Source organism: Poromitra crassiceps, assembly GCF_964638095.1.
Source record: "Poromitra crassiceps genome assembly, chromosome: 22".
Taxonomy (NCBI): domain Eukaryota; kingdom Metazoa; phylum Chordata; class Actinopteri; order Beryciformes; family Melamphaidae; genus Poromitra; species Poromitra crassiceps.
In genome coordinates, this window is record NC_139647.1 from 5,805,370 (window position 1) to 5,949,548 (window position 144,179).

The window sequence follows — 144,179 nt, forward strand, 5'->3', positions numbered from 1 at the left end:
TGCAATTTCAGTTAGTCTCAAGGAAGACAAAAGTACAATGAAAAGAGGATTACGTGCATACACAATAAGATTTGTAGTATCCAAAAAGGCCAAATGTTAATTATTATCTACTAGTCACCTGTGCAGTGACGAAAAGTACATAGCCAAAGTATGTCAGGTTAACTTGCAATGTGCTCGAGGCAGAAAACTGTACAAGTATATAGATAAATGACTGGGTAAATGCATATATAGTTTATAGATAAGCACCAAAGAACAGAAGAACTGAATTGGGACTCAGGAATGGCAGAAAGTCAATTTCATCATTTAGGCCTGGAGATGTTGTGGCCTGTAAGGTCACAATCCAAAAGGTCTTTCTTTAGTCTGTCACCACCTCTTATGTTAGAGGGGATAACCTCAAGAGCAACAGCAGAAGTTACAACAATACAACACAAAACCACAAAATACAATTATAAGGAATACATGCAAATATACTACCGGTAATTACACAGTGTACAATCTCAAATAAAACAGCTACAAAGTTCAGTTTTTAAAGACTGCAGCAGACTTTTAAACCCATCCAGAGGGATGAGGACATCCAGGTTTGCATCTTTCTGGAGATGATTCCAGGACCAAGAAGCATAATAACTAAAAGCAGACTTCCCACATTCTGTGGAAGCGCGAGGAACATTGAAAAGTACTCAATTCTGCACTATTGCTCTGCTAACAATGAAATAAATCATTATTTAGGAATGATAGTAAAATATAAATGTCTGTACAGTTTAATACTCAGTGACAGAATGCAATCCTTTGATCTGAAACACTGTAATTCCATATCAATGACCTTCAGAAAGGCTCAACACAGTGGACAGAATGAAGTGTAAAAACACCTTACTGCTGCTAAATTATGACTCCTCCCCCTTGTGGTTTATAAGCCAATCGTATGACTGATGATTTGGAGACATCTCTCCAGCCACCTTGTTGACCTGTGTTGTCTTCCTTTGTGCATGAACATGAGGGGAGTGGCTACAGCGTTAGAAACTTTCAAACTGCAAGGTTATTGGTTGTGATTGAAGGAGGGATTTTTACACCCAATCACAGTTAAAAAATATACACAGGCAAGTAATGATGTCACTGCAGTTGTGATCTCGGCTGGTCTTGAAATAAAATCCAGAGTCCGGCTTGACCGAGACAAGACCAAGACCGATGGAGGGCGAGTCCGAGACGAGACCGAGACCATCAAAATGTGGTCTTGAGACCAAGACCGGTCTAGAGTACTCAACACTACTCAGTATACACTGCTATGACAGTAATCACCTATTTAGTTCATCACCTGTACATGTTACAATGAAACTAGACAATTGGTAGTTTTCACACTCCTTAGTTTTTGCAACAAGTAGTAATACCATACATAAAAAAAACAGTGTATATAAAGCAGAATACACCATGTACCATATTAACCAGAATCTGGATTTTAACATTCCTTTAACATATTTTTCATGATCATTTTGTTGAGAAGAAGAAAGGTATAGAGACATTTACTGGGCTTTTTCCACAGACAGCGAGTTTGTCTAAGTCTTCTCTCAGTGGAGAGCTGAGCTCCATTTAAAGAACAACAGACAAGTGTGACCCCCCCCCCCCCCCCCCCCATTGTGACTAACACCGCTCGCCGTACAGCTCAATTTCTAGGGCGGAGACTCTGGGCTGCAACATGTTGTGGGATTTATGACATCACTGATAAGGTCCCCCATGTACTCCCTTGTCATATATGTGTGTATATAGTTTATATTTATTTATTAGAATGCTATAACAGTTACCTGAGGGGGGGATGTATGTCTAATTACATTACATTATGTCATTCAAACAACATGTAACAAATTTGTTAATATCTTAAATATCAGTTAATCCAAAACTAATTATTATATATATATTATAGGTATTATAGGAGAGATGATCAGAGGAGCAGAGTTTTTACCTCCCTCATTAGAACAGGCACCGAAGTATGGGTAGAGTTTCTCAGTGAAGGTGCAGCCAGTAAAGGAGTAGATAAGAGCTGCAGCATCTACGTCATAAAAGGAGACCAGACCCTCCTCATAATCCACAAACACCCCCACCTTCTGAGGCTTCCTCTCCAGAGAGAGGCTGACAGCAGGGCTAGTCTTAGCTGTGTACTCATTTCCATTCCTCAACACTATAGTCCAGAAGCCATTCTGTGGGTTCAGAGTGATCATTCCCTTCCTGTTAATCGACCCTCTGGCCACTCCTAAACTCCAGGCAGTCTTCCCTTGAACCTGAACCTCGTAGTAAAACCTTCCTGAAGAGAAGCTCTGCTTTCCTAAGACAATGGCACAGAGATCAAATCTCTCTGGGTTGTCTGGGAGATCCTTCCTTACATCACCAGTATATACTTGTTTCCCATCATCAGACAGGATGAGCTTGGCTTGTGCTGTATCAGGATTCAGAGTCACATCCACTGCATACTGCTGGACACTGTTCTGCTCAGTCTTTGTCAGAGGGATGAAGTGATGTATGATGATGGCACTAATAATGATTATGATCATGATTATTATCGGCCAGTAGATGCTGGCTTTCTTTTGAGCTGACTTTCTGAACTGAGCAGTCTCTTTCTCGAGAGTCTCCTCCAGCTTCTCCACAGCTCTCCTCACAGTCCCCTCATATGTTGAATGGACATTGACCTCTGTCCAGTCCTTGGTGTGTGGAGGAGTGTTCACGGATGGGAAGCTTTGGAGGAGGTGGATGTGGTCTTGAGTGCATTTGAGCTGTTCCACCTCAGCGCTGCTCTTCCTCAGCTGAGAGATTTCCTGTTCTAGCTCTTTGATGAAGCCTTCAGCATGTTTCTCTGTTGTTTTCTGCTTGTTTTCAATCGTCTCAATAAGCTCAGCCTGGCCTCTCTCCACACACTGCTTCAGAATAGTGAAGACCGGCACACTGTCTGCTATCTCTCTCTCTGCATCTTCCTTGCTGAGCTCTAGTGAGTGTTTGATCTCCTGAATCTTCAGTTTTCTCTCCTGGATCTTCTGCTGATTTTCAGCATCTGTCTTCCCCAGCTCAGTCTTCTTTCCTTCACATTCTTCTTTCAGAGGAACAATGTCATGTGACTTGTGGTCTGAAAAAGTGCAGAGCAGACACACACACATCTGGTCAGTCTTGCAGAACAGCTCCAGCAGTCTGTCATGCTTCTTACACACCCTGCCTTCCAGGTTCTCCACAGGATCGATCAGCTTGTGTCTTTTCATTCTCTGATGAGGCTCCAGGTGAGTCTCACAGTAGGAGGTCAGGCACACCAGGCATGACTTCAGGGCCTTCCGTTTGGGCTTAGTGCAGACATCACAGGGAACATCTACTGGTTTGGCCCACTGGTCTGGACAGCTGCTGGCTTTCATCTGAGCTGACTTTCTGAACTGAGCAGACATCTCAGATAGGGAAGTAATGACCTGTAGGTCAGGTCTTCTGACAAAAAGCTTATTACACATGGGACACTTGCACGGGGCATTAACATCCCAGTGCTGTGTGATACAGTTCTTGCAGAGGTTGTGTCCACATGATGTGGAGACTGGATCAGTGAACACCTCCAGACAGATGGAGCACAGCAACTGATCTTCAGATAGGAGACAGCTGGCAGCAGACATATCTAGACGCTGAGACCTAAAGTGAAAGTGTAAAACAACAACACTGTAACACACAATTCTTGAATGTTCATATTAAAAAATATCAAATTTAGATTATTGCTATATTGTCAAACATAATTTTGAGGTATGTGTAGTTGATCACACTTCACTTCACAGTCTCAGTGCAAAATTAAAACAGGGAAGCATCCCATCCACTGTAAAAACTCAGTCAATTTAGTGAAATCATTAGTGAAAAAAGGTAAAGCTACTTGGAGTTTTAAGGCAATATTTAATACGAAGTAATATATCTGTGTACAAGCAGTTACAAAACAGAATATATCTTCAATATACTACGGGCAAACAAAACGCAACGCGTTTCAACCACGCAGGTCTTCCTCAGGCAGTGTTAGCTGGGCGTCGGCCGCCGCACCTGTGTATATAAGGCAAATACGTGGCACAAGTCAGTTGGGATGACGTAGGGTGGGCAGTGCTATGACATCACAATATAGGATGGGCCTTATTAAAGCAACGGGGATAGCAACATCATACACCAGTAATAATAAATAGACAATAATGGTTACATCAGATAGATGTAGAAACAGTCTATAGGCTATAGGCTATAAGTTATAGGCTAGGGAGGAAAAACAGAGGGGGGACACGGACACAGCAGAACACAACATGGACCCGGGCAACAATATCATAATTAAATACAACACAATTAAATAAAGCACGTCAGGTCAAGCTCCTCGTTAAGTCCATGCGGGCTGACTGTGTTGATGGTATGAATCCAGCGCACTTCACGCTGTAATAGATTTCTGTCCAGATCCCCGCCCCTTGGGTGCGGTTTGACCAAGTCCAGTGCCCAGAAACGGAGATCAGCATCAGAGTGATGATGCTGTACAAAGTGTTCCACCAATCTGACCCCCCGTCCCTTTTCAGGACTGGGACGGGGGGTCCCAGTTCCAGCAGCCCCGCTACTACACCAGGAGCTCCCACAACCCATACCAGTGATTAACTTGTCCAGTAAGTCCCTCTCACAGCCACATCTAGACCTGCTCTCTAAAGGACTGTCATTTGTCCCCACTGCCAAGTATCAGCCATTCAATACCAGAATCAATTTACACAAATTCATCCGTAAACTCAGGCTCAGATTATACTTTAGGCACCTTAACAGCACTGACAGTACCCCCCCAGCTCTCGCACCCCCCTCCTCCTTCATACCACCTGGTATTATAGATTCTGCCATAGACACGTATAGTAAGCTCGTCCATCAGGATATCTCTGCTCTCGAACAGAGCATCCCCCCTGTCAGGCAGAACCTATCCCGCAGGGAAAGAGCAGCCCTCACAGAACTACAACGTGACAACTCGATTGTGATCCGACCTGCTGACAAAGGGCGGAGCGGTCGTCATTCAAAACTTCTCTGACTACACTGCTGAAGCTGTGCGCCAGCTCTCTGATTCCATCACATATAAACACTGCAGCAGCGATCCGGGGCCTCGCACCCGGGTAATCATCAAATCCCTCATAGACAATGCTCTTCAGGCTGGCCATATCACCAAACGTGACCACAGGTTCCTGCTACGTAAACACCACAGGACCCCAGCTCTGTATCTGCTCCCTAAAATTCATAAAAATAAGACCCCTCCTCCTGGCCGCCTGATTGTTTCAGGAAATGAGTCTCTGCTGGAGCCCCTATCTAAATTTGTTGACCACTATACAGCCTTTTGTCCACAGACTACCAGCATACATCCGGGACTCAGCTGATTTCCTCTGCATCATAGATCAACTAGACATAGATGTGTCATCTGTCATATTGGCCACCATGGACATCGAATCATTATATACCAACATTCCACAACAGGGGGCAATAGAGATCATCAAACACACACTGACCGGGAGAACAACAGATACCCCCCCCAATGAGCTCATAGCCTCTCTGGCTGAGATTAGCCTTGTCCACAACTACTTTGTGTTCAACAGGGATTATTATCTCCAGACCTCGGGGGTCGCTATGGGCTGCGCCGCGGCCCCCAGTATAGCAAATCTATACGTGGGTGCCTTTGAGAAAGATTTTGTATACAACCCCAGCGCTAACCCTTTCATCAGCTCTATTATCCTGTGGCGCAGATACATCGATGACGTCCTCCTGATCCTGGCACGGCTCATCCACATCACTGTTAGAATTTCATACCCTGCTCAATACCTGGAACCCCCACCTCCGCTTCACCATAGACCAGCACCCCGACCGGATTCATTTCTTGGACGTCTCTTTTTACAAATACAATAATAAATTACACTCATCTATCTATCGTAAGCCCACAGACAGGAACACCCTCCTCCACGCCACCAGCTATCACCCCTCTCATCTCAAGGATAATCTGCCCACGGGACAATTTATGCGCTTTCGCAGATTATGCAGTGACAAACGTGATTTTGTCGATAAGGCTACTCAGATGCGACTGAGATTCCATGAGAGAGGGTATGGGCGGAGACCCATCTCCCACACGTATAAACGCGCCCTACATTCACACAGGGACATCCTGCTACAGCCCAAGACACCGGACCCTACCCCACCCAGAGTCACAGCCACCCTCCAGTACTCTCCCCTAGCCAATCAAATTAAATGCTGCCTGTTTAAAACATTGGAGAGTACTACAAGTACATGAAACCTTCACCACACCACCCAGGATAGCCTTCACCAGGAACCAAAACATCAGGGACAGTCTGGTCAAAACATTCCACACCCCCACTACCCGTGTGGACACTGTTCATGTTGCCCCCGAGCCAACAAAGCCAAATCCCTCTCGTTCCCAAATGGAGTAACCATCCACCTCAAACACCTCACCACCTGCGCATCACAGGGGATAGTGTATGCTATCTCCTGTCCCTGCCCACGGTGGGACATTGGCAAGACGACTCGTCCGTTACGCACACGCGTAACGGAACACAAGAGCGCAATTCGTCGCCGAGACACTAAAGCCCCGTTGGTGGAACACTTTGTACAGCATAATCACTCTGATGCTGATCTCCGTTTCTGGGCACTGGACTTGGTCAAACCGCACCCAAGGGGCGGGGATCTGGACAGAAATCTATTACAGCGTGAAGCGCGCTGGATTCATACCATCAACACAGTCTTGGACTTAACGAGGAGCTTGACCTGACGTGCTTTATTTAATTGTGTTGTATTTAATTATGATATTGTTGCCCGGGTCCATATGTTGTGTTCTGCTGTGTCCCCCCCTAGTTTTTCCTCCCTAGCCTATAACTTATAGCCTATAGCCTATAGACTGTTTCTACATCTATCTGCTGCAACCATTATTGTCTATTTATTATTACTTGTGTATGATGTTGCTATCCCCGTTGCTTTAATAAGGCCCATCCTATATTGTGATGTCATAGCACTGCCCACCCTACGTCATCCCAACTGACTTGTGCCACGTATTTACCTTATATACACAGGTGCGGCGGCCGACGCCCAGCTAACACTGCCTGAGGAAGACCTGCGTGGTTGAAACGCGTTGCGTTTTCTTTGCCCGTAGTATATTGAAGATATATTCTGTTTTGTAACTGCTTTTACACAGATATATTACTTCGTATTAAATATTGCCTTAAAACTCCAAGTAGCTCCACCTTTTTTCACTTTGTATACTATTGCCTTTTGAGCTGCTTTGGTCCACACTTTTTGTGAAATCATTAGTGAAAATGTGTTTGTCGATTTCAACTTAAAAGTCCATAATGACTTAAAATCATGAGTTCACATCTTGTGACTTAGAATTATGAGTTGAAATAACAGCTTATAAAGCATTCACTAACACTCATACTGTATAGACTTCACAAAATACATTGAACTCCGTTTAACTCTGGAAAATCTTATTTCTTTTGGTTTGAATTAAGTTACAGATAGAAGCTTGTTATGTAGGCTATGTATATCTGGTGAATAATCAATTTCTGATCAAATAAAAATAAAAATATAAAATCTACTATCTATATTATCTATCTGGGAATTCAAAATCAATAGGCTAAGCTTCTTCCTGATGCAAATGGCAGGTACAATCCACTACTAATAATGTAAGTGTATTGCAGCTGCATGCTATGCTGAACTGTGCATTAAGGTTTGGTTTGGTCATGATTAAATAAATAATTTTAGCTGAAAGTAAAAACAACAAAATCAAGGAGAGTGAATTAGTCATGTTCTCCCCTTCATCATCATTGTAGCTGGCAATCTTTCCTTACATTAGATTAGATTAGATTAGATTCTTTAATGACCACACAGCCAGGCTGGTGGAATTTGTTTTCAGTACAGTTCATACGTAAGCAATGTCCAACATCATGATACATACATACATAAAACACAATAACAGTACACAATACAGTTATAGCAGCAGTGATATGGGGGTTGTTATATAGAGTTCAGTGTCCTTATAGCAGTGGGGAAGAAACTGTTTTTAAAACGGGTTGTCTTGGTGGGCAGAGACCTGTAGCGCCTCCCAGAGGGCAACAGCTGGAAGATGTGGTATGCTGGGTGAGTGGGGTCAGAAATGATTTTTTTAGCTCTATTTATTGTCCTTTGGCGGTGGAGTGATACAAGTGACGGAAGGGGGGTGTGGATTATTTTGGAGGATTTATTGATGATTCTCTGTAGTTAAAAATCTGTTAAAAAACATGAAAAAGGTTTTAAAAAACCTGAGTGATGTTACCTAGTATTGCTTTATTATAGAGTGCAAACATCTTCCAGGTTCAGCATGGGGCTTAAGACATTTCATTCCCCATTCATTTTTCCCTAGACGTTTCATAAAATGCTTATGAAGAGTTTTACTTCGTCAAGTGATCCAGCTATTCTGGATCAGGAAAGACCATAGAATATTTTGTTCAGACAAAAAATAAAAAATAAATGTTTTGGTCTGAGTAAAATGTTCCATATTCTGCTCCTGATTCTGAATATAACTGAATCAAACTCTTTTTATAGTGATTTTTAGAAACGTCTGGGGGAAAATTGAATGGGGAATGAAATCCCTTACGTCCAATGCCGAACATGGAAGAGTGTGTGACTTTGGCACTCTTGTCTCTTATATGTTGAGGCCAAGTCTCGTCATAGATGCTGGCTTAGCTGGCTCAGCCTGGCTGGGGGCGTGGTCAGGGTGGGGTAAATACCCCCGTTCTATCAATTCAGCAAAATTAGAATTTAGCTGATAGCCCAGCCCAGGCAGACACGATCGGGGATTAACCACCGCAGTAAACGCACATCTGAGCAGACGTCTTGTAGTTAAACTTGTAGTTAAACCTGTAGTTTAGAGCCACAGCACCATCTTTTGGTGAGTCAGCCCATGAGATATATTAGTCTAGGGAATCTGTGAGAAAAAATGACCCAACCTTAAACAAATTGCAACAGAAATTATTTGTGTTGTATTCAGCTCTTGAAACCTTCCAATTTAACATACTGAAAATCCCAGAAAATCCCAGTAGTGGAACATTCTCAAATTTGGCATTGTCTCCACAAAGGAGGTGATGTTTTCGGTGCTGTTTGTCTGACCGTTTGTCTGTTAGCAGGAGGATTACGGCAAAACTACTGGGCCGATTTTCATGAAACTTGCTGGAAGGGTGTAGCATGGGCCAAGGAAGAACCCATTACATTTTGGAGCGGATCTGATCCGGGTCGGCTCAATGGAGGGGACGGGGCTAGGGAAAAGAGTCTGTTGCTAGGGATAGGAAGGTCGTAGAGAGTCTGGATTCGAGAGGTGGGTAGGGGGCATGGACAGGTGTATGGGGGGAGTGTATGTGGGAGGTGGGAGGGGGTGTGGTCAGGAAAGGGGTGGGGCTAGGGAAAAGCTCTACCAAACATACTGTAACATAACAAAACAAAACATAAAAAATGTAAGTGTGGCTAATATGTTCTAATGTTACAGTTAGTGGAAAAGGGTGAGTTTTCATGCACATCTTGTTCCCTCAGACAGCCATCGCAAACCATAACTTCATAGTCATGTCATTCACGAGTCTCGCATTGGAGGCAATTTGATTTCGGCAAGGCACAGCGCAAGTTGTAGCTCAAACATGCAGATGAGTGGACAGGTAGGCTAAGTCTCCATATCCGAAGGTTATGGGTAAGTTGACCGCCATTTATTGTCTGTTACCAATGACAGTCATTGTCTGTTACCATTCAAAGTAGGCTAGCTTATTAAGCACTTACTAGTTAGCTATAATAGGTATAGCTTAATAATAGCTTATTAAGATACTTGTACTATCTGTTATTCATTTTCTTTGTGCAAATAAACAATAAACAAACATAAATAAACAATAAACACTTACTCTGGAGATGATGTAGCCTACCACTTATACTCCAACCACTTATAAAGCCTCAGCCAGGCGGTAATGCAACATAAAGGATGCCAACTGCCATAAAACACCACAGAAGGATTTATTACATCACTGATGACATCACAATTGCTCGAGTGACATCACTGATGACATCACAATTGCTCAAGTGACATCACTGATGACATCACAATTGCTCAAGTGACATCACTGATGACATCACAATTGCTCAAGTGACATCACTGATGACATCACAATTGCTCAAGTGACATCACTGATGACATCACAATTGCTCGAGTGACATCACTGATGACATCACAATTGCTCGAGTGACATCACTGATGACATCACAATTGCTCAAGTGACATCACTGATGACATCACTGATACATGACAATCATGACATCACAATCGTGGCACACACACCGCCCGCCCACTTATTGGACCATAACATCAGAACCATTGATGGCCACAACACATTCCATGTTATGGGCATTACAGCTGGAGTTACACCAGAGAGCCAAACCAGTACCTCTAATAGCTGTGACATAGCAGCAGTTGGACACATCAATATCTGAAATCAGAGACCCCCTGGCCTTTCATCCATGTCCTATGGGAGGATTGAGAATGCCACAGGTGTGTGATTCTCATGAACATGGTACAACTCATAGCAAAACTCAAGATATCAAGTAGGATCTAATTTCACCATTCAAATTGAAATTATAATCCACTAGGCATCTTGCACCCTACGCGAGTTCGCCTGCCTTGCAGCTCGCTGAGCTAGCCCTGCAGCTCGCATAAGCAGCTGCTTCGCATTGGAGGCAATTTGATTTTGGCAAGGCACAGCGCAAGTTGTAGCTCAAACATGCAGACGCGTGGACAGGTAGGCTAAGTATTCTCCATATCCGAAGGTTATGGATAAGTTGACCGCCATTTATCGTCTGTTACCAATGACAGTCTTTGTGTGTTACCATTCAAAGTAGGCTAGCTTAATAAGCACTTACTAGTTAGCTAATAGCTTACTAATAGGTATAGCTTAATAATAGCTAATTAAGATACTTTCTAAGGTACTATCTGTTGTTATTCATTTTCTTTGTGCAAATAAACAATAAACAAACATAAATAAACAATTATAGCTGCTGCACAGCAATGGGTCGTGGCCGGGCAAGTCTCAAGGCTTTGAGCTAGAGTCCCCAAGTCAAGGCTGAAGTCTTTTATCTATACTCCAAGTCAAGTCTCACGTCTTTGGTCACAAGTCCAAGTCAAGTCTCAAGTCTCTTATGGATGAGCGTTCTATCATCTGCTTCTGCTGCATGCCATCCAGTCTGCTTAGAACATTGCATAGCTAAAACTAAGGGATTCATAGCAGGTTCAGGTTTCTTTGCAGCATGTAGCTTTTTCATCATCTGATTCCGTTTTTTGTTGCGAGGCATCTCACAACAATACAAGTAGGAATCAGTATATTCACAAACAAAAGTAGTAGTTACTTGCCTGTTGCCTCACTGTTGTAGCGTGGATGAGGTACTGGTGGAGTTGATGTTAGCGCTGCAGGTCTGTGGGGTCACACAACTGATGTACCAGCAGGAGCTGCTTTTTCGTCTTATGGACAGACTGGATGCTTGCTGGTGGTGTTTTATGGGACTGGCTGCTTGCGTGTAAAAAGACACACTGCTTCCACTTATATAGGGTGAGCCAGGAAGGATTTATGACATCACTGATGACATCACAATTGCTCGAGTGACATCACTGATGACATCACAATTGCTCGAGATGATGTCATCAGTGGGACGGACAGACAAACAGACAAACAAACAGAGCCCTAGCTCCCTTAGATAGATAGATGTGCTCATTTTTTATGTATTTCCAGACACTTTTAGAGACACTGTGAGGGAATAAATTCATTACCGTAACACATTTTTAATTGGAAATATGAAACAACAAACTTTTTTTTTCAATGGCAAGCACTTCAATATGCTCAAGGGTAATGGGTATCACCCAAAATGTGTATGATTAACAAATACGAAGTTGTAGCTAACATTGTGAGAAATGACATGTTGTATTACGACTACATACTTACATGAGAAAATAAAAATCTGTTCTACTTAGAGACTCAACAACCACACTGTGGATTCCTTGCCCCCAAAAATGTGGAAATAGACACCAAATTTGTAATTCTAGGTCTAGTTGGAGTCAAGATATGGCCAACATTTTAATAATGGCAGCCATTTTGAAAAAATGTAATTTTAACATATTTCCACTAATGGGATTTTCTGGGATTTTTAATATAGTGTTTCGGGCATCAATATAAACATAAAAATGTGAAAATAAATTCTGTTGCAATTAGTTTAAGGTCAAACCTTATTTTCCCTAGACTATATGGGCGGTTTTACTTCGCGGAAGCAACGGGTTCGAGGCGCCCTTCTCGCGTCGTCCCTTAAAAAGTGATAATGGACACCTCGTCGTGCATTAACCCAAATTGCTCCTCGGGGATAATAAAGATGTGAACGTTTGAAGTTGAACCTTAAAACATTAGGGTTGTCCTACAACCCAGGTTTTACGAGTGAGAACGAGAGCTCTCACTAGTGCCTTAAACGCTGCAACGCAGCCCTATGGAAGACTGTTATTTTGCTCCAAAATTACTTTTCATTAAAACCTGACCACCCACCCGTAGGTGGCGTGGTACCCCCTGGGCCTGACACGGATCCACGTGACTACGTCACGTCCTGCCAGCCCAGGGATAATCACTCTAATTTCTTCCAGCCCGCTGAGATCCGATGCACCCCGTGACGCATCGACACAGCAAGGCTGGGTAGTGAGAGCTCTCGTTCTCACTCGTAAAACCTGGGTTGTAGGACAACCCTAATGTTTTACTTCGTTTCGAACTCAAGCTCTCACTAGTGCCTCCATTCAACCGACCTTGCTGCCGGGGAGCACCCCACAGGGCGACCCGAAAGGCACCAGTGAACCACGCCATATGGCAACGTTTATGCCTAACCGTCTGACATATTAGAGTGGCAACGATACTACTTTCTTGCCACCGACAGCACCGTGTGCGCGAACTGCGAACCGGACACGTCGAGACTGTAGTACCTGACAAAAATGTGATGAGAGGACCATGAGGCCGCGGCACACATGTCCTCCACCGACACACCACGCAACAACGCAGAGGATGTCGCAGCACCTCGCGTAGAATGCGCCCTGATACCCTCTGGGGGAACCTTGCCCACGGCAGAGTATGCCAACGCGATCGCCTCCACTATCCAGTGTGATAAGCGATCCTTGGAAAGGGGTCCACCCTGGGCCCTTTGCCCAAAGCAAACCAACAGCTGATCTGTAATGCGTAAAGAACGCGTCCTGGCCACATAGGCCGAGAGCGCCCTTACGGGGCACAGCATGAGCAAACGTCTCTCCTCACCCGTCTCTAACTGAACGGCGGGGGACAGAATGCTGATAAGTCTATGACCATAGACCTAAAGCTGACATTAATAATCTTAGGTTGGTAAGCCGGGTTAGGTCGCAACGTAACCCTGCGCCCATCATTACCACACAGGCCTGCTGCACCGAGAGGGCAATCAGGTCACCAACTCTCTTTCCTGACAACAAGGCCAGCAGCAGCGCGGTCTTTAAAGACAGAACCCTTAAATCGACGGAGTCCAAGGGCTCAAACGGATGACCCGTTAGCCCGTCCAGCACCTTAACCAGGTCCGATTTGGGGGAAAAAACGCACCGCGACGGCGGGCGCAGTTTACGCGCCCCCTTCATGAGGCGCAAGACCAAAGGGTACGCCCCCACGGGGCTCCCTTCAATTCCCCTATGGCAAGCAGAATCGCGGCTACGTACACCTTAAACGACTGCGGGGACTGACCCGCGTCAAGCAGGCTCTGAAGGAAACAGAGAACTGGTCGCACACTGCAGTTCACTGGATCCACGCCCTTACTTGCTGCATAGTGCATCCCACATTATCAGGCAAGCCCTGGGCTAGCAACTGGTCCGGTTCAGGAGCCAGACCGCTAGCTTCCACCTGCCTGGGGAGGGGTGGAACACCTCCCCCTCCGCCTGGGATAGGAGATCGGCCCGTACCGGCAATGCCCAGGGCGGATCTTGCGCCAGGGAGACCAGGTCCGCAAACCATGTCTGCCTGTGCCAAACAGACTAAAACGAGCCGGAGGTGCTGTTCCCTCACCCTGTCCAACACCTGACGGATCAGGGGGGGTCGGGGGAAACGCATAGAGCCCCTCCCTCGGCCACGCGTGCGCTTTTAGCGCGTCATGACCTAACGGGGGCTGTCCTCCTGGATCGAGAACCACAGTGGGCAGTGTGTCGCGCGCCGCGATGCGAGAGATCGACGCAGGCGTGACCAACCCTGGCCCAAACCTGTTCCATCACCCGAGGGTGGAGGCACCACTCCGTATAACGGGGATTGCCTCGAGACAGCAGGCCGGTCGTAACTCCGCCGTCCCGGCAGATAGACCGCTGACACTGAAAGGAGACGGGGATACACCCACAGCTGAATCCCCGCTATGGTTCAGCGCCCCCGACCGCACACCGCCCTGTTTGTTCAGGTGGGCGATCGCTGCCCTATTGTCCGAGCGAATCAGCACATGGTGCCCATGTGTGAGCCGCTGGAAGTGTTACCTCCGCAGGCCGGGGGGACTGCGGAGGCAACGTTCTCTTTCGAGTCTGGCCGCACGCGGACTTGTCCGGCAGTGCGGTCCCCAAGAGAGCTCCCAACCAACAATGGGCCCACGGCGCCATTGATGGTGGGCTTGTCCTGAGGCAGAGCCCGGCGAATCGCCTTCAGCTCTAGCACGTTTATGTGGCGAAGCTCCTGAGCCTCCCACCGGCCGTTCGCCGAGAAATGCCCGCAAATCGCACCCCCTCCCCAGAGGGAGGCGTCTGTGCGAATCACCATCCTGAGCGGGACAGGGCCCCACCGAGTACCTCTCGAGAGGTAACGGGGGTCCGCCCATATAGCCAGCGCCTGCCAGGCCTGACCTGTCAGAGGAACCCTGCGATGACGGTCCCCGGCCGAGTCCAGGCGAAGCCTGAGAACCATATTTGGACCACGAGAGCATGTGTAGCCTCCCTAGCGGGCGCACATGCAGTGCTGAGGCCATCAGGCCCAACATCACTGTGCACTGATGCACTGACACCGAGGGCACAGACCTAACGTCCTTGGCTTGCTGTCCGAACCGTGCGAGCCTGTCGCTCTGGCGAAAGGCTCGCAGGAAGTATAGCTCGAGCCCCAGGAAGGTCGCCGCCTGCGCTGGGACGAGGCAACTCTTCTGCCAGTCCACCAAAAACCCTAAGGTTTGCCGGTGATCGGTCACCACCTTGGTATGTTCCGCGGCACGGACCCTCGAGTCGGCCGCTAAGAGAATGTCGTCGAGATATAGGAAGACGCGGATCCCCCTCGCGCGGAGGGGAGCCACGGCTGCCTCCACGCACACCGTGAGGGTTCGCGGGCTCAAAGACATGCCGAATGGCAAGCCACAGAACTCGTAAGCCTTCCCCAGGAAGGAGAACCTCAGGTATTTCCTGTGTCTCCTGACCATGTGGACATGGAAGAACGCACCTTCCAGATCCCTGGAAGTAAGAAATCCCCCTGTCTCAACTTGAACAGGCGGGGAAGAGAGCATTCGGGACGGGACATCCTCAGCGTCTTGTTGAGACGCCGAAGGTCCAATTTTGGACGCATGGAGCCGTCCATGGCGTCCTCCTCCATGGCCAGATCGGGGGTCCCGTCGAACGTGGGTGGGCAAACTGTAGCGCGTATCCCCTCTGGAGGGTGCGCCGTAATGGGAACATAGATGCTCCCAGGCATCGAGCCTGTTGGACAAGATGGTCTCTTGTGGCCAAAGGAGCGGAACCCGTTTTTTCTACCACTCGGATCATACTCTCTTCCTCAATGTCCCCATAGGAGACAGTGAACGGTCATCAAAAGCAGAGAGCATATGAACTGAATCAAGTCTCTCTGCCCGCTTCGCGCTCAGAAAAGAGTATCACCATCTCATCATCGTGGATAGCGAGACTGAACATTTTAGAAACACATTTCTCAAGTTAGAAACTATAGAAATGATCCCTGAAAGTATAGTCATGAGCATATTGCTGGGCACCGGGACCTTTCGATCCGGTGCCCTGATGGGGGGCGGGACGTGAGAGGCTACGCCCCCCCGCCGCATGGACAGTTCCGTAGAAGCTGTGCATGCTGGGGGAGAACTTCTTACGCAAGCTCCGCCTACTGACACGCTGTTGTATCGAAGTAACCCCCCCCCCCCCCTGCCGTACGCCTTTCGCAGGCTGGGGGGACTGCGGAGGTAACGTTCCCTCTCGAGACGCACGTGGACTTGTCCGACAGTGCGGCCCCCAGGCGAGCTCCCGACCAGCAATGAGCCGTTGGTGCCATTGATGGTGGGCTGTCCTAGGAGCCTCTAGCCGAGGCCAGGCCGTAGCCATGGACCAAGGCGAGCCTTGATGCCCTACCCATCAAGCTCAACATTGTGGTAATCTACCGCCCGCCTGGTCCGCTTGGTCACTTTCTGGACGAGCTGGACACCCTCCTCTCCGTCTTTCCTGAGGATGGTACTCCACTCATCCTTCTGGGAGACTTCAACATCCAGCCAGTAACCTTACAATCTCTGTCTTTCCTTAACTTCTTCTCATCCTTTGACCTTTACCTCTCTCAATCTCCTCCTACTCACAAAGCAGGGAATGTGCTTGACCTGGTCTTCACCAGATCCTGCTCCACCTCTAATCTCACTGTGACTCCTCTTCCTGTATCCGACCACCACTTTATCACCTTCTCCCTTCCCATCCCCCTCCCCTCCTCCCACCCATCTCCCCCTCACTCTACCACCACCCGACGCAACCTAAAAACTCTCTCACCCGATTCCCTCTCTTCTACCGTCCTCTCCCTACTTCCCCCTGCCGAGCAATTTGCTCTCCTGTCCACCGACGAGGCTTCCACTACTCTTCTCTCCTCTCTCTCCTCCGCTCTTGATTCTCTTTGCCCACTCACCACTAAGCCTGCCCGATCTTCTCCCCCTTCTCCTTGGCTGACTGAATCTCTGCAAACTTATCGAACTGAGCTTCGGGCAGCTGAGAGAAAATGGAGAAAATCACATCTCCCTGAAGATCTCTCTTCCTACCACCTTATCCACTCAAACTTCACTGATGCTGTCTCTAAAGCAAAAACCTCCTTCTTCATCTCTGAAATCCAGTCCTCTGCATCCAATCCCAGTAAACTGTTCGCCACCTTCTCCACGCTCCTCAACCCTCCCTCCCCTCCCCCTCCCTCCTCCCTCTCTGCTGATGACTTTGTAACCTTCTTTACTAAAAAGGTGGATGACATCAGCTCCTCCTTCCATCCTCCAGCCACCCTCACTAACACTCCCGACTCCAATCCTGCTCCTCGGCCCCCTGTCCCTGGATTTCCTTCCTTCTCTTCTCTCTCTCCTGATGAAGTGCTTAAACTCATCAGCTCAAACCGAGCCACTTACTGCCCCCTCGATCCTATCCCTTCCTCTCTCCTCCAAACCATCTCACCTAACATATCTCCCTTCCTCACTACCTTCATTAACTCCTCTCTCTCCTCTGGTCTTGTCCCGCCTGCTCTAAAGACTGCAAGAGTCAAGCCTCTGCTTAAGAAACCCTCCCTTGACCCTACTGCTATTCACAACTACAGACCTGTCTCTCTTCTCTCATTCCTTTCCAAAACCCTCGAACGAGCAGCGTCCGAACAACTTTCTCTCTATCTCTCCCAAAATGACCTCCTGGACCCTCTGCAGTCCGGTTTCAAGGCCTCTCACTCCACTGAGACAGCTCTTCTTGCTGTCACAGAGGCCCTTCACACTGCTAAGGCCTCATCCCTCTCTTCTGTTCTTGTCCTCCTTGACCTGTCTGCTGCCTTCGATACAGTCAACCACCAAATCCTTCTTTCCACTCTGTCTGACCTTGGCATTTCAGGCTCTGCACTCTCCTGGTTTGCTTCCTACCTCTCGAACCGCTCATACCAGGTCTCATGGAGAGGGTCCCTCTCCAGATCCTGTCCTCTGACCACCGGTGTCCCCCAGGGCTCAGTCCTGGGCCCCTTACTTTTCCTTCTCTATATCAGATCTCTTGCCTATGTGATCTCTTCTCATGGTTTTTCTTATCACTGCTATGCTGATGACACCCAGCTTTTCCTTTCCTTCCCCCCCTCTGACACTCAAATCGAGGCTCGCATCTCTGCATGCCTCAAAGACATTGGCGACTGGATGTCTGCCCACCACCTCAAGCTCAACCTTGGTAAGACCGAGCTACTCTTCCTCCCAGGAAAAGACTGCCCTCTCGCAGATCTCTCCATCTCCATTGACAACACCACTGTACTTCCCTCCCAAACAGCTAAGAACCTTGGGGTGATCCTTGACAACCAGCTGTCTTGCTCTGCCAACATAGCTGCTACAGCGCGCTCCTGTAGGTTCTCTCTCTACAACATCCGCAAAATCCGTCCCTTTCTCACAAGAGAAGCGACTCAACTCCTGGTCCAGTCTCTTGTCTCCTCCCGCCTGGACTACTGCAACGTGCTCCTGGCCGGCCTACCTGCCACCGACATCTGACCGCTTCAGCTCATTCAGAACGCTGCAGCCCGTCTGATATTCAACCAACCCAAATTCTCTCACGTCACTCCCCTCTTCCAGGAGCTCCACTGGCTTCCCATCTCGGCCCGCATCAAATTCAAGACACTGGTACTGGCCTACAGGGCAGTACACCAGTCAGCTCCCCGGTACCTGCAATCCATGGTCAGGTTCCAAACCTCTCACCGCTCCCTTCGCTCCTCCACCAGTGCAGGTCGCCTCGCCCCTCCTTCGCTACGGGGGCTCAAAAGTCGCTCATCCCGATCTCGACTCTTCTCGTCCCTGGCACCTCAATGGTGGAACGAGCTTCCACCTTCGGTCAGGACTGCTGAATCACTGCCAATCTTTCGGAAAAGACTAAAGACACACCTTTTCAGGCTCCATCTGGGCCCTTCTTGATCTAACTTCGTTCTCTCTCTTTCCTTATTAACAAAAAAAAAAAAAAAAAAACTAACCAACCTTGTACCACTAACCTAAACTTGTACCACTGTTCCTTCAGAAGTTGTAGTTGTCATAGACTGTGCTCCATAGTTGATTGTTCTATTGCTGACAAAAAAATGTGTTATTGTAAGTCGCTTTGGATAAAAGCGTCTGCCAAATGACGTAATGTAATGTAATGTAATGGGTATGAGACCCTGGGCGAGCTCCCGACCGAACTCGGGCCTTGGGCACCGAGGACGGTGGGTCTAAAGCTACAAGCCGCAGGCTGGAACTAAGCCCAGCCTTGGTGAGCCAACCGGTGGGCTTGACCTGGGCGCTGCCAACCGAGGCCAGGCCGTGGCCATGGACCAAGGTGCACTGTGCCCCCAGCCAGGCGCCCCAACAAGGGAGTGCGACCCATGGAGAGCTCCCAACCACCCCGGGCCTTGGGCACCAAGGGCGGTGGGCTTGTCCTTAGAGCTACAAGCCCAAGGCTGGCACTGAGCCCAGACCTTGGCGAGCTGTAAGCCCTGCTGGACGCGTAGCGCCAGCAAGGAGCAGTATGTCTATTGTAGCGGAGGTATCTCGCGCCCAATGTACTTAGCACACAGATACTAACTGCACGGGTGCACGCCAGCTATCTGCAAAATGCTATCGTTCTGTGCTAAACAGTACTAAATATTGCTATCTGCACCTATGCAAGGCAAGCTAGCTTTAACACTTCTTTGAGAGCGGACCTTGGTCAGCTCTCAAGAGCTTAGCTGCGGACAAGACCGAGGGTTCAAGGCGCCTGTGCAGCGTGCTCGTGCCCAAGGCCGAACACGCCGATTCATACTCGGCCAAGAAGTTTTACACACGGCCCATCCCCTGCCTGACCTTCCCTGCTCAGTAGCAAGAGGAAGCAGGAAGCTAACCACTAATAGCAAGCTCCCGCAGGGCGCACCCTATTAGCGGGAGTACTGCTTAAGCCAGCTAGCAGGCTAGCAAGAAGCACAGGCTAGACAGTAAGCAACCCGGAGGCTAGCGAACGTGCGCGTGCAATGGTAACGTAAGCAGCAATAGCCCATCCCGAAGGGGGGGCACCAATACCCACAACCTGTTAACCCGAGAGAACAGACGTGGAAGCCACTAGCTAAGCTAGCATAAGCACTGAGAGACAAGCGTGCGCTAACACAAGCCTGCGTACAGGCCGGTGCAGCGCGTATCTACCCTGAGTAACACGGGGAAGCAAGCGTGACCGCAAGCAAAGGCCAGCGGCCCGCGAAGCTAGTCAATCTCAGAAGAAACTCCTCAAAGGGAGTTGCAATCTAGTAGATGCTAATTGCACGAGGCAAGCAACACTTAGCAGACAAGCAAGCTGGCTAAGATGGCGTAAGTACTGAGAGAAGCGGCCCACACAAGGTGCGGGGCGAGCTCACCTAGCTAGCGAATCGCCCAGCTAAAATCCCAGACGCCAGTAAAGCTACACTACATTTATGTAGGTCACAGCAACGCCTGTGCGGCGTGCTCCTGCCCTTAGGCATGCATATGTGACACCCACACAATGTATTGTCACATTTATGTAGTTTTGTCTATATTTTTATTTGTACAATGTTATTTCGGTTAGGGGAATATTCTAAAATCAGCCATAAGGGTCATCGATAGCCTGTTAGTGAAATGACAGGATTTGATTCACTTTGGAGTTTTCGATGTTGCCAACAGGGGGCAGTGTGACTTGTTGCGCTTCTCCGACGGACCCTCTTTGTTTTTACAAGCGGACTCTCGTTGGCTTCCTCATTGTGATGAGCGGAGCTGCAAGTAAACATAGCACCTTGTCCGTGTCTCATTCCTTCTCCTGTTTTTACAGGGATGTTACCTGTTTATGGGATCTCAGCCCGAGACCTGTAACAGATTTTGGGGGCTCGTGCCGGGATTAAATTGCCACCTACCAGGCAGTCTAATCCAAAACCAATGAACCAGCACGACGTGTGACCAAGCACGCGTCGGCAGCTAGACGAACGTGACGCGTGACCAGCACCAAGGGGACCACGTGAGGGCAGCTAGACGTCAGCGGGTGACCAGAGCGAGAGGGGAACCTGGCTGAGAGAGAGCAGCACTACGTGGCCAAGGCGGTTTGGCTGGACACATCGCAACCGAGTGGACACCATGGATTCTAATGAGAGGAAGACAGCAGTCTGGGCAATCAAGAAGAGGCTCCATGCCCTGACACCTGGTGAAATATTCCAGTTGGCCCACAACCTGGATACGGTACCAGAGCTAGATAAGTCCAAGTTAGATGAGGCTAATGAGGAAGCTTGTTTTGATTTTGTAGTTGGTTACATGTGTGGGCAGACCTTGCTTGCACTTGAAGACGGTGGCATGTCACAGTTATTATTTCTGCAGGATGTCATTGAGCGGATAATTGAGAAGCGTGAATTGCATCTATCTTCTAATGCAGAGGCACCTCCACCGCCAGCATTAAACTTACCGTCAAACTCACCAGAAACAGCTATGGCTAATGCAGACACACATGAGATTGAGTACCAACACATGCTAAGTAGCTACGAGGAGCTAGGCCACAAATTGTCACAGTACAAAACTCCACCCATTACAGACAAGCCACTCCCATTTAAAGAGCACAGCAGTAATTCTAATAGCTTACCTGACCACTCAGGAAACTTACCTGATCACTCTACACGCCACAGGGTTGATAATATGATCTCCATCCGAGATTTTCCGTTTCTCCCACTGCAGCGTAGAGAATTTAAAATATTAGGAGGCCAAATAAGTGACAATACATCTGATATAAGTTACACTAGCCTGGCTAGGCAAATAGATGAGGGGCTAGCAGAGAACCACAGCGACAATGACATCATCAGAGGTGTGCTGAAGATCATCAAGCCAGGAAACTTCAAGGATATGCTGGTCAACAAGGATGGAATGACCATCACTGAACTAAAAAGTTTCCTCCAGTCACACTTGAATGAAAAAAACACATCTGAGCTCTTCCAGGAACTGATGTGCGGAAAACAACTCGACCATGAAACACCGCAGCAATTCCTATACAGACTAATAGGACTAAAGCAAAAGCTCATCTTCATGTCAAAGCAGGCCACAACAGACCTTGAGTATGAGGTACAGACAATACAAAATGTCTTCCTGAGAACAGTATATCAAGGCCTGGGCACAAAATACAACCACCTCCGGGCAGAACTGAAGTCCTTGCTCTCAGACAAATCAGTGACAGATGAAATGCTCCTGCGACAACTAATAAAGATAACGAGCGATGAAAGCGAAAGGCAGCGACGGTTAGGTCAAAACTCGCGCCACAGTGACAAAAGAGTGACAAACGCTCACAGTGCCCAACTGGACACTGACAAGGCGAGTGGAGAAGACACCGTTTCTGAAAGAAAAGAAAAATCAAAGACAATTCAACAACTGAGCGCACAAGTCGAAGCTCTCACTTCTGCCATTGACTCACTACAAAAAGCAAAAGTGACTGAACATGTATGCGAGTGTAGGGGCAGCAAACCCCAACCTCAAAGGACACAGAGATTATATGCCTGCCCAAAATGTACCGAACAAAGCCTCCCAAACTGTCGTCACTGCTTCATATGTGGCGAGGAAGGGCACCGGGCAGTAGGCTGCCTAAACAGAACCAAGCCTCCGGGAAACTGGCAGCGGTCGCTGCAAAGGGACACCCAGTGACCGACCGACACAAACAGTCCCAACCAAATGTCAGCCACCCCAATGTAGCTCACTTACCGAGTGTGTGTTCACTTTCTCCTCCCCTTTCAGACAAGCTGCAGTCTCCCTATGAACGAGTAGCACAGCTGGTTGGCAAGAAATGTTTGGTAAAATGCAATCTGAATGGTTATGCTGTCAATGCTTTATTGGACACAGGGGCGCAAGTCAGTATGATAGACCAAGAATGGAAGATGAGATACTTACCTGGCTATGCCATCCGCCCGCTGTCAGAGCTCCTGGGGAAGAAGAATCTTGACGTCCTGGCAGTAAATGGAGACGCTCTTCCCTTTTCTGGCTGGGTAGAGATCACAGTGAACCTGCAGGGGAATAACGACCCTAACCTAGCCATCCATGTCCCGTTCCTGGTGGGACAAATGACGCTACAGAGGCCCCTGCTAGGGTTTAATGTAATTGAGGCACTCATTAAAGCACACATAGATACAGGGCAGGGTCTACTTACCTTAGTAAATCTCCTCAGGACAGCTTTGGAGATCAAAGACGATGAGGCCAGCGCCATAGTGAGTTTAATCCAAGAGCGCTCCCCCAGAATTGAGCATGCCCTCATGAAAGTAGGTCTACGAGATGTTGTAGTACCCCCTGGCCAGGTAGCCCATATTAAATGTAGAGTTCCAGACAATTTTAACTGTGCAAACCCAGTAGTGTTGTTTGAACCACATGATGAGAGCGTATGGCTAGAGCAGCTAGACATCGGGGAAGGGCTAGTGGAGATTGTAGGGACGGAGAGAGCTTATGTAAAAATCCCAATTGGCAACCACACAACTCATAGTATCACCTTACGAAGAAAGACACCATTAGGTAACATTCAGCCAATAGCCAAGATTGTGCAGACTGACCAGGCAGAGTATGTACAGGAAACTAGTGCATGCATCAACCAGGTAGATACCCCCCTGAGTGCTACAGTAGACAATGACAAAAACACCAACCTATGGCACCCACCAGTCGATCTAAATCACCTGGAAGAGGAGCAGCAGCAGCTTGTAAAAGACATGCTATATGAAGAATCCAATGCCTTTGCACGTGATGATGATGATATTGGATGTATTCCCAGCTTGCAAATGGTAATCAACTTGAAAGATGACATCCCTGTGCAACGAGCATATGCCTCTATTCCCAAACCTCTCTACAGAGAAGTTAAAGAATATGTCCAAGATCTGCTGGCTAGAGGCTGGATCATCAAGTCAAAGTCTCCTTACGCTGCACCAGTTGTGTGCGTTCGCAAGAAGGATGGATCGCTCAGGTTGTGCATTGACTACAGGCTTTTAAACCAAAAGACTGTCCCCGATAGGCACCCTCTCCCCCGCATACAAGATCTCACTGACACTCTTGGAGGCTACCGGTGGTTTTCAATCCTGGACCAAGGGAAAGCCTACCACCAAGGCTTTATGGCTGAGGGGTCGAGACACGTCACCGCATTCGTCACCCCGTGGGGGCTGTATGAATGGGTACGAATACCCTTTGGGCTCTCCAACGCGCCAGCCGCTTTCCAAAGGAGCATGGAGGAGATGCTTGACTCTTTGCGTGATGAGCTGTGCATCCCCTACTTGGATGACATCCTCTGTTATGGAAAGACATTCACTGATCACGTTGAGGGGCTGAGGAGAGTTCTAAGGGCCCTTCAGACCCACGGAGTGAAACTGAGACCAACCAAGTGCGAATTCTTCAAAAGAGAAGTCAGATACGTGGGGAGACTGGTCTCTGAAGAGGGCGTCCGCATAGACCCAAAAGATCTGGAGGCAGTCTTCTCCCTAAAGGAAAAGAATCCCAGCACAGTAGGAGATGTTCGCAGATTGATGGGGTTTCTCAGCTACTATCGTGCTTTCGTCCAAGACTTCTCAAGGATTGCAAAGCCCCTTTACGCACTGCTCCAGGTCAAAGGGTCAGAAGCTGGGATGCCACAAGCAAAATCAGGAAGGCCAAAGAAAAAGGGGCCACAGCTCTCATCCAGGGCAGAGGTGGAATGGACGGAGGCACATCAAAACACTCTGGAAAGACTGATCGACACACTCTCCAGTCCACCAGTGTTGGCCTATCCGAACTTTGAACTCCCATTCACACTCCACACTGATGCCTCTGAACAAGGACTCGGAGCTGTGTTATACCAGCGCCAGGATGGAAAGCTCAGGGTCATCGGTTATGGCTCTAGAACATTGACACCGGCTGAGAAAAATTATAATCTACACTCAGGCAAGCTTGAATTCCTTGCTCTTAAGTGGGCGGTCTGCGAAAAATTTCGGGACTACTTGTTCTATGCCCCCCACTTTACGGTATACACCGACAACAACCCCCTAACTTACATAATGAGCACAGCAAAACTGAACGCTGTAGGCCATCGGTGGGTTGGGGAGCTCGCAGATTTCAGGCTCAGTATCCGTTACCGACCAGGCAAGGCTAACGTTGATGCGGACACACTCTCACGCTGGCCACTCGACATCAACAAATATGTGGCCGAGTGCACGGAAGAGCTACCAGAGGAATTTGTTCGTGCCACATGGGAGGGCAGCCAGGCGGCAAAAAGGAAAGATATTGCCTGGGTTGCAGCGCTCAATTTGATCCAGGAAAACACAGAACAACATACATGTGAAGTTCTGCCGACAATCAACAATAGTGAGCTGGAGAAGGCTCAGAGGGAAGATCCAGCAATTGGCCCTTTGATAAGATTAAAGGAGAGAAACCAGATGCTGACAGATGAGGTCAGGCGGGAGGTCAGTGGTCCCACAAAGAGACTAATGCACGAATGGGGAAAGTTACACCTGGAAAAGGGACTGCTCTATCGAAAAACAGAACAAAGACGCCAACTCGTGCTACCCATAAAGTACAGACAGCTTGCCCTGAAGCATCTCCACAACGATATGGGCCATGTGGGAACTGAACGAGTTCTTGATCTGGCTAGGAACAGGTTTTACTGGCCCTTCATGAAAAAAGACATTGAAGAATATGTCACCAAACAGTGTCCCTGTATCAAGCAAAAGAAGCCAGTGACCAAGATCAGAGCGCCCATGGGAAGCATCACCTCAAGTTCTCCCCTTGAATTAGTCTCCATTGACTATCTACATCTAGAAGCAAGCAGGGGCGGATACGAGTATATCTTGGTCATGGTAGACCATTTCACTCGGTTCGCGCAGGCATATCCCACCAAAGACAAATCTGGGAAGACTGCCGCCGAAAAGATCTTCAATGACTTCATCCCGAGATTTGGCTACCCCTCTAAACTCCATCACGACCAGGGGCGTGAGTTTGAGAATCACCTGTTCAAGTCATTGCAGCAGCTAGCAGGAATGGGTCATTCCAGGACATCGCCCTATCACCCCCAAGCCAATCCAGCAGAAAGATTCAACAGGACACTGCTCCAGATGTTGAGGACGCTGGAAGAGAAGGAGAAAGACCGGTGGAAGGAACACCTACCGCAGATCGTGCATGCATATAATTGCACTAAACACGAGTCTACAGGGTTCTCACCCTTTTATCTTCTATATGGCCGCCACCCCCGTCTGCCCATTGATCTGCTGTTTGGTCTGACGTCAGAAGAGGAGACAAGGTCACCTCGTGGATATGCGGAGAAATGGGGAGAAAGAATGGCTGAGGCATACAAGCTCGCATCAAACAACAGCAAACAGTCCAGTGCTCGAGGAAAAAAATATTATGATCGGCATCTCAAAGGGGTGATTCTGCAACCTGGTGATCGTGTATTAGTCCGCAACCTGAGCGAAAGAGGCGGACCGGGAAAACTAAGGTCGTATTGGGAGAGAACAGTATATGTCGTCAAAGAAAGAGTCGGTGAGAGCCCAGTGTATCGGGTATGCCCAGAGACAGGGGGAATCCAGAACCCCACACACACCCGTACTCTGCACCGAAATCTACTGCATTTAGTCAATGACTTACCAGTAGAACTCCCACCACAAACAGTCATAACGACTCCTAGAGACAAAAGAGAAAAACACAGACGTACAAGACCCGAGAAGGAAACAGAGAGAACACAAAACAGTGACACAGAATCTGATGATGATGGCCAGCCAAGGACGTATTACTGGCTAAGAGTACCTAGGAAGGAACAAAACACAGTGGAAAGAACACTCACCTGTAAATCAAAGAGGAATCCAGTCCAGCAAGGGATAATACAGATGTCCTCACCTGTAAGAGAAAGGATGACAGCAGAGCCTGAGGAAGAAACACCACAACGACAGCACTCACCTGTTAGAGAAGAATACCTACCTGCTACGCTATCCGAAACTGAAAGTGAACCAGAGCCGACAGCACCTGTGAGGGAAGAGAGAGAAGAAGTTAGCCCCCCATTTGATAACACAGAGACTGAGTCTGTTAGGCGGTCCACTAGAGATAAGAGGCCTACACAAGTGTTCACTTACCAGTCATTAGGTCACCCTTCTTACCAGCCACAAGATACAGTTAACTCAGCAGGAGTCTATGCGGTACAGTCTATGCCAGTTCAGGGACCACAACCTTACCTTTTTCAAGTCCAAACACCCTGCCAAACAGTGTTATACCCATACAACCCACACCTGAACCCCTACCAAACAGTACCTTACACTACAGTATGGCCTTGTGCCATTCCCACTGCTGTATATTAGGGAGAAACCCTGCGCATGCACACACGCACGCACACACACATACCCCCACATACCCCCACACCCAAACGCACACACATGTATATATTTACCTTGCACTTGACCGTAGAGTATTGAGAAAGTGTTTGTGAAACGCTAAAGGTTTAAGATTTAGGTTTTTGCAAATGTCTGGAGCCATTTTTATTTTGTCAGGGAGCGTGTGACACCCACACAATGTATTGTCACATTTATGTAGTTTTGTCTATATTTTTATTTGTACAATGTTATTTCGGTTAGGGGAATATTCTAAAATCAGCCATAAGGGTCATCGATAGCCTGTTAGTGAAATGACAGGATTTGATTCACTTTGGAGTTTTCGATGTTGCCAACAGGGGGCAGTGTGACTTGTTGCGCTTCTCCGACGGACCCTCTTTGTTTTTACAAGCGGACTCTCGTTGGCTTCCTCATTGTGATGAGCGGAGCTGCAAGTAAACATAGCACCTTGTCCGTGTCTCATTCCTTCTCCTGTTTTTACAGGGATGTTACCTGTTTATGGGATCTCAGCCCGAGACCTGTAACACATACATCAAATTAATTGTGCCGGTCGTAACCGGCCAGCGTAGCCTCACAGCTAATACAGCACCTAGCTGTTCCCCCCTCTCTCTGCTAACAGGAAAATGGGGTTAACGTGCAAGCTAAGCCTGCAACGGTAAGAGCTGGAGTGCTACACATCGCTAGATACTGGCTGCACGGGAGCAAGCTAGCTAACTAGCTAACTGAAGAGCATGGCTACTAGCTACTACTCTCGCTTAAGGCGCGCCCTACACAGAGGTAGCTGGCGCGAAGTACTTAGCACACAGACACTAACTGCACGTGTGCACGTTAGCTATCTGCCACAATAACCGGGTGCGTTACCCTGTCTGGGGACGCAGCCAGATAGCTAGAGTGCTACAAGGTAGTCCAAGCTAGCTGCACTGAGCAAACTAGCTAACTATCTAACGCGCGCGCTCTAAAGCCGGCGCCTAAAGTACCTAGCACACGAAAGCTACCCGCACGGGTGCCAAGGTAGCTATCTGTAACAACTGGGCTACTTAGCCTCTTTGTTCCTGTGCTACGTGGTACAAGCTATTTGCACGTATGCAAAGCTTAACAGTTTGAGCGCGGACCTAAATCGGCCCTCAAACGAAAACGCTGCCCCAGCCAGGGGAGCGAAGCAAAGCTACACAGCGGCAGCAATAACCACTATACGGCGATAGCAGTAGAGCTACACGGCGGTAGCAATAAACAGTTAACTAAGGAAGATACTCTTAGCTTTGATGACTTGTTCCGACGCCGCAGGGTGAAGGGTACAGGGTCGGGTCCCCGAAGCCTGCTTTATCCCGTCCATGCGACCCTCTTGAGGTGGGCAAATGAGCCGGAACGAGCCTAGTATCTAAGCTATGTAAAAAGAGCCAACTCCTAGTTAACCGTGGAGCTTTCAGAAAACACGTCTCATCAGCGGCTGGAAGAAAGCGTGAGTGATTATCCCTGGGCTGGCAGGACGTGACGTAGTCACCTGGATCCGTGTCAGGCCCAGGGGGTACCACGCCACCTACGGGTGGGTGGTCATGTTTTAATGAAAAGTAATTTTGGAGCAAAATAACAGTCTTCCATAGGGCTGCGTTGCAGCGTTTAAGGCACTAGTGAGAGCTTGAGTTCGAAACGAAGTAAAACCTTAAAGCATGTGATATGAAGACGGAGAAGGAAGTCCAAATGGCGACTCCACCGAACCTGCTGACAATGTCACCGGCTGTGAACTTTACACCACAGGAAGTTAGTTTTTCAAGTTGAACAAATGTGCCATGGAAGTTCAGATGAAAATAAAATAAAATGCTAAGAGATTAAAATATTATGGGTGAAGATGTAACTCAAAAGTAATTGCACCATAGAAATGTTATCTAAATGTAATCAAAAAGTACAAATATGGAATCTAAATGGAATCTGAAACTACTACTAGCCTCCTACTTTACCGTGACATGAGATTAGATACTGTATAAACTCCTTCATGCCGGCTATATGCAAAAATAATAATTCATATTATTAGTATTAGTATGTTGGTGCTTAAGTTAAGTTATCCTTTATTTATCCCTATGGAGAAATTCATGCTCTGCATTTGACTCTAGGAACCTTCCTCGAACTAGGAGCAGTGGGCAGCCACAGTGCAGCGCCGTTGCCTTGGTCAGGGGCACTGACAGGAGTATTAACCCTAACATACATGTCTTTGTTGGTGGGCGGAAAGCAGAGCACCCAGAGGAAACCCACATGAACATGGACATGCAAACCCCACACAGAAAGAACCTGGGACGGACCGGGGTTCAAACCCAGGACCTTCTTGCTGTGAGGCAACAGTGTAAACCACTGAGCCACCGTGCCATCAGCGTGCTTTCTCTAACAATAGGACCTTGTGATCAGAGATAAGAATCAGATCCTCATATCGTCTGATGTCAACACATTTCATTTATTAGTTTACAATTCACAATTCATTAACTTGCTGACTGACAACTTTCCCACAGTGAACACTGTATGTGACAAATGGGTCACTGCACTGAACAACAAGAGTAAGTCTGTTAGCTCTGCTTTCTTCATGCTGTACATGAAAGTGTAAGAAAGAAGAAAAGAAAGAAAGAAAGAAAATAAACTTAGTTAGTTATAGGCTAAATTTTGGCGAGGGAAAAAAAATTGCATTGCCATTTTCAAAGACGTCCCTTGCCCTTTCACCTCAAGATATTTGAATGAGAATCGGTTCTCATGGGCACTTGCATACCGCATAACTTTACACAGACACTTGAACATGTTGAACAAGTTAATATTTAATATTTAAACTGATGAACGCAAGCAAGTCATCCAAGTCATCACGTCTCAAGTCAAGTCCCGAGTCTTTAACTTCCAAGTCAAGTCTCAAGTCATTCAGTTTTTGTCAAGTCAAGTCACAAGTTATCAACACAGGGACTCAAGTCCCCATCTCTGGTTAACGATAGGCATTGCAGAGTGCTGCTAGCTAGGCTAGCTAGCTGTTAGCATGTTAGTTATGTGGCAGTAAAACGCCACTGAATGACCAGTTTGATATAACTGCCAGCCAGTTCGAGTCACGCTCTTTCCATAAAGGCCACAGCTTTGATATCTGTTGGCTAGTTGTTGATATTTATAACAATATTGTGGCTGTAAAACAGTGATTCCCAACCGTAGGGTCATGACCCTAAGTGGGGTCGCCTGGAATTCAAATAGGGTGGTGTATTTTTTTACACCACACACTTTAATACTACCGAATATGGTTAAGGTCACTTGCGATTTTTGTTGTTGTTTTTTTTGTCCTGAGTTTAAAGTGATAATCTCTAAGATTCCAGCTTTGTTCTCTTGGGTATCACCTATGGCGATGAGTGGTAATTGCAGGTGACATCCATGCATTATATGACATTACTAATGTCTTTGTCTTCCAGCTCTGGACCAGACAAAGAGTTTAACAAAGTGAGAACACACACAAACAGAACAGCGCTGCTGTCATTGGGCTGCAGTGAAATAATCAGTGGCAAAAGGTATTCGCTTCAGTTCTTATCAATTTAAAGGCCCAATCCGTCAATACTCACTATTACTGACGCCGGTGGCCATTAGTGTAACTGCAGGCAGCGTGTGAACGAGCTGATGCGCGGGCACCATACTCGCACGCGCACAAGCAGTTGCCTGGCAACAGCAGAGCTGTTCGTTGCTTTGTAATGTTAACTCATAAAAGTCACTTGAAAACGGCAACCTGGACAATTTATCGGTCAGATCAGCCTCGAGATGCCCAGGAAGGATTCTGGATGAATTAGGGGACGTTATTGTGGCATGTTTGGTCGTGTTTTGGCTTGCGTTGGCTGCGGGCAAGTCGATACTCATGTTAGCACAAGCCAGGAAATAGCCTGCTCCCCCTATATGTACGGTACCGTGTAATGCCTGGAGTTGACCAAACTGAACAATCAAACAATGTTTCATAAGCATAACAGTAACGTTAAGCATATTTACGACTGTTAAATTCATTATCCACACAAGACGGTAACGTTATTAGTGGGGCTGGTGGTAATTTCTATAAATGTAAATTAATATTAGTTAGCCGCGATTAGCATCAAGCTAACGTTACTAGTATGTGCAGTCCCACTGCAGCCAACTGCAGTCAGAGCCTGCTGGCTGCGGGAAGTAGGCATATTTCCGACTGTTAGATTCATTATCAACACAAGACAGTAACGTTATTAGTGGGGCTGGTGGTAATTTCTATAAATATAGCTAAATCTATTAGTTAGCCGCGTATAGCATCAAGCTAACGTTCAGGCAGACTCACCACCGCAGCTAAATTCAGTCAAACAATAATGTTCCATGACCATAAGCATAACGGTAGTAACGTTAGGGTTGCATTACTTCACACAAGACGGTAATGTTAGCAGAGTTTCTGACCAGGTGGTCAGATACTTGTACTACGGAGTGACAGTAAAAATCTTGAATCTTGAAAATCCATTAGCAAGCAGCTAACGTTATCTGGTCAAAACCACATTACAGTAGCTACAAGCAGCAAGTTCCCTTCATGAACTGAAAACACAGTCCTGACTCTAGTTTCCCCCCGATGTCGGTCACATTGCTGCTGTCTGGCCAGACGGGCTTCATTAGATAAATATTTACGGACTTTTTCTGGAGTCTGTGTTGTTGTTTCCTTTAGCTAGCAGCTAGCGACGAACGTAACGTTAAAAGCTACTTCAGCCATTTCCTGTTAGCGTCTAGGACAAGAGACACGCTCGTGAACGCGCGAGACGTCACATCCTCTAGCTGTGGCGGGAGATGCTATCCACTTCGAAACTGCGGTTTTTGCATGTATCTTCTGAACGGCTGGTCTGAGAGAAACGCCCCTGGTCGCCATTTTTAAGTTACGTCAAGGCGCATTCACACTTTGTGCACATTTATTTCTCGCCAGAACCGACGGAATGGGCCTTTAAGTTATTTGGTGCAGAATTGTCAAAGTAGTTCAATGATTGACACAGACAGCAACCAATCAGTTGGGACTGAAAATACGTCACCGAATCAGTGGCGGATAGCAGAGTGTCCATACCCTATTGAAGGATTAATTTGGGCTGGTTACCAGGCTAAATGGTAGGTTCAAAACGCAGCCCACACAAATCTAACATTATCCACCAGTAATGCTGTCCATTCTCTGTCAGCTATTTAAAATCAACACACACGTTGTTGGTCAGGATCTGTATCGTTAACGTTATTTGAGGTTATTTGTTTTGCAGCTTCCAATATTGTTAGTGATAGCCTACGTGCTTCAGTCGCCTGCCTACCTCTGTGCTGTAGGAGGCTATCCAAGCCTGCTCACTCAGCAGTCCTGTTGTTGTTTGGCACACAGCCAAACGATATTTTATTATTGCCAAAAGTGACCGCCATAATTTAAATACAATGCTTCACTCCATGTGATTATATCTCAATTCATCCAGCCGATTCACAGCTGTGATGTTTCAAACCGTTTTATGACAAACTGGGAATACTTTGTTACCACTAGTATTGTGACTTTTTGTTGATCGAATATCATATATTTGTAAGCAATAAATCATTCACAGTAGGCTACGTTCGAAACGATTGGCTCATTCTCAGTCACACATCATAGCCACGATTCTTTCTCTATCAAGTAATGCTCTTCTGCTTCTCTCTCTCACTCTACAAGTCCCCATAGTCTTAAAGAGAATATTATAGAAATATTGTCGTGATAACAGATCAAAAAGAGGCAGAAAGCACAAACTCTTGAGTACTATACTGTACACACTATAGGAATATTATAGGAATATTATCATGTTTATTTAGTTTGTGGCTGGATTGAACCCTTGACACAGTAGGACTATACCAGACTATACAATCGGTAGATGTGAGGGTGTGTGTAGTATATACACACCCTCACATCTACCGATTTCATACACTATTGAAGACTGATGTGAGTTGTGAGGTATTGGTTTTGCAAGGCTGGTTTTTGTGACATGTATTTATTGCATTGCAATTGAGATGTGTGTGTGGATGAGATGTAGCCTAGGACCTAGGTGCCTCCCCCCGTTTCAAATGTACAAGAGAGTGACAGTGGAGACAGAAGGCACCACGGCTCCAAGCCCGTGATGCACACACGCACACACGCACATGCCCCGACCTGCAACACCTGCTCTGCTTACTTCAACACCTGCAGTTTTTTACAGTGATTCTATAACATCATGATCATATTGTAACACTATGTTGACTTACAGTCTTTCAGAAGAATGTTTTTTAAATTTAAGCGGTGTATCCATAGAAGACCTTCGGGAGCTGGTTTCAGGGGAGTCTGGTCTCTGGATCCTGATAGAAACATTATGAACACAGTGAAGATACGTGTCCTTGTGAAGAAAAGTTGACTTGCTTAGTAATGCTAACATACTAAAACAATGACATATGTTTTCAGAAGATTTATCTTCAAAATTTAGAGGATTCATAGACTATCGGACACACTGGGTTCAGGCCGAGTCTGGTCTCCTCCTGGACTGGGCTTCAACACAACAGAGACAGAGCTTTAACTCTGAATAATGTAATGTCTGGTTAATGATGGAGAAGAGTCCTAGACAGTTAGAGATCCTCATCTTACCTCTTAGCTTTGGTCTGGCTGTCATCAAGTTCCCCAGACATAGTGGCTTTGAGAGGCTCTTTCTCCTCACGCTGACAAACACAATGGTGTTAGTGGGACTGATACAACCAGGTTTCATAGATCACTTCTGCTCATGTGATCACTCCTGCTCATGTGATCACTCCTGGCAGTAAAATGCGAAATAGAGATAGAGACCGCAGGGATGACGTATTTTTGTAGGCCATCCCAGAAGTCCCTGCACTTCCAGTTCCATTTCTCTCAAAGTCAATGGGATTTTTGTATGGGGATTAAGGACATAAATGTTGTGTAAATAGACCATAAACCACAATTCAGAATAAGAAACACTGTGACTACTTTCACTAAAATAATAAAGTGCATAAGTTCAAATCTCCCCAAATCTCTCCGTGATGCTGTGTATCAATTACGTTTGAGAATTGGAGCAAATGAAAATTGCAACAATGTTGCAACTTCAAGAAGCCCCCCCTTCCCTCCACCAGCTTATAATGTAAAAGCGACCTAAGACTGCTGTATGGCCTGATGAACTTAGGTTTTTTATTTTCTTTCAAGATTGAGAGAGACAGCAGCAGTGCTGCCACTGAGTTACTTTCAATTGGACTTCAGAAATGTGATGTTGGGGGGGGGGGGGGGGGGCATGGTGGCACAGTGGTAGCGGCGTCGCCTCACAGCTAGAAGGTCCTGGGTTCGATTCCCACCTGGGACGCTATGCGCGCTGAGGGAGTGCGTGCCCGTCCGCATGTCCTCGAGTGCCCACCGCCCGGGTGGGGTGGGGTCGTCAAAAGGGCCTTTCTGTGTGGAGTTTGCATGTTCTCCCTGTGCCCCCTCGGGGCTTCCTTCATATAGGGTGACCCTGGGACAAAGGCTCATCAAATGGTCTAATTTGTGTCAGTATAGGGGTCCTTGACGTTAAACCACTGATATAGAGGTATGTATCGGTATTACATGTAGATTGTTTCATACCAGTTAAAGTTTCTGTAATTTGTTTGTTAAAAACATGTTTTTTATCAACAGGACGCAGAGCAGTAGGCTACAACACACATCATCACATCATGTCAGACCAGACACGCTGCAGGATGAGCCAGTGGAGAGACACTGCAACATTAGTCAGGCATGTAGAAATCTATGTAATGCATGATATCATATTGCTGTTATTTCCCCCTATCCTTCACTGTGTCATGTGATATAACATTGTGGCTAAATGTTTTAGATCAGGTTTTAAAGTCTGAGACTGCCCCCCCCCACCCCCTTAGTTTATGTATTTACTACTACATTTCACTCAATACTAGGGATGTCACGATACTAGAATTTCTCCATCGATACCGAAAATATCGATACTTGATACCATTTTCAATACCACGCAGGCGGGTGAAAACACATCCAGAGGCATAAAAAATAAACAAAGACAGATGGACGGACAGACGCACACGTCTCCATAATCTAGGTCTGATATAACTAATTAAAAACTTTGCACTTACACAGCAGATTACACCTGCTCTAGTCATCAGCCTATCATAACACAACAGATTACACCTGCTCTAGTCATCAGCCTATCAGAACACTTTGAGCTTGTTGAAGCAACAGATACCCACCAATGGCAGGGAGGGAGAAATCAGTAGTATCTTTGATTTTTCATTAAGAGAAAGCTATATTCTAAGCTATAATATTGATACTGTTGCAAATGAGTATTGCATCCATTTCAAATTTTTAGTATTGATACTTATCGATACTATCGATACTTTTGACAACCCTACTCAATACCTGTATGGATCATAAATCCTGTAGACACTCAATAATTGAGCCAAGATAGCCTGATATTGCTGTTTGACTGTTTGGCTGTTTGGCTCCTTTTGATAACTAATGAAATAATGATATATGTTTTAACTTCCATTCAATGAGCCTTCCCTGAAACTGTTTGGAGGCCCCCTGGAGAGGCATGCCTCTCACTTAGAAAACCTCTGTTTTAGATCATTGTTTTAATATCACAAATTGTGTCTGTTACAGGATGACCTTACTCTTACGATGAGTCAAGAGAGTGGACAGTTGAGGGAGGAGGACACACCAACACCAAGGGAGGTGTTGTGGGGACAACTGAGGCCGTTCCTGGACAAACTGAGTCAGGTGTGCTTGTTTACATTTTTTTGCAGTGAGACTGTTAGTCTCTCTCTCTCTCTCTCTCTCTCTCTCTCACACACACACACACAGATGCACACACATGCACACTGGTCATGTGTATTCCTATACAACACAAATCCTCCATCTTTCCACCCATGGCTCTTGTAGGGGTGGGAATCACACGTTTGATCTCAATACAATACTACATGTATATGGATTAATTGGACAATGATGCGATATTTGCCAATATCACGATTTCTATATGATTGGATTCAGGGGCTGTGATCGATATTAGACGATATGCATTTATTTATATCCAAGATGTTTTCACTGTGCATCCATCCAGACCATTTTCAAGACCAAATAAGGAAAAAAGACCCTCACTATAATAATGTCTTAACCTTTATTTTTATTTATTTTTTATGTATCCTTTATTTGTGAGTCCCATTGAGATGGCCATCTGTTTTACCTGGCCAAGAAAACAGCAAACAGAAATTACAAGAGTATACAAGTAGTATACAGCAGAAGAGGGAAGCGCTGCATGGATCTGATGGCTCATCCGACAGGTGCTCATTAGTGGGGCAGGTAATAGTATTAGACAATCAGAATCCAGGAGGTCTTGCTTGATGTCAGTCCCCAGGTTTTGATGCAGACCACCATGGAATAAAACTAAGGCACTCCGTCTTCAAGTAGAAATATATATTTTAATCGAGCATAGTCTTCATCAGGGTCTGGTTAACACATAATCAGTCTGGCATATATACCAGCTGTTGTGACACTCCACCCAGCACATGAGGCCTTGGGCCCAAAAGGTGGCGCCAAAGAGCCTGGGTTAAAGGTTACATACAAGCATATCATCAAAGATGTGAACAAAAAAGTACAAATATAATAACAAAAAGTGATATAGTTTAGGTACATTCAGTGATTACTGAAAAGGGGAACTAAATCAGATACCGAAGATGTCCAACTCATGCAATTTCAATTAATCTCAAGGAAGACAAAAGTACCATGAAAAGAGGATTACGTGCATACACAGTAAGATTTGTAGTATCCAAAAAGGCCAAATGATAATTATTACCTAGTCACCTGTGTAGTGTTGAAAAATAGAGCAAGCAATCAGAAAGACAAGTACAGTCAAAGTATGTCAGGTTAACTTGCAATGTGCTCGAGGTAGAAAACAGTAAAAGTATATAGATAAATGTCTGGGTAAATGCATATATAGTTTATAGATAAGCACCAAAGAACAGAAGAACTTAATTGGGACTCAGAGGAATGGCAGAAAGTCAATTTCATCATTTAGGCCTGGAGATGTTGTGGCCTGTAAGGTCACAATGCAAAAGGTCTTTCTTTAGTCTGTCACCACCTCTTATGTTAGAGGGGATAACCTCAAGAGCAACAGCAGAAGTTACAACAATACAACACAAAACCACAAAATACAATTACAAGGAATACATGCAAATATACTAATTACACAGTGTACAATCTCAAATAAAACAGCTACAAACGTCAGTTTTTAAAGACTGCAGCAGACTTTTAAACCCATCCAGAGGGATGAGGAGATCCAGGTTTGCATCTTTCTGGAGATGATTCCAGGACCAAGGAGCATAATAACTAAAAGCAGACTTCCCACATTCTGTGGAAGAGCGAGGAACATTGAAAAGTACTAAAATCTGCACTATTGCTCTGCTAACAATGAAATAAATCATTATTTAGGAATGATAGTAAAATATAAATGTCTGTACAGTATATATATACTCAGTGACATAATGCAATCCTTTGATCTGAAACACTGTAATTCCATATCACTGACCTTCAGAAAGGCTCAACACAGTGGACAGAATGAAGTGTAAAACTCCTTACTGCTGCTAAATTATGACTCCTCCCCTTTGTGGTTTATAAGCCAATCGTATGACTGATGATTTGGAGACATCTCTCCAGCCACCTTGTTGACCTGTGTTGTCTTCCTTTGTGCATGAACATGAGGGGAGTGGCTACAGCGTTAGAAACTTTCAAACTCCAAGGTTATTGGTTGCGATTGAAGGAGGGATCTTTACACCCAATCACAGTTAAAAAATATCCACAGGCAAGTAATGATGTCACTGCAGTTGTGGTCTCAGCTGGTCTTGAAATAAAATCCAGAGTCCGGCTTGACCGAGACCGAGCCAAGACCAAGACCGATGGAGGGCGAGTCCGAGACGAGACTGAGACATCAAAATGTGGTCTTGAGACCAAGAGCGGTCTCGAGTACTCCAACACTACTCAGTATACACTGCTATGACAGTAATCACCTTTTTAGTTCATCACCTGTACATGTTACAATGAAACTAGAGAATGTTTTCACGTTTTCACACTCCTTAGTGATTAGTTAATGAAGTTTGTATGATCCCTGTTTTTTGCAACAAGTAGTAATACCATACATAAAAGAAAAACAGTGTATATAAAGCAGAATAAACCATATACCATATTAACCAGAATCTGGATTTTAACGTTCCTTTAACATATTTTTTATGATCATTTTGTCGAGAAGAAGAAAGGTAAAGAGACATAGTTAGTGGGCTTTTTCCACAGACAGGGAGTTTGTCTAAGTCTTCTCTCAGTGGAGAGCTGAGCTCCATTTAAAGAACGTGCATCGTCAAAATGTGCTTAATGCGTTTATATCATACTAGAAATCTTGCACGCTAAATTTCTAGGGTGGAGACACTGGAGAAAATGTGGGAAGGGCGGAACATGTGTGGTTTATGACATCACTTATGATGTCACTGATGATGTCATGATGTGCGTCCAAATCACTGATGATGTCACTGTGTTGCACGTGCACTCGATTTCTAGGGTGGAGACTGGAGACGATGGGCCATGTGGGATTTATGACATATCACTGATGATGTCATGATTTGCATGACAAATCACTGATGACGTCACGATTTGCGTCATGTTTTGTGTCAAACGTGAGGAACACCGCCCGCCCGCAAAATTGTGACTAACACCGCCCGCCGTACAGCTCAATTTCTAGGGCGGAGACTCTGGGGTGCAACATGTTGTGGGATTTATGACATCACTGATGATGTCCCCCATGTACTCCCTTGTCCTATGTGTGTGTATATATTTTTATTTATTTATTAGAATGCTATAACAGTTACCTGAGGGGGGGGGGGGTGTATGTCTAATTACATTACATTATGTCATTCAAACAACATGTAACAAATGTGTTAATATCTTATTATATATATATTATAGGTATTATAGGAGAGATGATCAGAGGGGCAGAGTTTTTACCTCCATCATTAGTACTGGGATTGAAGAATGGGTAGAGTTTCTCAGTGAAGGTGCAGCCAGTAAAGGAGTAGATAAGAGCTGCAGCATCTACGTCATAAAAGGAGACCAGACCCTCCTCATAATCCACAAACACCCCCACCTTCTGATGCTCCCTTTTCAGAGACAGGAGGACAGGAGAGTCAGCAGCAGCTTTGTACTCATTTCCCTTCCTCAACCATATAGTCCAGAAGCCATTCTGTGGGCTCAGAGTGATCCTTCCCTTCCTGTTAATCGACCCTCTGGCCACTCCTAAAGCCCAGTCAGTCTTCCCTTTAACCTGAACCTCGTAGTAAAACCTTCCTGAAGAGAAGCTCTGCTTTCCTAAGACACAGATACCATAAGAAAATCTCTCTGGGTTGTCTGGGAGATCCTTCCATACATCACCATGATATACTTGTTTCCCATCATCAGACAGGACGAGCCAGGCTTGTGCTGTATCAGGATTCAGAGTCACATCCACTGCATACTGCTGGACACTCTTCTGCTCAGTCTTTGTCAGAGGGACAACGTGCTGGACCCTCTTCAGCTCAGCCTCTGGGAGATTCTTCTTTGCATCAGTATCTTTCACTTGTTTCCCATCATCAGACAGGATGAGCCTGGCTTGTGCTGTATCAGGATTCAGAGTCACATCCACTGCATACTGCTGGACACTCTTCTGCTCAGTCTTTGTCAGAGGGACAATGTGCTGGACCCTCTTCAGCTCAGCCTCTGGGAGATTCTTCTTTGCATCAGTATCTTTCACTTGTTTCCCATCATCAGACAGGATGAGCCTGGCTTGTGCTGTATCAGGATTCAGAGTCACATCCACTGCATACTGCTGGACACTCTTCACCTCCACCTTTGTCAGAGAGACAAAGGGCTGTATGATGATGATGGAGCTAATAATGATTATGATCATGATTATTATCAGCTGGTAGGTGCTGGCTTTCTTTTGAGCTGACTTTCTGAACTGAGCAGTCTCTTTCTTGAGAGTCTCCTCCAGCTTCTCCACAGCTCTCCTCACAGTCCCCGCATATGTTGAATGGACATTGACCTCTGTCCAGTCCTTGGTGTGTGGAGGAGTGTTCACGGATGAGAAGCTTTGGAGGAGGTGGATGTGGTCTTGAGTGCATTTGAGCTGTTCCACCTCAGCGTTGCTCTTCCTCAGCTCAGAGATTTCCTGTTCTAGCTCTTTGATGAAGCCTTCAGCCTGTTTCTCTGTTGTTCTCTGCTTATTTTCAATCGTCTCAATAAGCTCAGCCTGGCCTCTCTCCACACACTGCTTCAGAATAGTGAAGACCGGCACACTGTCTGCTATCTCTCTCTCTGCATCTTCCTTGCTGAGCTCTAGTGAGTGTTTGATCTCCTGAATCTTCAGTTGTCTCTCCTGGATCTTCTGCTGATTTTCAGCATCTGTCTTCCCCAGCTCAGTCTTCTTTCCTTCACATTCTTCTTTCAGAGGAACAATGTCATGTGACTTGTGGTCTAAAACAGTGCAGAGCAGACACACACACATCTGGTCAGTCTTGCAGAACAGCTCCAGCAGTCTGTCATGCTTCTTACACACCCTGCCTTCCAGGTTCTCCACAGGATCGATCAGCTTGTGTCTTTTCAGTTCAGCCTCTGGGAGATTCTTCTTTACATCAATATCTTTCACTTGTTTCCCATCATCAGACAGGATGAGGCTGGCTTGTGCTGTATCAGGATCCAGAGTCACATCCACTGCATACTGCTGGACACTCTTCTGCTCAGTCTTTGTCAGAGGGACAAAGTGATATATGATGATGGAGCTAATAATGATTATGATCATGATTATTATCAGCTGGTAGGTGCTGGCTTTCTTTTGAGCTGACTTTCTGAACTGAGCAGTCTCTTTCTTGATAGTCTCCTCCAGCTTCTCCACAGATCTCCTCACAGTCCCCTCATATGTTGAATGGACATTGACCTCTGTCCAGTCCGTGGTGTGTGGAGGAGTGTTCAGGGATGGGAAGCTTTGGATGAGGTGGATGTAGTCTTGAGTGCATTTGAGCTGTTCCACCTCAGCGCTGCTCTTGCTCAGCTCAGAGATTTCCTGTTCTAGCTCTTTGATGAAGCCTTCAGCCTGTTTCTCTGTTGTTTTCTGCTTGTTTTCAATCGTCTCAATAAGCTCAGCCTTGCCTCTCTCCACACACTGCTTCAGAATAGTGAAGATCGGCACACTGTCTGCTATCTCTCTCTCTGCATCTTCCTTGCTGAGCTCTAGTGAGTGTTTGATCTCCTGAATCTTCAGTCGTCTCTCCTGGATCTTCTGCTGATTTTCAGCATCTGTCTTCCCCAGCTCAGTCTTCTTTCCTTCACATTCTTCTTTCAGAGTAACAAAGTCATGTGACTTGTGGTCTAAAACAGTGCAGAGCAGACACACACACATCTGGTCAGTCTTGCAGAACAGCTCCAGCAGACTTGCATGCGTCTTACACACCCTGCCTTCCAGGTTCTCCACAGGATCAATCAGCCTGTGTGTTTTCAGATTTGTCTTTCTCTGATGAGGCTCCAGGTGAGTCTCACAGTAGGAGCTCAGGCACACCAGGCATGACTTCAGGGCCTTCAGGTTGGGCCCAGCGCAGACATCACAAGGAACATCTACTGGTTCGGCCCATTGGTCTGGACAGCTGCTGGCTTTCATCTGAGCTGACTTTCTGAACTGAGCAGACATCTCAGATATGAAAGTATTGACCTGTAGCTCAGGTCTTCTGTCAAAAAGCTTATTACACATGGGACACTTGCACAGGGCAGTAACATCCCAGTGCTGTCTGATACAGTTTTTGCAGAAGTTGTGTCCACATGGTGTGGAGACTGGATCAGTGAACACATCCAGACAGATGGCGCACAGCAACTGATCTTCAGATAGGCGACAGCTGGCAGCAGACATATCTAGACGCTGAGACCTAAAGAGAAAGTGTAAAATAACAATAATAACACATCATTCTTGAATATTCATATTAAAAAATATCAAAGTTAGATTACTGCTATATTGTCAAACATCATTTTGAGGTATAGTATAGTTGATCGCACTTCACTTCACAGTCTCAGTGCACAATTAAAACAGGGAAGCTTCCCATCCACTGTAAAAACTCAGTCAATTTAGTGAAATCAACTCATCTTTATCTATTACACAGTGTACGGGTATGTGTTTGTCGATTACAGTCATCTTTTGAGTCAGATTTATATATATATATATATATAATATATCCATGTTATATTATTGTAAGTTCAATGATGTTCATCATGTCTTCATTTATAATTAGACGTTTATATTTTCTTGTGTTCAGACATAGGTTTATAGATGTTTTTTATTTACCTTGACAGTTTCGACGAGTCACTCTCGTCTTCTTCAGAAGCAGTCGCACTGACAGCTGGGTATGACGACGTGTCAACCTGTTGCTTTTCAGCAACTGGCGGTGTGCCCAGCTGAGCCGCCAGTTCTGCCAGGCCGGCCACGCCCACTATGACGTGTTGTGGCTGGACCGACAGACCTAACAGCCCTGCCGGGCACACCGCGTGGCCCGCCGCCCGTTGTTCTCTGGAGTAGAGTATCCCAGGTGCGGGAGAGCATGTCGGCCCCCTGGTCCCTGTTGATGGTGCCCTAGGCACGTCTCCTAATTTCCATAGCCTCCTTGATCCAACGCTTGTATTTGTTGTCCTCTGTTCCGATGACTCTTGCTTGATCCCAGTACTGGAAAAGGTCAAAGCCGGTTATACACAATCCCTTAGAGATCACCTCAACACCATGGATAACACAGGCAACATAAAATTCACGCACGAGGAGGAGAACAATAAAACACTGGCTTTTCTGGACATGAACATTCATCACAAGGACGACGGCAGCATTAAAATCACAGTTTACAGGAAACCCACACACACAGACCAATATCTTCTCTGGACTTCAGAACACCCCACAGCACACAAACCTTCAGTAGTTGGCACATTACGAACGGGCCGCTATTATTACAGATGAGGAGGACAGACAGCAGGAGGAAAACCACATAAAACAAGCACTCATACGCTGTCAGTACCCCAAATGGGCCATCAATAAAGGAAAACAGCAGGTCAAATGCAAACAGAAGACACAAAAACAGCAAAAGAAAAAACAGCAGGGGTTGTAGCCATTTCAGTGGTCTGTACAGACCATTGGTCTGTACCACTAGGGGGTGCTAAAGCAAATGGTCCGGACCAGTTGGTGTGGTCCGTCACTGTACCACGGACCACTGGTGTGTGGTCGGTCAGGTGGTCAGTGTGGTCTGTCACGTGGTCCGTTAGTGTTCCTTCTCTTAATGCATCAGTCAGCGTACACACGCTCTGACCATGGTCCAGACCACTTAGTGTGTGGTCGGTCAGCTGGTCAGTGTGGTCTGTCACGTGGTCCGTCAGTGTTCCTTCTCGTCACAATGCATCAGTCAGCGTACAGACGCTCTGACCATGGTCCGGACTACTTAGTGTGTGGTCGGTCAGGTGGTCGTGTGGTCTGTCACGTAGGCTACGTATGGTATGGTACCATGTAACTACATATGAATTACAGTTGAATAGACTCACTCCACTTTACAGGTCCGGTACCATGTAACTACATATGAACTACAGTCGAACAGACTCACTCCACTTTACAGGTCCGGTACCATGTAACTACATGAACTACAGTCGAACAAACTCACTCCACTTTACAGGTCCGGTAACATGTAACTACATATGAACTACAGTCGAACAGACTCACTCCACTTTACAGGTCCGGTACCATGTAACTATATATGAACTACAGTCGAACAGTCTCACTCCACTTTACAGGTCCGGTACCATGTAACTACATATGAACTACAGTCGAACAGACTCACTCCACTTTACAGGTCCGGTACCATGTAACTACATATGAACTACAGTCGAACAGTCTCACTCCACTTTACAGGTCTGTTACAATGTAACTACATATGAACTACAGTTGAACAGTCTCACGCCACTTTACAGGTCTGTTACAATGTAACTACATATGAACTACAGTTGAACAGTCTCACTCCACTTTACAGGTCTGTTACAATGTAACTACATATGAATGTCATTTAGAACTATTGGTAATTACTGTGTAATTACATTTGGTGTTCATGTGTAATTACAAATAGTTCATATGTAACTAGGGTACCTGTAAAATAAAGGGTTACCAAAGTTTGTGTTTGCAAACCTCTGCCCAGACAGAGGACCCGGACCCCACGTTGAGAACCACTGCAAATCACAATCGTGCAGAGAGAGGGAGAGGGAGAGGACGCTGTGTTTGGCGAGGAGTGACGATTTCTTTGGTGTGCCGTTTTTCTCCAGGCAGCCTGACGCTGATTTCCCCCCTCTAAACAGAGCTCGATTTGTTATTATTTCGGTCTTTTTCAAAAAAAAAAATTCATTTTGTAGTAGTAATGTTGCATATTTATCGATACAAGCAGTGTTTTTATTCCAACATGAACCAATAGTATGTTTAATACTAGATTGAAATGACGCCAGAATGCAGAAATCCCTTAGTTACTGTCGCGGCAGTCTACTGGAATGTCAGAACAGGGAAGGGAGGGGCAGGGCGCGCGCGCCGCGGGCCCGGGCTAGGCTTGGCAAAGTTGGCATCACCATGGTAACAAGTCGTACCTGACGTCACTAGAACTGTGGCTCTCGCACAAATCGGCACAAATCCATGTCCTCTCGTCTACGAGACTTCATGGGGGGGAGCCGGGGTTCATGGGGGTAACATTAAAACACCTTCACCTATTTATTTGAAGCTTAGCCCATGTTTAACTCATTGAGTGCCAGCCACTTTTGGAAAACGGATGCTCCCAGTGCCAGAGTTTCAGAGCGTTTTCAGTGATTTCTCGAGGCCCACAGAATATTGTGTGATATTACTATGTAAACACCGAACACGCCCAAAGAACGATGAGACTCTCTTCTATCATCAGCCAACAAAAGTTTATTGATATCATTTTCCGTTCTTTAGTTATGAGCCGGAGAAGATAGGTTGATTTCAGCAAAAAGAGACGTTTCAAATTAGAAGCTGAGATAATTAGCCTTTTGTGAAATTAAGCATTTCAAGCACATGACTGACTCTGAAGCTAATATTTTCTGATGTATTCACACCTCAAAAATAATTTCCTTCAATAAAACAGTGAAAACAAAGGAATTTTGTTTGGCAAAATAATATTTTTTAGCTGCAACCAGCAGCGCTGGCCCCTGCGTGCGCTGCTGGTTGCAGCTTCTTGCTGGTCTTGATTTAGTGCTGGTGGGCATCAGATATTCTAGCTTGCGTTTGCCAATCCTGTCCTGCTGTCTGGGTCTGTCTGGGTCAGTGTTGGATGCTGCCCTGCGTGCCCCACCCCGCTCAACTGCAAACCCCACCTCCATGGGAGTGTCTCTGGCGGCTCTCTGCTGCGTTTGCTCTGTACTGAAAAGTGTGCTACATCCAGCTTTTTTACAGCGTTCCGCGTGTATTTGTCACCGGCTCCCATGCTTCCAGTTGAGAATAATAACAACTCCACAACTAATCATGCGGATGGGCTATCGCAGCGGACACGGAGGGGCTCAATTGTGGCAGCAGATTGGCTGCTGCAGGCACAGCTAACGTTATGCTTCATGCATATCGATGCATACGGATGCGATTTCCGTTTCCCCATGACTTCTCTGTTTTTTCTCGCCTTAATGTAATCTGGAGAGCACTGTCGCCACCTAATGGTTCTGTAAAATAGCTTTTACACATGCAACATCCACCATACTTTCACAGGAGATGGATCAGGCTTTAATCCACGTCCCACCGTCAAAAAACGCAATTGACGACTTTAGTCGTCATTGGCACCGAACGTTACTATTTGAATTGACGACTATAGTCGTCTTTGGGGCTCAATGAGTTAATATTTCCATCCAAGATTGTAACAACAAAACAAAATGAAGAAATGCATAATATGGCCCCTTTAAGCAATTCTCTGAGGTCTGGGATCCGTTTCTGGCCTATTTGGACGAGGTTAGAGGTGACTGATGACTCGCCTGGTTGACTCTTTATGGACCCCTTGCGCGGGATCCCACGCACATTTCCTGCAAGCACATTGACACTTCACGTGGCTGGTATGTTGAAATGTTGATATATGTATGTTTTTGTTTTTGTCTTTGTTTGAGCCTCTTGTTCTGTTTTGTTCTGAAAATTGTAAAATAAAATATTGGGGGGGGGGGGAACTACAGTACGTTGCGTATGAAATTATGAAAGACTGAACTTGTGGGTGGGGGAGGGCAGATCTTTTTTTACAGGTGCAGGGGGAGGGCGTAGAGAAAATAATATAAATGCCATGGCGGGCAGTTGATTTTTTTTTTTGCCCATGTCTCGGAGGAAGCATGGAGCCAGTTTCGGCTCTCCCCAGATCGGCAGAGGGTACAGTAGCAACCAAAAAAAAAGGGTAACACTTCATAATACTGTAACACAAAAAATGGGTAGTTACTGAGGAACGAGTAAGGAACGAACCATTAGTTCATGAATAGTTAATGATTAGTTAATGAGTAGTTGATAGGTAGTTCCTTAATGGTAGTTACTTAAGAACTGACCATTAGTTACCATGTTAACGAACCAGTAAGTAATGATTACTTCCCTAAAAAAAACTTTTTTTCATTTGTTTTCATTCACTAGTTCATTAATAGTTAATCGGTAGTTCCTTAAAGATCCTTAATGGTAGTTACTTAAGAACTGACCATTAGTTCCCATGGTAGTTACTTAAGAACTGACCATTAGTTACCATGTTAACGAACCAGTAAGTAATGATTACTTCCTTATTTATTTTTTTATATTTCACTAGTTGTTAAGTATTGGTAAAGTAAGCTGGAAGTAATGGTGTATTCCTTAGTAACTACTCAGTAAGATGTACTGCTTTACTTGAGGGGGCACACACATGTTAAGTAATGGTAAAGTAAGCAGGAAGTAATGGTGTATCCCTATAGTATATACCGAGTTGTTAGTAAGGAATGCACCATTACTTCCTGCTTACTTTACCATTACTTAACATGTGTGTGACTCCTCAAGTAAAGCAGTACATCTTCCAGAGTTGTTACTAAGGGATACACCATTACTTCCTGCTTACTTTACCATTAGTTCCCATGTTTGTGCCCCCTCAAGTAAAGCAGTACATCTTACCGAGTTGTTAGTAAGGAATGCACCATTACTTCCTGCTTACTTTACCATTACTTAACATGTTTGTGCCCCCTCAAGTAAAGCAGTACATCTTACTGAGTAGTTACTAAGGAATACACCATTACTTCCTGCTTACTTTACCATTACTTAACAACTAGTGAAATATTTTAAAAAAATTAAGGAAGTAATCATTACTTACTGGTTCGTTAACATGGGAACTAATGGTCAGTTCTTAAGTAACTACCATGGGAACTAATGGTCAGTTCTTAAGTAACTACCATTAAGGATCTTTAAGGAACTACCGATTAACTATTAATGAACTAGTGAATGAAAACAAATGAAAAAAAGTTTTTTTTAGGGAAGTAATCATTACTTACTGGTTCGTTAACATGGTAACTAATGGTCAGTTCTTAAGTAACTACCATTAAGGAACTACCTATCAACTACTCATTAACTAATCATTAACTATTCATGAACTAATGGTTCGTTCCTTACTCGTTCCTCAGTAACTATCCATTTTTTGTGTTACAGTATTATGAAGTGTACCAAAAAAAGAAAAGAAAAGGCAGTTGATTTTTTTTTATATATATTTTTAGCCTACCCCACGTAAATATCAGATGATCTATGATCTATGATGTCACTGCTGAGCTGTAATGATGTCATGGACAGGGATCATCATCTTACCTCTTAGCTTTGGTCTGGCTGTCAAGTTCCCCAGACAGAGACAGATCATCCTCTCTCTCCTCACACTCACTCATAGATCCAACACCTTGACACAAACACACCAACATGATGGACTCAGTCATTACTACCAGCTTTCATTACAGGATACATCACTTCTGCTGTTCCCTTAAAGGAACACTCCGCCCATTTTCAACCAGCTTTGTATCATTAGAACATCAGTAGTATATCAGAAAACTGTAAACTGTTTTGAAGTCTGTCATTTAATTTGACAGTTATTGAGTGTTAAAGTGTGGACCAGTGATGTCACTGGTCCACACTTTAACACACACTAACTCAAATTAATAACTCATTAACTCAAATAAACTCTCAATAACTGTCAAACTAGATGAATGATGAATAGTTTGACAGTTATTGAGAGTTGATTTGAGTTAATGAGTTATTAATTTGAGTTAGTGTGGACCAGTGATGTCACTGGTCCACACTTTAACACTCAATAACTGTCAAATTAAATGACAGACTTCAAAACCGTTTACAGTTTTCTGATATACTACTGATGTTCTAATGATACAAAGCTGGTTGAAAATGGGTGGAGTGTTCCTTTAACACATTACTACCATGGTGTGTAGGCTATATGATATTATACCATGGTCTGGGTGAATACTCGATTCTGATTGGCTGCAAGGTGTCCATTATTTTGTGATAATGTACAGTGATAATGTACACCTAGCTAAATGGTCTGAGAGAGAGAGAGAGAGAGAACTCTGCATTTCACCACATACAGCCCCCGCTGCTCTGTGTCACTTCCTGAAACTCTTCGCTCTTAAATGTTAATATACTTGGCCAATACGTATCTATCATACAAAATAAAGCAAGCGGCCAAACGGTAATGTCTTCATTTAATGTAGAACGCAAAACATCGTTAAACCCGCATTCCTGTGATAAAGTTAACGTTTGAGTCGGCTTTAAAACGGAGGGTGGTGGAGGTGGGAGGGACTATTTTATTTCGTGGAAGACCGATTTACAGTATGAATAACAGACATTTAGCCATTTAGATTGCTTTATTTATTACACATGGAAATATAAATGACTAGTCTTATTGTTTTGTTGGCAAGTGACCATGGTATAAGCGGGTTAATGCACTTCGAGGTGTACATTATCACTTTTTAAGGGACTTCGCGGAGGCAACCATCCTCGGCTTCGCCTCGGACGGTTCACGCCTCTCGCGTCGTCCATTAAAAAGTGATAATGTACACCTCATCGTGCATTAACCCTTACGTACTGTACTATACAGTATATGCAAGTTATTTTCATTGCTTTTTGCTGGGTTGGGCTTTTTACATAATACTGTTTTTCTTTGTTGGCTGTGTATTTAGCAATTGGCAATGTGTGATGGTGGTTAATGGGACATGCAATGGGACACTAGCTTTTGGCATTATAATGGTGACAACATAATATGGCAATTTGGCAACAAAATAGCCTATCAGGAATGATAGATAGATAGATAGATAGATAGATAGATAGATAGATAGATAGATAGATAGATAGATAGATAGATAGATAAATAGATAGATAGATAGGGCCATTGTGTGGAAAGAAGAATCATACCCTCATTACCTTTGGGTCGTGAGCTGGTGTTTGGCAGTCTCTGCACGAGATCCTTCCTGTTGATGTTCTTTAAAACTTTCTTTGCCACCTCCAGCATGTTTCCGCAGTAGAACTCGTGCATCTTATCCACAATGTCCTCCCTCTTGGCCTTCTGTAGTTGCCTCTTTGGGATGGTTAAGTCAGTTTTACCCAGGTCCCACTTGAACCTCCTGAACTCATCATCTCCCAAATCGTCCAAAATTTTGATGAGCAGCTGTGTAGGCGCCGCCATCGCCGCTCACTTTTAAAATGACAGAAAATAAAAAAAGAACAATTTCCCACATAAATAGATTCATCTCTTTGCAAGATCACTTTATCAGCCAGGTCACACAAGTATTCGGTAATGTAATTGGTAATATTTGGGTAACACTTTATAATAACGTTCAGTCGTAAGTCATTGATATGATGAACTAACCCTTTACAAAACATGAATATACATTTGTTGATGATTAATAAATGCATGTTAACATAATACAAATGTGTTGTAAGTCATCTATAAACCTTTAGTAAATGAAGTGTTCCTCACCTGTTGTAAATTATGTGTAAATCATTTACAATTAATTTACAAGGCTTTCTGCATCCCCTAATCTAAAGTGTAAACCATTCATCACACATAAATGTGTTACATAGAAGGGGGTAGCTTTGTAAAAATTGGAGCCAATGCGGAAGTGTTCTCTTTGCCTGCAGGGGGCGACCCATTGGTTTGTGGATGGCCTCAGTAAACACTTTCCTAATGTGTTTATGTTCTCAATCGCTAGTTTCAGACTATGTTGATTGACAGGTCGCTTGTCCACTGATCACACAGCTCGCCGATCACGGACCAATAGCAGGCCGTGCTCTGTGGGAAACCGCTGGACTTGTGTCGAGATCCAAGATGGCAATGGCCAAAATGCCATATCAAAAATGCAACATCAAAAAACAGAAGTCCACAGACCAATGGGTCGCCCCCTGCAGGCCATTCGAAAGAATGCAGGTTTAAGTGCACGTCCACATTGGCTTCAATTTTGACAGAGCTACACCCTTGTATGTAACATATTTATGTGTGATGAATGGTTTACACTTTAGATTAGGGGATGCAGAAAGCCTTGTAAATTAATGGTAAATGATTTACGCATAATTTATAACAGGTGAGGAACACTTGATTTACTAAAAGTTTATAGATGACTTACAACACATTTGTGATATGTTAACATAACATGTATTAATCATCTTCAAATGTATATTCATGTTTTGTAAGTGATTAGTTCATCATTAACTAAAGGCTTACAGTGTTTCCCCTAGAAATTTTTTCAGGCCTGGAGGGATTTCGAAACGTACCTCGACCGCAACGGTGGGGGCCCTTGCTGGCGATGCTAAACTTTTAGCTAACCTGTTCGCATCTATGTTTGCAATGGCATCCCAACTATCATCATACTATTATGGGATGCGATGCGAACAGTTGTATTATGGGATGTGTTTTGCAGGCAACGACACGTTGACATGTTTTGGAACAGCGCTGCACGCTGGCACAATGCTCCTAAAATCAAAATGCTTAATTGTTTTGAATGATTTGGCATCTTCTATTACTGTCAACACTGTCAACACCAGTATTGCTGTATTCTAATAATATGCCATAAAGGTTTATTGAAATTTTGGGGAGAGCAGAAAAAAAATCTTAAATCTTTTTTGCAATTCTTTTTCTGGCCTGGCGGGCCCGCCAGGCCTGTAGAACGGTAGGGGAAACACTGGCTTATAAATGACTTACAACTGAACGCTATATCATTCGTATCATCCAGAACTCCGATTTCTCCGAGTTGACGTCACAGCCACATCAAAATGGCAACTTGCATCGTTAATGATAATCACAGAATTATTATAAAGACGTTTGTTGACGTTTTAACACACAATATGAGGTCTTCATTATGTAATGTTAACGTTTCATATGTGTTTGTGTCATCTGTTTTTCGCTCTGTGTGAAATTCAGCATTCAGCATTTTCGGTTAGCATTGTTAGCTAGTAGGTAGCTACCATGCTAGCGCAGGTTGCTATAGCAACAGTTTGATTTACACCCCGAGCGGGAGGTGCAGCATGAACGCAAATCTGTCCGGGCCGGAGGTTCCGTGTTGAAACTTACGGCGGTCTGAGTTGTCTTGAATGCGGTAATAGACTCTATCGGACACATTGGGTTCAGGGAAGTCTGGTCTCCTCCTGGACTGGGCTTCAACACAACACAAAAGAGACAGAGCTTTAACTCTGAATAATGTAATGTCTGGTTAATGATGGAGAAGAGTCCTAGACAGTTAGAGATCCTCATCTTACCTCTTAGCTTTGGTCTGGCTGTCATCATGTTCCCCAGACAGAGTGGCTTTGAGAGGCTCTTTCTCCTCACGCTGACTCATAGCAAATACCTTTACACACAAACACACATGGTGTTAGCTGGGTTGATACAACCAGGTTTCATTACAGCAGGGGTTCCCAAACTTTTCCGTCCAAGTACCACTACGTACAAAACCAACTTTCCCAGGGACCACTTCCACTGCGTATACCAATCGTGCGTTCCTTTATCGCAAAAGAACTGGGATGTGGAGGCTAAATGACGTCACCTCCGTTTTGTTAGCATTCCATTTGCAGAAAAGTTGAGCTGGGAAGTTCACTGGTCAGATCCAGTCGCTAGCCAGGCTAGCCATTGTTAGCAATAACAGTTGATAACAAGGCATTTCATCGCATTTTGCGCATACAAACACTGCAGCCTCATGTCCACACAGATAGAAGTAGGCCGTGCTGTGTGTACAGCTGATTTAATGAGACACAAACAAGACAGAAGTGCTAAATAGCATTTATACGATTATAACTACTGTTGTTGCGCGGATCAGCCATCTTGGATTTTTTACGTCGGGGCTGCTGAGGCTCCTACGAGTTTGGAATGGGAAATACCAGCTCTAGTGACGTCACGTCCCAGCTCATGAACTTTGAACCGGTAAGATTACCAGTTCCCAGTTATAAAGGAATGCACGACAACCCACCCCCCCCCCCCAATAGGATTTTGTGATCTAACAAGGCAATAGAAGCAGAAAGGCTAAATGACAATATAAGGCTACTAGCTGGTTCAAAATGGAGTCACACACACACACACACAGCCACAGTGCCACCATTAGGCTGTGAAAAAGAGGACCCCTTTGTAAATGTGTTTTTTTCCCTCGCCAACATTTAGCCTAATTTTGGAGTGTTATTTAGCTGCCTTCCTGACAAACTAGCAGGACATGGTTGGTACAAATCGATTCATTAGGTCTTCTAGTTTCATATGATACCAGAAACTTCACTCTGGCTTTAAAACTGAGCCTGCTGCAGTCTCTGAAAGTAAATGTTCAAAATTGCGATATTTCCCAAATAGTGCAATATTTCCGCAATGCAATTATCTGGCGGACCACCAGGCGGAGCCCCGCGGACGAGGACCACCATTTGGGAAAAATGCATTACAAGATAGATCACTTCTGGTCATGTGATCACTCCTGGCAGTAAAATGCAAAATAGAGATAGAGACCGCAGGGATGATGTATTTTTGTAGGCCATCCCAGAAGTCCCTGCACTTCCAGTTCCATTTCTCTCAAAGTCAATGGGATTTTTGGATGTGGATTAAGGACATAAATGCTCTGTAGGCTAAATAGACCATAAACCACAATTCAGAATAAGAAACACTGTGACTACTTTAACTAAAATGTGCATGGGCCTGGCCTGGACTGTTTCTTTTTTCTTTTCTTTTTTGCAGACCATGCCACCGGGAAACGACCGGCCACTCCCGATGGTGCAGTCCGCCCCTGCAACTGGGGAAGTTTCATGATGATATCAGTTAAACAATTTACCCTGTACACTGGAATTTGGGCGGGCCCTCTTGGGACGCCACCTTGTATTTGTCAATAAATAATTAATTGATTGTATTCCTTGAGCCCTAAAACCTAGAGGTAGACACCAAAACCACCTTTCTCGGTTGAGTAGTAATTATGATACTGTAGCCATTTTAAGCTCCCAGCAGCTGCACTTAAAAATGACCCCTTTCCGGAAGTTCGACTTTTAGTACCTTACCTGTATTTAACATGTCCAATGGTACCAGAATTCTTTGAAAAACCTTTTGTGTCAATTTGTTCAGGGTTCAACCATATAATGACTGGCCTAGTTTGTTTTTCTCCTCATATCTTAACATGCACAGGCAGGTTTACGTGGGCTACTAGCCAAAAAAAGAAAAAGAAAAGCCAAAAGATGAAACTGTTGGATTGACACAGTAGTGTTTATCAGGCTTCCACTAAAAGTCAAACAGAACTGTTTTTTCAATTCAATTCAATTTATTGTTGTCCACAATGTGGACATTTGTCTTTGGCTTCACAGGTTTGCTTGCACACATGAAAAGTACAGTACACAGACACAGTACACAGCACAGGAAATGATAGGGTACATAATACAACATAGAACAAGACAACAGGACAACAGCACATTACAGACAGTGATAACGGACATGGTTCTGATGTGGATGAGCCTGACGTTTATGAATGTAGCAGATTTATTGTGTTTGGTATGAAAGATTTTTTGTCGATGTTCTTGGTTGCTGCAGGAACTCTGTAGCGTCGTCCCGAGGGCAGTTTTGTGAACTCATTAAAAAGGGGATGTACAGGACACAATTTTTCAGACACAATTTGTCTGGCTTTTCCTGCCACCCGTGTTTTATAAATACATCCAAGTTGTTCTTGTTCTTTCCCAATAATGTTTTTTTTTATGGCCACAAAGTCAACAAACGTTAGATGGCACACCCATGAACAGCATAGCAAGCATGAAGCAGGTTCATGATCTGAAAGACTTTAGCACCTCGTCTTGCAGAAGTAAACCGTCATAACATACGATGTCAGCATCAAACAGTAATGTTACCTTGGAAGATGTTTTCCCCGTGAATTCACATCCAGCTCAGGTCACAGAAACCGTCTACCTTCGTCTGTTGAGGAAACACTGAAAGGCTGATTATTCCCCTTCGTCAGTTCTGGGCTTCTGTGAAGATGTCATCTGAGGGTGAGATGCACCTCATACAGTAACATGTAAAAGTACGTTACAGCATGTAACTACATGCTGGTTCTAGAACCCGCACGCAGTCTGACACCAAACCGGTCTAACCTGAGACCAACCGTCTAAGCAAGTACCGTCAAAACAAAATGTTGGCAGGATCCTGGAAAACCAGGACATGTCTAATCGAGCTAAATATGAAACAAAATATTGTTTCATTTGAAAACATTGCTGCCTTTCCAATGTTCAACACAAATTAAACAAACAACTTTGTTTAGGCAAATAAAAAACTTAGGTTAGGTTTATTAGGCAAGTAAAACAACTTGGTTGGGTTTATTAGGCAAGTAAAACAACTTGGTTAGGTTTAGGTAACAAAGCAACAGGGTTATGTTTAAGCAACTAAAGCAACTTAGAGTTATGATTTGAGTTGGGCAGGTGGGTGAAGCATGTGACAGTTTCACTTATGTTGTATGCAGCTTGTCTTGGAGCTTCCTTGCCTTGAGGAAGTTGGAGCAGCCTGGTTAAAAACCTATCCTAATACATGATGTCTCTAGTTTATATTTTTGTATGATAACCCAGCCAATCTGGTAGCTTATTGATAATTATCACTTTGTAAACAAACCTACTCCCAAAACCCTGATTTCTGTGTATTAGTCCAGATGATATGTGGATATAATTTACACTTTTTCATAAAAGCATGACGTTTGGTACGCTTATAGTTTGGGGCCCTGAACATTTTCAGAAATTGAGCCATCGCAAAAACGCCTCATGGTGGCCATTTTAATTGTGCCATAAGCTATTTACACCCGGGTACAAATATGGACTATTTACACCCAGGTGAAAAAAGACCCACAGCTTTTTACACCCACAGGTGCAAATTGCATATGCCTTTTTTATCATCTGTTTGAAATCAAGGTTCCAGAGAGGCATTTTAGCTAAATTTTTAGTTTGCACTTCGTTGAAACCTTCATTTGACATGTGTCGTTCATGAACACGGAAACATCCCATCTGGATACAGTTCAATGATGTGTCACAGCTCTGTTTAAACAGTGAATATCTGTGCGTCCTATTAGCTCACCTGGTCGCACGCATACCACAAAGGCTCGGCCCTTCGTGCGGCTGACCCGGGTTTGAATCTGACTTGCGGTCCTTTGCCGGGTGTCATGCCCTCTGTTTCTCCCCACCTTTCCTGTCTGCCTACTGTCCTATATTAAAATAAAGGCAAAATGCCCCCAAAATATCTAAAAATCAACAACAACAACAAAAGAACAGTGAATAGCAACAACTGCGTTCGGCGGGTGCTCTCTTTCTCTCTCTCTCTCTCTCTCTCTCTCTCTCGAAGTTATGTCTGTGAACCTCTCACTGCATTTATTTGTTGTGCACTTTTCATTTAAGATAAATCTCATTTGACGGGGCTCTCTCTCTTTCTCTCTCTCACGATGCGTGTGTGTGTGTGTGTGTGTGTGTGTGTGTGTGTGTGTGTGTTGTGTGTGTGCAGAGAAAGAGAGAGAATTCACGTCTTTAATAAAGGGTTAGTCTGCTGTTGTGCTGCTGTAAGTTATCCCTGAAAGGTCCTTGAATTTGATGAGGAAGGTGTAGGAACTCTGCATCCATGAGTAACACAATGACAGAATGTGTGACTGTTTTGGTCATGAGTTTCATACACTTTCTGTAATAAAACAACTAAAAATAAAAATATGATCAGATGGGAGACCCTGGGACAAAGGGTTATCAAATGGCTGTGTGTGTGTGTGTGTGTGTGTGTGTGTGTGTGTGTGTGTGTGTGTGTGTGTGTGTGTGTGTGTGTGTGTGTGTGTGTGTGTGTGTGTGTGTGTGTGTGTGTGTGTGGTCTAATTTGTGTCAGTATAGGGGTCCTTGACGTTAAACCACTGATATAGATGTATCTGTATTACATTTAGATTGTTTCATACCAGTTAAAGTTTATTGTAGGGACTTTAAGTCATCTCTATTACTTTTGCAATTAGGTGAATGTTATTCATGAAATTCATCTGTAATTTGTTCATTAAAAAAACATGTTTCTATCAACAGGACGCAGAGCAGTAGGCTACAACACACGTCATCACATCATGTCAGACCAGACACGCTGCAGGATGAGACAGTGGAGAGACACTGCAACATTAGTCAGGCAAGTAGAAATCTATGTAATGCATGATATCATATTGCTGTTATTTCTCTCTATCCTTCACTGTGTCATGTGATATAACATTGTGGCTAAATGTTTTAGATCAGGGGTTTTAAAGTCTGAGACTGCCCCCCCCCCCTTAGTTTACGTATTTACTACTACATTTCACTCAATACTAGGGATGTCACGATACTAGAATTTCTACATCGATACCGAAAATATCGATACTTGATACCATTTTCAATACCACGCAGGGGGGTGAAAACACATCCAGAGGCATAAAAAATAAACAAAGACAGATGGACAGACAGACGCACACGTCTCCATAATCTAGGCCTGATATAACTCATTAAAAACTTTGCACTTACACAGCAGATTACACCTGCTCTAGTCATCAGCCTATCAGAACACAGCAGATTACACCTGCTCTAGTCATCAGCCTATCAGAACACAACAGATTACACCTGCTCTAGTCATCAGCCTATCACAACACTTTGAGCTTGTTGAAGCAACAGATACCCACCAATGGCAGGGAGGGAGAAATCAGTAGTATGATTGATTTTTCATTAAGAGAAAGCTATATTCTAAGCTATGATATTGATATTGTTGCAAATTAGTATTGTATCCGTTTCATATTTTTAGTATTGATACTTATCGATACTATCGATACTTTTGACAACCCTACTCAATACCTGTATGGATCATAAATCCTGTAGACACTCAATAATTGAGCCAAGATAGCCTGATATTGCTGTTTGACATCAGACTACACCAAATACATAAATTAAGGTCGGTCTGAAGGCATGTATTTGTTTCTGACTCTGGGAAAGTGGAGGGAAAAAATTGTAAATGATCTCTTTAACCAAATCACACACATTTAGGTTATTCGATGTGATCTCCTTTTGATAACTAATGAAATAATGATATAATGTTAACTTCCATTCACTGAGCCTTCCCTGAAACTGTTTGGAGCCCCCCTGGAAAGGGCCCGCCTCTCACTTAGAAAACCTCTGTTTTAGATTGTTTTAATATCACAAATTGTGTCTGTTACAGGATGACGTTACTCTTACGATGAGTCAAGAGAGTGGACAGTTGAGGGAGGAGGACACACCAACACCAAGGGAGGTGTTGTGGGGACAACTGAGGCCGTTCCTCGACAAACTGAGTCAGGTGTGCTTGTTTACATTTTCTTGCAGTGAGACTGTTAGTGTCTCTCTCTCTCTCTCTCTCTCTCTCTCTCTCTCACTCACTCACTCACTCACTCACTCACTCTCTCACACACACACACACACACACACACACACACACACACACACACACACACACACACACACACACACACACACACACACACAGATGCACACATGCACACTGGTCATGTGTATTCCTATACAGCACAAATCCTCCATCTTTCCACCCATGGCTCTTGGAAGGGTGGGAATCACACGTTTGATCTCAATACAATACTACATGTATATGGATTCATTGGACAATGATGCCATATTTGCCGATATCACGATTTCTATATGATTGGATTCAGGGGCTGCGATCGATATTAGAAGATATGCATTTATTTATATGCAACATGTTTTCACTGTGCATCCATCCAGACCATTTTCAAGACCAAAAAAGGAAAAAAGACCCTCACTATAATAATGTCTTAACCTTTATTTTTATTTATTTTTTATGTATCCTTTATTTGTGAGTCCCATTGAGATGGCCATCTGTTTTACATGGGAGCCCTGGCCAAGAAAACAGCAAACAGAAGTTACAACAAGTAGTATACAGCAGAAGAGGGAAGCGCTGCATGGATCTGATGGCTCATCCGACAGGTGCTCATTAGTGGGGCAGGTAATAGTATTAGACAATCAGAATCCAGGAGGTCTTGCTTGATGTCAGTCCCCAGGTTTTGATGCAGACCACCATGGAATAAAACTAAGGTACTCCGTCTTCAAGTAGAAATATATATTTTAATCGAGCATAGGCAATTAGACAGACCAACGCGTATCGACCTGCTAGGTCTTCATCAGGGTCTGGTTAACACATAATCAGTCTGGAATATATACCAGCTGTTGTGACACTCCACCCAGCACATGAGGCCTTGGGGCCAAAAGGTGGTGCCAAAGAGCCTGGGTTAAAGGTTTCATACAAGCATATCATCAAAGATGTGAACAAAAAAGTACAAATATAATAGCAAAAAGTGATATAGTTTAGGTACATTCAGTGATTACTGAAAAGGGGAACTAAATCAGATACCGAAGATGTCCAACTAATGCAATTTCAAATTAGTCTCAAGGAAGACAAAAGTACCATGAAAAGAGGATTAGGTGCATACACAATAAGATTTGTAGTATCCAAAAAGGCCAAATGATAATTATTATCTAGTCACCTGTGCAGTGATGAAAAATAGAGCAAGTAATCAGAAAGACAAGTACAGTCAAAGTATGTCAGGTTAACTTGCAATGTGCTCGAGGTAGAAAACAGTAAAAGTATATAGATCAATGACTGGGTAAATGCATATATAGTTTATAGATAAGCACCAAAGAACAGAAGAACTGAGTTGGGACTCAGAGGAATGGCAGAAAGTCAATTTCATCATTTAGGCCTGGATATGTTGTGGCCTGTAAGCTCACAATGCAAAAGGTCTTTCTTTAGTCTGTCACCACCTCTTATGTTAGAGGGGATAACCTCAAGAGCAACAGCAGAAGTTACAACAATACAACACAAAACCACAAAATACAATTAAAGGAATACATGCAAATATACTAATTACACAGTGTACAATCTCAAATAAAACGGCTACAAACGTCAGTTTTTAAAGACTGCAGCAGACCTTTAAACCCATCCTGAGGGATGAGGAGATCCAGGTTTGCATCTTTCTGGAGATGATTCCAGGACCAAGGAGCATAATAACTAAAAGCAGACTTCCCACATTCTGTGGAAGCGTGAGGAACATTGAAAAGTACTCAATTCTGCACTATTGCTCTGCTAACAATGAAATAAATCATTATTTAGGAATGATAGTAAAATATAAATGTCTGTACAGTATATATATACTCAGTGACAGAATGCAATCCTTTGATCTGAAACACTGTAATTCCTTATCACTGACCTTCAGAAAGGCTCAACACAGTGGACAGAATGAAGTGTAAAACTCCTTACTGCTGCTAAATTATGACTCCTCCCCCTTGTGGTTTATAAGCCAATCATATGACTGATGATTTGGAGACATCTCTCCAGCCACCTTGTTGACCTGTGTTGTCTTCCTTTGTGCATGAACATGAGGGGAGTGGCTACAAACTTTCAAACTGCAAGGTTATTGGTTGCGATTGAAGGAGGGATTTTTACACCCAATCACAGTTAAAAAATATACACAGGCAAGTAATGATGTCACTGCAGTTGTGGTCTTGGCTGGTCTTGAAATAAAATCCAGAGTCCGGCTTGTCCGAGACCGAGGCAAGACCAAGACCGATGGAGGGCGAGTCTGAGACGAGACCGAGACCATCAAAATGTGGTCTTGAGACCAAGACCGGTCTAGAGTACTCAACACTACTCGGTATACACTGCTATGACAGTAATCACCTATTTAGTTCATCACCTGTACATGTTACAATGAAACTAGACAATTGGTAGTTTTCACACTCCTTAGTTTTTGCAACAAGTAGTAATACCATACATAAAAGAAAAACAGTGTATAAAGCAGAATACACCATGTACCATATTAACCAGAATCTGGATTTTAACATTCCTTTAACATATTTTTCATGATCATTTTGTTGAGAAGAAGAAAGGTATAGAGACATAGTTACTGGGCTTTTTCCACAGACAGCGAGTTTGTCTAAGTCTTCTCTCAGTGGAGAGCTGAGCTCCATTTAAAGAACAACAGACAAGTGTGACCCCCCCCCCCCCCCCCCCCCCCCCATTGTGACTAACACCGCTCGCCGTACAGCTCAATTTCTAGGGCGGAGACTCTGGGCTGCAACATGTTGTGGGATTTATGACATCACTGATAAGGTCCCCCATGTACTCCCTTGTCATATATGTGTGTATATAGTTTATATTTTTTTATTAGAATGCTATAACAGTTACCTGAGGGGGGGATGTATGTCTAATTACATTACATTATGTCATTCAAACAACATGTAACAAATTTGTTAATATCTTAAATATCAGTTAATCCAAAACTAATTATTATATATATATTATAGGTATTATAGGAGAGATGATCAGAGGAGCAGAGTTTTTACCTCCCTCATTAGAACAGGCACCGAAGTATGGGTAGAGTTCCTCAGTGAAGGTGCAGCCAGTAAAGGAGTAGATAAGAGCTGCAGCATCTACGTCATAAAAGGAGACCAGACCCTCCTCATAATCCACAAACACCCCCACCTTCTGAGGCTTCCTCTCCAGAGAGAGGCTGACAGCAGGGCTAGTCTTAGCTGTGTACTCATTTCCATTCCTCAACCATATAGTCCAGAAGCCATTCTGTGGGTTCAGAGTGATCATTCCCTTCCTGTTAATCGACCCTCTGGCCACTCCTAAACTCCAGGCAGTCTTCCCTTGAACCTGAACCTCGTAGTAAAACCTTCCTGAAGAGAAGCTCTGCTTTCCTAAGACAATGGCACAGAGATCAAATCTCTCTGGGTTGTCTGGGAGATCCTTCCTTACATCACCAGTATATACTTGTTTCCCATCATCAGACAGGATGAGCTTGGCTTGTGCTGTATCAGGATTCAGAGTCACATCCACTGCATACTGCTGGACACTGTTCTGCTCAGTCTTTGTCAGAGGGATGAAGTGATGTATGATGATGGCACTAATAATGATTATGATCATGATTATTATCGGCCAGTAGGTGCTGGCTTTCTTTTGAGCTGACTTTCTGAACTGAGCAGTCTCTTTCTCGAGAGTCTCCTCCAGCTTCTCCACAGCTCTCCTCACAGTCCCCTCATATGTTGAATGGACATTGACCTCTGTCCAGTCCTTGGTGTGTGGAGGAGTGTTCACGGATGGGAAGCTTTGGAGGAGGTGGATGTGGTCTTGAGTGCATTTGAGCTGTTCCACCTCAGCGCTGCTCTTCCTCAGCTCAGAGATTTCCTGTTCTAGCTCTTTGATGAAGCCTTCAGCATGTTTCTCTGTTGTTTTCTGCTTGTTTTCAATTGTCTCAATAAGCTCAGCCTGGCCTCTCTCCACACACTGCTTCAGAATAGTGAAGACCGGCACACTGTCTGCTATCTCTCTCTCTGCATCTTCCTTGCTGAGCTCTAGTGAGTGTTTGATCTCCTGAATCTTCAGTTTTCTCTCCTGGATCTTCTGCTGATTTTCAGCATCTGTCTTCCCCAGCTCAGTCTTCTTTCCTTCACATTCTTCTTTCAGAGGAACAATGTCATGTGACTTGTGGTCTAAAACAGCGCAGCGCAGACACACACACATCTGGTCAGTCTTGCAGAACAGCTCCAGCAGTCTGTCATGCTTCTTACACACCCTGCCTTCCAGGTTCTCCACAGGATCGATCAGCTTGTGTCTTTTCATTCTCTGATGAGGCTCCAGGTGAGTCTCACAGTAGGAGGTCAGACACACCAGGCATGACTTCAGGGCCTTCCGTTTGGGCTTAGTGCAGACATCACAGGGAACATCTACTGGTTTGGCCCACTGGTCTGGACTGCTGCTGGCTTTCATCTGAGCTGACTTTCTGAACTGAGCAGACATCTCAGATAGGGAAGTAATGACCTGTAGGTCAGGTCTTCTGACAAAAATCGTATTCCACATGGGACACTTGCATGGGGCATTAACATCCCAGTGCTGTGTGATACAGTTCTTGCAGAAGTTGTGTCCACATGATGTGGAGACTGGATCAGTGAACACCTCCAGACAGATGGAGCACAGCAACTGATCTTCAGATAGGAGACAGCTGGCAGCAGACATATCTAGACGCTGAGACCTAAAGTGAAAGTGTAAAACAACAACACTGTAACACACAATTCTTGAATGTTCATATTAAAAAATATCAAATTTAGATTATTGCTATATTGTCAAACATAATTTTGAGGTATGTGTAGTTGATCACACTTCACTTCACAGTCTCAGTGCAAAATTAAAACAGGGAAGCATCCCATCCACTGTAAAAACTCAGTCAATTTAGTGAAATCATTAGTGAAAAAAGGTAAAGCTACTTGGAGTTTTAAGGCAATATTTAATACGAAGTAATATATCTGTGTACAAGCAGTTACAAAACAGAATATATCTTCAATATACTACGGGCAAACAAAACGCAACGCGTTTCAACCACGCAGGTCTTCCTCAGGCAGTGTTAGCTGGGCGTCGGCCGCCGCACCTGTGTATAAGGCAAATACGTGGCACAAGTCAGTTGGGATGACGTAGGGTGGGCAGTGCTATGACATCACAATATAGGATGGGCCTTATTAAAGCAACGGGGATAGCAACATCATACACCAGTAATAATAAATAGACAATAATGGTTACATCAGATAGATGTAGAAACAGTCTATAGGCTATAGGCTATAAGTTATAGGCTAGGGAGGAAAAACAGAGGGGGGACACGGACACAGCAGAACACAACATATGGACCCGGGCAACAATATCATAATTAAATACAACACAATTAAATAAAGCACGTCAGGTCAAGCTCCTCGTTAAGTCCATGCGGGCTGACTGTGTTGATGGTATGAATCCAGCGCACTTCACGCTGTAATAGATTTCTGTCCAGATCCCCGCCCCTTGGGTGCGGTTTGACCAAGTCCAGTGCCCAGAAACGGAGATCAGCATCAGAGTGATGATGCTGTACAAAGTGTTCCACCAATCTGACCCCCCGTCCCTTTTCAGGACTGGGACGGGGGGTCCCAGTTCCAGCAGCCCCGCTACTACACCAGGAGCTCCCACAACCCATACCAGTGATTAACTTGTCCAGTAAGCTCCTCTCACAGCCACATCTAGACCTGCTCTCTAAAGGACTGTCATTTGTCCCCACTGCCAAGTATCAGCCATTCAATACCAGAATCAATTTACACAAATTCATCCGTAAACTCAGGCTCAGATTATACTTTAGGCACCTTAACAGCACTGACAGTACCCCCCCAGCTCTCGCACCCCCCTCCTCCTTCATACCACCTGGTATTATAGATTCTGCCATAGACACGTATAGTAAGCTCGTCCATCAGGATATCTCTGCTCTCGAACAGAGCATCCCCCCTGTCAGGCAGAACCTATCCCGCAGGGAAAGAGCAGCCCTCACAGAACTACAACGTGACAACTCGATTGTGATCCGACCTGCTGACAAAGGGCGGAGCGGTCGTCATTCAAAACTTCTCTGACTACACTGCTGAAGCTGTGCGCCAGCTCTCTGATTCCATCACATATAAACACTGCAGCAGCGATCCGGGGCCTCGCACCCGGGTAATCATCAAATCCCTCATAGACAATGCTCTTCAGGCTGGCCATATCACCAAACGTGACCACAGGTTCCTGCTACGTAAACACCACAGGACCCCAGCTCTGTATCTGCTCCCTAAAATTCATAAAAATAAGACCCCTCCTCCTGGCCGCCTGATTGTTTCAGGAAATGAGTCTCTGCTGGAGCCCCTATCTAAATTTGTTGACCACTATATACAGCCTTTTGTCCACAGACTACCAGCATACATCCAGGACTCAGCTGATTTCCTCTGCATCATAGATCAACTAGACATAGATGTGTCATCTGTCATATTGGCCACCATGGACATCGAATCATTATATACCAACATTCCACAACAGGGGGCAATAGAGAGCTCATAGCCTCTCTGGCTGAGATTAGCCTTGTCCACAACTACTTTGTGTTCAACAGGGATTATTATCTCCAGACCTCGGGGGTCGCTATGGGCTGCGCCGCGGCCCCCAGTATAGCAAATCTATACGTGGGTGCCTTTGAGAAAGATTTTGTATACAACCCCAGCGCTAACCCTTTCATCAGCTCTATTATCCTGTGGCGCAGATACATCGATGACGTCCTCCTGATCCTGGCACGGCTCATCCACATCACTGTTAGAATTTCATACCCTGCTCAATACCTGGAACCCCCACCTCCGCTTCACCATAGACCAGCACCCCGACCGGATTAATTTCTTGGACGTCTCTTTTTACAAATACAATAATAAATTACACTCATCTATCTATCGTAAGCCCACAGACAGGAACACCCTCCTCCACGCCACCAGCTATCACCCCTCTCATCTCAAGGATAATCTGCCCACGGGACAATTTATGCGCTTTCGCAGATTATGCAGTGACAAACGTGATTTTGTCGATAAGGCTACTCAGATGCGACTGAGATTCCATGAGAGAGGGTATGGGCGGAGACCCATCTCCCACACGTATAAACGCGCCCTACATTCACACAGGGACATCCTGCTACAGCCCAAGACACCGGACCCTACCCCACCCAGAGTCACAGCCACCCTCCAGTACTCTCCCCTAGCCAATCAAATTAAATGCTGCCTGTTTAAAACATTGGAGAGTACTACAAGTACATGAAACCTTCACCACACCACCCAGGATAGCCTTCACCAGGAACCAAAACATCAGGGACAGTCTGGTCAAAACATTCCACACCCCCACTACCCGTGTGGACACTGTTCATGTTGCCCCCGAGCCAACAAAGCCAAATCCCTCTCGTTCCCAAATGGAGTAACCATCCACCTCAAACACCTCACCACCTGCGCATCACAGGGGATAGTGTATGCTATCTCCTGTCCCTGCCCACGGTGGGACATTGGCAAGACGACTCGTCCGTTACGCACACGCGTAACGGAACACAAGAGCGCAATTCGTCACCGAGACACTAAAGCCCCGTTGGTGGAACACTTTGTACAGCATAATCACTCTGATGCTGATCTCCGTTTCTGGGCACTGGACTTGGTCAAACCGCACCCAAGGGGCGGGGATCTGGACAGAAATCTATTACAGCGTGAAGCGCGCTGGATTCATACCATCAACACAGTCTTGGACTTAACGAGGAGCTTGACCTGACGTGCTTTATTTAATTGTGTTGTATTTAATTATGATATTGTTGCCCGGGTCCATATGTTGTGTTCTGCTGTGTCCCCCCCTAGTTTTTCCTCCCTAGCCTATAACTTATAGCCTATAGCCTATAGACTGTTTCTACATCTATCTGCTGCAACCATTATTGTCTATTTATTATTACTTGTGTATGATGTTGCTATCCCCGTTGCTTTAATAAGGCCCATCCTATATTGTGATGTCATAGCACTGCCCACCCTACGTCATCCCAACTGACTTGTGCCACGTATTTACCTTATATACACAGGTGTGGCGGCCGACGCCCAGCTAACACTGCCTGAGGAAGACCTGCGTGGTTGAAACGCGTTGCGTTTTCTTTGCCCGTAGTATATTGAAGATATATTCTGTTTTGTAACTGCTTTTACACAGATATATTACTTCGTATTAAATATTGCCTTAAAACTCCAAGTAGCTCCACCTTTTTTCACTTTGTATACTATTGCCTTTTGAGCTGCTTTGGTCCACACTTTTTGTGAAATCATTAGTGAAAATGTGTTTGTCGATTTCAACTTAAAAGTCCATAATGACTTAAAATCATGAGTTCACATCTTGTGACTTAGAATTATGAGTTGAAAGAACAGCTTATAAAGCATTCACTAACACTCATACTGTATAGACTTCACAAAATACATTGAACTCCGTTTAACTCTGGAAAATCTTCTTTCTTTTGGTTTGAATTAAGTTACAGATAGAAGCTTGTTATGTAGGCTATGTATATCTGGTGAATAATCAATTTCTGATCAAATAAAAATAAAAAGATAAAATCTATCTATATTATCTATCTGGGAATTCAAAATCAATAGGCTAAGCTTCTTCCTGATGCAAATGGCAGGTACAATCCACTACTAATAATGTAAGTGTATTGCAGCTGCATGCTATGCTGAACTGTGCATTAAGGTTTGGTTTGGTCATAATTAAATAAATAATTTTAGCTGAAAGTAAAAACAACAAAATCAAGGAGAGTGAATTAGTCATGTTCTCCCCTTCATCATCATTGTAGCTGGCAATCTTTCCTTACATTAGATTAGATTAGATTAGATTCTTTAATGACCACACAGCCAGGCTGGTGGAATTTGTTTTCAGTACAGTTCATACGTAAGCAATGTCCAACATCATGATACATACATACATAAAACACAATAACAGTACACAATACAGTTATAGCAGCAGTGATATGGGGGTTGTTATATAGAGTTCAGTGTCCTTATAGCAGTGGGGAAGAAACTGTTTTTAAAACGGGTTGTCTTGGTGGGCAGAGACCTGTAGCGCCTCCCAGAGGGCAACAGCTGGAAGATGTGGTATGCTGGGTGAGTGGGGTCAGAAATGATTTTTTTAGCTCTATTTATTGTCCTTTGGCGGTGGAGTGATACAAGTGACGGAAGGGGGGTGTAGATTATTTTGGAGGATTTATTGATGATTCTCTGTAGTTAAAAATCTGTTAAAAAACATGAAAAAGGTTTTAAAAAACCTGAGTGATGTTACCTAGTATTGCTTTATTATAGAGTGCAAACATCTTCCAGGTTCAGCATGGGGCTTAAGACATTTCATTCCCCATTCATTTTTCCCTAGACGTTTCATAAAATGCTTATGAAGAGTTTTACTTCGTCAAGTGATCCAGCTATTCTGGATCAGGAAAGACCATAGAATATTTTGTTCAGACAAAAAATAAAAAATAAATGTTTTGGTCTGAGTAAAATGTTCCATATTCTGCTCCTGATTCTGAATATAACTGAATCAAACTCTTTTTATAGTGATTTTTAGAAACGTCTGGGGGAAAATTGAATGGGGAATGAAATCCCTTACGTCCAATGCCGAACATGGAAGAGTGTGTGACTTTGGCACTCTTGTCTCTTATATGTTGAGGCCAAGTCTCGTCATAGATGCTGGCTTAGCTGGCTCAGCCTGGCTGGGGGCGTGGTCAGGGTGGGGTAAATACCCCCGTTCTATCAATTCAGCAAAATTAGAATTTAGCTGATAGCCCAGCCCAGGCAGACACGATCGGGGATTTAACCACCGCAGTAAACGCACATCTGAGCAGACGTCTTGTAGTTAAACCTGTAGTTAAACCTGTAGTTTAGAGCCACAGCACCATCTTTTGGTGAGTCAGCCCATGAGATATATTAGTCTAGGGAATCTGTGAGAAAAAATGACACAACCTTAAACAAATTGCAACAGAAATTATTTGTGTTGTATTCAGCTCTTGAAACCTTCCAATTTAACATACTGAAAATCCCAGAAAATCCCAGTAGTGGAACATTCTCAAATTTGGCATTGTCTCCACAAAGGAGGTGATGTTTTCGGTGCTGTTTGTCTGACCGTTTGTCTGTTAGCAGGAGGATTACGGCAAAACTACTGGGCCGATTTTCATGAAACTTGCTGGAAGGGTGTAGCATGGGCCAAGGAAGAACCCATTACATTTTGGAGCGGATCTGATCCGGGTCGGCTCAATGGAGGGGGCGGGGCTAGGGAAAAGAGTCTGTTGCTAGGGATAGGAAGGTCGTAGAGAGTCTGGATTCGAGAGGTGGGTAGGGGGCATGGACAGGTGTATGGGGGGAGTGTATGTGGGAGGTGGGAGGGGGTGTGGTCAGGAAAGGGGTGGGGCTAGGGAAAAGCTCTACCAAACATACTGTAACATAACAAAACAAAACATAAAAAATGTAAGTGTGGCTAATATGTTCTAATGTTACAGTTAGTGGAAAAGGGTGAGTTTTCATGCACATCTTGTTCCCTCAGACAGCCATCGCAAACCATAACTTCATAGTCATGTCATTCACGAGTCTCGCATTGGAGGCAATTTGATTTCGGCAAGGCACAGCGCAAGTTGTAGCTCAAACATGCAGATGAGTGGACAGGTAGGCTAAGTCTCCATATCCGAAGGTTATGGGTAAGTTGACCGCCATTTATTGTCTGTTACCAATGACAGTCATTGTCTGTTACCATTCAAAGTAGGCTAGCTTAGCCGAAATAATTCGTCTTACATAATCCAACGCTTAAGTGCCAGAGCCGAGTTTACTCGTCTTACATAAACATTTTTTTTTTTTGACGGTGGGACATCAATCAACAACTTTTACATCTTCGAGATCACTATTGGAGCAAGATAATGTGTATAATCTATTTTACCGACCCACTAAGTGTTGACAGTGCTCCCCCAGACGACCGAAATCAAAGAAAAAACTGCCGCGGGACCAAGCCGTTCAAGGAAATGCCGTGGCGATTTTACAGTAATCCATTCAAGACTTGTCTTGCCTGAGAGCGGCCGCGCACCGGCAGCAGCACACAGAGAGCGGAGAGCGATTTGCAAAATAGATCATAGGTGAAACACACTTTGAAACACCTCAGAAAGGCCAGAATCAACATCTGCCCATCGCCCACGCATTCCCCGGCCCATCTTGACTCGCACAAGGAGCGTCCGCACGCAGGCAAGCAGGCAGGCAGGCACACAGGCAGGCAGCAGCAAAAGCGCTTCTGACACGCCCGCTGTACAGCCAGGAGGAAGGAGGAGAAGACACACGGAGGGAGGAGTTTGAATGAGAGGGGTGTTTCCTGTTGTTATGGAGGAAATTACTGTTCAAAACTATTGTTTAGAAGGTCTGACGGTCTTACTGATGCCAAAAATGAATGGTTAAAGTGACTGTTTCACAAAAAGCCATTTATCTCTGAATAAATTTCCAGACGCTGAAACCATGCTGTACTCAACGGCTAATATCTACATAACTACTAACTCTGCAAACTAACTCTTTTAGACAGAGAAAGCACACATTCTATTAGTTATTTTTAGATGATTGGTGTTCATGAATTCTTAACAGAAAAGAATCCTCGGCTATTCTAAAATGAGCCAGAATCGTCAAAAACACCCCTGGCACAACTTACCTACAGGAATGAAAACATGGCTGGCATTCAATGTGTTAAGCACTTACTAGTTAGCTATAATAGGTATAGCTTAATAATAGCTTATTAAGATACTTGTACTATCTGTTATTCATTTTCTTTGTGCAAATAAACAATAAACAAACATAAATAAACAATAAACACTTACTCTGGAGATGATGTAGCCTACCACTTGTGCTCTTCTCCCTACTTATACTCCGACCACTTATAAAGCCTCAGCCAGGCGGTAATGCAACATAAAGGATGCCAACTGCCATAAAACACCACAGAAGGAGTTATTACATCACTGATGACATCACAATTGCTCGAGTGACATCACTGATCGAGTGACATCACTGATGACATCACAATTGCTCAAGTGACATCACTGATGACATCACAATTGCTCAAGTGACATCACTGATGACATCACTGATACATGACAATCGTGACATCACAATCGTGGCACACACACCGCCCGCCCACTTATTGGACCATAACATCAGAACCATTGATGGCCACAACACATTCCATGTTATGGGCATTATAGCTGGAGTTACACCAGAGAGCCAAACCAGTACCTCTGATAGCTGTGACATAGCAGCAGTTGGACACATCAATATCCGAAATCAGAGACCCCCTGGCCTTTCATCCATGTCCTATGGGAGGATTGAGAATGCCACAGGTGTGTGATTCTCATGAACATGGTACAACTCATAGCAAAACTAAAGATATCAAGTAGGATCTAATTTCACCATTCAAATTGAAATTATAATCCACTAGGCATCTTGCACCCTACGCGAGTTCGCCTGCCTTGCAGCTCGCTGAGCTAGCCCTGCAGCTCGCATAAGCAGCTGCTTCGCATTGGAGGCAATTTGATTTTGGCAAGGCACAGCGCAAGTTGTAGCTCAAACATGCAGACGCGTGGACAGGTAGGCTAAGTATTCTCCATATCCGAAGGTTATGGATAAATTGACCGCCATTTATCGTCTGTTACCAATGACAGTCTTTGTGTGTTACCATTCAAAGTAGGCTAGCTTAATAAGCACTTACTAGTTAGCTAATAGCTTACTAATAGGTATAGCTTAATAATAGCTAATTAAGATACTTTCTAAGGTACTATCTGTTGTTATTCATTTTCTTTGTGCAAATAAACAATAAACAAACATAAATAAACAATTATAGCTGATGCACAGCAATGGGTCGTGGCCGGGCAAGTCTCAAGGCTTTGAGCTAGAGTCCCCAAGTCAAGGCTGAAGTCTTTTATCTATACTCCAAGTCAAGTCTCACGTCTTTGGTCACAAGTCCAAGTCAAGTCTCAAGTCTCTTATGGATGAGCGTTCTATCATCTGCTTCTGCTGCATGCCATCCAGTCTGCTTAGAACATTGCATAGCTAAAACTAAGGGATTCAAAGCAGGTTCAGGTTTCTTTGCAGCATGTAGCTTTTTCATCATCTGATTCCGTTTTTTGTTGCGAGGCATCTCACAACAATACAAGTAGGAATCAGTATATTCACAAACAAAAGTAGTTACTTGCCTGTTGCCTCACTGTTGTAGCGTGGATGAGGTACTGGTGGAGTTGATGTTAGATGGAGAGGGAGGCTGAGCAATTAATAGCCACCTGGGGAGTTTGTATCTCTTCGGTCCTATGCTGCAGGTCTGTGGGGTCACACAACTGATGTACCAGCAGGAGCTGCTTTTTCGTCTTATGGACAGACTGGATGCTTGCTGGTGGTGTTTTATGGGACTGGCTGCTTGCGTGTAAAAAGACACACTGCTTCCACTTATATAGGGTGAGCCAGGAAGGATTTATGACATCACTGATGACATCACAATTGCTCGAGTGACATCACTGATGACATCACAATTGCTCGAGATGATGTCATCAGTGGGACGGACAGACAAACAGACAAACAAACAGAGCCCTAGCTCCCTTAGATAGATAGATGTGCTCATTTTTTATGTATTTCCAGACACTTTTAGAGACACTGTGAGGGAATAAATTCATTACCGTGACACATTTTTAATTGGAAATATGAAACAACAAACTTTTTTTTTCAATGGCAAGCACTTCAATATGCTCAAGGGTAATGGGTATCACCCAAAATGTGTATGATTAACAAATACGAAGTTGTAGCTAACATTGTGAGAAATGACATGTTGTATTACGACTACACTTACATGAGAAAATAAAAATCTGTTCTACTTAGAGACTCAACAACCATTTCTGTGGATTCCTTGCCCCCAAAAATGTGGAAATAGACACCAAATTTGTAATTCTAGGTCTAGTTGGAGTCAAGATATGGCCAACATTTTAATAATGGCAGCCATTTTGAAAAAATGTAATTTTAACATATTTCCACTAATGGGATTTTCTGGGATTTTTAATATAGTGTTTCGGGCATCAATATAAACATAAAAATGTGAAAATAAATTCTGTTGCAATTAGTTTAAGGTCAAACCTTATTTTCCCTAGACTATTCAGCCAATTGTGGCTGGGGGGGCTAAGGGGGGGCTTAAATATTTACAGTGGGGGCTAACTTTTTCTACATAAATAGACAGTGGTTTTCTTCTCAACCTGTGGTACAGGTACCACTGGTGGTACGCGGGGGCCCCTCCCTCTCATACATTCATATGGTGGTAATTTCTCAGGTACTTGTGTAAAAAGGTTGAGAACCACTAATATAAGAAATAATAATAATATGATTGATATGGTGTGAATTAGGCTCTACTATTAGACAAGGAGGGCCCACTGCTTTTCCATTGAGAGCCAAATCCCCAACCCAACATTATGCATGTAAGTGCTTCAATGAGCTCAAGACTGACTGTGTATGTAAATCAAGAGTTTATATTCACAAGTTACACAAAATATTTAAAATGTGCTATATTTTAGAGACAAATTAGGCTAATCACTGCATATAGGCTATATGTAAATAAACAGTGCCACATACACAGGCACATCCATTCATCAATAGTCTGTGCCAGAGTAAAAATAAATAGAACCATTCATATAGACTGCACTATATAACAATCACACCAGTGACAAGACTGTATAGTGACTGAGCTGGACAACAGGCGTTTTGATACTTTTATCAAAACCAGCTCAGTGGCCTTGTGGTCTGAGTGTCCGCCCTGAGACTGGGAGGTTGTGTGAGAGTCTCATTAACCGTCCATAGCACACAAACGGGGCCTGAAAGAGGCGCCCACTTCCCATGCAGAAGTTGTGATCTAAAACAACAAACTTTCATGGGAGAACGACAGTTATGTAACAGTCAGCAACAGTCCAATAGGTTTGATATGCGTACAGCAGCTTCACATGCCTCAAAGAAATGCCGTCCCCCCGACACAACTGCCCGGCGCCACAAGGCAGCACATCGTCTTTGTACTGTACATGACGCACACGTCATGAAATAAGACTCTAACTATACAAACACTGAAACACATTCACACCACACGCATGAGCACGGCATGGCGGCCAAAAAACACAACAGCACAGTAGGCAACGCAGTCTTAACAAAGCCATTATGTATATCAAATATAAATTCCATGCCCCCCTGCCTACCTATTAACATCAGTGCGCTCGATCCTGTGCTGTCCAGTCCAGTCCATGTACAAAGCAAAATAAAGTATCTCCTTTGTGATGGCCATCAACATAAAGGCTTGATGATCAATATAAAGGCGCGCGATACTAACGCTAGACGCTTGTTTTATGTCCATTTTAGCTGTAGATATTGACATGTATGTAAGGAAATTGAACTTCCGCGGTTGAGACGCTTTGAGATGGAGCAGGCCACTTTGAGCAGAGCAGAGGGGAGGTCCTTCCCTCACACCATGCCATAATCACTTGCCAGTAGGGGGAGAACCCCTCTATAAAGAATGGGCCGGCCCGGTGCAGCGCATGGGTCGGATGCAGCCAGCCAGCCACGGAGGTGTGTAAATGCTGTGTTCAAGGAGGCTGGGAATTTTCACTTCTACTATTGATGAACAGAGCACCAATACATCGATCAGTGGATTATTTTTTTAATTTATTTATATTTTTAGAATAAACTTCAGAATATTTGTGTATTAGCCTAGTTTAGTTGTTATAAATTAGGTTTTTGTTTTTCTCCAAAGAGATTTCCAAGGGGGGGCTCAAGCCCCCCCTAGCCCCCCCTTGCCGCCGCAGCTGCAGGTGTGGCCAGGCAATGCTGGGCATTACGTCAATCAAAACCAATCAGATTCCCGTCTCGCAATGGCTGTTTGCGCGAGGCATGCACTATGCTGTAATTCTCTCCATGCGTAATAGAGTATACTCACTCGTGCGAGGACAGAGAGAGCTTATTGACAGACCGTCTGTGGTGCCCACGACCCTCTGGGTTATGAAGGTTAATAGCCTATGTCCATTGTCCAACAAGTTTTCTCTATTAATTTCCCTCTTTGCGATGTGATCAAAGTTTTTCAGTGAGTTATAGTTGATTGCCTCACTGAATTATCTGCTAATACCCAATTTTAGCAGCATAATTTGATGTATTGGCGTGGCAAGGCTGTGCGTAATGACATATCCAAAAGGAATTCCACTTTCCACTGCGCTCCATTTGCACGTAAGAGGTCCTTTTCAAAGCTCTTAGCAAAAAGTAATTGCCCGCTGCTGATGATAGGATAATGCCATCTATCCCCACATTTTAGCACTGAAACGCTTGCTTTGGCATGTGGCAGCCAATGCCCAGTACAATTATCACAGGCATGCGCTTGTGTCCGCCCCCAATTTGCATTGTGCACAGCGTTAAACGAGCGCAAACGCTTTTGGGGAGGTAGGGCCCTTTGTCTTCCAGCTCTGGAGCAGACAAAGAGTTTAACAAAGTGAGAACAGACACAAACAGACCAGTGCTGCTGTCATTGGGCTGCAGTGGAATAATCAGTGGGAAAAGGTATTTGCTTCAGTTCTTATCAATTTAAGTTCTTTGGTGCAGAATTGTCGAAGTAGATCAATGATTAACACAGACAGAAACCAATCAGTTGGGACTGAAAAATACGTCACCGAATCAGTGGCGGATAGCAGAGCGTCCATACCCTATTGAAGAATTAATTTGGGCTGGTTACCAGGCTAAATGGTAGGTTCAAAACACACACAGCCCACACAAATCTAACATTATCCACCAGTAATGCTGTCCATTCTGTGGCAGCTATTTAAAATCAACACACACGTTGTTGGTCAGGAGGATCTGTATCGTTAACGTTATTTGAGGTTATTTGTTTTGCAGCTTCCAATATGTTAGTGATAGACTACGTGCTTCAGTCCCCTGCCTGCCTCTGTGCTGTAGGAGGCTATCCAAGCCTGCTCACTCAGCAGTCCTGTTGTTGTTTGGCACACAGCCAAACGATATTTTATTATTGCCAAAGTGACCACCATAATTTAAATACAATTCTTCGCTCCATGTGATTATATCTGAATTCATCCAGCCGATTCACAGCTGTGATGTTTCAAACCGTTTTATGACAAACTGGGAATACTTTGTTGTTTGTGACTTTTTTTGATCGAATATCATATATTTGTAATCAATAAATCATTCACAGTAGGCTACTTTCGAAACGATTTGCTCATTCTCTCATATAGCCACGATTCTTTCTCTTTCAAGTAATGTTCTTCTGCTTCTCTCTCTCACTCTACAAGTCCCCATAGTCTTAAAGATAATATTATAGAAATATTGTCGTGATAACAGATAAAAAATAGGCAGAAAGCACAAACTCTTGAGTACTACTGTATACTGTACACACTATAGGAATATTATCATGTTTATTTAGTTTGTGGCTGGATTGAACCCTTGACACAGTAGGACTATACCAGACTATACAATCGGTAGATGTGACACACACCCGTGGCCGCTCCAAGCCGGTAAAAGATGCACGGTTGCACACACGCACATGCCCACGGACGCACGGCTCCGACCTGCAACACCTGCTCCGCTTACTTCAACACCTGTGGGTGTGATTTTTTACAGTGATTCTATAACATCATAATCATATTGTAACACTATGTTGACTTACTGTCTTTCAGAAGAATGTTTTTTAAATTCAAGAGGTGTATCCATAGACCAGTCACTCTTCAGGGAGCTGGTTTCAGGGGAGTCTGGTCTCTGGATCCTGATAGAAACATTATGAACACAGTGAAGATACGTGTCCTTGTGAAGAAAAGTTGACTTGCTTAGTAATGCTAACATACTAAAATAATGACATATGTTTTCAGAAGATTTATCTTCAAAATTTAGAGGATTCATAGACTCTATCGGACACACTGGGTTCAGGGGAGTCTGGTCTCCTCCTGGACTGGGCTTCAACACAACAGAGACCCTCCGGGTTATGAAGGTCAATAGCGTTTGTCCATTGTCCAACAAGTTTTCTCAATTAATTTCCCTCTTTGCGATGTGATAAAAGTTTCTCAGTGAGTTATAGTTGATTGCCTCACTGAATTATCTGCTAATACCCAATTTTAGCAGCATAATTTGATGTATTGGCGTGGCAAGGCTGTGCGTAATGACATATCCAAAAGGAATTACACGTTCTACTGCACTGCGCTGCACAGAGATTACGGGTGCGCTCCCAGCGCGGCGAGGTATTTGCACGTAAGAGGTCCTTTTCAAAGCTCTTAGTGCAAAGTAATTGCGCGCTGCTGATGATAGGATAATGCCATCTATCCCCACATTTTAGCGCTGAAACGCCTGCTTTGGCATGTGGCAGCTAATGCCCAGTACAATTATCACAGACATGCGCTTGTGTCCGCCCCCAATTTGCATTGTGCACGGCGTTAAACGAGCGCACACGCAAAAATGAGCACCTTTCGGGAGATAGGGCCCTTTGTCTTCCAGCTCTGGAGCAGACAAAGAGTTTAACAAAGTGAGAACAGACACAAACAGAACAGTGCTGCTGTCATTGGGCTGCAGTGGAATAATCAGTGGGAAAAGGTATTCGCTTCAGTTCTTATCAAGTTATTTGGTGCAGAATTGTCGAAGTAGTTCAATGATTGACACAGACAGCAACCAATCAGTTGGGACTGAAAAATACGTCACCGAATCAGTGGCGGATAGCGAAGCGTCCATACCCTATTGAAGAATTAATTTGGGCTGGTTACCAGGCTAAATGGTAGGTTCAAAACACAGCCCACACAAATCTAACATTATCCACCAGTAATGCTGTCCATTCTGTGGCAGCTATTTAAAATCAACACACACGTTGTTGGTCAGGATCTGTATCGTTAACATTATTTGAGGTTATTTGTTTTGCAGCTTCCAATATGTTAGTGATAGACTACGTGCTTTAGTCGCCTGCCTGCCTCTGTGCTGTAGGAGGCTATCCAAGCCTGCTCACTCAGCAGTCCTGTTGTTGTTTGGCACACAGCCAAACAATATTTTATTATTGCCAAAAGTGACCGCCATAATTTAGATACAATGCTTCGCTCCATGTGATTATATCTCAATTCATCCAGCCGATTCACAGCTGTGATGTTTCGAACCGTTTTATGACAAACTGGGAATACTTTGTTACCACTAGTATTGTGACTTTTTTTGATCGAATATCATATATTTGTAATCAATAAATCATTCACTGTAGGCTACTTTTGAAACGATTGGCTCATTCTCAATCGCACATCATAGCCACGATTCTTTCTCTTTCAAGTAGGCTAATGTTCTTCTGCTTCTCTCTCTCACTCTACAAGTCCCCATAGTCTTAAAGATAATATTATAGAAATATTGTCATGATAACAGATAAAAAATAGGCAGAAAGCACAAACTCTTGAGTACTACTGTATACTGTACACAATATAGGAATATTATCATGTTTATTTAGTTTGTGGCTGGATTGAACCCTTGACACGGTAGGACTATACCAGACTATACAATCGGTAGATGTGACACACACCCGTGGCCGCTCAAAGCCGGTGAAAGATGCACGGATGCACACACGCACATGCCCACGGACGCACGGCTCCGACCTGCAACACCTGCTCCGCTTACTTCAACACCTGCGGGTGTGATTTTTTACAGTGATTCTATAACATCATAATCATATTGTAACACTATGTTGACTTACTGTCTTTCAGAAGAATGTTTTTTAAATTCAAGAGGTATATCCATAGACCTCTTCAGGGAGCTGGTTTCAGGGGAGTCTGGTCTCTGGATCCTGATAGAAACATTATGAACACAGTGAAGATACGTCTCCTTGTGAAGAAAAGTTGACTTGCTTAGTAATGCTAACATACTAAAATAATGACATATGTTTTCAGAAGATTTATCTTCAAAATTTAGAGGATTCATAGACTATCGGACACACTGGGTTCAGGGGAGTCTGGTCTCCTTCTGGACTGGGCTTCAACACAACAGAGACAGAGCTTTAACTCTGAATAATGTAATGTCTGGTTAATGATGGAGAAGAGTCCTAGACAGTTAGAGATCTTCATCTTACCTCTTAGCTTTGGTCTGGCTGTCATCAAGTTCCCCAGACATAGTGGCTTTGAGAGGCTCTTTCTCCTCACGCTGACAAACACAATGGTGTTAGTGGGACTGATACAACCAGGTTTCATAGATCACTTCTGCTCATGTGATCACTCCTGGCAGTAAAATGCAAAATAGAGATAGAGGCCGCAGGGATGACGTATTTTTGGAGGCCATCCCAGAAGTCCCTGCACTTGCAGTTCCATTTCCAAATGCACATCTGTAAATGGAGTACACTTAGGGAACCTCGACAAAGAATTAAAAACATGCACTTCAGTCACCAAATTTAAAAAGATGTTTCAAACTCAGGTACTCAATAAATATAAAACATTATGATAAACAATCCAACCACCAATAAAATCGAAGATAAGATTGTATAATGATTAACCAAAACCAAATAAAATAAACAAGGACCAATGCATTTGTTACTAACCTGTAACAACTGCATTGACTTGTCTAATATGGTGTATATATGGTATATTGAATTATATATATATGTAAAAATTAATGTATGTATGTATTATATACGAACACGATCACTTGTAGATTTCTTTCTAAAAATTCTGTCTGCAGTTTAGTTAAATACCATGATTGAAACTGCGTTAACATGTTTTGTTTTTGTAATTTTCTTTTATTTACATAGGGTAGGCAAAATAAGCTGCGGCTTCAGCCTACACCTTTTCGGCCCTTCTTGCCATGGCCGTAACTAGTTATGAGGACGGGGAGGTCCGGACCTCCCCTAATATTTCAGAGATTTTTTTTTTTTTTTTTTTAGCCTTTATTTAACCAGGTTTGTCCCATTGAGATCAAAGATCTCTTTTACAAGAGAGACCTGGCCAAGAAACAGCAGCAACACAAAGTTACAACAAACAAACACATAAACACATACAATTGAAAAACATTAAAATGATCAAATAAAACATTTGCATACAGACAGCCTGTTCTCAAGAGATTTTACCATAGCCTTAAAACCATTTAAGGTTACTAAGCTATTAAGTTTAAGATCAGACTGCAGACTGTTCCATGCGGTGGGTGCAGAGAACCTAAAAGCTTTCTTCCCCAATTCAGTTCGGACTTTGTGAACAGAAAATTGTAGAGTGTCCTGAGAACGAAGATTGTAAAAAAATAAAACAATCTGCATGGGAAAGCACGGGATCGCTTTTATTTTGAAACGAAAGGCAGGTCAGGCAGGAAGTCATCTGACGCCGCGTCCGCGGTAACGTGATTCCGAGAGAGCAGCAGCATGGTGGTGAGTGATGACTGTCTTTCTGCCTGGCGAGATAATTGAAGGTGAGCGAGCTGCGAGACAGTGAGCGAGTGAACGACAGACAGTGAGTGACACTGACAGATTTTTTAGCAACAACCAAGAAAGTAAGTGTCTAGTCTGTCTCTTAAGCAGTGTTGGGCAAGTTACTTTTAATTAGTAACTTAGTTACAGTTACTAGTTACTGCTCTGAAAAGTAACTCAGTTACTTTAAGTTACTCGTTACTTTCCAGGTAACTTAGTTACTAGGAAAGTAACTTTTGAGTTACTTTTTTTTTAACTCTCAATTCTCTTATTAATGCACACACATTATTTTGGGGTTGCTGTAGCACAGTGTGGGACAAGACAACATTGAGGCATATTTATTATTGCCTTCAAAAAGTAGCCAGTACACTTTTGGCACTGTATAATTAACAACTGTATCAGTAGTCTATAATATCCTGGCTGAACAACATAAACACTGTGGTTACCGTTTGTAAAAGCGGAGTGACAGTGAGCAGCAGAGCCCACTCAGCGCTGCCTGCAGATAGGGACAGAGCAGAGCCTCAAAGCAGCCGCTCGTCGCGGCTGCCTTTAATAGCAGTTCATCTCCAAAAGGCAGCAGACTTGCAGGCATTTTTTCCCCATTTCATGACCAAACAACGCGAAACACACCGTGAACACCCTCCAACGCGAGGGGAATCTGTAAGTGAGAGACGAGTGCTGTGCTTGCCTGGATACAGTAGGGCACTGGTGACAGACAGCCTGAGAGAAGCGAGGAGGAGAGGGCTCCATGCTGCTGACTCGCCGAGCGGTGTGAAGTGAACACCGTACACAACACAGCTCGCGCAAAATGACCCGTTTCACTATCAGAATTTGGTCCAGTAACATTAGAAAGTATAGAAGTGCCGCACGATTAGCCTACTTCCTCATCAGACCGCCGTCAGACTCGCATTTTCCTCTCTACCCTCGCTGCTGTAGGTCCCGCACAGAATCGTGGAGTAACGAGTAATGAGCCTGTTTAAACCGCAATAATTGTAAGTACGTTACGTTACTGATGAAGTAATTCGTTACAGTACTCGTTACCGCAAAAAGTAACTTAGTTACTGTAACGCGTTACTTAATAACGCGTTAGTCCCAACACTGCTCTTAAGTAATGTTACCTGTGTGACACGTTGGGATGCTACTGGCTAATCATGCATGATGCCAATTGCCAAGCTCCCGAAGTCAGGTATGCAGGTGGCTATATGCATGGTTTCAGTTTCATGACCCAATAAGTAACAAAAAGAGGTGGTGTAAAGTTAAAAACAACATAATATATTTTATTTTATTTTTCAATCGTTCCTATCAGGAATAAATAAATGTCCCTCTGTATGTTTTTTTTTATTATCGATGATGACTTTGTGTGTTGTGTACGGCTTGGGTTGTGTACCTGTGTTTGTAGGTGTCATTTTGATATGAATTTGGCTAAAACAGTTTGTGTTTGTTAGTTACAATTATGTTGACAGGAGAGCTGAGCAGGTGGTGACATGAAAGAGAATATACTGAATAATGACATCACAACAGTATAATCCTAATGTTGATTTAAAATGATATATTACTCTAAATATGGCTAAAAAAGGGGGAAAAAAACTCAAAATTTTTTGAGAATCCGTGTCCCCTTGCTGGACCTCCCCTATTTCGGAACGCTCGTTACGGCCCTGCTTCTTGCCACAACTCATTGTATGTGTGTATTGTCATGTTTTGTTGAATGGACCGAAATAAACTAACTAACCAATTTCTCTCAAAGTCAATGGGATTTTTGTATGGGGATTAAGGACATAAATGTTGTGTAAATATACCATAAACCACAATTCAGAATAAGAAACATTGTGACTACTTTAACTAAAAGAATAAAGTGCATTAGTTCAAATCTCCCCAAATCTCTGTGTGATGCTGTGTATCAAGAACGTTTGAGAATTGGAGATTTGTGCGATTTTGACAATGTTGAAGATTGGATGACAAGCACTATTTTCGGAAAATGAGTCAGAAAAACAAACTTCAATGTACCTGGACATTCCATACATTTTTATGTATCTACATTCTGGGTCCAGACTAGAGAGTTTATTTAACAAGACTGTGATTATCCTAGAGCTCACAATAGGTCATTTTATACAGTATAAGGTCAAGTAAAGAAATGGTATCATCACATTTTGAAATGGTTACTATGAGGCGACAGTGCTCTCCACACTAGGAAAAGCAGAGCCAAAACTGTAGGGTAACGCGCGAGGAAACCATTCTCTACTGTAAAATGGATTGGCGAAAACGCTTTCACTTTCGCGCATTATCGCGCTGGGAGCTGGCGGTGGGGGATTCCAAAAATAGACTGGGTGGAAAACACACTTTGAAACACGCAGCATAAAGCCTAGAATCGCACAAAGCTTCATCAAAGCTCTCAAACCCAAGAAACAAGTGAGCCCTATCCACACTCGCTGCCAGGGAGGGAGGCTGCTCAAACTCGCAGCAGCAGCAGCAGCAGCAGAACACTCGCTTGTGACGAACGCTGCTGAAAGCCACCAGACACGCCCACGGAGGGAGGAGTTTGAAGGAGAGGGCGTTCAGAACTATATTGTTTAGATGTCTGATCTCTCACTGATGCCAAAAATAAATGGTTAAAGTGTTCTGCCTGTTTGATTGAATTTCACAAAACTGCGATTATCTCAGCTTTCACTCTCAGACGCTGAAACCATGCTGTACTCAACGGCTAATATCTACATAACTACTAACTCTACAAACTAACTCTTTTAGACAGAGAAAGCACACATTCTATTAGTACTTTTGTGAACTTTGTGTTCACAAAGTCCAAGCAGAAAATAATCCTCGGCTCTTGTAAAATGAGCCAGAATCCTCAAAAAAACCCTCTGGCAGAACCTACCTACAGAAAAAAAAAGGCTGGCAGTGAATGTGTTAAGAGCGTTTTATTCTTATTTTAGTGATACCTTGGAAAAGCATTGGCACTCCTGAAATGAATGAATCTGAGCAACGTCACAAAAGGGGAACTGGTAAGTTTCCATCTGCTTTTCAAACATTCATAAATGTTTTATAAATGTAAAATGTGGCTTTTTCTTCACTAGGGTGTTGATATTTTGTCTTTTCAGATTATCTGCTTATATATGCTATTGCATACGTGCTACTTACTGGAGTTGTTTTACTAATGCCCATGGTTGTTTTCTATAATGTATGGTAAGTACATCAAGACAGGTGAACACAAAATGTATAGTCATTATAATACATTTTACATACATACATTTTACATACATCTTCTTTCTTTTTTATCTTGTAGGATGTTGAGAAGAAGAGATAAAACAAAATTTCACCCTCCTAAAAAAAGCAATATTGTTGTTATTCTCTGATGTTCTGACGTGTGTGTACTGTATGTACTGTACTGTATATAATGAAAACTGACAGTTCAAAAAATTTTATTTTTTGTTTTTGCTACAAGTGAAATGTTTTATGGTCACTCAGATTCAGTAGGTCATGGGTTGGCTTGGTTCCAGCCTTAAAACTCATTATATAAGGATTTTTCAAAATGATTATGTAGGAAAAATTAATGGGGACCCGGAACTCTTCCTGGGCAGGAGATCACATGACTGTTCAGCTCTATAAGGTTTCTATGAGAATAATCCATTCCACTCAAAGTGTGTTTTTTAATTAAAACCCTATCTAAGGGGGCTGATAAAAATGAACTTTGATATATTTCAGAAATGAATGTTAAATGCTACATGTAAGATGTTTTGTACGGCAGGATTTGTTGTATGTCAGAGATTCTTTTGTAATGAAATTGATGTGTGATCTCAGTCGATAATGTCTCTTCTCCTTTGGTGTCAGAGGGGAAACCATGAAAAACGTTGTGTCTTTCTACACTAAATTATCAATGTCAAGAAAACACCTTAATTAGCAATCATTTCAATGGTTTCACAACCCCTTGTACTTTCAATCAGTGTAATACAATACCAGTGGGTCTGACGTGTTCGACATTGGATTGAGTCATTTTTTGTTGTCATCTTGTGATGATTCCTGCCAGTATATCTGAGAATAAACGTCTCCCTTGAAATCCCACGATTTGATGAATATGACTAATCTAATCTAAGAAATGACACTAGTGTTGGTCCCCTGCTGGCTACTCCTCTTTAGCTGGCTCCTCCTCTTTAGAGGCTGTATCAAGGCATAACAGAGACTCTATGCAAATTAATCATCAACACAATCTGTTGCATTGGATGGTCTTTGAATGGCATTGCTTTATTCAAACACTTCAATCTTTCAACTGAGCACATTAAAACTCAACTGAAAGATTTAAAAAGGTGCTAAGTGCACTTTAACGTCAATTTTGAGACATTAGTATAATTCTTATATAAAAGTGAGCAAGTGGGCAATATCTGTCTGTCTGCTTAAGTCGGACTGATAACATACAACATAATTTGAGTTTATCCAGGTAAGATATTAATAATGTAATGAACCAGTGTTGGGAGTAACTAGTTACTAAGTAACTAGTTACTAAGTAACTAACTAGTTACTAAGTAACTAACTAGTTACTGTAACTTAACTAATTTTTGCTGTAACTAGTAATCTAACTCATTACTTTTCAAAATTGGTAACTCAGTTACAGTTACTAAAATAGTAACTGGGCTAGTTACTAGTTACTTTATAGGACATGAAAATAATGGACAACTTCAGAGGATTATCCGGTTTCTGATCCTCAGACCTCGTTCAGGGAGAGAGCTGCAGCTGCAGCCAGAGAGCCCCAGAGGCTAATGACCTTGGGTAGGCTATAAGCCTATCCAATAAGCGAATGTTCAATGCCACACTGTAAGACCATTTTAAAAGTAACGCAAAAGTTACTTTCCCTAGTAACTAATTACTTTGGAGTAACTAGTAATTTTAAAGTAATTAAATTACTTTTTGAGAGAAGTAACTAGTAACTGTAACTAATTACCAATTTTCAGTAACTTGCCCAACACTGGAAATGACACTGAATGAAACGAACTATAATTAAGTCATGTGCCAACTTTGATGAGGTTGTGTTCAGTATTTTAAAGGGATAGTTCTGTTTGTTTGAAGTTGGGTCCTATGAGGTACTCTCATACAGTCAGTGCACTGGGTAAAGCACTCTGGACGCATTGTGCACCGAGATAGGAGAACTGCACTCCAGCTGCAACAGGCAAAGAGAGCTGTCTGCTGAGTGTGAAGGGGCATGATCAAAAACATAAAAAACAACAGAAAGAATACATAAAGTGCTTCCATACTGCTCACCTGGCATAATGCAAGTCTCCACAAGCCCTGAGATGCTAAATTGACTTGAAAATATGTAATTTACACCCTGTTTTTAGCTAAAATCGTCACTATAGCAAGGTTGTACCCTAGTTGTTGTAATTTCAGCTGCTAGCTCCAGTGAAAACTTGGCATCTCAGGGCTTGTGGAGACTTGGATTATGCCAGGTGAGCAGTATGGAAGCATTTAATGTATTTTTTCTGTTGTTTTTTACGTTTTTGCTCATGGCCCCCTTCACACTCAGCAGACAGCTCTCTGTGCCTGTTGCAGCTGGAGTGCAGTTCTCCTATCTCGGTGTGTGATGCATCCAGAGTGCTTTACCCAGTGCACTGACTGTATGAGAGTACCTCATAGGACCCAACTTCAAACAAACAGAACTATCCCTTTAAGCGCACAGCACACCACACTGACTGGAGGGGAGGGAGAGAAAAAACAAGGGAAAATTCTGACCAGGACCACGTGCGGCGCGTTGCAACCACGGGGGCAGGCGTACCTGTGACTCGAGCACATTATCAAGATAAAGCTGTGGACTTAGGTCGTTTTCACACCTGCCTAGTCCGGTTCCTGTTTCGGACCAGACACAAAAATTATACGTTGTTTTGTTTTCCAGCATGGTTCGGTTCACTTTCACACCAGCCAAAAAGCAAGTGGACCAAATAGGGCTGCCAACCCTCCCAGATTGACCAGACCTGGTAGTCTCCCGGGATGGAAAATAGGATATAAATTCCCAGAGGTTTTTGTTGGCTGAAATGTGTCTGCGTTGGGCAATGTTGTAGCCTACTTCATGTCGCCCGCCCCCCGCCCCGTCAGTCAGGACCGTTGTACGTATGCATATGTGACAGGATCAGCTTGCACTGAAAGAAATTACTGCGTGCTATAGTAAGGGCATCTGTATGGGCTAGGATAGAGAATCCCCCCGTTGAGTGGAAGGCCCTCTTGTCAGTCCACTCTCGGGTCACCACCAGTGCTGCGGGTCAGGGTATCCGCCAGTCCCGCGCTGCGGAAGAGCTAATTTAATGTAGCGTTATGTCTGGACAGGCTGTGAACCGCGCGCTGCGTTCGGCGGGTGCACGCGCTCTCTTGCTCTTGTTGGGCCATGGTTATTATGGTACAGTCATAAGTTTGTTCAGAATTAATGAGACCCCCATAATAATTTTTTTTGTGTTATTTTCATATTTCTTTGGTTATTCAAGCAGTATTGTGTGACTGAACAGAGCGCCTGTAATCTCAGTGCTTTTTGGGGGAATATTACCAGGTTTAACCAGTAGGCGGCAGTAGCTACGCAGGGAGGTATTTCACATGCGCTCGCGCTGTAAGACTTTCATAGAAGAAGAAAGCTGCGTGAGGTGAAAGCACAGTAGCACTGTTCGTGAACATTAAAACAATATTCCATGTCTTTTCAGGTGAGCAATGGTAATCGGCCAGGTTGTCAAATGCTGTTTGTAACTTTATGTGAATTTGTCAGTATGTTGAATGTTGTTGTGTAACGTTAGTTAGGGTCAGTTGTTTGCTAGCTTAGCTTGGCATGAGGATTAGCCTAGCATGTTTACCTACTGTTTGCTAGCAAACGGGTAATTTAGCATTACAGAGTCATGTTTGAGCTTTTGTTATTTTGAGCTGTAATGGTTTCGCTAATGTTAGGGATAATCAATTAGTATAAAAGATGGTGCTTTGTTTGTTTATTAATGTTATTTCTTGTTTTTCCTTAATTAGAATAGCCTACAGTAAAAGTCATTTTCTGATCAATACAAATGTGTTAGCTGTAAGACTTTCAGATAGAAGAAGAAAGCTGCGTGAGGTGAAAGCACAGTAGCACTATTCGTGAACGTTAAAACAATATTCCATGTATTTTCAGACAAATCTTTATTAAAATATTTGCACCTGGATCTGGCCTCAGGCTCCATCATTCAAGTGTGCAACACTCTCTCTTGCTGTTTGACATCAGACTACACCAAATAGTTAGAATAAGGTCGGTCTGAAGGCATGTATTTGTTTCTGACTCTGGGAAAAAATAGTAAATGATCTCTTTAACCAAATCACACACATTTAGGTTATTCGATGTGATCTCCTTTTGATAACTAATGAAATAATGATATAATGTTAACTTCCATTCACCGAGCCTTCCCTGAAACTGTTTGGAGCCCCCCTGGAAAGGGCCCGCCTCTCACTTAGAAAACCTCTGTTTTAGATCATTGTTTTAATATCACAAATTGTGTCTGTTACAGGATGACCTTAGTCTTACGATGAGTCAAGAGAGTGGACAGTTGAGGGAGGAGGACACACCAACACCAAGGGAGGTGTTGTGGGGACAACTGAGGCCATTCCTGGACAAACTGTGTCAGGTGTGCTTGTTTACATTTTTTTGCAGGGAGACTGTTAGTGTCTCTCTCTCACACACACACACGCACACGCACACACACACACACACACACACACACACACACACACACACACACACACACACACACACACTGGTCATGTGTATCCATATACAGCACAAATCCTCCATCTTTCCACCCATGGCTCTTGGAAGGGTGGGAATCACACGTTTGATCTCAATACAATACTACATGTATATGATTCATTCATTGGACAATGATGCCATATTTGCCGATATCACGATTTCTATATGATTGGATTCAGGGGCTGAGATCGATATTAGACGATATGCATTTATTTATATCCAAGATGTTTTCACTGTGCAGCCATCCAGACCATTTTCAAGACCAAAAATGGAAAAAAAGACCATCACTATAATAATGTCTTAACCTTTATTTTTATTTATTTTTTATTTGTGAGTCCCATTGAGATGTTCATCTGTTTTACATGGGAGCCCTGGCCAAGAAAACAGCAAACAGAAGTTACAACAAGTAGTATACAGCAGAAGAGGGAAGCGCTGCATTAGTGGGGCAGGTAATAATATTAGACAATCAGAATCCAGGAGGTCTTGCTTGATGTCAGTCCCCAGGTTTTGATGCAGACCACCATGGAATAAAACTAAGGCACTCCGTCTTCAAGTAGAAATATATATTTTAATCGAGCATAGGCAAATAAACAGACCAACGCGTATCGACCTGCTAGGTCTTCATCAGGGTCTGGTTAACACATAATCAGTCTGGAATATATACCAGCTGTTGTGACACTCCACCCAGCACATGAGGCCTTGGGGCCAAAAGGTGGTGCCAAAGAGCCTGGGTTAAATGTTACATACAAGCATATCATCAAAGATGTGAACAAAAAAGTACAAATATAATAACAAAAAGTGATATAGTTTAGGTACATTCAGTGATTACTGAAAAGGGGAACTAAATCAGATACCGAAGATGTCCAACTAATGCAATTTCAAATTAGTCTCAAGGAAGACAAAAGTACCATGAAAAGAGGATTACGTGCATACACAATAAGATTTGTAGTATCCAAAAAGGCCAAATGATAATTATTATCTAGTCACCTGTGCAGTGATGAAAAATAGAGCAAGCAATCAGAAAGACAAGTACAGCCAAAGTATGTCAGGTTAACTTGCAATGTGCTCGAGGTAGAAAACAGTAAAAGTATATAGATAAATGACTGGGTAAATGCATATATAGTTTATAGATAAGCACCAAAGAACAGAAGAACTGAGTTGGGACTCAGAGGAATGGCAGAAAGTCAATTTCATCATTTAGGCCTGGATATGTTGTGGCCTGTAAGCTCACAATGCAAAAGGTCTTTCTTTAGTCTGTCACCACCTCTTATGTTAGAGGGGATAACCTCAAGAGCAACAGCAGAAGTTACAACAATACAACACAAAACCACAAAATACAATTAAAGGAATACATGCAAATATACTAATTACACAGTGTACAATCTCAAATAAAACAGCTACAAACGTCAGTTTTTAAAGACTGCAGCAGACCTTTAAACCCATCCAGAGGGATGAGGAGATCCAGGTTTGCATCTTTCTGGAGATGATTCCAGGACCAAGGAGCATAATAACTAAAAGCAGACATTCTGTGGAAGCGTGAGGAACATTGAAAAGTACTCAATTCTGCACTATTGCTCTGCTAACAATGAAATAAATCATTATTTAGGAATGATAGTAAAATATAAATGTCTGTACAGTATATATACTCAGTGACAGAATGCAATCCTTTGATCTGAAACACTGTAATTCCATATCAATGACCTTCAGAAAGGCTCAACACAGTGGACAGAATGAAGTGTAAAAACTCCTTCCTGCTGCTAAATTATGACTCCTCCCCCTTGTGGTTTATAAGCCAATCATATGACTGATGATTTGGAGACATCTCTCCAGCCACCTTGTTGACCTGTGTTGTCTTCCTTTGTGCATGAACATGAGGGGAGTGGCTACAGCGTTAGAAACTTTCAAACTGCAAGGTTATTGGTTGCGATTGAAGGAGGGATTTTTACACCCAATCACAGTTAAAACATATACACAGGCAATTAATGATGTCACTGCAGTTGTGGTCTCAGCTGGTCTTGAAATAAAATCCAGAGTCCGGCTTGTCCGAGACCGAGACAAGACCAAGACCGATGGAGGGCGAGTCCGAGGCGAGACCGAGACCATCAAAATGTGGTCTTGAGACCAAGACCGGTCTAGAGTACTCCAACACTACTCATCACCTTTTTAGTTCATCACCTGTACATGTTACAATGAAACTAGACAATTGGTAGTTTTCACACTCCTTAGTGATTAGTCAATGAAGTTTGTATGATCCCTGTTTTTTTGCAACAAGTAGTAATACCATACATAAAAGAAAAACAATGTATATAAAGCAGAATACACCATATACCATATTAACCAGAATCTGGATTTTAACGTTCCTTTAACATATTTTTCATGATCATTTTGTCGAGAAGAAGAAAGGTAAAGAGACATAGTTACTGGGCTTTTTCCACAGACAGGAAGTTTGTCTTCTCTCAGTGGAGAGCTGAGCTCCATTTAAAGAACACGAATCGTCAAAATGTGCTTAAGACAAGTCTGAACCTCCCCCCCTGAAGAAATCTTGCATGCTACATTTCTAGGGTGGAGACACTGGAGACAAATGTGCGAAGGGCGCAACATGTGGGGTTTATGACATCACTTATGATGTCACTGATGATGTCATGATGTGCGTCACAAATCACTGATGATGTCACTGTGTAGCACGCGCACTCGATTTATAGAGTGGAGACTGGAGACGATGGGCCATGTGGGATTTATGACATCACTGATGATGTCATGATTTGCATGACAAATCACTGATGACGTCACGATTTGCGTCATATGTTTTGTGGCAAACGTGAGGAGCACCGCATGCCCGCAAAACTGTGACTAACACCGCCCCCGCCGTACAGCTCAATTTCTAGGGCGGAGACTCTGGGCTGCAACATGTTGTGGGATTTATGACATCACTGATGATGTCCCCCATGTACTCCCTTGTCCTGTGTGTGTATATATTTATAGTTTATATTTATTTATTAGAATGCTATAACAGTTACCTGAGGGGGGGGGGGGGGGGGTGTATGTCTAATTACATTACATTATGTCATTCAAACAACATGTAACAAATTTGTTAATATCTTAAATATCAGTGAATCCAAAACTAATTATTATATATATATAATAGGTATTATAGGAGAGATGATCAGAGGGGCAGAGTTTTTACCTCCATCATTAGAACAGGGACCGAAGTATGGGTAGAGTTCCTCAGTGAAGGTGCAGCCAGTAAAGGAGTAGATAAGAGCTGCAGCATCTACGTCATAAAAGGAGACCAGACCCTCCTCATAATCCACAAACACCCCCACCTTCTGAGGCTTCATGTTCAGAGACAGGAGGACAGCAGGGTCAGCAAGAGCTTTGTACTCATTTTCATTCCTCAACCATATAGTCCAGAAGCCATTCTGTGGGCTCAGAGAGATCTGTCCCTTCCTGTTAATCGACCCTCTGGCCACTCCTAAATCCCACTTAGTCTTCCCTTTAACCTGAACCTCGTAGTAAAACCTTCCTGAAGAGAAGCTCTGCTTTCCTAAGACAATGGCAACCTGAGAAAATCTCTCTGGGTTGTCTGGGAGATCCTTCCTTACATCACCATGATATACTTGTTTCCCATCATCAGACAGGATGAGCTCGGCTAGTGCTGTATCAGGATTCAGAGTCACATCCACTGCATACTGCTGGACACTCTTCCGCTCAGTCTTTGTCAGAGGGACACAGTGCTGGACCGTCTTCAGCTCAGCCTCTGGGAGATTCTTCTTTGCATCAGTATCTTTCACTTGTTTCCCATCATCAGACAGGATGAGCCTGGCTTGTGCTGTATCAGGATTCAGAGTCACATCCACTGCATACTGCTGGACACTGTTCTGCTCAGTCTTTGTCAGAGGGATGAAGTGATGTATGATGATGGAGCTAATAATGATTATGATCATGATTATTATCGGCTGGTAGGTGCTGGCTTTCTTTTGAGCTGACTTTCTGAACTGAGCAGTCTCTTTCTTGAGAGTCTCCTCCAGCTTCTCCACAGATCTCCTCACAGTCCCCTCATATGTTGAATGGACATTGACCTCTGTCCAGTCCTTGGTGTGTGGAGGAGTGTTCACGGATGAGAAGCTTTGGAGGAGGTGGATGTGGTCTTGAGTGCATTTGAGCTGTTCAACCTCAGCGCTGCTCTTCCTCAGCTCAGAGATTTCCTGTTCTAGCTCTTTGATGAAGCCTTCAGCCTGTTTCTCTGTTGTTTTCTGCTTGTTTTCAATCGTCTCAATAAGCTCAGCCTGGCCTCTCTCCACAGACTGCTTCAGAATAGTGAAGACCGGCACACTGTCTGCTATCTCTCTCTCTGCATCTTCCTTGCTGAGCTCTAGTGAGTGTTTGATCTCCTGAATCTTCAGTTGTCTCTCCTGGATCTTCTGCTGATTTTCAGCATCTGTCTTCCCCAGCTCAGTCTTCTTTCCTTCACATTCTTCTTTCAGAGGAACAAAGTCATGTGACTTGTGGTCTAAGACAGTGCAGAGCAGACACACACACATCTGGTCAGTCTTGCAGAACAGCTCCAGCAGACTTGCATGCGTCTTACACACCCTGCTTTCCAGGTTCTCCACAGGATCGATCAGCTTGTGTCTTTTCAGATCTGTCTTTCTCTGATGAGGCTCAAGGTGAGTCTCACAGTAGGAGGTCAGACACACCAGGCATGACTTCAGGGCCTTCATTTTGGGCCCAGTGCAGACATCACAGGGAACATCTACTGGTTCGGCCCATTGGTCTGGACAGCTGCTGGCTTTCATCTGAGCTGACTTTCTGAACTGAGCAGACATCTCAGATAGGGAAGTATTAACCTGTAGGTCAGGTCTTCTGTCAAAAAGCTTATTACACATGGGACACTTGGACAGGGCAGTAACATCCCAGTGATGTGTGATACAGTTTTTGCAGAAGTTGTGTCCACATGATGTGGAGACTGGATCAGTGAACACATCTAGACAGATGGAGCACAGCAACTGATCTTCAGATAGGCGACAGCTGGCAGCAGACATATCTAGATGCTGAGACCTAAAGTGAAAGTGTAAAATAACAATACTGTAACACATCATTCTTGAATATTCATATAAAAAAATATCAAAGTTAGATTATTGCAATATTCTCAAACATAATTTTGAGGAATGTGTAGTTGATCGCACTTCACTTCACAGTCTCAGTGCAAAATTATAACAGGGAAGCATCCCATCCACTGTAAAAACTCAGTCAATTTAGTGGAATCAACCAATCACCAATAGACTAGATACAAATATAGACATATCCTCCATGATGACAGGCAACCTGTAAATCACGCCCCAAAGCATAGTCTGCTTTATCATCTATTAGACTCTAAATGGGGACATAATTTACTAAATGAACATGAAGAAGAATTGAAACTAATGATTGAGACATACACTCATTAGGTCATAAATCAAGTGAGAACTAGGGTCATTTTCCCATCAACTTCTTTAAATTCAGACTTTTTTTGCAGTCATATAGACTGTATAAACGGGTGAGTTATATAAAACAGTACAGTTGTTATGAACGGTGAAGCTACCAACTACTTCACCATGGAAGTAGTTGAAAGTACAGCAAAGCTACCCTGGGAGAAATGTAGTTTAGGAAACTACAAGCTACGCAGAAAAAGTAGTTCAAACTACATTGTTTAAAAAAAAACATAAAAATTGACAATGTACATGTGTGATATATGAAATAAAATATAATAGTCTGCAAAAAAGCACAATGCCAGTATGCCTCTCAATTGAGTGTATTGCAATAGTTGACACCCAATACATTCAATGTTATATTTTTGTCGTAAACAAATCTGGATTGTTATTTTGTTTGATCAGATAATAAACAGTAAAGACTTGACTAAGGTTAGGGTAAGAAGAATCTCAGGGCAAGTCAATCCGAGGCAGCATAGGTTCTGTCTTGCTCTAGGATTGGTTAAGGTTATGGTAATAATATCAGGGCAAGCAAATCACAGGCAGCATAGGCTGTGTGTCTTGTCAAGAAGTACGGTAACGTTAGTGGGATCATGGCTGCCTTCACAGACTATGTTGCCTTCAAAGCGATCAGGACGAAAGAAAAAGGGGCAGTCCTGTAAAAGGGGATTCTGGTTCAACAGTAATGGTAAAATAAAAAATATATAATATATATTCCTTTCATTTTACTGTCCAAAATTGTAGTTTGTAGTTTGAGTAATTAAACTACACAAAAATGACCAAAAAGTAGTTTAGGTACTTGACTCACTACGCAAATATGAATGTAGTTGAACTACCAGCAAGTTACTGCAAAATGTAGTTCAACTACGTAGTTCAACTACATGTAGTTCACTACTCCCCAACACTGATTATGTGACATTACTAATGTCTTTGTCTTCCAGCTCTGGAGCAGACAAAGAGTTGAACAAAGTGAGAACAGACACAAACAGAACAGTGCTGCTGTCATTGGGCTGCAGTGGAATAAGTGGGAAAAGGTATTAGCTTCAGTTCTTATTGTCGAAGTAGTTCAATGATTAACACAGACAGCAACCAATCAGTTGGGACTGAAAAATACGTCACCGAATCAGTGGCAGATAGCGGAGTGTCCATACCCTATTGAAGAATTAATTTGGGCTGGTTACCAGGCTAAATGGTAGGTTCAAAACACAGCCCACACAAATGTAACATCATTATCCACCAGTAATGCTGTCCGTTCTGTGGCAGCTATTTAAAATCAACACACGTTGTTGGTCAGGATCTGTATCATTAACGTTACTTGAGGTTATTTGTTTTGCAGCTTCCAATATTGTTAGTGATAGCCTACGTGCTTCAGTCGCCTGCCTGCCTCTGTGCTGTAGGAGGCTATCCAAGCCTGCTCACTCAGCAGTCATGTTGTCCTGTTGTTATTTGGCACACAGCCAAATGATATTTTATTATTGCCAAAAGTGACGGTCATCATTTAGATACAATGTTTCACTCCATGTGATTATATCTCAATTCATCCAGCCGATTCACAGCTGTGATGTTTCAAACCGTCTAATGCCAAACTGGGAATACTTTGTTACCACTAGTATTGTGACTTTTTTTTATTCTTTCTCTTTCAAGTAATCTTCTTCTGCTTCTCTCTCTCACTCTACAAGTCCCCATAGTCTTAAAGAGAATATTATATAAATATTGTCGTGATAACAGATCAAAAAGAGGCAGAAAGCACAAACTCTTGAGTACTATACTGTACACACTATAGGAATATTATAGGGATATTATCATGTTTATTTAGTTTGTGGCTGGATTGAACCCACACGGTAGGACTATACCAGACTATACAATTGTGTGTGTATACACACACCCTCACATCTACCGATTTCATACACTATTGAAGACTGATGTGAGTTGTGAGGTATTGGTTTTGCAAGGCTGGTTTTTGTGACATGTATGTATTGCATTGCAATTGAGATGTGTGTGTGGATGAGATGTAGCCTAGGACCTAGGCACCTTCCCCCATTTCAAATGTACAAGAGAGTGACAGTGGAGACAGAAGGCACCATGGCTCCAAGCCCGTGATGCACACACGCACATGCTCCGACCTGCAACACCTGCTCCGCTTACTTCAACACCTGCAGTTTTTTACAGTGATTCTATAACATCATAATCATATTGTAACACTATGTTGACTTACTGTCTTTCAGAAGAATGTTTTTTAAATTGAAGAGGTATTTCCATAGACCAGTCACTCTGCAGGGAGCTGGTTTCAGGGGAGTCTGGTCTCTGGATCCTGATGGAAACATTATGAACACATGTGAAGAAAAGTTGACTTGCTTAGTAATGCTAACATACTAAAATAATGGCATATGTTTTCAGAAGATTTATCTTCAAAATGTAGAGGAGTCATAGACTATCGGACACACTGGGTTCAGGGGAGTCTGGTCTCCTCCTGGACTGGGCTTCAACACAACAGAGACAGAGCTTTAACTTTGAATAATGTAATGTCGGGTTAATGATGGAGAAGAGTCTTGGACAGTTAGAGATCCTCATCTTACCTCTTTGCTTTGGTCTGGCTGTCATCAAGTTCCCCAGACAGAGTGGCTTTGCGAGGCTCTCTCTCCTCACGTTGACTCATAGCAAATGAAGTTCTAATGTAAGTTCAGTCAGGAAGACTCTAATCTGCACTTTACACTTCCTCAGTTCACTTCTTATTTCTCCACCCCTTCAAATCTGCTCACATGCTCAAAATAGCCTGTCAATTTCCGGGCTTCAATTGAATAATCAGGTGTTTGCCTCCTGGTCTCATATAACCAATAGCATAGCGTCACATCACCTCTCACCCCAACACACCTCCATTGTAAGCCTATCACATTGATATTCACCCCCATTCTAAGCCAATCACATGGCTGTGTACTCTTAAAATATGCTTCTTCTTACCCCATTCAGCCTGCTCATAGCTGCGCTGTCAGTCTCGCACCCTCCACCTCCCCTTCTCCACCCAGTCTTCGCAGACCCATCAGTCATCTAATTCATCAGTCTGAGGAGTCTAATCAGTCTCAGAAGGAGAGGCATCACCATCACCACCACCAGGATCTAGACTCTACAGGGGGATCTATCTGGCTGCTGCTCATGGCAGGTCGCCATTGTAAATAAGAATTTGTTCTTAATGACTTACCTGGTTATAATATTTCATTATTGAGAGAGAGAGAGAGAGAGAGACAGAGGGATATTTAAGTCCCCTATGCCAGTGATCCTCAACCTTTTTCATATCAAGGGCCCCTAATTTAGTCCACCTCAGGGCGCCTTTGATGAGATTTTGTCTCTCAAACCAAAATCAGAGTTCCATGACTGTATTGCAGCTAGAGAGATCAAAGTGAAACTATGATCACAACAAACATTCTCTACGACTTTCGACTATCATTTCAAAAGTGAGACTTCCCCTCTAGCAGCCACAGGGTCCATACCATATAGCAGCCACAGGGAGAACTGAAGGTAATAGCCTCAGCAAAAGTTGGTAAAAACAGGAAGCGTGCCCAGACGCTGATTCAGCTGAAGAAATCAGCATTTGACCATTATTGGTTAGAGATCTCACAGAGATAGACAGCCGCTCAGGCGCGGACTGCATAATCGGGCACGTCGGGCAAATGCCTGGTGGCCTGGCCTGCAAAAAAAAATGTTTGGTGCCCACAGTCAGGCCACTCACTGAACAGCAGGCCAGGTGCCGCCTACTGGTTTACTAGTGGTTTTATTACTTTATTAGTTAGTCTGAAGTAATAATTACACTTCAGGGTTAAAGTGGGTGCATCTCATTGTAAAATTGGACTCGGCCCAAATTTGGCTCAAACGGCCCAAATTTGGCTTCAAACGGCCCAAATCGGGCTTCAAACGGCCCAAATCTGGCTTCAAACGGCCCAAATTGGGCTTCAAATGGCGCAAATTGGGCTTCAAACGGCCCAAATCTGGCTTCAAACAACCCAAATTGGGCTTCAAACGGCCCAAATCTGGCTTCAAACGGCCCAAATTTGGCTTCAAACGACCGAAATAGGGCTTCAAACGGCCCAAATTGGGCTTCAAACGACCCAAATCAAACGGCCCAAATCTGGCTTCAAACGACCCAAATTGGGCTTCAAACGGCCCAAATTGGGCTTCAAACGGTCCAAATTTTTCACCGGCGACGCGCGTCGGCCCGTATCGGCCTGGCCTGCTTGGTATCTAATGCCCGGCCTGAATTATGATCCCAGTCCGCCCCTGCAGCCGCTGGACGAGTGTTTCTCACCATCAGCTTTTTATCCGGTCAGAAACCTATGCTGCTACATGCTACAATTGATGTAGATAGGCTAACCTGGCTTAACCTGTTAAATTACAGCTGATCCAGGATTCTGTACTGAATTGCCGAGCAACAGTAACTTCTAGTCACCCATTGCCCCCCCCGGAAACAAATCTCACTGAAAGCTGAAACCCACATACAAAAAACTAGACTACAACAAGGTATGCTACATATCGTGTGTACCGGTAGATCTTCCACACCTGATACAAATGATAAAAGATAAAAGTGAAACTATGATCACCACAAACTTTCTCTATGACTTTTGACTATAATTTCAAAAGTGAGACTTCCCCTATAGCAGCCACAGGGAGAACTGAAGACAATAGCCTCAGCAAAAGTTGATAAAAACAAGAAGCATGCCCAGACGCTGATTCAGCTGAAGAAATCACCCAGAATGATTCAGCATTTGACCTATTTGGTTAGAGATCTCACAGAGGTAGACAGCCGCTTCTCGCCATCAGCTTGTTATCCGGTCAGAAACCTATGCTGCTACATGCTACAATAACAGATTATAGCTTCAAGCTAATTTACATCTGTAGTCCCTGAGTTAATTCCTACCTGAAGTAAGTCAATCGCCAAGGCTGAAGGCCAGAGTCGGGAGGCGCCAGCCGAGAATTGCTGTAAAACGCTGAGGGGAAGGCCAGAAAATATAGCCTAACTATTCGGTAATCCCTAGCCGAAGTAAGCCAAGTTACGGATCAATCTCAAGTAACCACTGGAGATCAGATCTTCCTTTTGCAGGTATTCTCTATCCTAGCTCATACAGAAGCCCTCCTCCCGCCTCAAGAGGAGCGCCATCTTACAATGGAGTCATACGCCAAAGTACTTGCCATGCATGCCATTTGATAAATAAAGTATCTTGTTAAACCTACCAACCGGTCTCTCATGATTGAAATGTGTATTGCAACAGTGCAGTAATACGATTTTAAATTCTTCAATTGCTGTGCAAACAATCTACTGTACAGTAAAAACGGTGTACTTTCAACAAAGTAGTAGCCTAATATAATAAAATACAATCAAATAAGAAAATAGATTCACATTCTGCAATAAAATTAAACAAAGATGACTTGTGTGAGGACATGAAACATTTGATCATGGCTCATGTACTATATGTATATATATATATATATATATATATATATATATATATATATATATATATATACATATATATATATATGTATGTGTGTGTGTGTGTGTGCGCGCGCGCGTGTGTGTGAGCTGAAACTTTCAGGGAGTGTAAAGAGCTGCCGTGCGGGCAGTGACCTGGCAGAGCGGATTTCTTAATTAGGTAATTGCCCTAATTACCTAATGATGTGATGTCATCATGATTTTCTGCTTCTTGATGATTTGTAAAGAGGTTTGTTGTATCAGCCTACTGCATGTTCACCTCGACAGTAATTATGATATCATCAGTGTCGACTCATCAATGGTGACATTATCACTAATTAACATCGTCACTGTCGACTCCTCAGTGTAATTATGTCATCAGTGATGTCATCAGTGAAGATGTTATCAGTGATGTCATCCTGAGCAGACTGGGTGGGTCGAACTCCACTCCCCCTCTCTTTCTCACTGTCTGTCTCTGTCCTTCTCTACTCCGTCTCCCTGTCCCCCGCTCTCCGTCTGTAGGCTATCTCTCCCTCTGCCTCGGTCCGTGCTGGCTACTTCCTCAAATTCTGGCCAAATCATGAGCGAGGCAGACCGCAGCAGATGGTGAGTGCACTCTGCACGCACGGGGACCGAACAATTAGACACCTAGATTTTATCACATGGGTCAAAAATGTGGTCAAAACATGGCCAAGCATGTGACAGAAGGTTAAACTCTTCAAGTTTCACTTATGTTGTATGCAGCTTGTCTTGGAGCTTGCTTGCCTTGAGGAAGTTAGAGCAGCCTGGTTAAAAACCTATCCTAATACATGATGTCTATAAGTTTATATTTTTGTATGATAACCCAGCCAATCTGGTAGCTTATTGATAGTAAACAAACCTACTCCCATATAAATGACAAAAGCCTGATTTCTGTGTATTAGTCCAGATGATATGTGGATATAATTTACACTTTTTCATTAAAGCATGAAACTTGGTACACTTGTAGTTTGGGGCCCTGGACATTTTCAGAAATTGAGCCGTCGCAAAAACGACTTATGGCGGCCATTTTAATTCCACCATAAGCTATTTACACCCGGGTACAAATAGCCACATGGAGTATTTGCTATTAGTTATTTACCCCCAGGTGAAAAAAGACACACAGCTATTTACACCCACAGGTGCAAATAGTGCCTGCCTTTTTTATCACCTGTTTGAAATCAAGGTTCCAGAGAGGCATTTTAAGTCTATTTTAAATTTGCACTTCGTTGAAACCTTCATTTGACACGTCGTATTACTACGTAAACATAACCAAAGTTGTTAAAGTTGTTTTATTTGTTTAACGTCGGAAAGACGGCGATGTTTTCAGATTAACCATAATTTTTACCTAGAGATTGCAGGTTTGCAAATGGCATCTTTTAGAAACACATTTTGGCAGCATTTTGTTTCAAATTTACGTTGATATTCTATCAGTCTCTCAAGCCAGTCGTCTGTCTCTTCCACAATCTTTGAATGCTCCAGAGACAGTCTGTACTTCAGCCCATTAAAATTTGGCCATAGGAATTTGTCGTCTTCCAAAGAAGTTTGATGGTATTCGACCAATCACGGCACAAAACCAAGGCAGGTGATTGGAGAAATTAGCAGATGTCCCGCCTTGAGTGGATGTCCCACCTAACATCCGTTTTGACAAACTTTCTCCTCTGTGAAGTACAGACGGTAATAGGCGGGAGTATTTGCAAATTCCGGAAGCCTGTTTTATATTCTATATATTCCTGGCATAGGTGGAGTTTGCAGGTAGGTTGGGCTGGGGGAGTTGGGGTGGCCATATTTCAGCCAGGTGGCTGAAATATGCCACTATTGAGTCTAACCTCTGAAATTCCATGGCCAACATTACGGTCTTTCAGAGGCTGTCGCGGGCACATTTTTACAGCTAGAGTGATCCTGGTATCATGAAGATATTGGTACCAACCTCGTCATAGTAGCTTGTCAGGAAGGATGGCTCAATTATGCTTAAAAATTTTGGCGCAGGATAAAAAACTGCCGTGGCCATTTTCAAATGTGTCCATTGACTTCTCACCTCCAGAGATCTGAATGAAAATGGCTTCTATGAGAATGGCTTCTATTATGGCTCCACATGACGCTCCCCTTTACAGACCTGCCCATTTTATGTTAATCCCATGCAGTTTTTGGCAAAAGCTTTTGCATGCACTTTCCATAAATTGGGTATTACTGGAAAACTGAAACTCTTGTAGATTCACAAACCCAATCGTATTCATGTGTGATGATGATAGTCCCATAGTAGCCATTTCATTCTAGTGAGACCGTTTTTTCGAAACTTGACCTCACAGTATGTACGATGTCTGACACCCCCCCCCCCCCCCCCACCACCACCACCACCCCCAAGCCTTACCCCACCAACGACCCCTGGTTTGCAGACACCTAAAATGCAAATGTTGTATTCTGGTGATTGGATTGGCAAACTGAGCAGCGTGGTGAAACCGGGCTGAGATCAGAAGCCGGAAGACCCTCGCCATCACTGGTGGAGCTCGCTGGATGGATTGGTGTATTTTGAGTCAGTTCAGTGACAAACAAGCCCAACAGAGGGCGACAGCTGGTGGGAAAATATAACATAACATAACGTTCCATTTCATCATTATATTTATGTTTTACAGATGGCACAATGCATTGACAGCAGGGAAGAAAGACACAGAGAGAAGTGCAACAGGTTAAATTTTACACCCATACAGTACATGACCATCCTCCCATAGAGTGCATAGACTGAATCAGCAGGCCACACCATGTGTTCGAGCCATTTATTTTCTTTACCTTTTTTGTTTGTTTGAATATTGTAGATGAATAGCATCACCTGGTGGCCGAATTCCTTTTTGCATCAGGTGGAACAGGAAATATAGGAAGTGAGCAATCTTTTGCCAGTAATTAGACCCAGGTGGATGACGCCAGAGAGAGTACTAGTTTTCAACAATATTCCCAGAGCCCAATGTTCCCCGGAGGTTGTAACAGTCCTGGAAACACCTGGAAACTCTGGAGCAGGTGTCTATCATGTATCTTGAATCATCGTACCATGAATATTAAGACAATGTTGTTTACTTTCGAACTTTATTTACCGTAGGGCTGTCCCGAATACAGCTTTTATTTCTTTTTAAGATTCATACCTGGGGAGGTTGTTTCCAGGATTGCCCCAGACTTTCCAGGTGTTTCTAGGACTGTTACAACCTCCGGGGAACATTGGGCTCATGGGAAAATTGGGCTGACCCCTAACGGTCAACGAACGAGATATTTTGCGTATCTTTGCTTTACTCACTTTCACATTTTTACACCAAAAAGTGTATCGTTATCGTTAACGTTTGTGGAGAGCCGTTTTTCTTTGTTACTTCACGTCACCTCCAACAACGAACCGTGAGTAAACATTAAAAAGGAAACGTGTTGGAACATGTTTTAAAGCGTCTAAAAAGAAGCGACATGTGGAAATGGCCGCTACACCATGCGTAGACTTTCTTAATGGCAATGGCAAAAGTGATATAGGGCCACTTGGGGTCAGGCTCTCCTAGTAGAGGACATTGAGTATGAAAAAAAACTGCTCATAAATACTTGTTTCTGCTGACTTGTGAGGAGTCTTTTCTTTTTCTTTTGATTGGATAATCCCTTTCCATACTAGATCTGACCACATGGCTCTGAACCTATTAAATATAATAATCTTTGTGGACTTACAGTTAAAAGCCAGACTGGAGGTTCTTAAAGTGCAAATGTTGCCTTTGGAGCTCTATTTCTAGCTAGTGTAAATGCGACACACCACACCAAACTCACACACAATGAATAACGGAAATATTAATTTACTGAAGGGTAAACCTCTCGGCCAATATATTTTCAAGGTGTCCCAGATCCCATCGGACAGAGCTGCCAGATGTGAAGTCATCAATCTTGACCTCTTTCAGAAACAAAAATTCATTTAGAGACAGGTCAAGATCAGCTGATATTTTACCTTTTCAAACCAATATGTCTTACTGAACTTTAGTAAGTCATATTTCCATTCAGAACCACATTGAGCAATAAATGAAACGGAGAGACCGATCAGAACATTATAAACAACTGACGATCAAACAGAGCCAACCGCCATCCTTCAGGTCCGAATAGAAATGTTGTGAAATAAATGAAAATGTAGGAAGCACTGGTTGAAATGTGGCTTGGAACACAGTAGAGAGCAAAATGATGCAAAATTCTCTCACATTTCCATGTCGATGGAAGATGCCGCTGACGATTGCTTTGGAAATATACACAAAGAACAAGACATTTTAAATACGGCAGCGTAGGCAACAATAGTATGCAGCAACAACAGGGGAAGCACTTTAAAGGGGAAATGATTCACATAGGCTATCTATTATATCTAGATCTATATATATATCTATTTATCTATCTATTTACAGCAGTGCGTGTCCTAGTGTCCGGCCTCTTGCCTGGGCAACCTTGGAGTTTGTCTTGCGATTTAAGGCTTTGCAGATGAAGTCACCAGCTTCCACCACTTTGGCGAGGTCCACTCCCTGTGAAGAAGCAATCCTATAAGAATCCGAAGAGTGTGCGTGTGTGTGTGTGTGCGCGCGTGCACGTGAGAGTGTGTGAGCAGGATTGTGTTCGATCACAGCTATGCCATTTTACATGCGATCACACTGAATCTTTCAGGAAGTGTAAAGAGCACCCCTGCAGGTGACCTATAGGAGCCTGATTCTTCAATTAGATGATTAGGAGGAAATGGGCAAAAATGGCTCATTGTCATTAGTGGCCAAAATGACTCAACACAGGATCAGCACCATGGAGAGCTCCAGAGTGGAGCAGCACACAGGTGGGCACAGTTTGAATCAGCCAGTGAACTCTGGAGCAGCACACAGGTGAGCTGAGTTGTAATCAGCCACTGAAGTGCACTATGAAACCCCTCAGGGGAGAGAGAGGAGAGACTGCATACCAACTCTGTGAGCGAGGCCGGACTAAATGGCCGGTCACACGGGGACGGCTATTCCGCTAGTAGTTTGGGAAAGCACTAAACACTTTTCAACAGTATTACTTACTTCTATATTATGAATAAACTTTACTTACTTAAAGTAAGTAAGGTTTACTTACATAGCACATTTCACAGAGCAGAGTCACAAAGTGCTAACAAGTCAGTCAGTGTCGGTCCGTCCGTCCAATCCACAGGCAATGAGCTGTATATTGTAAAGCACCATATTGATAGGGAATGCATGTGACATCATGGGAATACTATGAATCCATCTAGTTGTAATTTTAGTTTACATTAATGAGAGTCAGGCGGACAAACTAATGCCGCTAATAACAGATATTGGCTGTTCATGAAATGAAATTAAGTGGAGGCATCTCAGGTAGGCTATAAGTGACAAAAGTGACAAATTATTAAACTGTAGTGGAAATGTCCTACCAGCAGGGGTAGCAATTGTAAAGTATATTGTTGCTGAGACAGGACATACAATGCTGTGGCCTCACACAAGTTGGCAAAACCACTGACATTATAAAATAAACTTTTACAGAACATTTAGAGAAGAACAATCCGTTTATATATCTGATTTCCACAAGATTGCCCGGGTTAGTGTGAATCCCCCGGTGATTATAAAGACATAAAACACCATGTTGGCCTCCCAAAGGACACTGTGAGGAAAAAGACTTACCGTTTCAATGCCCATGCCATGTAGCATGTAGAGAACATCCTCTGTTGAAACGTTGCCAGATGAACCCTGAGCGTACGGGCATCCTCCCAGGCCGGCTACTGCGGAATCCACCACACAAACCCCCATCTGCACGCAAACACAACAGAGACACTGAGCACCTCACAGGCTTTGGCCTCAGGTAAAAAACCCCAGAACAATGACCCTTGTTCTGCTCCGATTGTTGGGTTTGCTGCAGTGCGCCTCGACACGGCTGCGGTCGTGTTGAACAGCTGCTCAGGAGAACTGCGGGCTGTGTCTTGAACATGAGTGGGCACAAAATGTTCCACAGTATGGCTTACTCATCCTCTTTGTCAGTTCAAACCGCCACGACCACATAATGATGGCCCTGGTTGGTATGAGAGGAGCATTAGAAAATGCTGAACAGTGCATTTCATATGGTTCTGATTCTCTGCGTTACTGGTGTTTTTACAGTACTCCTCTGCCCTTAACCATGATGTGGATTCACTTTCTGGCCACAATGAAGCTCTCTGGCATTTCGTCTTAGTGTGCTGCCTGTCTCCTTACACTTTGCCCACAGTGCAACATTGTAACCTCACAGCATGAAGGTGTAACTGTTTGTTTTTGCTACAAACTATAATTATGCAAATGTATTAATTCACTGTGCGATCTGATCGGTGTTGCCACAAGACCACATCTGATGGCCTTGATTCAAATGTTCCTATTCTCTGGAGGATCATCTACAAACACAACACGCCCACGTGGAAGAATATTTACGCCTATTGTACAGTAAAACAACATGCCCATGTGGAAGAATATTTACACATATTGTACAGTAAAACCACACACCCATCTGGAAGAATATTTACACCTATTGTACAGTAAAACAACACACTTATCTGGAAGAATATTTACACCTATTGTACAGTAAAACAACACCCATCTGGAATAATATTTACACCTATTGTACAGTAAAACAACACACCCATCTGGAAGAATACTTACACCTATTGTACAGTAAAACAACACACTATTCTGGAAGAATATTTACACCTATTGTACAGTGTTTGTTTTTTTGCCTCCTGGCAGTCCATAGTCAAAGTAATTGTCATATTTCTCCATTTTTGTGGGGACATCTTTTTTTCTACCTGCGGTACCAAGTGTCTGGCCTCCATATGAAAAGTCATGATGCATTTTCAGTTGTTCCTCTGCGTGCCCATGCTTTTGTTGGACAGCTGCAGCAAACACTGTTTTTGTTTTGACATTAAAGGCCCACTCACACTTAGAACTCTATAACTATAAAGATAACAAATATTAAAGTCAATAGAATAGCTGTGTTCACACTATAACTGTAACTAGAATGTAGTCATTCTAGTTACTTATAACGAGTTAAATCATTTTATAGTTAGTTATCTTTATAGTTATAGTATGGCCCATTCATACTTAGAACAATAACTAATAAAGATAACTGTAACTATAAATGCTTGTAAGTAAATAGGAGGACTCTCACATTACAACTATAAATATAAAACTCCAAAACGATAAATATAACAATATTCTTGGTTCCATCTCAAAAGCTATTTTTTAAATAGTTATAGTTTAAAGTGTGAGTGTGCACCTTTAAATGAGTCTGCAAGAAGAACAAGTTGACCATGGATATAAAGCCTAAGTCCTTATCCATCAAGGCCTTCTATGAACATGAAACAGGAATGTAGAATATGAGAAAATAAATTAGACAATCATGAAGGTCAATTTGTTTGCTTTTCTCCAATGTTAACAGAGAACATGAGTACATTCATTGAGACAAAACCACAGTTACGAACAGTGCTTGCGTACTATAACCATAAGCATTGCCTTTGTCCTCACACCAACAACAAGCCTTGAGTGTTCAGAGTCATTCTGCACTGAGGTACCAGGATGTTCTCCACATGTCTCTGGGATTGTCATGAGAATATGGAAGATGTTTTCCAGCTTCCGTGGCAGAGCCAGATGTCAGAGGATCCCACAGTGAGCCCAAATTAACACCCTGCTCCTCTCAGCAGCCTGGAGGCCAGAGGGAGAGGGGCGTCTGCCCCGTGGAGATGGACCAAGCACCCTGCTCCTCTCAGCAGCCTGGAGGCCGGAGGGGGGGGGGACGTCTGCCCCGTGGAGATAGAGAGACCAAGCACCCTGCTCCTCTCAGCGGCCTGGAGGCCGGAGGGGGGGGGGACGTCTGCCCCGTGGGTATAGAGAGACCAAGCACCCTGCTCCTCTCAGCGGCCTGGAGGCCGGAGGGGGGGGACGTCTGCCCTGTGGGGATAGAGAGACCAAGCACCCTGCTCCTCTCAGCGGCCTGGAGGCCAGAGGGGGAGGATGTCTGCCCCGTGGGGATAGATAGACCAAGCACCCTGCTCCTCTCAGCGGCCTGGAGGCCGGAGAGTGGGGGGACGTCTGCCCCGTGGGGATAGATAGACCAAGCACCCTGCTCCTCTCAGCAGCCTGGAGGCCGGAGGGGGAGGGGACGTCTGCCCCATGGGGATAGAGAGACCAAGCACCCTGCTCCTCTCAGCGGCCTGGAGGCCAGAGGGAGGGGGGGCATCTGCCCCGTGGAGATGGACCAAGCACCCTGCTCCTCTCAGCAGCCTGGAGGCCGGAGGGGGGGGACGTCTGCCCCGTGGAGATAGAGAGACCAAGCACCCTGCTCCTCTCAGCGGCCTGGAGGCCGGAGGGGGGGGGGGGGGGGGGCGTCTGCCCCGTGGAGATAGAGAGACCAAGCACCCTGCTCCTCTCAGCGGCCTGGAGGCCGGAGGGGGGGGGGGGGGGGGGCGTCTGCCCCGTGGAGATAGAGAGACCAAGCACCCTGCTCCTCTCAGCGGCCTGGAGGCCGGAGAGTGGAGGGACGTCTGCCCCGTGGGAATAGACCAAGCAAACAAAATGTATACAATATCTTTAGCCTTTTGAACAATGCTGCTAATTGGTGCCTTTTCCTCCAAACAAGAACCTACTTCTTTTAGGGGCTGTCTGAGCTGGAGAACCTACTTCTTTTAGGGGCTGTCTGAGCTGGCTGTAATTGCTGTTTGTGTTGGCACGGGCAGAGGAGGAGGTGGGGTGGAGGGAGGGATCCACTCCACTGTGTGCTGTGCAGGAGATTTGCAGACCTTGGTTAAAGCCACACCAGGATATTGTACTAGGCAGGCTTTTTTGTTGTATAAACACAGAGTTGTAATCCACCATGCCAATCCTCTCGCTTTCAGCTGCTAACTGTGTGAGGACAAGGGCTCTTCAGCATACTGTTTCCGGGAGGAACAGAAGACGAGGGAACAACCAGCCCCTTCACCAGTTATAGCATGTCCTGCTCCCCTGGACCTTCACCAGCTATAGCATGTCCTGCTCCTCTGGACCTTCACCAGCTATAGCATGTCCTGTTCCTCTGGACTTCACCAGCTATAACATGTCCTGTTCCTCTGGACCTTCACCAGTTATAGCATGTCCTGCTCCCCTGGACCTTCACCAGCTATAGCATGTCCTGTTCCTCTGGACTTCACCAGCTATAACATGTCCTGTTCCTCTGGACCTTCACCAGTTATAGCATGTCCTGTTCCTCTGGACTTCACCAGCTATAACATGTCCTGCTCCTCTGCACCTTCACCAGTTATAGCATGTCCTGTTCCTCTGGACCTTCACCAGTTATAGCATGTCCTGCTCCCCTGGACCTTCACCAGCTATAGCATGTCCTGTTCCTCTGGACTTCACCAGCTATAACATGTCCTGTTCCTCTGGACCTTCACCAGTTATAGCATGTCCTGTTCCTCTGGACCTTCACCAGTTATAGCATGTCCTGCTCCCCTGGACCTTCACCAGCTATAGCATGTCCTGTTCCTCTGGACCTTCACCAGTTATAGCATGTCCTGCTCCTCTGGACCTTCACCAGTTATAGCATGTCCTGTTCCTCTGGACCTTCACCAGCTATAGCATGTCCTGTTCCTCTGCACCTTCACCAGCTATAGCATGGCCTGTTCCTCTGGCCCTTCACCAGCTATAACATGTCCTGCTCCTCTGGACCTTCACCAGTTATAGCATGTCCTGCTCCTCTGGACCTTCACCAGTTATAGCATGTCCTGCTCCTCTGGACCTTCACCAGCTTTAGCATGTCCTGTTCCTCTGGACCTTCACCAGTTATAGCATGTCCTGCTCCCCTGGACCTTCACCAGCTATAGCATGTCCTGTTCCTCTGGACCTTCACCAGTTATAGCATGTCCTGCTCCCCTGGACCTTCACCAGCTATAGCATGTCCTGCTCCTCTGGACCTTCACCAGCTATAACATGTCCTGTTCCTCTGGACCCTCATCGCACAGGGATTGGTGGTCAGCAGCTCCAGCTTGCCAGCACTCAGTTCACACTGCCCGGAAACCAGATGTGGACTTGCTGTTAAAAAGCCATATTCAGTGAGCTGTGGCCATACAAAAACAATACATTCCTGGGTAAAGACACACTGCGTTCCAGTTTTCAAACTTGCATGATTTGGGATAAGCTTGTTGACATTCTACACTCTGAGTGGACCAGTTTGGAGATGGACCTGCTCCCATTATGGTTTCATAAGTGCGTCAGACGTCAGAGAGAGAAAGGGAGAGAGTATACATTGAGGAATATGATAAGCAGTGACACTTTGCCCTCTACACTATACGACCTGAACTGGGAAGCTGAGGGAAACTGTTTTCAGGTCAGATCCCCGCGGCTGACACACATACTGGATCAGCTCCCAAGCCCTTTCAGCAGCACATAAACAAGCCTGCTACTGGAAAGCCACACTCTCTCTTCCATATATATATATATATCTCTGGTGCTGGTCTATATATATATATATATATATATATATATATATATATATATATATATGGAAGAGAGAGTGTGTCCAGGCCACCCTTTCTCATTTCCTGTCTGATGGACAGGCTGTGTGAAACAGACATACTGTAGCTACTTCTGTGGTTAGCTGTAGACTAGCCACTCATGAATATTCTGGAAACTGACATGACAAAAATATTCCGATTATGACGTCATATTATACTTCTGGAGTTATATAAAGTATAGGCTATTATCATGGCAGTCTTACAGCAGGTCTCAGCCTATTGGTAGTAAAAAAACAACAAAGTTGTCTACCTACCTCAGTTCCTATTGTCTGATCGCTAAGAGCCTCTCATTGACAGACACAAAATACAACATTGGTTTAATTGCTGCAGCGAGATCAGTTCTCAAGCATGGCCACAGACATGCTATCGTCCCCAGAGGAGATCTCTCTCAATTGTGCAGCAGAACACGGTACAGTGAAGTGGTGGGTAAGATGAAATATTTTCTCCTTGCCAAGCCTGTGAAATCTAAGTACGTATAGGTTCTCATTGTGTGACCTGCCACCCGCCACTCCCCCCCCACTCCCCCAGACCGCCATGAGGAGAGAAAAAAAGGTACAAAGAGCAAGGAATGTCTTTATCAGGAACAAAAGGTGACTCAGGGCTGACAGGGCCAGCCGGGGGAATTCATTTCTCTCCCAGTTGGTGGTGTTGACTGCCGGCACACACGCCACGATAACAATCTTTCATTTCTATTCTGTTTATGGGTGAGCAAATGGTGGGCTAAATATCCCCAGCTGTTATTATGTTCTTCTGTGCTCCTGGGGGCAGCCACCGGGGGCAGCTGTGACCAATCCATCTCAACGTGATCCACAGAGAGGAATGTCACCGGCGTCCCCTCTCTGTGTTCTTTCACCCACAATCAACGCTTATATCTTTACAGGGACTTTTACTACACGCCTCTGCATTCTTAAAGCCCCCCATGTGTTTTGAGTTTGTCACATCGCCACAGAAACATGTCGTCAACCACACAGCCAAATTTGAACGATTAAAATTGTTGTAGTATGTAAAATTAGTTTTCAAAATCATGAATATTCTGATAATTTTTTTCCTTCTTTCTTTTAATTTGCAGGGTAGACGCACAGCCTGATTGGTTGGCAGAGGTTATTGTGTAATACGTTTTTGTGCATAACCACGCCCATGTGTTTTGAGTTTGTCACATCGCCACAGGAAACATGTCGTTAACCACACAGCCAAATTTGAACGATTAAAATTGTTGTAGTATATCAAATTAGTTTTCAAAATCATGAATATTCTGATACTTCTTTTTATTTTTTTATTTTAATTTGCAGGGTAGACGCACAGCCTGATTGGTTGGCAGAGGTTATTGTGTAATACGTTTTGTGCATAACCACGCCCACTTCAAACCAACATCAGGAACAGTGCAAAAACTTAAAAGGCGATATTTAGCATTTGGGTTGAAACTAATATCTAATACTTTTAGATGCTTACTAGTGCACATAAGACCCTAAATTACATAGTTACAAGGTTATTGTGGGACTTGGTTTCCATGGGCTTTACAGTTTACAGTAAGCTTTTCTTCAGCACACAGTCACGGTGTCGTGCACACAGATGATTATCAATTTCAGATATTTGTAAAAAGAGTAGATAAAAAGTGCAAAGCATCAATATTTGGCCCTCTAAGTACATGTTTCTTTACTTGGACTCGCTAATTGACTTAACCTGAGTCAAGTTTCTTAGTTGAGCTGATAAGTGTCAGTAGCACTGTATAGCTGTATGTAGCTAATTAAGAATTAATTGCTGATCATTTTGCTAAATAATACGTTCTAAAAAAGATTATCTATGATCTCACGGATTAAAGATTGCAACTTGTTACCACATACTTACAGTACCTGATAGAGGTTTGCACATAATATACCGATTAATTAGCTGGTATTTTTAGAAATTGACAAACCAATCGCCCGTAACGACTTCCTCTCACCACCACATTATCAATGGCACTGCGCGCACACACACCCTACCAGGTATTGGCTTACTGTAAAAGAACGTGCTGCTGCAGGTTCGAGCCGGGGCTGGGCCACAGAGCTCAGGAGCGGGGGCCACGAAAGGATCATTTTCCCCTGCCCTTTAAGCGCAGTATTGTCAGATAGTTTAACCGCCAAGCAACAGATGAGTTGGGAGTCCCCCAGGGCCCTAGCTATCCACCTCGCTCTCAGGTGCTTTGTGCGATCCGCCTCGCTCTCGGGTGCTTTGTGCGATCCGCCTCGCTCTCGGGCGCTTTGTCACACAGACACTGAATAGGTGAGCCTTTGTGCTGACCCCCCCCTCACATCTGCTGACCCGCCCAGCCCCCAGTGAGATGACAATGTGCCCCAGAGAACTGATACAGCCATATCTGCGTTACCTCTGCTTTATGTCCCGGGTTTATGTCAGGTTTAGCTTCTCTGCGGGCTGAAACGCCCCCCCCCAGACGAGCCCTCTTCCACAGGGTTTTGTACGCGCTAATTACATTTTTGTGAGCTTTAGAAAACGAGTATTATTAATGGGCTGTGAATGGCTCTTTTCTTCACCGTGATACATGTGTAGTCTGATGGGAGGGCCCATTGGAAATATCTTATGTTCATTAAGATTCTGGGAGTTTTTTTTCAGTGGGCAGTTTGCGCATCATCTTGCTTTGTGCAGAGGCATGGATCGTGTTTCCCTCCTTGTTGACTGACGGTTCCTGCTTTTCTGTGTGTTCCATTGTAGCCCACGCGTTTGTTTGGAGGCAAACAGTGCCTTCTCAATACTTCTACGCCGGATACATTCCTGCCTATGTAAGGTGACACATATAGCATTATAAAGCTCGGGGGGAAATTCATCGACATTTGGACAGTGACACATTGTTTTACACACTGTTTATTATTTTTGGGGATATGTAATGACAGTGACTATGAGGTTTAACTGGCGATGTCGGTTTCAATTTACGTTATTCTATTCACTGTATTTTAGGCTGTTTAACGAAAAATACTTCTTATTTGACTACGGTACTTTGAATGTAGCTGGAAACACCTATAAATCAAAACTAAGAGCCTGTGTTTTAGTGTACTTTAACATCATGGTAATTCCATCACTTTACATTTAAAAAAAAAAGACATCAAAACATCAAACAATTTACTATGTTGGAAATAAGTGTCTCACTTTTACGTTATCGATGCTTTTTTATTGTCTTCTATATCTATAAATAAAGATCAATCAATCGATCAATGAGAGCTCACATTGGATGCTTATAGTCAGCTTATGAGGGTTGAATGTTTTAATTAAATGGTATTACAGTAATATCCCAACTTTTGACATTAATGACAATGATGCTTGTGAGTGAAGATTTCGATCAGAATAGAAAAAGGTTTGTTTGATAGCGATCGAAAATCTATATAAAGGCTAATATTTTGTTGTCTTGTGTAAAAAATCAAGAAAATATGGTGTTGAAAAAGTATGTACGAAGACGGTTTGAGAGCAGCTTAGCATTATCATTTCACCCACTGCATGGGACAAATGATTTAAAGCATGAGAAATAATTGTCATCTATGCAATGTTGGCAGTTTGGAAGTTGAAAAGTATATCCTGGAACCAGAATTTCCTTTTTTCCTTTGCTTTCCTTTCCTTTCCTTTTTTTCTTTTTTCTTTTATTCTTTTATTATTATTTATTTATTTATTTATTTATGAAGTGCTGATTCATGCAAAAGCTGTGCATTTATCCCTAACCTGTGTGTCTGTGGCTCTCCTGCACAAGAACACTCATATCCATCATATGAAGGATGGCTCACAAAAACGGCTTCCCAAGCCACTGAGGAAGCCAGACATTACATGTGAAACTGCCAAACCATTTAAGTTGAAGGGGGTTGTGAACATCAAGAGGATCAGGCGTCACCATCTTGTCTTCATAGAGAAGAGAAGGCTTCTCCTCTTCCAGCCCTGAGGTAACTGGGCCTCCTCCTCCAGTCCTGTGGTCACTATAGGCCTCCTCCTCCAGTCCTGTGGTCACTATAGGCCTCCTCTTACAGCCCTGAGGTACTGTAGGCTAACTGGGCCTTGCTCCTCTCGGGATGCCAGGTTCAAAATCAATGTCATATCTCACACAGAGATCTGGTCTGGATCTTTTTTCACACCTCTCAGAGAAATCCACTTCTGACATTACTCCACCTCATCCCTCACACAGAGATCTGGTCTGGATCTTTTTTCACACCTCTCAGAGAAATCCACTTCTTACATTACTCCACCTCATCCCTCACACAGAGATCTGGTCTGGATCTTTTTTCACACCTCTCAGAGAAATCCACTTCTGACATGACTCCACCAAATTCCCCGAGATGTCAGGTCTTTTCCTCCGCCCCTGAATCCAAAGTCGTCAGTTTTCTCTGCCAGGTTTTCACGTTCCTTCCGCCCATCATATACACAGTTCACAGGTCCCTCCACCCCACATCCTGAATATTCTCCACCCAGCCTTTGGAGCAGCAGAATAAAATACAATCAGTAAAAAAAAAAAACTCAGCCCCGTTTCAATGTGGTGCAACAGGAACTCAAGAGGCTTGGTCGGCAGGGGAAGAAAATCCCTTTCCGCTCCCTGCAAGCTCTGCCATTGGCTCCAACCGACCGGCTCTGCCCATTAATGGATTTATGAAACAATAACAACTCTTAACTCTAGCAACTTGCTATACTCTGAAAATGGTAAGTTTTGACTACACACCGGCGGTCACGTTCACTTCATTTTGATCGGGTAAAGCGCAGCACGAGTCTGCCGACAGATTTTCGATGCAAGTCGAAAGTCTGTCTCGAGAGATTAAATAAAATATAACAATGCAATGGAATGCGTAAATCAATAAAGACAGTGAAAGTTGTGTTTGAGAGAAATGGAAAAGATGCCATCGATGAAAAATGTGATTTCAAAAGTCACTCGTCAACATCAGTTGTCGTGACTGGTAGTGGTGCTATAGTGTATTTTGAGAGTTCTGACCTGAAGTGCAGTCAGGATGTTGGCCAGCGCCTGCCCATAGGTGTCATGGCAGTGAACCGCGAGAGCACTGCTGGGCACCTCCTTCATCACGCAGCGTAGCATCTTCACCATGGAGCCTGGCGTGCCAACGCCGATGGTATCACCCAGGGAAACCTCATAGCAGCCCATCTCATATAAGCTCTTTGCCACCTGAAGGATCAAATGTATGAACGCACACAAAATGCGCTCCTTAAAGGGACAGCTCACCCTAAAATCCAAAATACATATTTCCCTCTCACCTGCAGTGCTATTTATCCATCTATATCGTTTTGTGTTAGTTGCCTGAGTTTTGGAGATATCAGCCGTAGATGGCTGCCTTCTCTCCAATACAATGGAACTGGATGGCACTCGGCTTGTGGTGCTCGAAGGACAAACAAAATACATTTGAAAAACTCAACAGCATTGTCTCTTTCCAGAAATCATGACCCGGTTACTCAAGATAATGCACAGATTTTGTTGTGAGCAGTTTCATGTAGGAACTATTTTCCTTTGACCAAACTACTCCCACTAGCTGCTGCTGCCCTAGCTGCTCCTATGCAGTCTCATGTAGGAACTATAGCAGCTAGCGGGTGTAGTAGTTCGGTCAAAACGAAATAGTTCCTACATGAAACTGCTCATAACAAGGTCTGTGGATTATCTTGAGTAACAGGGTCATGATTTAAGGAAAGAGACATTGCTGTTGAGTTTATCAAATGTATTTCTTTGGCACTTTGAGCACCACAAGCCGAGTGCCATCCAGTTCCATTGTATTGGAGAGAATGCAGAAACTCTGCGGACGATATCTCCAAAACTCAGCAACTAACACAAAATGATCTAGATGGATAAACAGCACTGCAGGTGAGAGGGGAAATATGTATTTTGGATTTTAGGGTGAGCTGTCCCTTTAACAAGCGCAAACCTTGAAACCCACGGCGCCACTCCCTCTACGGCCCCATTCCCCTCGCTGTGGGAGAGAAATGGCATATTGTGCCGAATGATGTCAGAACTGTTCATAGCTTGTCTAAGCAGGAATAACCTCAAGGCCTTGGCGATTGGGTTGACATTGATAAAACATAAAAGAGAATCCAGCGTTCAATTTGAGAAGTCCTATCATTTCTCTGACAGCAAGTGACAGTCCAATCAATGGCTATTATATGAACATGAAGAAATCTCCTATAGCTTGAAACAAGGAAACCATGACTCTGAACTTGCTCAGACTCAAAAGAGCTTCATTCATGCTTGACAGGCAATGTACACCAGATGCGTTACGGCTGCGTTGCAGATCCGGCAAAACTGCTGGATCGACTCTGGTCCATGTTAATAGATGGGCGATACGTGCGGTATGGAAAAATTACGCACCTGTTCTATTTTTGTCGGATCCCGCATACGTCTGACAGATTACATGAGTGTGGGTCTGTTCGCAGCCGTACCACATCTGTCCCGGAGGCGGTGTACATTAGCCCTAAGACAATGATCCAGGTCCTGGCTGGCACAGTCAGCCCTTTGATGTTTACCATTCAACTGGTTTCACTCTCTATTTGAAGCAGGTATACAGCGATGTGACATTAAGAGCGATTATGAGATTGAGACAGGGCAAACTTTTCTTTCTCACATCCAGTTAGGAATACAGTAAATGATAGCTAATACAGAATTGAACTGGCATAATATTCACATTTTAAAATTACCATTATTTTATATTCCCTCTATTTCAGTCGCAAAGTGCCGGTATTTTTTTTCAAACATGTAGGCCTATGCATGCATAACAAGAATTAACGTTTCATTTTACCTCTGTAACTTTAGAAGGTTCAATGTGTCCCTCGTGGGGACATCCCAGGGCACAAGAGACATATCTGAAAGAGAAGGACATCAGTGAGAGTAAAAAGACACGATTTGATTTGATTTGACGGGACAACTATATGCGATATGGCCCCGTTACATTCCCTCGCCTCTGGCTCCGGGACTCGATCACATAAAGTTACCATCCGGGGTGTGAGCTGTTTCTTACCTGTTTCCCCACATCATATCACACATTTTAACATGTCCTCATGCTCTTACGGATATCAATAGTTTAGTATTCCCTGCTTGTCTCCCTGCCATGTCTCCCTGTTTGTCTCCCTGCCTGGATGTGGTCCAAGCACCCAATAAATCCAAAACCAACAAGTTAATTATTTACATTTTTTACTTAAATGTAGAACAGTCATTTCTTACACATGAGATTACTTTTAGTCATAAAGATTATTGAAAGATATTCCATATTCCAGACTGAAATGTTATAACAGAAGTAGAGTATTGGCCAGAATGACATGAACATTTGGACGCTTATTCAGCGGGTATCTTGTATGTTGCGTTCAGGTGCACTGTAAAAAAAACATTTTTTATTTATTTATTTATTTTTGGGGGGGGGGGGGGGGGGGGGCTGTCAGTCAAGGGCCCTTTGAATCGTCCACACTTCCCCCCCCCCTGGCTACGGCCCTGCACACACCACCACCCCTCTCACATGGGACCCCTCACTCCCTCACTTTATGCCCCTGGCCCACATTTGATTGAAGTTGCAAGCATTGTGTCTGCTGTGATCCCATCACAAGATGCTCTCTTTGTTTATCTTTGCTTTTTACAGCTTTACTGCACACAGTTATAATTTACCTTTAATTTCATGTCACTTTGGGCAGATTTTCACCTTTTTTGGACAATACTTTTGTAATGTAAGTCATCTCATTGAAAAACGTCATTTTGCACATGGTTTGATTCTGTGTTGATTCCGAATTCCTGCCGGGTCTGGTCAACCAGCAGAAATAATGTCACATTTGCCAAAATGAGCTCATTGAAAAAAGAAAAGAAAGCATACATCATGGCAGTGACTTATTTTCCTACATACACTATAAGGCACTACTGTGTACAGTCACTTCGTCTGTTTGCTTCTCTTTACTGTACATCTGGACTTGTGGTTTACTGAGGCATAGAATAACCCGCTGCACATCTGGAACTGTGCTGTGAAGCTATTATTGCTGGATGGTGTGTTCGCCTGCATCTAGAAAATGTCGCGTTTTCAACAGATTTTTCATTTGGAGTAAAAAGAAAAAAAAGAAAAATGGCATCCATAATGCTACAGCATAAAGTGGGTAAAATGTGTGGTTTCACTCCTTGTAAGCGGCAATATAACATCGAGAATACAAACCCGCGGACTGGAATCTGTTGCGCTTTGGCAGCGTTAATGACTTCCTCAAACCTCAGCATGCTTTCATCAATAGAGCAGTTGATGTTCTTTCTGCTGAAGGTCTCAGATGCTGAACCAAACACTGCCACTTCAGTAGCACCAGCTGCAACCTGCAACGGGAGAGAACATGAAATTGTGTCAAACACTTTTTAAGCCACATAATACAGACCTATATTTATCCTTATTAGCAGATCCATCAGGGTTGCAAAAATCCAGGAATATTCAAAGTTGGAAACTTTCTATTAGAATTAACAGGAATATATGGGAGTTAATGGGAATTATTAATAGGAATTAAGGGGAATAAACTGGAAATTTTGGGGTAATTTATACTAACTGTATTTACCTTGTCATATACAAACACATTTTTGTTTTGTTTTGTCATAAGCACACGTCCATGCAGGCATTTCGAATAACATTTTTAAAAATTACATTTTTGACTTAATCCTGCAAAAAAGTCAATTTCCTCCATCACAGCATGCATGGATAATTCCCAGCATCCTGCACACTATTGGATGGCTATTGAAGACATGCCCTCTTCATGCATTGGAGAGACGCCCTCTACACGCCCTCTGCATGCACTGGAGAGACGCCCTCTGCATGCACTGGAGAGACGCCCTCTGCATGCACTGGAGATATGCCCTCTGCATGCACTGGAGAGACGCCCTCTGCATGCACTGGAGAGACGCCCTCTGCATGCACTGGAGACACGCCCTCTGCATGCACTGGAGATATGCCCTCTGCATGCACTGGAGAGACGCCCTCTGCATGCACTGGAGATATGCCCTCTGCATGCATTGGAGAGACGCCCTCTGCATGCACTGGAGACATGCCCTCTGCATGCACTGGAGACACGCCCTCTGCATGCACTGGAGATATGCCCTCTGCATGCACTGGAGAGACGCCCTCTGCATGCACTGGAGATATGCCCTCTGCATGCACTGGAGAGACGCCCTCTACACGCCCTCTGCATGCACTGGGCAAGCTTCTGCCTTGACAATGCTGGAGAAGGCTTCATGCTGGAACACGTCCGTTGTGCTGCCTAAAAACTTGAAAGGACATTTATCAGAGTGCTGGCCTGTTCTTTTTTTGCTTAGAAATAAAAGTCAAACATGTAATTTTTCTGCTTACGATGATGATTATTATATTATTATTATTATTATCATCATCATCATCATTATTATTATTATTGTTATTACTGTATATTGGGAACATGCAAAAACAATTGAAACATTACTGAAATTCCCGAGCTTAAAATTTCCAGAAATGTTCCATCCCTTTGCAAGCCTAACCGCCATGCGTGGACTAAGACGTTCTGCTTACAGCATCCTGGAAGCCGTGCATGTTAGGAGTCAAAACCGGGTAGCGGACATGAGGTGCTCTCTGGATTCCTTGCAGTACCTCAGTGTGGTCTGCCATCTTATGGAAGGGGAAAAACATATGATGTCGAAAAATAAACCTCTAACTTCATCTGGACTTGGTCCTGGGAACACATCATCCTATACGGCCATGTTTTCAAAGTGCTTGTAAGCAGCAGACAATCCACAAAGAAGACAGTTACTTTTCCATGTCACACATCTCAGCAGCACAAACAAACAAATATGACATGTTGCTGTTTGCTCAGCCTGGTGGCCAGAATAAAATGGTGGCATATTATTGTTTCTGCAATCCACAGATACATAGAATGTCAGTATTTCTGAACCTAAAATACGTAGCATATCCAGAGCCAGCCTTAACGTGGAGCTGAAATGGGTCTGAGAGGGTCTGTGTGATGTATTCCGACTGAAACGGTAGAGAGGCGGGACATAGCGTGTGGAGGAGTTTGATTTGACGGTTGGAAAGTGTGTGTGTCTGGGATTAGGGACTGAAGTTGAAGTTGGCCAATCCTGGTGCTTGAATGTTGCATATAGGGCTTGTTCTGCCCCCAAATCCAGTGGGATCCATATTATCGATCAGTGTTTTTCAGTCTCTACAAAATTTTATTATCATACAAATGTGTTTTTATACAGCAATGTTAATCATTTTAATATCGGTGCATCCCTAATATACGTGTATCAACACCTCGACCTCTAGCGGTCGTGTAAATACTGACCTCTAACAGTCGTGTAAATACTGACCTCTAGTGGTCATGTAAATACTGACCTCTAGCGGTCATGCAAATACTAGTCTCGCTGGCCAGCCTCCTCTCCCTTCCGTCCGAGAAGTCTGGCGCCACAGGTCTCCATAGTGGGATTGCAATGGGCGGCGGTTAGCGGCAGTGCCCTTGGAAAATAGTTTCAAACAATCCAACTTGCCGTTTTCAGCGTGTAGCAACGAGCTAGCATGTAGGTTTCTGCCATTAGCTTGCTAGCTAGTTAGCGTTGTTGTTTTCCCTGAGGCGGCAGGGGACTATTTACAGCAACACACAGGGAAGAGGGAGCGGAAGCCGCTCTGATTGACATGGTCGGAGCCAATGACAGAGCTTCTTAAGCGGGGAGCGGACATCCGGCTGCCACTGAAACCGACGCCTCCAATGGGAGAGCAGAGTAGAGCAGGGGAGGGTTTATCCCAGTTATGGAGACCTGCGGCGCCAGACTCCTCGGACAGAAGGGAGCGGAGGCTGGCCAGCGAGACTATGCAAATACTGACCTGTAGTAGTCGTGTAAATACTGACCTCTAGCGGTTGTATAAATAAAATACTGATTGAAATTGCTATAAAATAGCGCGGTGGAAAGCACTGTTGTGATGGATGGGTGTAAGCCAGCAAGCCTTTGCCTCTGACATGGGAGACCGGGGTTCACGTCCCGGCGTGTTTAAAGTCGACATTTCAACCGTAAATTACATTTGACGTTTTTGTTCATCCGAGCCTTAGCCAAGTTGTTTTACTGGCCTAAACATAACCAAAGTTATTAAAGTTGTTTTATTTGCGTTTAATGTTGGAAACGTAGCAAGGTTTTCAAATTGACCGCCATTTTTGTTTTCCTTCCAAACATGTGTGGGTCAAACACCTGAGCAGGATGCTGCAACAGCAGTTCTGCAGAGAAGAGCCCAATAAATCACTCAGCGCTCGTTCACTGAGCACCAACGAGAGTTATTACCTGCGGCACCCATTTGGAAGAGACGAAGCTGGTGGCCTCGATCGCAGACAGGCCTGTTCCTGAGAGCATGTCTATCAGCTGGATTTTCACCCCTGTCGGAACGATTTCCTGGGGAACGATGAAATTGAAACAGCTCTGGATTTGATTCCACTCAAGACTCAAGATATCTGCACACGGGCAGATATCTGGCCCTTTACAACCACACTGATTTACTGCGCTCACCTGCTGAGCACGATTCCTCAAAACATATTTCTTATAAATAACACGGTGTCGTTATTGCTCCACTTCTGCATTCATGTCAGTCTGTAAAGATATTGTGGAGCTCAAAAAGGAAATGATAAAGTTGTGACTTTAGCCCACACATGCCAAGCAGAGAACTTATCCATCTAGAGAACCAGCGTCATCTTTCCCATTGAACTTGAGAGAAAATGTGAAACATATGCTGGCAATCATGGGGTTCTGTGATGGTGGCTGTGTTTTTTTGTTTTTGTTTGTTTGTTTGTCTTTAGTGTAACTGCATGTTCTATGCTGGTGATACTATGAATTTCCCCCCAGGGATCAATAAAGTACATCAATCAATCAATAAAAAAAAACATTTTTGAGAAAATACCTTTTCATTTTGAAGTCCGTCTCGAGGCCCAACTTCAATGATTTGAACAAACTGTGGATACTCGTGTGTTGTGATGCTCTGGAAAAAGATCAAAGGGAATATGCATTCTAGAAAGGAATACAATTGAGAAATCCACAAACGGTTAACAAAGCCTTTGGCCGAGGATGCTTCAATCATGATTTGTAACATGAACAGCTCTCGACCCCAAAGCCAGAAACACAAGAACAAAAGTTGAACCTGCCATGTCATTCACATGTAAACTCATATTCTTCAGGCTTCATGGTGGAGCAGATGATGGACTGAGGGACAGGAAGAAGTTCTACTGAATGCAAATATCATGAACCATTTTCTAAGATGCTCCATGGCTGACTACAGCCTGCATGAATCACACAAAGCAAGTCAACAGACAACAGACTGTAGACTGACTGTAAAGTACAAAATGCGCGGTCTTGAAGGGATTCTACTCACTTAAATAAAGTCATCTTTTATTTGAATCCTTATTAGACAGATAGATAGCATGTATTAATCTTCTAAGTCGAGTGTAAATGAACGTTATATCAAACAGTAAGTAAGTAAGTAATCTTTATTTGTATAGCAGTTCTCAAAACAAAGTGCTTCACACAACAAGCACTGAGGAATACTGAGGAATATAAAATAAATACCCCATAATAAAACCAAAAGGAACAATCAAATAATGCTGATAAAATAAACTCAAAACAACTCAAACAAGTGGCTCTCTTGATGCAGTCTTATTGGAGTGACACTACACAGATTTTACAGTGAAGAAGAAGTTGGCCTGCATTTCTTGTCAATTTCTTGTCAAAAAACAACAACAAAAACAAAAACAACATTCTAATTTGGAGCCAATTTACATCCTATTCTACAAAACTACAGTAATATTGAACATTTAATATGTATTTATATTGTATAAGCACCCTATCGCTGCAGCATATCTCTCCATCATGTGTGTGTGCAGTCTCCCTGTCACGAGAGAGTCATGTGTCTGAGCACGTGCAGCAGATGGGAAACAAGAAGAGAAAGAGAAAAAACACGCCCACCTTCTGGTCCAGCAGCCAGCGTGTCAGCCATGGGTAGTCCCTGATGAGCTGCTCGTAGCTCAGGCAGTGTTTCACTGTGGCGGGTACGTTACCCATCCAAGCTGCTCAGCCTGCCCGCCTCCTCGGTGCAGCCTCCTCTGATCTCTGACAGCGGGCTGTGTGTGGCGCGTGCAGTGGCTCATCGATAAGGCGAGATAGCTAGCGTGATGCAGAGCCTCGCTGCTGCACGAGGAAATGGAATTAAAGAGAATGATTCAGCAGTTGCCATGGCAACCTCATCCCCAGCAGGGTGGGGATCAAAACACAGAGAGAGAGAGAGAGCGTCAGCACCGTGCCCCTGTGTTACATAGCTGGCTTGCTGGGTAAATGGTAAATGGCCTGCATTTATATAGCGCTTTTATCCAAAGCGCTTTACAATCAGTAGGTTCATTCACCCATTCACACACCGATGGTGGCAGGCTACCACGCAGGGTGCTGGCACACCATCAGGAGCAATTTGGGGGTTCAGTATCTTGCCCACGAAGGACACTTCGACATGCAGACTGGAGGAGGCGGGAATCGAACCACCGACCTCTTTTATCCAAAGCGATTAGTGGACGACCCGCTCTACCTCCTGAGCTACAGCCGCTGGGGAAGCTCAGGTCTGACTCTGTTTAGTCCTTGGATGGGAGAGAGAGACTGGTGCTGGAAGTGGTGTTGGAGGACGAGAAGGAAGTGCTCTTCCCTCTGGTCTCATTAATAATATCCCCAATGCCCCAGGGCAGAGACAGGGGCTGTCCTGTGAGTGAGCACTAGTCCTTCAGATGCATGCACACAGATGCACCGTTACACAAGGAGGCTGGTTTATCTCCAGGGGGTTTCGCAACTGGTGTCGCAAAGGGGGTCAACCCCCCCTCCCCCCCAACCCTAAGCCTTCCCCTGGAAACCTAACCTTCCCCTGGAGCGCCCACCATATCCAAAGCCTAACCCCAACCCCCTCACCACCCCCCCCCCCCGTGCTCCACCCCAGTCCCAAGGTGTCAGTTGACCTTTGCGTCACCCCGACCAGGTGCGCAGTGCTTGTTTAACGGTGGGTCTGTATATGCGTATTGTACTGACGCACGAGCGTACCCTGTTCGTTAACATCCCGAGCGGTACCCTGCTCGTTAACATCCCGAGCGTACCCTGCTCGTTAACATCCCGAGCTTACCCTGCTCGTTAACATCCCGAGCAGTACCCTGTTCGTTAACATCCCGAGCGTACCCTGCTCGTTAACATCCCGAGCGTACCCTGCTCGTTAACATCCCGAGCGTACCCTGCTCGTTAACATCCCGAGCGTACCCTGCTCGTTAACATCCCATTAACATCCCGAGCAGTACCCTGCTCGTTAACATCCCGAGCGTACCCCGCTCGTTAACATCCCAAGCAGTACCCTGCTCGTTAACATCCCGAGCATACCCTGCTCGTTAACATCCCGAGCAGTACCCTGCTCGTTAACATCCCGAGCGTACCCTGCTCGTTAACATCCCGAGCGTACCCTGCTCGTTAACATCCCGAGCGTACCCTGCTCGTTAACATCCCGAGCGTACCGTGCATAACAGAGCGGCGGGATTCGACTCCGTCAGAACGACGTGTCGGCACTTTGTGGAAGCGTTCTTCTGTGGAGGCTTCACTGAAACATCCAGGCTCCTACCGGAGCTGCCTCGCCCTCAGGGTCCCGAATGAGAAAAGTTGCACATTCACTTCCCTGTTTTCAGTAGAAACCGAAGTCTTGGGGGAAACAGCCTGCTTTGATTGATCTCCTGTGACCCAAACAGCTGAAGGCTTTCCATTGCCAGACCTGCCACTGCTGCCAATGTCAACTGCACAGTGTAATAAAACCCCTTGTTAAGCCAGGGCAAAATGTAGCGGAGAAAGAGCCATTCTTCTTCTGAAGCCCAGATGTTAACAATAGAGCGAGTTAATGAAGTCCTAGCATTCAACCATCTCACCGCGCTAAACTGCCCTGTGATGAGAGAGCCCTGCCCTGCTCTCAGGGGAGGGAGGCGACTCGTACGATCGGCCCTGAAAAATACCTTTTTTGTCGACTTCAAGGTTGAGGGTCTATCAGTTGCCACCCCCTAAAATTTGAAATCCACCTCCTGGGGTCTTTTTCCCCCCTGGGGTCTTTTCTCCTCATCAAGTATTCCCGACCGCCCAGCTAGAGAGAAGCAGGGAATACAGCAGCATCCAATGTTTATAAGAAGCTTGAAGTGTAAGAAGTTCAATTAAGAGTTTGATTAATTACATTTTTAATTCGCCTTTTGATATATCAAATCAGTGCTGATTGCACACACTGTGAAAGGAAGCGGCTGTTGCCGGTAAGATTTGCCTCAAAAATCTGCTTTGTTCGTTCATTTAGAACAATCTGGTGGTGAAGCTTGATTTGCTGCAAATCCCTTTCAGATGTCCTGCTATGCATCAGAAGCAGCAGAGGCAGGACATCATGAAATCAGCATTAGTTAGTGGGGATTGATGTTGTTATAGGACACTGTATAGCCCAGCAGCGTATTTACTATTTACATGTAGTATCTTTAAAACACATTTATGAAGGAAGTAATTAGAATGTAACTAGATTATCAGGCCCGTAGTCGTTTGGTGGGACTCTGGCCCAGTACAAAACACAACAACCATTGTGTGAACCTCGCCCGGCCGTCACAGGGACAGCTTTTACCCAACTGCCATCCACTTCTTCAATGAGACCCGAAAGCCCCATGAGCACACCGGCTCTGCAAAGACTGGGTTCCCCCATGGACATTATCCCAAGGACACTTAAAGGACTTTTACTTGACATCTTACATGGACATTTACATCAACATTTTACATGGGCATGTCATAGCATTGTGACATCATCAGTGATGTCATAGGCATCAGTGATGCGAAGTTGAGCAATTGTGTGCTGCGCATGCCAATAGAGCAGGCAATTGTGCGCTGTGCATGCCAATAGAGCAGGCGAGGCCACGCAGCAGCTGAGCTGTGGGCGAGGGCGTGCAGCAGCAGAGCTGCGTACGGCAAGCCCGGGCAGCGGGTGAGCCTAGGGTTTCTGATACCCTAGTAATTTATAATTTGAGATTGTTGTTCTGTTTGCTCCACCTTCTGCTATTGCTGTGATCGCTGCACTGCATACTGCACAAAGACACATTTGTAACATTTATTACTTACTATGGCTATGAAAATGATCTTGAATCTTGAATTTTGAAGGTTCTGTGCTTTTATTTTGAAGGCTTTGGGCCTTTATTTTGATGTGTGGGCTTTTATTTTGAAGCTTCTGTGTGTGTGTGTGTGTGTGTGTGTGTGTGTGTGTGTGTGTGTGTGTGTGTGTGTGTGTGTGTGTGTGTGTGTATGTTTTTTTTTTTTAAGGTTTTGGCCTTTTTTTAAGGTTCTGTGCCACAAATGTGTGTTGTGTGTGTTGTATTGTGTCGCTGTTGTGTTGTGTGTGTTGCTATGTGGGTTGTGTACATGTGTGTGTTGTTGTGTTGTGTGTATGCTGTGCTGTGCTGTGCGGTGTCGGTCGTGACACAAATCATGACGCAAATCGTGACTGACAGACAGACAACGCCTAGGCAATTTTATGATAGGATAATGTTTTGTATGATAGGAAAAACGTATGGCTGCATGATTATTCTAATGTGTGAGAAGAATTCCATTCTCAAAACCACTGGAACAAAGTTAGTATTGTTCTCTACTGTGTAAAGCTGTTGCCAGAGCAATAATTTAACTTAGCAGAGAAATGTATATTTGATACATGTATGGCTCTTTCTCACAACTGTACTGTGGTCTCTGCATCAGTCACTTATCCCTAACTGGGCATCGGACAATTCTGTTTTCAAGGAAAGTCGGCAGCAAAGGTTTATCTTGACAAATAACAGCTGTAGAGGTTTACTTAAAAAGACCTCAGGGCTTCCCAGCTTCTAGGACGCAATGTGATGCAGGTGAGTGGGGAACTTGAAAGTTTGAGATGGTATTAAAAACAGAGGATGCTTTGACATTATAAAGAGTTTCAAAGCCCATTCAGGAGGAGGAGACATCTTCAGGAAATAAGGTTAAGAGGTGGGAGAGGTTTGAAGCTCCAAGTGCGATGAAATAAGGACAAGAATCTCTTCATGCCCTCATGATCCAAACATCAATAGTAATGACTGATAGCTGATAGCATCATTTGGTCTTACTTTTTTGCAAATTCAGTAGGCCTATAAGCTGATTTTTTTATTTAATTTTTTTTTAATTTTCTCCCATTTCCTTGTAGGCCTACTTGGCCAATTCCCCTCTTCCAATCTGGGATGAGCCGTAGACTAGCACATGCTTCCTCCGATACATGTGCAGTCACCAGGAGTTTCACCAGGACGTACAGTATAGTACGCGGGAGGATCATGCTATTTTCCCCAGTTCCCCTCCCCCCGAACTGACTATACCCTGACTGACCAGAGGAGGAGGCACTAGTGCAGGGACCAGGACTCATGGTGCATTCATGTGCTCCTCGGATATATCGTATTTACCAGTGGTGATGTGGTAATTATGACAGGAGGACACCGTTCAAGTGATCTTGGTCGGAAAGAGCAACAAACGTGGACGCTTGTTTTCTCGTGGCTGGTGTTTTCTTAATAAAACAACTAGTGGCTCATTATGGTAGCTACATTGGCCATAATGTGCAACTACTAAAAATAAATGATAGCTACTATGAACAGAATGACAAAATATGTATAACTTTTTACAGTCAATTGGTGCCACGGACTCCATACTTTCCGCCATGCTTGTAGTCCCGAATCCTCACAACGTCGGAAACTCGTGTAGCATCGAAATATCTGAGATTCCCACTCGTAAATACGACATTGAAGGGCCGTTCATGTGCAAATACGATGTATCCAAGGAGCACATGAATGCACGATCATACCCCACACCGGCTTCCTACCCGCAGACACGGCCAATAGACCCTTCTCACTGGGGCCATTTTGTGTCGAAAAGGCAGGGTAAACACAGGTGCAAGCAAAACACTAATGAGGGTTTCAAACTTCCATGATTGGAATTTGGAAGCCCTCATTAGTGTTTTGCTTGCACCTGTGTTTATTCTGCCTTTTCGACACAAAATGGCCCCCGTGAAAAGGGTCTATTGTGTCTGTAGGAACATCTGGCCAAGCCAAGTACCGCTGCTGGGAATTGAACCTGGGTCTCTGCTGGGAATTGAACCTGGGTCTCTGCGGTGGTAGCTTTTCTTTTCCTTTTTTTTTACCTCTACACTACCCAGAAGCACCCACATATAAACAGAATTTAAAGGAACACTCTGCCCATTTACTCTCAATTACCCTCAACTCTCAATAACTGTCAAACTAGATGAATGATGAATAGTTTGATAGTTATTGAGAGTTGATTTGAGTTAATGAGTTATTAATTTGAGTTAGTGTGGACCAGTGATGTCACTGGTCCACACTTTAACACTCAATAACTGTCAAATTAAATGACAGACTTCAAAACCGTTTACAGTTTTCTGATATACTACTGATGTTCTAATGATACAAAGCTGGTTGAAAATGGGCGGAGTGTTCCTTTAACAAAATAAAAGTTGCCTATTCGATGAGCCAAAATGGCTCTGGCTGTGACAGAGATATATCTCTAACTTTAATTAGGCAAACAGATACGGCCTCAGACGCCCCTGCGCTGTTCTGTGAGCTTTCTCCTGAGAACAATCTATTTTACACATGAAGATTTTGGAGAGCAAGCCGATGATGGATGCCTTCAGAATATTCAATAAAAGTCTAGCTGTCTGCAAATGGCGCAATGGTTCTCTGAACTGGGAAAAGTAGCGTCTAAAAAGAAAAGACTGAGGCTATTCGCGATGTGTGTCTTTGTCTTCAGAAAGAAACAGATGTGCCAAACGTACTTTATAGGGTACAGGTTTGGGCATGGCATGAAAGAGGTTTGAAGCTCTCAGATATAGACTGAAAAACAAAGTGGAAGAAAGAAAACAGGAACCAGATTAAATCAATTTTCATCCTCCATCCGGCTTCAATTTGGACATCATGGAGTGAACTGAACTGTAACAACATGAGAGACTGCTGCTGAGAGAATGGCACTTTATCATAACCCTGAACGCACCCATGATGTAGGCCCTTATATCCCAGTCAAGGTGTGGAAGGGTTTGTTGCATAGTTAGCTAAAAAAAAAAAGCATCTTAGATTGATTGTTATCAGTCTTACAGTAGTAACAGATTATTGAATGGTGCAGTAATGTAACAAAGTATACTTCAGTATTTTTTGATCATCTGTACTTTACTTGAGTATTTATATTTCTGTCAACTTTCACTTTGACTTTTACGTTACTCATTACTACAAAATAAACTGAAGACATGGTAGAAGATTTTCGCTCAAGCCATTTTACTTTCAATACGTTCAAAGTACATTTAATATCAAGAAAATTACTTTTGATAATTAAGTAGAGTAAATATCAGATACTTTAAGACTTTTACTCAAATAATATTCTAATAGGCTAGGTGACTTTAATTTCTACCAAAGTCATTCATCTGTACTTTTACTCAAGCGTAGCTTTGGTAGGCTACTTCATCCACCACTGGAATGGTGTAGCTATACTTTCCATGTTGCACAAAAACAGCTAAATCGTTCTGTAATTAATATATCTATATCACCAATTTGACCATTTTTCTCGGGAATGTATGTGAAACCTAACTAACCACAGCATCTCAGATACTACACTTCAGCTATGAGCAAAGAGAAAAATGACCTCGGGGAAATATTGTTTCTTCTGCGAATGTAAAGCATTTATAAAAATAGCAGCCAACCGTACCTTATAGTTGTTTCAGGAAGGCTGTCTGGCCTGGGCCAACTTTCCGCAGCTTCCCTTGGAGACAGCATGTGTGTTAAAGATTACCTGCTCGCAGTCATCACCCTGCGTAGCACCCCTTGGCTTCCAGTCACAAAAGTCACTGACCTGTGTGTAAGATGGTACTGTAGAGCATTCTAAAAGATGATTTATGACATCATATTCAGATGGTACTGTAGAGCATTCTAAAAGATGATTTATGACATCATATTCAGATGGTACTGTAGAGCATTCTAAAAGATGATTTATGACATCATATTCAGCAGATGCCACAGAAGGTGATCTTGTAGGACTGTGTGCACTCTGCTTGTCCAGAATGACAGATAGAAACATCACTATAATTAGATAGATAGAAACATCACTGTATAATTAGTAGGAATTGTGATCAAAAACACTCATTTCCTCTCCAGTAATCAATTGGTTGCAGGATTACCATATCATTGACACAGTAAGACCACTGGCTTTTTCCCCTTCCCTCTCTCTCACAAAAGCGCTAACACCAGTTTGACACTGATGAATGTAAGCAGATGTTTCAAAGCAGCTCGAGATATATTGTGCAGATTGTTATATTGTACCATAGAGGAATCCATGGCTGGATTAGTGCTCCAACCGGATCATAAACTTGAAGGTTTTCCCAAATGCGACCATGTCTTTGGTGGAAGAAATTGAATTTCACAGCAAAATTTACAACAGCCTAAATACACATGAACCGAGTTAAATGGTGGCTGTTGACATCTATATTTGCTTTCTAACTAGGCTACATGTTTTCTTCCCTCCATTTCTACACTTTCTGTGAGAACATGACAGGGCAGATCAACAGAATTCAGACTTAAAGGAGAATGTCTGTATTTTTCAACCTGGACCCATTTTCACTTTTCTTTTACGTAACAAAAAAAAAAGTGAACAGTAGTGAACAGAAGTGAACAGAAATCTTTGAAACTGATGGAGTATTGACCAAGATCACTTCAGTTGGCTGCTGTTTTCCCCACATGCCCCTACTGCACTAAACAAGCTTGTTTTTACCACTGCCAGGATCAGATTATTCCAAAGGGATAGCTTCCATACTGCTCACCTGGCTTAATCCAAGTCAACACAAGCCCTGAGATGCCAAGTTGAAGAATAAAGAATAAATCGGGCACCTCCAGCTGCACATAGGGTTATATTTCAGCTAAAAATGGTGTGAATAACGTATTTTCAAGATGAGAGGTACCCTATAATTTCCTGTGCTGTGTACGGTGTCTGTGTACTGTACTTTTCATGTGTGCAAGGCAAGCAAACCGTGAAGCCAAAGACAAATTTCCACATTGTGGACAACAATAAATGTAATTGAATTTAATTAAATTTAATTGAATTTAATTGAATCCTGTCAACCATTTTATGTGAAGCACTTTGAATTGCCTCTGTGTATGAAATGTGCTATACAAATAAACTTGACTTGACTTGACTTGACTTGAATTGAATTGAATTGAATTGAATTGAAACGTGGATTATGCCAGGTTGGGTGAGCAGTATGGAAGTTATCCCGTTTGGAATAATCTGATCCTGTCAGTTGTAAAATAAGCTTGTTTAGTGGAGTAGGGGCATGTGGGAAAACCAGCTGCCAACTCAAGCAGTCTTGGTCAATACTGCAATTTCAAAGATTAATGTTCCAGGTTAAGAAAAATACTGAAATTCTACTTTGAAGCACCTTTTAGATTGGCCAAAAATCCCACTCATATCCACAGACTACTGGCATTTTCTTCAGTCTAAAAGTTGCCAAGCTGTCCCGTTTAGCCGATAGAGCGACCCTGCAACGGCTGCAAGTGAGGCGGGTTATTAACGCGACAGCTCTGCACGGCTGCCGATATAAATCTTGGTGGTGGTCCAACGCATTACCTTTTCACTCCTGCTTCTCCTCCTCCGCTGGATTTAATGTATTTCCTGACCGTTTCTGGCGGAGGTCAGTGATTCAGTGATTCCCACAGGCTGAAATTCGGGCGGAACACGCCAGGATTGGCCAAAGCCAAATCGGCTTGTAAATCCGTGACAGAATGAGACGACAATGCCTAATAACGAGGCCATCACGACTGCCTAAAGATGACTCCACATATTGTTTCTTACTCTGTAACTTAACTTAACTTTCTGTGTGACACAGATGATGTTTAAGAGCCTGTAGAAACACAGCATCACTAAAGAAGCACTTGGCTTTCATATGGAACCCCTAGGGGTGATATGGATGTGGTGAAGTGTATTCAAATACCAGTGAAGAACGGTTTAAAGATTCAAGTGTTTCTTCAAAGAGTCAGTGGTGGTTCTGGTAAAGTACCAGTCATCCCACAAAAACTCTCAACAGTCTTTTTCAGTGAGTGTACCATTTTCAAAGATGTGCTAGTGTCCTTTTTGGTTACTGCAGAGAAGCTCTCCTTAGCACAGTAAACAATGTTGACTCTGCCAATCTACATCCACAACCAAACACCTTTTGATGCTGTCGTTGGTTACCGTGGTACCGCTGCAGGGACGATGAAGATGAGCTCAGACTGAAGTGCCTTAAATCCAGAGGAATGGAATAGAGGGGGTGGGGGCGGGGTCTTTTCATCTTATTTCCTTTTCTAGCAACATCCGGGGTGGGGCTAGGGAAAAGGGGCTATAACTATAAAGTCGTAGAGAGTCGGGATTTGATTGGTGGGTAGGGGGAGTGGCTAGGTGTATGTGGGTGGTGGGAGGGGGCAGGGTAAGGAAAGGGGCAGGGCTAGGGAAAAGGGTCCGTAGCTATAGAGAGCCCCAGGGACGTATTTCTGTAGTCGGAACGCGGAAGTCGCAGACTTCCAGGTTCTTCACTGTTTCTGCCGATGGGATTTTTGAATGGGTTTTTGGTGCGATGCTTCAAATAAGGTCTCTGGGCAACGCAAGCTTAACCAAACGCGAACCTGTGTTCAGCGAGATCATCTTCACACATGAGGACCACTTTCATGAGTTTTGAAGCGTAAATGCGAGCCCTAGAAGTAAAAAGCTTGTGCTAAGCTTATCCAGAACTACACACAGTGTCGCATAGGCTTCCCCGTCACGTCACCACTCAACCTGGAGTGTTGTTGATGTGTGCGCTGCTGTGCACTGATTACCCCGGGCTGAACCAGGTGAGGGAAAGAGAATTTCCGTGTTCGTCCTTTGAAGTGATGATGTTATTGACGTATAATATCCCCGTCCACTCAACAGTGTAGTCTCATTTAGCCGTTTGCTGGCACGTAAAAGCTTAAAAACTCATGAAAGTGGTCCTCATGTGTGAAGATTATCCCGCTGAACACTGGTTCGCATTTGATTAAGCTTGCGTTGCCCAGAGACCTTATTTGAAGCATCACGCCAAAAACCCATTCAAAAATCCCATAGGCGAAAACAGTGAAGAACCCGGAAGTGTTAGCATCGATGTTTTCCGGACTCATTCCTGCGGCTCTCTATAGGGATATAGGAAGGTCATAGAGAGTCTGGGTTCGAGGGGTGGGTAGGGGGAGTGGCTATGTATCTGGGTCGTGTGAGGGGGCGTGGTCAGGAAAGGGGTGGGTCTATGTAAAGCGGCTGTAGCTAGGTATAGGAAGGTCGTAGAGAGTCGGAGTTCGAGGGGTGGGTAGGGGGAGTGGCTGGGCGGATATGGGTGGGTCAGGGTCACGCTTCTGATCCGACTCACAATATTTGCATATCATAACAGACTGGAGTACTGGCCTTGGCGGAGGTCTGCTCTCTCTGGGTGCACTTCTAGTTTGTTTAGTTTTTATTTATTTGCACACTATCTGTGGGTGGGAAGCCAGTGGGGTATGAGTCATGGTCGCTGCACTAGTGCCTTCTCTGGTCAATCGGGGCAACTGTTCGGGGGGAGGGGAACTGGGGGGCAATAGTGCGATCCTCCCACGCTCTACTTCCTGCTGGTGAAGCTCGTCGCTGTCAGGTGAAAAGAAGCAGCTGGTGACTGCACATGTATCGGAGGAAGCATGTGCTATTCTACAACTCTGGGGGGGGGGGGGGGGGGATTATCAGACGGATAAACAATTATTTTTAATTATTTCGTTCAAGGACATAAGGACATCTTTGACATAAATTGTACTATGAACACAGGAGGACATAAATCACCCATTTAACGACACAACAACAAACATGTTAGTGGGATCTGGGGAAAAAACAAGACAGAAAGAAGGAAGGAATCGTAAGTATCGTGTCAAAGAAAGCCACAAGAGAAGCCCCAACATGTTTGTCTGGATTCTCATGGAAGTTTCATATAAATACTGTGTTCGTCAATATAAACCAGGCAAAGCAAAAGCCCCGGCAGGATTAACTTGTAAGACTATTCTTTATTGCAGAGTTAAGTGAACTAAATAGAGGTTTAAAATTTATGCTTTTAATATAGACGCTTAAATGGTCTTAGAAAAAGCGTCGTCTCATGCTCCATAACGTTTGTTTGGACAAATTCAGACAAAAAGCCGGACGTTCCCAGATGTATTTTAAACAACGATTTAAGTCAATGCTTTTCAATGCACAGGTGCCTACTCTAACTGTGATTGGATATGACAGTGGAGCTCCCAAGCAGCCTGTTTAAGTCCGGGGCTAATGCATATGTGAATAACAAGCAAACATGGAGGACACATTCCTCCTGCAGCCTTGTCATACCAAACAACATGTAAAAATGTGACCCACATGTTCTCTCCCTTTCCAAGAGGGACTGATTGAGCTGTGTGGAAGTCAGAGCCCACCCACAGAAGACAAATAAGGAGAACCATATGTGAAAAGATGAATTAGGTAAACTGCACAACATTTTTATTAGATACAATTTCACCGGCCTTGTGGACGACGGCCTGCAAGGTGACACTTTGAAAATAAACTCTGAGCCACAGAGAAAGACCGAAAGAAAGAAAGAAAAAGACTCAAGGTTTAGGCTACTGAGGGGTTAATCGATGTGCATTTACTAAACTCAATGAACGATAGCTAATACTTTTATGTTGTTATTATTGTTATAATGGATAGATGACAAAATAATGCAAACTTTGACAAATATATAAGCGCATATTTAGCTACAAAGTGCTTTTTGAATTTTTTATTTTTTATTTTTTATTGATTTCATGGTTTCATGCTTTCCTCCCCCCGAAGCATCCAAGATGTTTTTTTCTTGTTCTTGTTGCTGCCATTATTATGTCTGTATGGCATTACATACACAGTAACACAAAAAAGCAATCTTTTCTGAATTGTATATATTGGCTCGAGCAAGAATGTGATCAAAACATGTCTTTACATGTGACGTGTTTACATCCAGTGTTCATCGTCTCACAGAAGAGAGGCAGTGACTCACATCAGCCATATGGACCTGCATTCATAACAGATGGGTGCATGATGATGGAGCCAGTGGATGCACGGTAATTATAAGTCAAATAAATATGCCACGATCTCTATAGAAGAGTGCCTTCAAACATATTCAACTCCTTCGCAAACAGACAGGAGGAAATCAAACTCTTCTGCAAGGAAACCATAAACATTCACTTTGTTCTTGTGTTCATTTGCTTGCTTTGCTAATGACTTGTTTCAGAAAGGCTTTGCTGATCTAATAAGAAAAATATACTTTCCTCTTTAAATATTTCTCATTTGTTTTTCTTGGTGTGCGTCTCATTCATAAGGAGTTGTGCTTCTTTTTTTGGTTTGGTTTTGCAGATAGCTTGAGTTTATAGTTTCTCCACATTAATGGGAGCGTTTATCATGAATGAGCATCACTGAGTGTCTCCCAGAGAGCGCCGCCCTCCCCTGCGTTCGGTCTGGCACCGTCGATGTAATAATGCGCTGGCTTTGTGGAGTGACCCGCTGCATTGTCTATTTTATTATTATTAATTTTTTTTCCAAACACTTGTTATTTCCTGCTCGCCGCGGCCCCGGATCGGCTGAGACCGACCCAGGTCATGGAGCATTTGTCAGGCTTGTCAGCCTGCCAGGCCCGGCCTGCTCCACGCTTCAGATCGGCCCCTGGCCTGGCTGATTGATTGGCCTCCTCCAAAGTTCTCTCCCCTTAATATATCACATTTGCTGAACAAAAGAGAAACATGTTCTTAACAACTGCTCACTTGGGTATGTCTGCTTTCTCTATCAGGGTAATTAAATAACCATGCTGTGTGGTAGAAGGGGGGGGGGGGGGGAACTGGCCACAATATCAGTACATGGAAAAATATCTGGACATCATATATTATTTAGGCCTCTAAAATTTAACTTTGGTATCTCCAATCTTCAACATTCTTATCTTTTCCCATGTTTTTGTGTGTGATTAAAGGGGACTTGAAAGAAAAAAGCTCCAGTATTGAGCGAGATTGCTTCAGCCGGCCGACGAAAACGCATTTTCCGCCGAGAAGCTCCGCTGTTTAATTGTTATTGAGTCTATTTCTGCAATAACTGCACTTTATGGCTGTTTAAACCGGACAAACATTGACATTACTCCTCGAGACGGACAGGCAAGGAGGCGGCCATTATTGTTTTGTTAGTGCAGTGCTGGTGGCGTTCCTGATTGGCCAACTTGCGCTGTCAATCACAGGGCACTGAGCGCACTGGCTGATTGGCTCTTCCACTTTGCAGCTTCTGCTTAAAGCCCTCCCAGCCAGGGCTTGAGGCCAGACGGCCCCGCAGAACCAAATGAAATGTGAGTTCACGTGACCGGCTGGTTTACCAGGCTAATTATACTGTCCGTGTCTGACAACATGGAAACAAGATCAATTGAACGCTTTTCTTGACCTTACGCGTGATCATGTGCGCTTGTTGCAGTGTGTCTCGCTCAAGGAGAAGTCGAGCTCCAAGACAGCTAGAAAAGTTAGAAGGAAGCTAAAGCTACGCCTTCTGTACTACTCCTCCAACACAACAAACTCCTTCGGGGACTCCTCTCTCCAACTCTCACTCATGCTGCTTCCACTGTTGTCTTCCTACAACCTTTCTCCTCTTCTCCTCAACGTCTCCTCGAGTGAGACTCTTGGTCACACACAGCAAACAGAAACACACCGGACAAGCACGTTGAGAGGGCATGTGCGGTGCGCACATATGCCCCGTCAGATATATGTTGAAGCCCGTCTCTCAACCCCGATCTTGCTCAACACTGGACCCATTTCAAAAAAATCGTTTAGTCACTTAGACACAAAAACATCTGAAAATAGGGTTGACAAATACCGAAGTTACCCTTTTGCCATGGGTCGTCGTCATGCGACCGTTTTCCGGCGTGCACTGCCCCAGAAGTGGCTTTTTGGGGAGCACCGAGGTGATGAATTTCAGCTCACCTCTGAACTCATCGCAGGCTGCGTGTGACCGCGGGGGCTCCGAGGAGCAGGGGGCGCTATAACCACGTGCCCTCGGTATGGGGCAATTGTTACCCCTTTCCTTTTTATGTGGTCAGGGGGGGCACTGTTACGAGGCCGCCTCACTCCGGAGAAGAAATCCTTCCAAATAGGAGCTCATTCATACTTAGCCCCGCGCGTGTTATAGAAAAGGCAGAAAATGTAGCCGAATTTGGGAAAGAGTCCACGATATTAAACAGTAGATGGGATTGTGAAGTGCGAGGAGTCATCATGCCAGGCAACAGACCACAGGAATGCAAATCATCCCTCAAGCCAAGAGGTAAGTTAGCAGGTGGCCTTCTCTATTCACCCAATGTCAACACGTCTTTTAGACGGAGGCCGCAGAACATCTGGGCCGGCCGGCCACTGCTTTTAATTAAGTGAAATACAGTCACTCAATGTTCCGCTAGGGTCCCGAAAAAAAGGTATAAAAGTGGGAGGGTGCGACGAGGAGAAGTGTAACAGTACATATCCTGTGTTCGGCGAAGGTCAACACAGTTGTGTCAATAAATATTAATCCTTAACCTAATCCCTACATTTCCAAGGCCATTGAAAATCCCTGAGTAACCAGAGCACTTCTCGGGAAATAGCACGTTCCCTCACACGTCTCGGGAAGCTTTGCTTGTACTGAAACGTTCTCGAGTCACACGTCTCTGGAAGCTTTGCTTGTACTGAAACGTTCCCTCACACGTCTCTGGAAGCTTTGCTTGTACTGAAACGTTCTCTCACACGTCTCTGGAAGCTTTGCTTGTATTGAAACGTTCTCTCACACGTCTCTGGAAGCTTTGCTTGTATTGAAACGTTCTCTCACACGTCTCTGGAAGCTTTGCTTGTATATTGAAACGTTCTCTCACACGTCTCTGGAAGCTTTGCTTGTACTGAAACGTTCTCTCACACGTCTCTGGAAGCTTTGCTTGTATTGAAACGTTCTCTCACACATCTCTGGAAGCTTTGCTTGTATTGAAACGTTCTCTCACACGTCTCTGGAAGCTTTGCTTGTACTGAAACGTTCTCTCACACGTCTCTGGAAGCTTTGCTTGTATATTGAAACGTTCTCTCACACGTCTCTGGAAGCTTTGCTTGTACTGAAACGTTCTCTCACACGTCTCTGGAAGCTTTGCTTGTACTGAAACGTTCTCTCACACGTCTCTGGAAGCTTTGCTTGTATATTGAAACGTTCTCTCACACGTCTCTGGAAGCTTTGCTTGTACTGAAACGTTCTCTCACACGTCTCTGGAAGCTTTGCTTGTATTGAAACGTTCCCTCACATGTCTCTGCCTGGAAGCTTTGCTTGTACTGAAACGTTCTCTCACACGTCTCTGGAAGCTTTGCTTGTACTGAAACGTTCTCTCACACGTCTCTGGAAGCTTTGCTTGTATATTGAAACGTTCTCTCACACGTCTCTGGAAGCTTTGCTTGTACTGAAACGTTCTCTCACACGTCTCTGGAAGCTTTGCTTGTACTGAAACGTTCTCTCACACGTCTCTGGAAGGTTTGCTTGTACTGAAACGTTCTCTCACACGTCTCTGGAAGCTTTGCTTGTATATTGAAACGTTCTCTCACACGTCTCTGGAAGCTTTGCTTGTACTGAAACGTTCTCTCACACGTCTCTGGAAGCTTTGCTTGTACTGAAACGTTCTCTCACACGTCTCTGGAAGCTTTGCTTGTACTGAAACGTTCTCTCACATGTCTCTGAAAGCTTTGCTTGTACTGAAACGTGGAGGTAATGCAGCAACACTCAGCTCAGTTTAGTTCACGGCAGCTTTGTTTCATAGGTAAATCCTCGGCAGCGTGGAAGAGAGCAACATCCAAAGAGGGAGACTTGTGCAGAATGTAAGCAGGAGACTGTGCCATCCACTTCACACAAATCACACCATGGATGTTCTCTTTCCTTCATCTTCTGGAGGCCATTGCTTATTAAAATGATGAATACCTCTCTCTCCTAACAGCACCGTCATAGTCAGCCTTTTGGTTTGGCTCAGGACGTCATCATCACCGCTGCTGCTTGTACTGTCTGTACCACTGGAGTGCTACCACTCCCCAAGAGCCCAGGAACACGCTCCATGGGTGGACCCCTAGTTTCTATCATTCTTGTCAAACATTTATAAATCTCAGGCTTTTGGGTGACAGATGGAGTAAGAAAGACCGCGAGCTCAAGTGACGGCAAAAACAAAAGATCCAGTTTAAAAGTGGTACATTTATTGAAATACACAAACACTCTACAGTGAGATATACGTTCCCCAAACATCAAATGACTGTGTGGAGCAGGACAAGATCATCTATTGTGAACTCAACAGAGAATTGGGTAACAATATCTTTGGAAGGGGTTTTGCATGAACATGAATAAGAAAATGACATAATTCATAAAGTATTCATAAATGAACACTCATTCCCAGATGAGATAACCGCTATTGGATCAAACTGACACATACTCATATAAACAAGCTGCTGGAATGGAACAAGATGACAATGATGTATTTTAGTTATAAGGCACGTTAAAAGGGGACAGCTTTAAGAGGGGATTTGGTCGATACTAGCAAATATTCACTCGGCCAGAAACATCCATTAGGAATTACAATATAAGATCAGATTTAATAACATTTCCAATGGCATCTTGACTGATTTATGAAATCTATGATGCTGGTTTTTGTGGCAATTTACAATCATCAGTCATGCAAATTTGGAGAACTACCAAGGTACTTAATTTCCTTTATTACAAAATGTGTTTAAGAAACAAATAACATAGTGTGGCTTTACTGATCTATATATATAAAAGTACAATTCCACGTAGCTCAGTGAGCTTTTATAAGGCATTCCATGGGGAAAGGACAAATTCGCTTGATGTCGTTAAACTACAATCCAGTGGGCAGTTTACTGACATAAAAGTTATCATACAGTTGTAACTATGAGAGAATATGCCAATGGACACAAAGGTTAAGTGATAACTGATGTACGGTAAAAAAAAAAAAAAATCAACATTATTTCTAATCATTTAAATATTACAATATTCAGTGTTATTTTTAAAAAGAGTGGAAAATAAATTAGATAATAAAACTTATATATACATAATACTGTACATCACATCACAACTGCGGTCAATGTGTTTTCCAGCAATTCCTGTAGCGCCTATCATAAATTAAAGTTAGCCCGGCCACTAATGGCAACCACAAGACCTGACGACCATGTTTCTGTATTTCTTCAGGATGACGTTTGAGCTGTCGTCAAAGTAAAGCACAGAGATTGCGTTGAGCTTGGTCGGGGCGCAGCATGGCTTTGGCACATTGTCGGGAAACATTAAATGAACCTATAAATGAAAGCAGAGTGAAATGAGAATCGAGTGTTTCACTGACTGATAACTGCTAGGAACATGGGGAACAGTCGGAAGCAACGCCATTTTTATTGCAATAAAGAGAATAATACTACTAGTGTCAAGAATACTTACCAAGGTTTGCACTATTGCATGGTTTGTTGCATTCATGTGTGCGTTGAGTGGAAAGGAGCATTCTCCATCACAGTAAAAAGCAGCATAGCCTTCTGGTGCGATAATCCAATCCTTCAAGAAGAAGACAGAAAGAAGACTATTATGAAGGAACATGCTACACCTAATGCAACACATCATGAACATGCTACACATAATGCAACACATAATGAACACATAATGCAAGTTATTAGAGTTTCCATTCATGGAAGGACTGGCTTATACTGTAAATCCAAACTGTATTGTATTTTACAGTACTAGGCATCTCGTGCGTGCTTGATTCCTAGGCTCGCCCGCTGCACGGGCTCGCCCGCCCTGCAGCTGCGTGGCCTCGCCTGCCCTATTGGCACGCACGGGTGTGTGTGTGTGTGTGTGTGTGTGTGTGTGTGTGTTGCTCACAAAATGTTATTGCCCTTAAGTTTACATGTGCGCAGGTGTGTGTGTGTGTGTGTGTGTGTGTGTGTGTGTGTGCGTGTGTGTGCTTGGCGCGCACGGGTGTGTGTGTGTGTGTGTGTTGCTCACAAAATGTTATTGCCCTTAAAGGAACACTCTGCCCATTTTCAACCAGCTTTGTATCATTAGAACATCAGTAGTATATCAGAAAACTGTAAACGGTTTTGAAGTCTGTCATTTAATTTGACAGTTATTGAGTGTTAAAGTGTGGACCAGTGATGTCACTTTAACACTCAATAACTGTCAAATTAAATGACAGACTTCAAAACAGTTTACAGTTTTCTGATATACTACTGATGTTCTAATGATACAAAGCTGGTTGAAAATGGGCGGAGTGTTCCTTTAAGTTTACATGTGCGCAGGTGTGTGTGCCCCTTAAGTTTACATCCATCAGTCTTATGACATCACTGATCACATCATCAGTGGGACAAAGATTTAATCAGAACAGACGGAGAACAAAGACAGCAATATCGTGTATATATATAAATGTAGCATCACATGAAGCTCTTTTTCTCTCCTTCTATTCATACAGGCATCACAGGCATACGTAGGTATCCTGTCCACTCATTGAAAACATCTGTCTTAAGATGGAGTTTGGCTGTTGTGTTTTCCATCAAATACACACTTTTTAATCTGTCTCTCCATTGTTGGACAGTTGGAGGATTTTCTCTTTTCACTGTGACCTTTTTGTCATAATAATGTCTATCTATGTAGTGTACGTTGGCAATTCAACGCAATTTCCAAGGCTCTTCAAATCACTTGAGTATGCGTGTGTTTTGCTGGAGAAATACACGCCACATCATTCATTTCAGCCTACCTTCAGTACTTCCTGCCAGATGAACCCATAGGAAAGTGACCCTCCTCCCATCCCCTTATAAGACACACAGCTTACTGTAATCTCGGGAACATCACAACCCAAGAATTCCAGCTGTGAGATGATTTCCAGATCCCAAGGTATCAACACTTAACATACAATGTAGCCAGGTATCTTCATGCGAGGGAGTTGTTTTGGCAGCCCGAAAAGGCTCCAACGTTATTCTAATGTTCGGATTTTCATTTTGTTCAAAGAGTAATTTGACCGAGCGGTCCAGTACACCAGGAGCGGTCCTGGAGTAGGTCCTGTACGCTTCAAGAGAAGTGCAGTAACTCCTTACCTGCCAACCCAAGTCTCGGAAGCTGACGTACAGTTCGTGCTTCTTGCAGGCTTGCTTCTGCTCACTTGTGTTAGGATCTTCGAAATAAAAGGGAACACAAATATGAATTTCAAGATTTTCTATTTGCTCCTTAAATCTAAAACTACTGTATGGCAGAAATTATGTTGATATGGTTTGCTGCTTGCATGGAAGTGAACAAAGTTTAAAAGTATATACAGTACAGCTTCTGACAGTGCAGATTGCTGTATTCACATGAGCACATCATCGTGCACTCTTGCTCAAAATTGTTGTGATAAACGGGAAATGTAAACAATAAATGTTTAAATGTTAAATAATTTGAGGGTGATGCATCTAGACAATTGGGAAATACAAACGCATTGTAATTGCAATTATTGATCCAAAGTATTTGATAAATCAATCAGTACTCAGTTCAGTTCTCAGTATTATTGTGAATGTCACAGTAATGTTACTCTAAGTGTATAACATTGAAAACAGATTGATATAACAGACATTAATTATTTATTTAAAATGTGGCATTCCGTTGCATTCTTGCAGCCTACAGAGTATTAGTAAGTAATACATTAGTAATACATTAATAAATACTATTAACAAATTAACTATGAATTTGAATTATTTAACAATGCATCCACCTCCACTTTTTGGCGCCCGAGAAGACTCTTGCTGATTGGCAGATTTGTTGCGGTTGTGGTTCTTTTTCTTGCCACCAGCGGCCCTGACAGAGCGGAGCAACACCTCGCTGGCCTTGAAGAAAGCAACCAGGAAGGGCTGTTTGGACTGAGGCCCGTTCCTTCCCACTACCCCAGCAGATTTGATGTTGATACTCCGTCCTGTAAAACCAAACAGGCAACACAACCAATCACACACAACACAAAAGAAGGAGGTGAGCTGTCAGCGTAGAGAAGAAATGTGTAATAACTGGTATATTTGGTAGGGATGCACGATATTGGATCCCCCCACCCCCCCCCCCCCCACCCCGATTTTTATCCAATATGCCACTATTTTCCAACTCTTTTGGCCGATTGCCAATGCCAATAACCTACAGATATATGCGCGGATTTCCCCGCCACCTAATTTCAGAGAGCATCAAGTCTCTCCTGTAGTGGAATGAACACATTATGATGCCTACTCTTAGCATGATGGCCCACTGGCAGATACAGACATACATACAATGCTTTTCATAATGTACACATTCACTGGGCAAAATAAGAAAACGACTTCAACTTAGGTTATTTAAAACGGGCCATATTTCTATTTAGGTAACATTTTCTTTCAAGCAAAACTGTAAGATTCATCCGCTTGGACAGCTTGGATGATGCTCTCCCTGGGTTAGGGTTAGGGTCATTAAGCTTCATTTCATCAGCCTGTCATATCAGCAGAAATGGTTTCAGGCCGATGCCCAGATTCCATTTGAAAGCCTTTATCATCAGCATATCATCGGACATCTCTAATATTTGATGAATTGTTGCTTGTTATAAGGCTGTGAGTGAGTCCCAGCTTTACGAATAACAAGACTAGTCCGAGGCCACGAATCCTTTGTTTGGATTTATGACCATTTGTTATAATAATATCCACAATACGTAGATTGTCCAAAATCGGTGTTCGTGTTTGTCTTGGAGTCGTTAAGTTGCTGAAAATGTCTGTCTTAGTGTCGACATCGTGATAAAAATAAGGAATGATTTTTTTTTTTTTTTTTTGGTTTAGCAGCACACAATAAAACATATGAATAAAAGGTTCCGCAAAAATAGAGTAGGGGCAAGGGCCTATACGAGGCCTCTACTCTTGAATAACTAAAACAGACACAAAATCAACAAGTATAAAATATAATTCAAATTTAAATGATAAAAGAAAGAAAACCATTTTTTTTTCATTCTGGATTTAAAAATAGGCAATGATGGACCGGTTCTGATTGAGGAGGGGCTGGAAGTCCATATGGATGGACCTCTATATGTTAAAATGACCTAATGTTGTGCGGGAAATGTCTGGTTGGATCTGAGTGGACATTGGAATTCAAAACAACCTTTATGCAAGAGAGTAGGTAAAGGGGCTTCTTGATATGAAAATAGAAGTCTGATAATAGGTTTATATTAAAAAATTGACAACAAGTTTAGCCAGTCTTAAGAATCTCTTTTGGATTAGCAGGATTTTCTGAAGAGAAAAAAGATATGTACTGGCCCAGACAATGTTACAATATGACAAATAAGGATATATTAAACTATAATATCGTGTCAGAAGACAGGAACGATCAACCAAGGAAGAAATCCTTCGGATAATGCCATGAGTCTTCATCATTTTATGACATACATATTCAATATCAATATTGTATTGTACAGTTGTCACTGTGTATATTTTATTGTCTTGTTTTTTACTGTGCGAATAAAAAAAGATAAAAAAAAAAAAAAAATGATGAACTTCCTGACCTTTTCTAGAGTCTGAAAGAAACTCGGAGGGAGTTTTACAAGTAAAACAACAACAATGGTCCAAATTCTTCTCAGAGGGGAAAACGCATGTTTCACTTGCCATCTACGGTCTCCACACAGAGCTGCAGGCCCATGTTCTGCTGCGGGTTCATCACCCAGTGGTTACTGGTGGCGGTGATGTCAAAGACCAGCCAGCCGCCGTCTGACGCCTGGACCTTCTTAGAGTCCAGCAGGAACGTCTCCGCATCTCTGTGGGCGAGAGGAAGAGACGGAACAGGCACCTGCGTCAAATAAAACCGCCATGATTAAAAACGGTGTCCTCCCCATAATCACAAGCAGCAATTACTTTCCCAAATAACAAAAGCTTTTTATGTTTTGGGATCGTTTCAAAATAGGCAGTTAAACGAAAAATCAATAAAACGTTTGTTCCAAAGCCGGGGGAGAAAAAAGACAAAGGAAGACAAAATGAATGCGGTCACTTTACTGCCACACTCCAGTGCCGCGCGTTAAGAACAATGAGATGACAAACACTGCAGGGCCCTTTCTGCAGCGCGCCGAGCTCTGCAACAAATAAGTTAGAGATGTCTGTGCTGCACCTTCATGTTGCAGTCGGGACACACAAACACAGAACATCTGCTTCTTCTGGGACTTTTAGACGGGGGTCAGGCCCAGAACACAAGAGGAAC

General features: G+C 43.7%; 6 protein-coding genes across 7 annotated transcripts in view; all 6 read right to left on the reverse strand.

Moving 5' to 3' along the window:
• Nucleotides 1-1,895: 1,895 nt before the first annotated feature.
• Nucleotides 1,896-3,626, reverse strand: LOC310796118 (E3 ubiquitin-protein ligase TRIM39-like; the record flags this gene model as incomplete). Its single annotated transcript, XM_083658265.1, has 1 exon — nt 1,896-3,626. The coding sequence occupies one exon, from the start codon at nt 3,624-3,626 to the stop codon at nt 1,896-1,898; it is 1,731 nt and encodes a 576-aa protein (XP_083514391.1).
• A 32,907-nt stretch (nt 3,627-36,533) lies between these two features.
• On the reverse strand, nt 36,534-95,514 carry LOC310796307 (E3 ubiquitin-protein ligase TRIM21-like). 2 transcript variants are annotated; one of them, XR_014553669.1, is made up of 4 exons: nt 95,450-95,514; nt 95,089-95,184; nt 89,565-92,463; nt 36,534-38,333 (listed from the first exon to the last, which is right to left on the reverse strand). XR_014553669.1 is itself a non-coding variant. In XM_083658473.1 (3 exons), exons 2-3 carry the CDS (start codon nt 95,130-95,132, stop codon nt 90,534-90,536), a joined length of 1,974 nt encoding a protein of 657 aa, XP_083514599.1. In that variant the 5' UTR covers nt 95,133-95,184; nt 95,450-95,514; the 3' UTR covers nt 87,748-90,533. The 2 variants fall into 2 exon arrangements, 1 of the variants encoding a protein (XP_083514599.1); XM_083658473.1 differs by lacking the exon at nt 36,534-38,333 and having other exon boundaries at nt 87,748-92,463.
• LOC310796119 (uncharacterized protein) lies at nt 38,328-54,830 on the reverse strand. The gene is made up of 8 exons (XM_083658266.1): nt 54,719-54,830; nt 52,124-52,212; nt 51,939-52,022; nt 49,796-50,066; nt 48,182-48,266; nt 42,674-43,048; nt 41,795-42,260; nt 38,328-41,551 (listed from the first exon to the last, which is right to left on the reverse strand). The coding sequence occupies exons 4-8, from the start codon at nt 50,055-50,057 to the stop codon at nt 39,263-39,265; spliced, it is 3,477 nt and encodes a 1,158-aa protein (XP_083514392.1). The 5' UTR covers nt 50,058-50,066; nt 51,939-52,022; nt 52,124-52,212; nt 54,719-54,830; the 3' UTR covers nt 38,328-39,262.
• On the reverse strand, nt 61,090-62,912 carry LOC310796120 (E3 ubiquitin-protein ligase TRIM21-like; the record flags this gene model as incomplete). Its single annotated transcript, XM_083658267.1, has 2 exons — nt 61,090-62,236; nt 62,351-62,912. The coding sequence occupies 2 exons, from the start codon at nt 62,910-62,912 to the stop codon at nt 61,182-61,184; spliced, it is 1,617 nt and encodes a 538-aa protein (XP_083514393.1). The 3' UTR covers nt 61,090-61,181.
• Nucleotides 95,515-102,746: 7,232 nt separating the features above from the next.
• hmgcll1 (3-hydroxymethyl-3-methylglutaryl-CoA lyase like 1) lies at nt 102,747-121,904 on the reverse strand (the record flags this gene model as incomplete). Its single annotated transcript, XM_083658268.1, has 9 exons — nt 102,747-102,866; nt 104,001-104,126; nt 113,835-114,023; nt 115,639-115,702; nt 117,028-117,176; nt 118,387-118,482; nt 120,141-120,248; nt 120,751-120,828; nt 121,809-121,904. The coding sequence occupies 9 exons, from the start codon at nt 121,902-121,904 to the stop codon at nt 102,747-102,749; spliced, it is 1,026 nt and encodes a 341-aa protein (XP_083514394.1).
• A 16,243-nt stretch (nt 121,905-138,147) lies between these two features.
• Nucleotides 138,148-144,179, reverse strand: part of bmp5 (bone morphogenetic protein 5) — a gene marked incomplete at its 5' end in the record, with an annotated part of 13,438 nt that continues 7,406 nt past the window's right edge. The window contains 5 exons of the mRNA XM_083658699.1: nt 138,148-139,274; nt 139,413-139,523; nt 141,056-141,132; nt 141,706-141,903; nt 143,594-143,742. Of these exons, the coding sequence (XP_083514825.1) occupies nt 139,125-139,274; nt 139,413-139,523; nt 141,056-141,132; nt 141,706-141,903; nt 143,594-143,742 (685 nt within the window). The 3' untranslated portion in view covers nt 138,148-139,124. The remainder of the gene's footprint in view (nt 139,275-139,412; nt 139,524-141,055; nt 141,133-141,705; nt 141,904-143,593; nt 143,743-144,179) is intronic.

Coding starts and splice junctions, on each gene's coding strand:
- LOC310796119 (XM_083658266.1), bottom strand. CDS start 50,057: ATGGCGGCGCCTACACAGCTGCTCATCAAAATTTTGGACGATTTGGGA. Junction 48,267..49,795: donor CACCAGCTCACGACCCAAAG/GTAATGAGGGTA, acceptor GTTTGTGTCAAG/GTGTTGGATCTATGAGTGAG. Junction 41,552..41,794: donor TGGAGAACCTGGAAGGCAGG/GTGTGTAAGACG, acceptor GAAGATGCAGAG/AGAGAGATAGCAGACAGTGT.
- LOC310796307 (XM_083658473.1), bottom strand. CDS start 95,132: ATGGAAATACCTCTTCAATTTAAAAAACATTCTTCTGAAAGACA. Junction 92,464..95,088: donor AAACATTCTTCTGAAAGACA/GTAAGTCAACAT, acceptor CTTTCACTTTAG/GTCTCAGCATCTAGATATGT.